This window comes from Acinonyx jubatus, chromosome C2 (assembly GCF_027475565.1).
Source record: "Acinonyx jubatus isolate Ajub_Pintada_27869175 chromosome C2, VMU_Ajub_asm_v1.0, whole genome shotgun sequence".
NCBI classification, from domain to species: domain Eukaryota; kingdom Metazoa; phylum Chordata; class Mammalia; order Carnivora; family Felidae; genus Acinonyx; species Acinonyx jubatus.
Window position 1 is genome coordinate 66,054,323 of NC_069384.1, and position 118,858 is coordinate 66,173,180.

General features: G+C 35.9%; 1 protein-coding gene and 1 pseudogene across 4 annotated transcripts; both read right to left on the reverse strand.

The window, feature by feature from the left end:
- Positions 1-1,237: 1,237 nt before the first annotated feature.
- On the reverse strand, positions 1,238-118,643 carry POLQ (DNA polymerase theta). Of its 4 annotated transcripts, XM_027060952.2 has the most exons (32): positions 118,536-118,643; positions 117,175-117,372; positions 116,051-116,398; positions 115,400-115,579; positions 113,322-113,452; positions 111,500-111,656; positions 109,749-109,857; positions 105,869-106,088; positions 103,141-103,288; positions 99,789-99,935; positions 91,837-92,049; positions 87,832-87,974; positions 85,965-86,169; positions 85,498-85,640; positions 68,092-68,285; positions 67,054-67,178; positions 65,251-65,494; positions 49,288-52,397; positions 46,428-46,571; positions 45,172-45,368; positions 40,465-40,705; positions 39,068-39,261; positions 35,608-35,745; positions 33,989-34,163; positions 31,424-31,550; positions 30,441-30,562; positions 24,856-25,040; positions 21,471-21,582; positions 15,091-15,215; positions 5,859-6,012; positions 2,969-3,084; positions 1,238-2,261 (listed from the first exon to the last, which is right to left on the reverse strand). In XM_027060952.2, the coding sequence occupies exons 3-32, from the start codon at positions 116,229-116,231 to the stop codon at positions 2,148-2,150; spliced, it is 7,794 nt and encodes a 2,597-aa protein (XP_026916753.2). In that variant the 5' UTR covers positions 116,232-116,398; positions 117,175-117,372; positions 118,536-118,643; the 3' UTR covers positions 1,238-2,147. The 4 variants fall into 4 exon arrangements, with proteins under 4 accessions (XP_026916753.2, XP_026916754.2, XP_053076898.1 ...); XM_027060953.2 differs by lacking the exons at positions 113,322-113,452; positions 115,400-115,579; positions 116,051-116,398; positions 117,175-117,372; positions 118,536-118,643 and adding an exon at positions 112,184-112,283; XM_053220923.1 differs by lacking the exons at positions 1,238-2,261; positions 2,969-3,084; positions 5,859-6,012; positions 15,091-15,215; positions 21,471-21,582 and adding an exon at positions 26,244-26,365 and having other exon boundaries at positions 24,917-25,040.
- LOC128315193 (ATP synthase F(0) complex subunit C1, mitochondrial-like) lies at positions 46,578-49,280 on the reverse strand (annotated as a pseudogene).
- Positions 118,644-118,858: the final 215 nt, after the last annotated feature.

Consider the following 118,858-nt stretch of genomic DNA (forward strand, 5'->3'; position numbering starts at 1 on the left):
TCTGCACAGCAAAGGAAACAACCAACAAAACTAAAAGGCAACCAACGGAATGGGAAAAGATATTTGCAAATGACATATCGGACAAAAGGCTAGTATCCAAAATCTATAAAGAGCTCATCAAAATCCACACCTGAAAAACAAATAACCCAGTGAAGAAATGGGCAGAAAACATGAACAGACACTTCTCTAAAGAAGACATCCGGATGGCCAACAGGCACATGAAAAGATGTTCAGCGTCGCTCCTTATCAGGGAAATACAAATCAAAACCACACTCAGGTATCACCTCACGCCAGTCAGAGTGGCCAAAATGAACAAATCAGGAGGCTATAGATGCTGGAGAGGATGTGGAGAAACGGGAACCCTCTTGCACTGTTGGTGGGAATGCAAATTGGTGCAGCCGCTCTGGAAAGCAGTGTGGAGGTTCCTCAGAAAATTAAAAATAGACCTACCCTATGACCCAGCAATAGCACTGCTAGGAATTTACCCAAGAGATACAGGAGTACTGATGCATAGGGGCACTTGTAGCCCAATGTTCATAGCAGCACTCTCAACAATAGCCAAATTATGGAAAGAGCCTAAATGTCCATCAACTGATGAATGGATAAAGAAATTGTGGTTTATATACACAATGGAATACTACTTGGCAATGAGAAAGAATGAAATACGGCCTCCAGGATGAAACTGGAGAGTGTTAAGCTAAGTTAAGCGTCCGACTTCAGCCAGGTCACGATCTCGCGGTCTGTGAGTTCGAGCCCCGCGTCAGGCTCTGGGCTGATGGCTCAGAGCCTGGAGCCTGTTTCCGATTCGGTGTCTCCCTCTCTCTCTGCCCCTCCCTCGTTCATGCTCTGTCTCTCTCTGTCCCAAAAATAAATAAACGTTGAAAAAAAAAAAAAAGAATAAAAGAAACATTTCCTATGTGCACAGATGTTGTTGAGCAAACTGAACAATGCAAATCCTAGAATAAATACTAGGAACACAGGTTTCAGATACTCTTAGATGAAACACAATTTTAAAAACTGAGAGGCACCTGGGTTGCTCAGCTGGTTAAGCATCCGACTTTGGCTCAGGTCCTGATCTCACAGTTGGTGAGTTCAAGCCCTGTGTTGAGCTCTGTGCTGACACTCAGAGCCTGGAGCCTGCTTCAGATTCTGTGTTTCCCTCTCTCTCTGTCCCTCCCCCTGCTTGCCCTCTGTCTCTCAAAAATACATAAACATTAAAAAAATTTTTTTGAATTAAAAATAAAACTACCGATATAAAGTTTCTTATAAATTCATTTTATTTCAACAGCAAAAAAGTCAGTTATACACCTCTGACTGATTATAAAAGATAATGTCTTCAGCATGGGTATTCTCACCATGCCACAAACACAGAAAGAGGCAGTAGGAGATGGATACAGGGGTGTCTTCTTTCTCTGGCAGTATTATATTAAACTGTAGTATAAACATCTGATTTTACAGAACAGGATGCCTCTTGAAGAGGTGTAGCTTATTTTATAATACCTAAGTATTGCAAACACATTCATTGAATGAACTGAGGAAGGAAAAGGAAGAAGAAACACCATTTCATGAAAATCCATTCCTAGACTGCACCCATATCGAGTCTACCTCTTTACAGAGTTCAGAATTTATTAGCCAACGCTGCGTAGAAATACAGCTCCACTAGTCTTAAGTTGATATTGGAGAAAAATCACCAAAATGCCTAAGCATGGGGGTATATAAGAAACCAAATCCCTATCTGCCAATGGTTCCTGCTGGTGTCTACATCACAAGTGTCTGCATCCTGGACAGAGCTGAAAATGCCCCAGAGACAGCAGTCATTGAGCCATCATGCTCAACCAGACAGATGAGGACCCAAAGTGCTAAGTGCATGTTTCAGTCATGTGTTCTGAACCTGATTAGAGCCACACAGAACTATAAAAGGCGACTTCATACATTCTCTTTGAGAATAAATATAATTGTTAAGCTTGGTATTTTGCCTCAAAAAAGTTTTTTTTATGCTATAGAGAATAAACTCTGATATACATTTTGAAACTCTCACTAAAATTACTATCCCAAGTCCATCAAGATTTGAGAGTTGGTTTTCCTGAAATAGGTGAAAGGGTAAGTTTTACCTACACCAGGCTTCCCCAGAGGATTTAGCCATACGATTACACATCAAAGTCCTTCAGCTCTCCCCAGCTCGCACCTATTTTCACTTTCACTTTCAGTTTCACAGAAAGTTTTATGGCATTTTCCATTTCATTCTTGACAATCTGAGCTACCTACCAAGAAAAAAAAAAAAGAGGTTAACAAACTCTTCTCCCAATCAAAGAATGTTTCCCAACCCACCCACTGAGGCAATAAGCCAGACTAGAGCTCTTCACCTCATGGTGCTTAAAACTCAAAATCCAAAAAGAGCCAGCCATCCCAAACTGGTCTGCATTGAAGAGCAGGGCTCTATCAGTTTCTTTGGGAATGCTAAGTTTTTAAACCCTCGTGGCAGAGCTCCAAACTCTCATCTAACTTCTCCCAAAGGAAAACAGCCCTGCATCAAAAGTCTCTTTTAAAAGGAGTATGAAGGGCACCTGGTGGCTCAGTCAGTTGAGCATCTGACTCTTGATTTCAGCTCAGGTCATGGTCCCAGGGTCGTGGGATGGATCCCTGAGTCGAGCTCTGCATTAAGCATGGAGCTTGCTTAAGATTATTCTCTCTCTCCCTCCCTCTCTCTCTCCCTCTTCACCCCTGCTCCTCTCCCCCTCTCACACACATACTCTCTCTCAAATTAAATAAATAAAAATAAAAATAAATAGGAGTATGAAACCGAGCACTCTTAGCTCTTTCTCAGCCCTTTGGGACTCAACATTTATATAGCTATATATATATAGTCCCATCCTGGGACTAAGGAAGGATTCCAGAAATCTCATGCATCTTAACCTGATCTACAGCGTCTTAGCATTCTATGAAATGGACACAACCACTGCAAAAATACCTGAACAACATCCTCTTCTGCCACTTCATATAAGAGCTCATCATGGAGTTGAAGGATGAAGAAGCCTCCTCTGATCGGACAGAACATCCCTTGCAGTTTTCTTTTTGGTAACAATCCTGTGCCACGAAGAAAGGGATAAAACTGATCAGCATGTCACTGTACCATAAAAGAATCATTTTTTAGGGATTTTGAGAAACTCTGGGCATTTTTAATCAAGAGATTAAAACACATGAGATTTAGAACTACTAGGAAAATATCTACTTGCTGACTGCTGACCTATCAGGTAAACTCAAATCTCCATCAACTTCCTCCCATAAAGGACGAATCTAACAGTCAGTAAATGGAGTTTGAAGAACTCTGCTCCAAATGCCATCTAATTTATTTCTTATAAAACAACCTACATCTTCACTTTCCATGGCACCCTCACTACCAACTCTGGTAATAGCACCAGAGTAGTATGGGCCCTGATCCATGCTCCAGGAAAGTGAACTGGTATTGTCATTAGGCAGTGTATTATAAGAAGAACATTTGCTGCCACATTTTTATGGCCAGAAGTGTCACTGTGGTAGAACTGGTGCTTTCCCAACTGGACCAAACACTGTAGACAAGTAATTCTAAACCTAGGGTTCAGATGAGGACTTCAGAGACTGTATGAATCCCTTGAAGTTATATGTAGGAGTCTATACCTGTACATTTTTCTGTGGAGATGATCTTTCAGTAGACTCTCAAAAGAACCTGTAACTCCACTATATCAGACTCAGTTACTATTTCCTAACAAGCTGAGCCTGGTGGTACAAATAATGTCCCAGTGATCACTAAGATAAGGTCCCACAATAATACCTTTAGAGTAACTGCCTTTAATCATTTGCCCATAGCTCACAGCAGTCCTTCCTTTCTGCCACCCCAATTTCCTACTGATCCTTCTAGGCAGCACAAACACTATCTTCCTCATATCTCGTGCTTCTCTCAGAGAGGATTCTTTAGCTGTCACTGTCTGCAGCCCAAGTTTTCTCACAGGTGGCTCTTAGAGGGTAAGAGAACAAAGGGAGATGAGGCTGTGGCAAGATGCTTCCATATCAGGGCTGCGAGGCTGTGCATCTAACTGAAATCTGCTCTGCCCCACTGGGCCCACTTATCTCACACCACTGGTTGTCAGGATGCTTTTCTGCTTTCTAGTCACCATACCTTCCTTCTCTTGATTTCTCCTAGTTATTTGGCTTCTGACTCTGAATGCTACGATCTCCCTGTTCCTGGTGTGGTCTGCTTCCTCAGGTTCAGCTCCCTTTGATCCCACTAACCTACCACTACTTTTAACCCAGCATGGCATCAGGATGTATCCTCAGTGACATACCCACATTGCTTTCCACCCACTCTAAAGGCTGTTGTTCTTGTCTATATCCTCATTCAGATAGTGTATCACTCTGCTGTGAAAAGTTACAGAAATATTTCAGTCAGGAATCATATCTTCCCTTCTTTTCTTTAGAGTTTAAATGTAAAGAGGTTGATAACTTTTACTCCCAAATCCTCTAAAGCACATAGTACAGTGTTATTCCCTAAATAAGTTTGATCATATATTCTCTCTATAAAGACAAAGAGAATGTGTGTGGTGTGTGTGTGCAGTATGTGTGCACATTGACTCCCACACACAAAATGTTGAACGAGTAGCCTTAGATATATGGGGGAGAGAGAAGACAATAAAATTAACAATCCGCATTTGGTGGGCAAGTCTTCATATCTGTGTATTTTTTGTATGTAGAAATGAACATCTTTATTATCTGTGTAACTGACTATATTATTCTCTATAACATATTTATATGTCTCTCCTAGAAACAGCAAATTCCATCCTCAACAGCTGATCTCACATTTTCTGCCCCATCTCCAATAGAACTGATTCTTCTCCTTTATGCCCAAAACCTTAACTTCTTCCCAGGAAAATTTAAAAGTTGGCTGCAGTCATGGTTTGGTAATCTCAATCACACTGAAATGGTATTTAAAGCAAAAGTATGGACATGGGACAAACAGAGAAAGGAATCTACTTGTTAGAACAAGAAATAATCTATCCAAGCAACGAGGAGAGAACTTAGTAAAATGAGAACAAGAAGAGACAACAATACTGGCAAAGAAATGTTGTGATAAGGAAGTCAGCTCAGAATATATTCCCAGACTTGAGAGAGAACGTGGAAGGTGATGAATTGGAAAATCAACATATTCTTAAGGTGTTATCTAGGGACAAGAGGATCCCTAAGACACCTTCAAAGCATCTGCAAAGCCAAAACTATTTTCATAATAACACTCAGGTTATTTTCCTTTTCCAGCCTCCTTCTCTCATAAGTACAACAAAGGGACCAGTTATCCTGGATCTACTGCTAAAAGTCCCACATCCTAGGAAACCCATCCGTCTCCCACAAACTGGGACATTATCACCCAAGACTATAGAGGGTTTTCCAGAGGTTACAGGGCAGGTGAGATTGCAACAAATCCAAATGTCTGAATCCAATGCAGAAATCCAAATGTCTTCTCTTAAGCCAGACATTAAAGAGACGTGCAGAAACGTAAATATCACCAGTTTTCTTTTGTTCTAGAACATGTAGTTGTTTCTATGAAAATATATTACTTATGCTAACATGTAGTGAGTTTATTATTTGTTATTATTTTTAAACATTAATATATGTTTTTGAATTCCCTGTTTAAATTTCTAATATGGTAAATATTACTATATATAACCTACATAAAGTTCTTTGGGACCCTTAGTAATTCTAAGAGTGTAAAAACATCATGAGATCAAAATGCATGAAAAATGCTGAGAATTAATATATAAAAATACCTCCCTTTGTCTTTTCTGATACCGTTAATCTTAATGTTACAGCAGGGTCCTCGTTTGTGAACAAACCTGTTCTGTCGCTTTGGAGCATACCCTCCCGATGACCATGGGATTTGAAGGTTGAGTGCAAGGTCTCTAACTGCTTCTGAATGTTAACTGTGGCTATTTTGACGATATCAGCTGCTGAACCTTGGACCGTTGTGTTGATGGCCTGACGCTCAGCCTATGAAAAACAGTAACAATAACAGGTGCTCCATTAGATATACCAACATTGTTTCATACCTGCTTTTAGTGTCCACAGATCAGTGCTTACATTTGTAACCAGACTGGAAATCTAGATCAAGATGTGACCCAAGACATCAACTATTAAACTGCATCTTAAGAATAGCAACTAGAATGATCCAGGGCTCTAGATTCTGGACTATCGTCCCCATGAGAACAGACTAAACAGAAGAAGGTCAGATGGCTTCAGTTTAGAAATCTTCAACACTCAGAATCAAAAACTGCATTACACTTAAAATGTATTTAGCAACTCAAAATTATTTTATAAACATATATCATCAATGTTCTAGCTGTTCATTCTAAAAGACCTATTCCTTGAAAAGTAACTCCTGTTAATCTTAAACAGATATAAGTAGAATACATTCTTTGTGATGTGAGTTAGAATGTTCCAAACACATTCCCCATATCAGTGGTTTGTTGGTCATAGGTAGGGTTTGGCCCCAGCAGGTCAGGAGCCCTCTGGTATGAATCAGAGCTTTTTAATGAGCTGCTGGAGCTAATCATTAGCTGCTAGTAAAAATGCAGACCCTAGATTCCTAGATATTAAGTTAGAACTTACCCAAAACTCTTGCTACCACAGCTGCTAAAAGTGATGATCCTAAGGCAGCAGGGATGGACATCTGGTTTAATATCCAAAGTAGAACCTATCCATGAATACCATGCCTACTGTCCCAAAAGCTCTCAGAAAGTGGGAAGGGTCTACACACTGGACGGATCTATGTAACTTGAGATGTATTCTCTAGTTCCCTGTTACCTGGACTACAACCAACTCCTAGTATAGTAAATACCTATTAAAGAGATAAACTTTTTTTAAATGTTTATTCATTTTTGAGAGACAGCATGAGTAGGGGAGGGCCAGACAGAGGGGGCAACAGAGGATCTGAAGCAGGTTCTGAGCTGACAGCAGCAAGACCAATTCAGGGCTTGACCTCATGAGCCACGAGATCATGACCTGAGCCGAAATCAGATGCTCAACCAATTGAGCCACCCAGGTGTCCCTAAACATTTTTTTAAATTATTTTTTCATCAGATGCTGACAAATCCACTCTAAACCCATTCAGTTGTCATTGCTTTAAGAATGATTAAATTTCAGAGTTCTACTGACTCCTCTGTGTAGTGGACTGTGTTATTGTTGCTATTACTTGCTGCCCCACCCAATGCCATATAATTTCAAGTGTTGTTCACTTTAAACTGTTGACCTTGATTTATTTTGCTGAATGAAATGTGACTAAAATTGACATAAGCCCCATCTAAGAAGTTTTAAGAGCTACCCAACATTGTCACACACACACACAAAAAGGCTTATCCCAGAGACTTTTCCTTCATTCTGAATTCCAGAATGAAGAAAATATGGAGTAAAGCCACAGTCAACCAAGAGCTTAAGTCTAGTGTGAATTAAAAATAAAGCTTCTTATTATAAGCCATTGAAATTTTTGGGTGGTTTTTACTGTGAATAAGCAAGCATAAAAATAAAACTAAGATATATAATTCACTCTCATGATATTATACTTCCCTGATTCTCTTCTAAAATAAAAAAAAAAACTTGGCAGTCTTCAGCTTTGTGTCTTACAATCTCAGTCCCCTCATGACCAAGGTTTTCTCATGTACATAAAAAATATAGGTTTCTGGTAATAGGAGATTAGTCCATTAGGACAAACCCTCCCACTGATAACAACCAGAAAAGCTGCATGGAGAACACCTCTTTGAATCAGATGATTAAAAAGGAAATGAAAAATTATAGAACCTAGAGAACTAAGAGAGAAAGAAAACCCTGGCGTTGGAGGCCACCATTTCTCTCAGGGACATCAACAGTTTCCAGAAGAGGCAGCTGAAAGAATCTTTGAGCAGAGCTTAATGGTTTTGAGGGGTCTGGGGAACAAACAAGGGTCATGAAGTAGGAGGGCTAGTAAACCATCAACTTGCCACTTCAAAACTAACACCCTAAGAAAAAGATAAATTAGAAATAGTCTGGTCTTAACATCCTTGCTTCAAATCATTTCTATTCCTGAAATTAGATCAAAGTAACCCTATATTGTTGGTCATTCTAATCTCTTGCCAAAAGCAAATATAAATCTTCTGAATAAAGGTAACATTATCATACAAGCTTCAAATTATACCCACAGTCATTCATAAACAACATTTGACACTCAATAAAAGGAGTTGAGACAATATATCTATTTTTGTAGAAAACTAAGAAAAACAAAGGGCAATAGGAACAGACTACAGGGATACAAGTTCAAGACTTTAATTATACTATAAACTATTATCAAATTTATTAGACTATAAAGCAAAGTAAAATATATTCAAGAAAATAAAAGATGAAATTGAATATTTCAGCAAAAAGTCAAATACCATAAAATAAGAGAATGGAAACTCTATAACTGAAAAATAAAAATAACAGAACTTACTACAGCTTTGAAGTATTATCTTGAAATCTGGGATTGTGATACTTCCAGCTTAGTTCTTCTTTTGCAAGATTGCTTTAGCTATGTGGGGTCTTTTGTGGTTCCACACAAATTTTAGGATTATTTAGATCTGTGAAAAATGCTGTTAATATTTTGACAGGGATTGCATTGATCTGTAGATTGCTTTGAGTCGTATGGACATTTTAACAATATTGGTTCTTACAATCCATGAGCATGAAATATCTTTCCATTTGTTTGTGTCATCTTCAATTTCTTTCATCAACATTTTATAATTTTCAGAGTAAAGGTCTTTCATCTCCTTGGTTTAGTTTATTTTTAGGTATTTTATTATTTTTAGTGTAGTTGTAAATGGGATTATTTCCTTAATTTCTCTTTGTGTTACTTCATTGTCAGTGTATTGAAATGCAACAGATTGCTGTAAATTAGTTTTGTATCTTGTGACTTCACTGAATTCATTTAACAGTTCCAGTACTTTTTTGGTGGAGTCTTTATAGTTTTCTATATACAGTATCATGTGACCTGCAAATAAGTTTTACTTCTTCCTTACCAATTTGGATGACTTTTATTTCTTTTTCTTGTCTGATTGCTGTGGCTAAGACTTCTAGTACTATGTTGAATAAAAGCAGTGAGAGTGGGCATTCTTGTTTTGTTCCTAATCTTAGAGGAAAAGTTCTCAGTTTTTCACCATTGAGTATGATGCTAGCTGTGGGTTTTTTCCACACATGGCTTTTATTATGCTGAGATAAGTTCCCTCTAAATCCACTTTGTTGACAGTTTTTATTATGAATTGATGTTGCATTTTGTCAAAAAGACAAGAACAAGCATTGCTGAGAATGTGGAGAAAAAGGAATCCTCATGCACTGTTGGTGGGAATGCAAAATAGTGCAGCCACTGTGGAAAAGAGTATGGAGATTCCTCAAAACAAGTAAAAATTGAACTACCATATAATCCAGTAATTCCACTACTGGGTATTTACCAAATGAAAACAAAAACACTAATTCAAAAAGATGTATGGACCCTTATGTTTATTGCAGGATTATTTACAATAGCCGACATATGGAAGCAATCCAAGTGTCCATCCATAGTTGAATGGATAAAGAAGATGTGGTAATGTATACAATAGAATATCACTTAGCCATAAAAAAGAAGAATGAAATCTTGCCATTTGCAACAACATAGATGGACCTAGAGGGTATAATACAAGGTGAAATAAGTGAATCAGAGAAAGACAAATACTGTATGATTTTACCCATATGTGGAATTTAAGAAACAAAACAAAGAAAAATCAGAACAAACTGGTGGTTGCCGGGGGCGGAGGGGAGGGTGTGAGGATGAAATACATAAAGGGGATTAAGAGTACACTTAGGTTGATGAGCACTGCGAAATGCATAGAATTGTTGAATCATTATATCATACACCTGAGACTAATATAATACTATATATTAATTATACTCCAACTAAAAAAAAAAAAATCAATCTGAGCCAGGAAAAAAAAAACAAAACAGAACTTAAAGCACTTAAATAGTACCTTCCCTGTAGTTGGGTGTGTGTGTATGGAAGGGTGGGGGAAGGGGGATGGTATTGATGTGGAGGGAGGATAAAGAAGCCTTATGGAGTTGTGGAAAAGTTCTATATCACTTTGAATAGAAAAGCTTAATAGTTGGGTTCAATAGCAAATTGAAAATCAGTAAATTGAAAGATAAGTTTGAAGAAAAATTCAGAATTTAGCATGATGAAATATAAACATGGAAAGAGCCAAACAGAGGAAATGAAACATGAGGAATTTTTAAAAAAGGTTTAAAATTTTTATAATAGGAGTCCCAGAAAGAGAGGAGAGAATGTAATGAAGCAATAATTAAAGAAGAAATGACTAAAAATCTTCTAAAATCAACAAAAGATATCAAGCCACAGATTGAAAAAGTCCTAACACTCTTCTTAATGGATCAATCAAACACACATATCCACAGAGAAACACGTAAATTAAAAACACACACGCAATTTAGGTTTATCACAGAAAATCTACTGTAAACCAGACAGAAAGAAAAATATTGTATGGAAATCAACCTAGAGAAGAAAGGCAGATTACATCAAAGACAGTTAGACCAGGGCTGAGCAAACTACAGCCTGCAGGCCAAATGTGGCCTAGCTTCTATTTCTGTAAATAAAGTTTTATTGGAACACAACCACACAGTCACCCATTTATGTATTGTCTATGACTGTATTTGCACTACAAGAGCAGAAGTGAGCAGGTATGACAGAACCTCTATGCCCTGCACGCAAATATATAAGGGAGCTTACTTTATCTGACAAAGGCACTAATAAACCTAAAGGAAGGTTCTACATAGCAGTGAATGTTTAAAATTCCCCTCTGAGATCAGAAAAGAGGTAAAGATGCTCACTATCACTACTTGTATTCAACACTGTCCTGGCTTGTAAGTCAAACAAAAGTAATAAAAGGAACAAAGTTTAGAAAAGTAGTTATAAAAACTACTTTGCAGATAATAATTGGGAAGATAGAGTTTCTAAAAGTATCTACAGATAAATGATTAGAATTAGTAATTACAATATTTGCAAGGCTTCTAGAGAAAAGAACAACAATAAAAACAACTATTTCTATGTACCAGCAACAAAGGCTTAGAAAATGTAAAAAAGGAAGGAAAAGAGCAAAAATAGATACAACTTGCAACAGCATCAAAAAGTTTCAAATACCTAGATAAATCTAATTCCCCAAAATTATACATTGAGAGAATTTAAAAACTACAGACCTAAATAAATGGACGGATATATCATGTTCATGGGCTGGAAAACTGAAGTGTATAAATATATCCATCAAGCTCATCTTGATCTATGAACTCGAGGCAATCTCAAAAAAATCCCAACAGGATTTTGTGTTTATATAGAAATTTACAAGCTGCTTGTGCAAGTTATATGGAAATGCAGAGAACCAAGAAAAGGCAAATCTGCATCATTAAGACGGTGTGGCACTGTCCAAAGGATGAACAAATACAACAGACAAAAATAATGTGTCCAAAAACAGACACATCCATATATAGAAATTTCATTTGTGGCAAAGGTGGCACTGAAGAACAGTAGGGGGAAAGCTCCGTTTTTCCAATAAATAGTTAGGGACAACTGTATATCCTTGAGGTGAGGGGAGATGGAAGACCTTGACCCTCAGTCTCTCATAATACATCAAAACCAATTTCTGGTTGATTGTAGATATAAATGTATATGGCAAAACCAAAAATTCCTAGTGAAAATTATCTTGACTTTGGGGTAGTGAAAGCTTTCTTAAGCAGATCAAGGAAAGCACTATAATAATATAAAAGACTGATAAGTCCATGTAACCAAAGGGCTCATATCTGGAATATATAAAGGACTCTCATAAATCAGTTAAAAGAGAGACAACTCAAAACAAATAAACAAACAAAGACAAAATATTTAAGCAGACCCTCCACAAAAGAAGACATCCAAATAGCCATAAACAAAAAAGGAGCTAAACATCATTAGTCATCAGAAAAAGGCAAATTGAAAGCACAATGAGGTACCATTACACAGTTACCAGAATAGCTAAAATTAAAAAGACCAATGATATCAACCAAGGCAAGAATGTAGATAAACAGAGCTGGTGGCAACGTTAATGGGGATAACTGCTCTGTAAAACTGTTAGGCAGTATATACTAAAGTATAAATGCGCTTAATCTATGACTCACCAGTTCCACTCTAAAAGTAATGAAATTAGGTACATATGTTCACCAAAAGACATATGTGAGAATGTTCATAGCAGCTTTATTAATGATAGGCAAAACCTGGAAAGAGTCCAAATGTCTGCCAATGGAGAAATGAAATGTTAGAATGGATAAATTGTTGGTATGTTTCTACTATGTCAGCTAAATAAAGACATGAACTATAGCTGCACATGAAACTCATGAATCTCACAGACCTATATTTGAATGAAAAAAGTCAGATCCAAGAGTACACATGGTACGATTGCATTTAAATAAAAATCAAGTTCATACAAAACTAACCTATAGTTTTATGTGTGTGCTGGGGTGGGAGGTGGATGGTACTGATTTGGAGGGAACATAAAGAAGCCTTCTAGGGTGTTGGAAAAGTTCCATATCATGACAGGACGGTGGTTATATGGGTATAAACATGTTAAACTTTACATGTTAAGATTTGTACCCTTTACTACACATGTTATTTCTCAATTAAAATTTAAAGGCTAATCCAAATTATTACCCTCTCCTCATCTAAAGTTACTAGTAAGAATGAAAAGGCAAGATACAGTGTGGAAGAGACTATTTTCCCAACATGTAATCATTATGTCTTTCCTACATATAAGAAAAAGACCGACAACTCAACAACAACAACAACAACAACAACAACAAAATGAAAAAGAAGACTTGAAAAACCACTTTTCCAAGAAAGAATTAAGTAATGGCTAATAAATATTTGTTAAGTTACTTACCTCATTAGTATTCAAGGAAATGCAAAGTAAAACTGCAAGATACTACCTTAAACACAACAGAATAGCTAAAATTATATCACCTTAATAGCAAATGTTGGCAAGAACACAGAGCAGTGAGAACTTGCACACACTTCTGAAAGGAGGACAGATTGCTGCAACCACCATCAAAAACAATTTGGCTTTATCTACTAAAGTTGAAGATAAGCAGCAATTCTAAGACTAGTTCTTTACCAAACATAAATGGAAAAATATGTGCACCAAGAAACTTGGACAAGAATTTTCAAATCAGCAATATCCATAATAACTCCAAACTGGAAACCTAAATTCCCATCAATGGAAAAATGGATAAACTGTGGTATAATCATAAAGATACTATCATAAAGTAAAACAGCTACCTTTATGTAAGACGACATGAATGACTCGCCTATGCAGTTTTGAGTGAAAGAAGCTATAGGCAGAAGAATACAACATATGATGTACATAGAGATCAAAAATATATAAAACTATAGGGCTAGATTATGATAGTGATTATTTCTGGGAGGCAGTGGGTAGTGAGTAGGAGTCATCAAGGGACCTTCTAAGGTGCTGACAATATTCTATTTGACTTGAGTGGTAGTTACACAGGTGTAGTTCTGTGATAATTTACTAAAATTTACATTTGTTTCCTGTACTTTCTCTATGTATATTTTTCAATACAATAAAATTTTAAACAAAAAGTGAAGCCAAACCAAAGCAAACCAAAAATTAAATCTGGTTATATCTATTCGTAATTCTGAGCGTTGGAATTTTCTTTTTTCTCAGCAACAACATAATGAATCAGAACTTTAACTCCTAAGGATTTGGCATGTAAAGTCTTACCCTCACATCTTTAGGTACAAAAATATTAGTTTTCAAAAACTTGTATGGTTGATTTACATCAATAAATCTATCCGCCATTTTTAATCATGTAAATCCCAAGAAATATAACTCCTGTTAGATCAAGTCTAAAATTTTCAGCCTGCCATTAAAGCCTTCCACTAGCTGGCTCCATCTGACCAGTAGAAAATTATCTACTCCTGAGGGACAACTCATTTAGAGAGATGGTAAAAGCCTGATAAATATTTGATGTCTGTGTATATGGTAGGCTACAGAGTGAAGAAGTAACAAAAAGCCATCTATTCTTCCACGGTCCTTAAGAACATTAGTGCTCTGAAGGTTTCTAGCTCCAGACAGAAGTCTAGCACTGTGGGGGGGCTGGGTATTTTCATTACATACAATGTATAGTGGGTACTGACATGCAGAAGTATTGGAGAAGATAAAATATAACCAGTTGAAATAGGAAGATGTGGACTATAATAGAAATTTAAATGTTCAGATGCATAGAATACTTCTGTGGGTCCCAAAGATTTCAGAGACTTTAAATCATAATTTTAGTAAATACCATCAATAAATATTTTAAATGGTGTTAAAAATAGCCTTTTTCAATATTTTGAAATCCTAATAACTTTGGGTGAGCCAGTGTTATTAAAATAAATAAACAAGGGGAGCCTGGGTGGCTCAATCGGTTAAGTGTCTAACTTAATTTCTGCTCAGGGCATGATGGGGCTTCCCGCTAGGCATGGAACCTGCTTAAGATTCAATCTCTCCCTCTCCCTCTGCCTCTTCACTGCATGTGTGCATGTGTGCTATCACTCTCTCTCTCTCAAAAAAATAAAAAAATAAACAAGTAGAATGAGCCAAAAATGAATGAACCACAATTTAGTGATGGGCTAATCTGAAAAAATCGGAAACTTTGTGTGATATGACAAATTGGTATACAATATCTGAAACAAAGAACAATTAGCAAATGTAAGAATTACATTTATAATTTATTAGCAAAACTAAAAAAATAAGTGGCTTACTGAAACAGAACGTCTTTAAAGTATTTGAAGTATTATTAAGTGAACTCATATTTACATTGGTCTGTAAGGACTACATTCAGCAAATACTGGCATGTGCCATTATTTCAAAGTCCTTAGTGAAACAGAAGATCCCATTAATAGGCTACTGATTCCTAAAAGGAAAATTAGCAGTGTTTAGTCTTGGTTGAAAAGTATATGTCATTAAAATATTAAGTTAAAAATCCAGAGAAATCTCAACATACATGAGCTTTATGATAAGGGTTGTTGTCGTTGATTCCTGGTAAATATCTACGTCTTCCCAAAATGGTCTGAACAAATCCATCTCTTTTACAATTCTTCACTGTCTCTCTCATGAAATGATTAATCCCTACAAAGAAAATACAAAAATAATTATAACCAAAGTCCATTCTTAATCTCATTCACTAGCTTCAATATAATGAAATATACCAAAACCCCACCATGATTCTTAACACTATATCACATCATCAAATCTTTGCATATAAACTTTCATTCACTTTTTGTAGACTCAGAAAGTTAGGAACAAAATGATTTTAGAACTCACATAATCAAGAAACCCAAAGCAGGAGGCATCACAATCCCAGATTTCAAGCTATACTACAAAGCTGTAATCATCAAGACGGTATGGTACTGGAACAAGAACAGACACTCAGATCAATGGAACAGAATAGAGAACCCAGCAATGGACTCACAAACGTATGGCCAACTAATCTTTGACAAAGCAGGAAAGAATATCCAATGGAATAAAGACAGTCTCTTCAGCAAGTGGTGCTGGGAAAACTGGACAGCGACATGCAGAATGACCCTGGACCACTTTCTTAAACCAGACAAAAAAATAAACTCAAAACGGATGTAAGACCTAAATGTAAAACAGGAAGCCATCAAAATCCTCAAGGAGAAATCAGGCAAAAACCTCTTTGATCTTGGCCACAGCAACTTCTTACTCAACATGTCTCCAGAGGCAAGGGAAACAAAAGCAAAAATGAACTACTGGGACCCCATCAAAATAAAAAGCTTCTGCACAGTGAAGGAAACAATCAGCAAAACTAAAACACAACCAACAGAATGGGAGAAGATATTTGCAAATGACATATCAGATAAAGGGTTAGTATCCAAAATCTACAAAGAACTTATCAAACTCAACACCCAAAAAACAAATAATCCAGTGAAGAAATGGGCAAAAGACATGAATGGACACTTCTCCAAAGAAGACATCCAGATGGCCAATTGACACATGAAAAAATGCTCAATATCACTCATCATCAGGGAAATACAAATCAAAACCACAATGAGATACCACCTCACACCTCTCAGAATGGCTAACATTAACAACTCAGGCAACAACAGGTGTTGGCGAGGATGCGGAGAAAGAGGATCTCTTTTGCATTGCTGGTGGGAATGCAAGCTGGTGCAGCCACTCTGGAAAACAGTATGGAGGTTTCCCCAAAAAACTAAAAATAGAACTACCTTACAACCCAGCAATTGTACTACTAGGCATTTATCCAAGGGATACAGGTGTGCAGTTTTGCAGGGACACATGCACCCCCATGTTTATAGCAGTACTATCAATAATAGCCAAAGTATGGAAAGAGCCCAAATGTCCATTGATGGATTAATGGATAAAGAAAATGTGGTATTATATACAATGGAGTATTACTTGGCAATCAAAAAAAATGAAATCTTGCCATTTGCAACTATGTGGATGGAACTGCAGGGTATTATGCTAAGTGAAATTAGAGAAAGACAAAAATCATATGACTTCACTCATATGAGGACTTTAAGAGACAAAACAGATGAACATAAGGGAAGGGAAACAAAAAAAAAACAGGGAGGGGGACAAAACAGAAGAGACTTTTAACTATGGAGAACAAACTGAGGGTTACTAGAGGAGTTGTTGGGTGGGGGGATGGGCTAAATGGTAAGGGGCACTAAGGAATCTACTCCTGAAATCATTGTTGCACTATATGCTAATTTGGATGTAAATTTTAAAAAAATAAAAAATTAAATTAAAAAAAAAAGAACTAACATAATCAGGGCACCTGGGTGGCTCAGTTGGTTAAGGATTTGACTCTTGATTTCAGCTCAGGTCATGAGCTCACCATTCGTGAGTTTGAGCCCTACATTGGGCTCTGCGCTGACAGCACAAGCCTGCTTGGTATTCTCCCTCTCTTCCTCTCTCTTTGCCCTTCCCCCACGCTTGCTCACTGTCTCAAAATAAACACTAAAAAAAAAAAAAAAGAAAGAAATGACATAATCTAACTCTATCACCAACAAAAAATATGAAACCAAACTCCAGAACAGAGCAGGTACTAAAACCTAGGATCTTAAGACTATTCTATGCTACTTTTCATCAGCTTCTTCTGCTCTTTCTGGTTGTGTTAATCAATCCTCTTTTACTGTTTGGTCTTATCACTTCCAGGCTTAAAACATTCTAATAGCAACTTGTTAGCATCTAAGCTACAATCAAAATAGGACCTAAATGAAATTAATACAAGAATAATAAAAACTTCATTAGGAATATATACGACTCACTTCTTACAATTTAAAAAAAATATGTACGGTGTACTTTTCAAACACATTCATATTCCCTATACCAGGATTCATCCTCTGCTATATAGGCTCATTATTACATCTTACAGATCTCCAGATTGAATTTGTTGCTCCAGGTAGGCCAACTGTTCATTCCTATTTCTGAGCTAGAGAGGTCTTCTCTCCTCAACATCCTTTCTCCGTGCTATTTAAAACATAATCAGGTATACAGACTGTGCTGATATATCTTTATTCATACATGCAATCTCTGCTTTCTCACAGCTCTGCTTATCCTAAATAATTAACATTAATGTCTCCTAACTAAAACCCCTCATCTGAAGATTTCTGCTGTGTGGCTAGTACAGGAGAGACATTTGAGGGGATTGTGGGTGAAAGAAAGGGATAAAATCCTGCCAAGTGAAGCTGTTGGTGATATTTGACCACCAGCATAAGAATTTCAGAAAGCAGTAGGCTCTCCCCTTTTCCTCTTTAAGAATTACTATGGTATTGTTGAGTGAAGAGCAAAAAAAAAGGATAAGACTGAAGACACTGCACCTGTACAAATTCTCTTAACTGACTCCTGTCAGAGGCTCTCAAATATTCAGAGATGGAAAGAACTACATAAAAAAAAAAAAAAAACAAGCAAAGGGGAAAAAAAGAGAGAGGCAAGTCAAGAAGCAGACACTTAGCTATAGAGAACAAACTGATGGTTACCAGAGGGTAGGTGAATGTAGGGATGGGTTAAATAGGTGATAGGGATTAAGGAGTGCACTTGCCATGATGAGCACAGGGTGATGTATGGAAGTGTTGAATCACTGTACTGTACACCTAAAATTAATCTAACACTATGTGTTAGCCAACTGAAATTTAAATAAAAATTTAAAAAAATCAATTTTGAGGTATAGTTTATATACAGTAGAAGGAACCCACTTAATTTTTAAAATTTGTATATTAATTTTATTTCATTTTATTTTATTTTAATTTACATCCAAGTTAGTCAGCATATAGTGCAACAATGATTTCAGGAGTAGAATCCAGCGATTCATCACTTACATATAACACCCAGTGCTCATCCCAACAAGTGTCCTCCTTAATTCCCTTGTCCATTTAGCACATCCCCGCAACCCAAAACCCCTCCAACAACCCTCAGTTTGTTCTTTGTATTTAAGAGTCTCTTATGTTTTGTCCCTCTCCCTGTTTTTATATTATTTTTGCTTCTCTTCCAGATATGCTTCTCTTCCAGATATGTTCATCTGTTTTGTATCTTAAATTCCACATATGAGTGAAGTCATGATATTTGTCTTTCTCTGACTAATTTTACTTAGCATAATACACTCTAGTTCCATCCACATTGTTGCAAATTCTTTTTGATCACCAAGTAATATTCCAGTGTGTGTGTGTGTGTGTGTGTGTGTGTGTGTGTGTGTGTGTGTATACACACACTACATCTTCATTATCCATTCATCAGTTAGTGGACAGTTGGGCTCTTTCCACACTGGCTATTGTCGCTAGCACTGCTATAAACATTGGAGTGCATGTGCCCAGAAGGAACGCACTTTAGGTGAACAGCTGGATGTATTTTAACAAATGAATGCACACTACAAGATATGAAACATTTATATCACCTTTATAGTTAGATCCCCATTATCAGCCAAAAAACTCATTGATCTGCTTTATGATACAATATCTTGGTTTTTCATATTCTTAAAAATTCATAAAAATTGAATTGTACTGTATGTTCTCATTTGAATCTGCCTTCTTTTGCTAAATAGTATTCCATTGCAGAGATATACCAAAATTTGTTTATCCATGATCCTGTTCATAGACAATTTGGTTGTTAGGAATAAAACTGCTATAACATTCACATAGCAGTCTTTCTCTTGTTGTTTTCATTTTTCTTGGGCAAATACCCAATAGTAGAATTGCCGGAGCACATAATTATCTGTATGTTTAACTATGAAAGAGCCATACTGTTTTCCAAAGTGGTTGTACCATTTGACAATCCTACCAGCAATGTAAAAGGGATACAGTGTTTTTAATTTTAGCCATTGTAGTGTTTTTGTAATGGTGTCTCTTTGTGGTTTTCATTTGCTTTTCCCTGATGACTAATAACAATAATATTTGATGTTGTCATTCATATATTTTCTTTTGAGAAAAGTCTTTTCAAATCTTTTGACCTTTATTTTATTGGATTGTTTGCTTTCTCACTATTGGTTGTAAGAATTTTTACATATTATGGATGCAAGTTCTTTGTTGGATAATAGGAACTGCAAATATTTTCTCTTCTGTGGTTTGCCTTACATTTTCTTTTATTATTTAAAAAAATTTTTTTTAATGTTTATTTATTTTTGAGAGAGAGAGACAGAGTGTGAGCTGGGGAGGGGCAGAGAGAGAGACAGAGAGAGAGACAGAATCTGAAGCAGGCTCCAGGTTCTGAGCTGTCAGCACAGAGCCCAACATGGGGCTCGAACCCATGAACTACAAGATCATGACCTGAGCCAAAGTCAGACGCTTAACCAACTGAGCCACCGAGGCACCATGCCTTACATTTTCTTAATGGTATCATCTATCAATGTTTATCTTTTATGGTTAATTCAGTGTAATTATCACCTAAGAAATCTTTGCCTACCTCAGTGTCACAAAGAATTTTCCCCGTTTTTTCCTTCTGAAGATTTGTAGTTTTAGATTTTACTTTTAAGTCTATGCTCCATATCAAGCTAATTTTTGAATAAAGTATGGGATAAAAGTTGAAGTTACTTTTTTTCCATACTAGTATTCAGTTGTTCTAGAACCAATTGTTGACAAGATCATCTTTCCTACATTGAATTACCATGGCAACCTAATTGAAAATCAAATCACCACATATATATATAGGTCTATTTCTGAACACTTTATTGTGACCCATTGTTTGCCATGTCTACACTTATGCCTATATTGATTATTGTAGTTTTATAATAAATTTTGAACTCAGGGGGTGTTAGTATTCAACATTATACTTTTCCTCCCAAGATTTTTCTCATTATTCCAGGCCCTTTGAATTTCCAGATAAATTTAGAATAAGCTTGTCAAATTCTACACAAAAGTCTAATGAAATTTTGATTGGAACTAAATTGAATCCATAGAACAATTTATAGAGAACTGTCATCACAACAATATTGTACCTTCTAATAAATTAACATGGTAACCCTCACATTTATCTAAGTATTCTTAAATTTCTCTCAGGATTGTTTCAGAGTTTTCAATAAAGTCTTGCACATACTGTTAGATTTATCCCAACTATTTCATGTATTTTGATGTGATTGAAATGGTTTTATTTTTACTTCATTCACTAATTATTGCTCATAAAGATACAACTGAATTTTACAAATTGACCTTGTATGATGGGACCTTTCTAAATTTAGTTATTTGTTCTAGTAGTTGTTTTTGTAGAATTCATATGATTTTCTATGTACAAAATCATGTCATATGTGAATAAATTCTTTTTGGGGATTGAGGACAAGGTTGACTATAAAGGACTATGAAATAGCTTTCTGGGGTGAAAGGGTAATGGTTCCATATCTTGGTTGTGATGCAGATTATATAACTCTGTGCATTTGTCAGAATTCATACAAATCACATCTAAAAGGAATGAATTTTACTGTATGTAAATTGTACTTCAATAAATGCCAAAAGAAAAGATAATTTAAAATGGTAATACTCAAACTGCTCTATAACAGCAATTGTTCTTTCATAGTGTCTGGTACATTTAATCAATGGTTTACTGTTTTGAATTAAAGCTATCTAAACCTACAGCACAGGGCAATTCCAAGGCTTTATGAGATATTCACAATGACATAGTAGCATATACATCAACTGGATTTTGTTATTCCATTTCTGATCCTACTTTTATTAAAAAAAAAAAAGCCCATCTTAGTAATGATAAGGTTAATGTTATTTAATTAATAATACCTAACAAAACTTTTGAGTAATAGAAATGTTAACAGAAAATTTTCTAACACTAATTTTTTTCAATTAATATGGCAAGATAGTTGAAGGATAGCATCTAGAAGATAATTGGCACTCCAGGTTTATCTACCTGTATATCTGGATTTGAATGAATCAATGTAGCAGGCAGCATCATTTTCTTTAATGCCCATCTGCTCTCCCAAAGATTTAGCTCCCATTCCATAAATGATTCCATAGCAAATCTGAAAAGAAGTCATTACACTCAGTGAGTAAATTAAAGGTGATCACTACATAACATGCAAATATAAAAGGTTCATGAGGCTTGAAATTTGGTCCACTTTTTATTTCATAGTGAGTCAAAAATGATTAGATCTGTTTTTGGTAGGTTAAATTCATAGAACCTGACATCCAGTGAACATCTTTTCTCTTTTCTGCCTTTTAGGAATACTTTCGGGTAGGGAGGAAGGGGGAAATATGAATAAATGTGAATATGTGTGTGTTTTAAGAAAATAATACTAGTGATTTAAAAGGGAAGATTTATTCCTGTTATTTAACCAGTAGTCTTCAGAGCGGCTTTCTGCTCCCATAATACCATATTAACTTCTGCTTAAAGCAGTGTCCAGGAGTCAAGAAAGAGAAGCATTACAAACATTCATCTCCTGGCCCTTGCATAGGACTAATAGAGTAGGAAGTGGTGGCTTCATGGTTGGAAAATAGGGAAGACTTCACTGGAAATAAATATGCTTTCCGCTTCACCACCACCTGAAATCCCACAATTGCAGAATTCTTTTGGGTTAAATGAATTCCTGAGGAAATTTTGGGAGTAATGGAAGGAGATGGTCTAAATAGGTCAGTAAGGACACTGTAATTTAATAATGAATATTGCCTGGGTTCAAATCCCAATTCCAGCATTTACACAAGCTACCTAAAGTCTTGTAACTTGATTTCTTCATCCATAAAATGAAGATAGTAATACCTGTATCATGAATTGTGAAGATTATGGAGTTATTATTTATAAGTGTTTAGGAAAATTCCTGATATAAAGCAAGCTAATATAAATGTCATTAAATATAATTTAGAAGATAACTTGCAAAAAATGATTATCAGAATTCCAAAATACTTTTAATGTGATAGGATGGCTAGAAGTTTTTGTTTTTTCCATTTTTTTAATGTTCATTTATTTTTGAGAGAAAGAGAGAGCAAGCAGGCAAGAGGCAGAGAGAGAGGGAGACACAGAATCCAAAGTGGGCTACAGGCTCTGAGCTATCAGCACAGAGCCCAATGCAGGGCTTGAACTCGTGAACCATGAGATCATGACCTGAGCCGAAGTCAGACGCTTAACTGACTGAGCCACCTAGGTGCCCTGTAATGTTTATTTATTTATTGAAAGAGAGAGAGAGAGAAAGACAGAGAACAGGGGAGGGGCAGAGAGAGAGGGAGAGCAAGAGAATCCCAAGCAGGCTTGCACTGTCAGTGCAGAGCCCTGATGCAGGGCTCAAACTCACGAACTATAAGATCATGACCTGAGCTGAAATCAAAGAGTTGGACACTTAACTGACTGAGTCACTCAGGCATCCCCCTATCTTTTTAAATAAATTGAGAGAGGTTTTTTTTACCTTCTTTTTTCTTTCCCTTTTTGGTGTTTTTACATTGTATTTTATTGTGACTCCTACTTTTTTTTTTTTTTTTAAACTCAGAAAGTACACAGCACTTTCTGAGATCTCAGCCAGAGCCAAGGAGTTCAGTGCATGGTGACTTAGGAAGAAAAACTGACATAGCATAAACACCATTAAGTCATGTAAGAACCTATTAAATAGAGGCAGATATCATCAGTGCATGAGTGTTTATATGGAGACAGAATGTCTAAGTTCTGGCATTCTGAACTTATCTTGGCTCCACCACTTACAGCTGTATGACTTTAAGTAAATTACTAACTTTTGGTGCCTTTGTTTACTCCTATATAAAATGGGAATAATAATAATACCTATTTTATGGGTTTATTATTAATATTAAATACTGGAACATTACCTATTTTACTTAGGGTTTGATTCTTGCTGAATGCAGAACCCCAGAAGAGATTCTTAAATAGAAAGGGCAAAGCTGGCTTTCTAAACAGTGGAAGAGGGGCACTTGGGTAGCTTAGTCAGTTAAGCATCCGACTTCAGGTCAGGTCATGATCTCACAGTTCGTGAGTTTGAGCCCCACATCAGCCTCTGTGCTGACAGCTCAGCCTGGAGCCTGCTTCAGATTCTGTGTCTCCGTCTCTCTCTGTCCCTCCCCTGCTTGCACTCTCTCTCTCTCAAAAACAAATAATAAACATTAAAAAAAATTTTTTAAAGTGGAAGAAACAAGTGCTGGTGCTAAATAGGCAATGTTGAGAGGAAGTGTTTCATGCCTAATGAGTGAGTCAAGAATTATAGTTGCGAGTAACTAGAAGTATAAATGTAAAACTAACACATAGGATCTTAAAGGTGGGAGTAATGTTCGTTTGCCTCAGCCAGCAATCCTATTCTCTCAAAAATGGCATCAGATTTCCCACAGGCCATGAGGTAAAAAAAAAAAAAAAAAAAAAAAGTATCAATGTTAATCCAGGCCAGGAACTAATACGGACCCACTTGAAAAGTCCAAGGACAGTGTAAAATTTCACATGTGGATTAGCTAACCAAAGGCCTCAAAAAGCTATGTTATTAATTATAATCTACAGCTCAATTTTTATTTTTCAGTAAACATTTAGAAAGCACCTGTGAAAATAAAGATGAAAATATGAATGCTTACAGACTACAAAGAAATTTTTAAAACATACACACAGGGACACCTGGGTGGTTCAGTTGGTTAAGCATCTCTTGATTTTGGCTCTAGTCATGATCCCAAGGTCGTGGGAGTGAGCCCACATCACGCTCTGGGCTAAGTGCGGAGTCTGCTTAAGGTTCTCTTTCTCAGGGGCACCTGGGTGGCTCACTTGGTTGAGTGTCCGACTTCGGCTCAGGTCGTGATCTTACAGTTCATGAGTTTGAGCCCCGCATCAGGCTCTGTGCTAACAGAGCCTGGAGCCTGCTTTGGATTCTGTGTCTCCCTCTCTCTCTGCCCCTCCTCTGCTCATGCTCTGTCTCTCTCTCTCTGCTCTCAAAAAGAAATAAACATTAAAAAAAATAAAAGATTCTCTTTCTCTCCCTGCCCCCTACCCTGCTCTCCCACTCACGATTCCTCTCTCTCTAAAAGAAACCCCCCCAAACACAAATATACATAAATAACAACTACCACCACCACCACAATATCTACCACTAATGCAGATGGCTTTCCTCACACTAAGTTGCCTCAGACTAAATCTACCTGATTCTTTTTACTGACTCTATTGAGGAAAGTATAATGAATACCATGAGACAGGCTCAGGTGAATGTGATTTGAAAGATCCAAGATGGAGAAATCATTCCTCCACTGCAAATGATCAAGGCAATTTTTAAATTTTTTTAATCATTAAAATTCCCATTTATGTTCAACATGCTCACTAAAATCACCTGCTTTGCTTGTTGCCTCAGATCATCCCCAACAGACTCTGGCTCAATCATCTTCCACTCAGCGGCAATACTCCTGAAAACATCAGTTCCAGTGTTTAACACTTGAATGAGACGCCGATCATGAGATAAATGAGCCAAGATCCTCAGTTCAAGTTGAGAGTAATCTGCAGCTAATATTAAGCCACCTGAAACAGAAATTATTTTAGAAAAGTTGGTACAAAGATAAATCCAGGTTTTATAGAATTGAACGGGAAGACAGAAATTTAGTTCTAACCTAGAACCATAAGATATGTGTCCAAAGGTTAAAATCTTGCTTTTAACATGATGCAATTCAGTTCTGTGACTTAGATCATAATTTTTCTGTTTGGCTTTCAAGTATATGTATTATGTGTAAAGCCACCCCTGACCTCTGCCACTTAACCACTATAGTAGTGCTTTCTTCAGTGTTTCCACAGCACCTGATACACAATCTAAAATGGTTCTTCCATGCCTCTCCCACGTAGCACAGAGCCATTAGAAATGGGATACTTATTTTTCCTTTTCATTCTATAGAAAATCCTTTAAATGGTTGTTGAATGAATGAATGAATGAATGAAGAAACTGATTTGTAATATGTGCACATTTTAAGTGGGCTGGAGAGAAACATTCAATGGAAACAATCCTCTATGACTTGGAGGATTCAGAAAGTTTACCTATGGAATAGAAATAACTGGGTTAGACACACATGGCAAAAACAAAATTTAAAAAATAGTGGTATAGTGGCACCTGGGTGGCTCAGTCAGTTAAGCGTCTGGCTTTGGCTCAGGTCATGATACCATGGTTCATGAGTTTGAGCCCCTCAACAGGTTTCAGATCTTCTGTCCCCTCTCTCTCTATCCCTGCCCTGCTTATGCTCTCTCTCTCAAAAATAAATAAACTTTTTTTAAAAATCATGGTAAAAAAAAAAGTAGGAAAAATATTTACAACTGATATCACAAAAGATTCATTGTCATATTATAAAAAAGACATGCTACAAATCAAGAACAAGACAAAATATAAACAAGCAGTTCACAGAAATAATCAAAAGAACCTTAAACATACTAAAGAATGCTTGACTTCATTCACAATAAAAGAAATGCAATTTAAAACTATAGCAAGGAATAATTTTTCTCTACTTAAATTGCAAAAATCCAGAAGTCGGACAGTACGTTCTGTGGCAAAGCTAAGAAAGGAACACTCAGATATTGTTACTGGGAACTAAATGGTTATTCTCCCCCATTAAATTGCAATTCAACAATACCTACCAATTAAACAGATTTACTCTATGATTCAGCAAACAAACCCACAGTTTTCTGCTACACAGATTACCTGCACAGAGATTAAACTGATTTATGTTCAAAATTATTTACTGATCATCACAATTCTTCAGTATAAAAACATTAAGTGAAGAAAGGCATACAACAGTGTATATGGAATCCTTGTTTTTGTGTAAGAATAGGGGAAGGAATTATATATTCACATTTGCTTATATCTGCATAAAAAATACAATGAGGACATGTAAGAAACATATATGAATGAGGTTATATGAAGAGCTGCAGACAATAGGACAACTAGGACAGGGAAGGAAATAAAACTCAATATATTTTGATTTTATACATTTTTATTTCTGAACTATGGTAAATAAATAAACAATTCAAAAGTATATAAGTAATAATTTAAAACAAATGACCACAACTTTTATGGCCTTCCTGCCATAAATAAGATAAACTCACAAAATATATGAAATAAGTGTTTTCAGATGTTGGACTTAGTACAGGACTACAATCCTTAAGAAGTAGGGAGGAGGGAAAAGATGAGGTGAGTCATGCAAGTGTCTTAGGGTTCTGAAAAGAGGAACTTACCAGAATGCATTGCAGGGAAGGAAAGATGAAACAAAGCACTATGATCTCTCTGAGATGAGGAAGCAGAGACTAGAGTTTGTGCCTACTGAGGGAGCTAGAATTTGTAGAAATTTGGAGAAAGGAGTTGTACATAAGAGGAGCACCACAAATATGCACAGTAATCCCTTTGGACTTTTAACCAAATACTAAAGAAGGGAGATAGTTCAGGAAACCAGGCAAAGAACCAATACTAAAGGAATAACTATTACTGAAGAAACAACCACCATCACATAGCTGTCAGCTGAACAACTACTTGAACAACATCCTCTTGAATGTTGAGAGATGTTCAAGCTGTGACCAGACTGAGTGGACAGACCTTGTTAACCCCTTGAGCACCAAGTACAGACCCTAGCAAGGCAGCACCTTACAATCAGGACTAATCTAGCCCTGGGGTAAAGGCCACTCTAAACATTTGCTAACAAAGCTTAAAAAAAATCTCAAAATGATCAAGCTGAATGTGAAAGTAAATTAAGTGTCTGCCAGAGAAAATGTTATTAATGAAGACTACAAAATCCCAAGAGTCAATAATGTAGCAACCGTAATGTCCAATATATAATAATAAAAAAAAAATACCAGACATATGAAGATCCAGGAAAATGTAACTGACCAGGAGAGTCTTTAATCAATAGCAAAATGACCCAGAAATTACAGAGATGATGGAATTTTAAATAGCTACCATAGATAATGTTCAGGAATTTAAAGAAACATGAACATAATGATGTAACAAATAATGAAATGCAATAAGGTAACAAAAACTAGACAAAGAAATCAAATACAAATTCCAAAGCTAAAAATATCTGAAATGCAAAATCCACCAGAAGGATGTGACAGTAATTAGACACTGTAGAAGAGAAGATCCATGAACATTAAAACAGTCAATAGAAAATATGCATTGTAGCACAGGATTGAGAGGAAAAAAAAAAGGAAAGGGAAATAAAAAAGAAAGCTTCAGGGAATTGTGGGGCAATACCAAGTGGTATTACATATGTATATTTGGATTAATAGAAAGGAAGGAGAGAGAGATATGAACAAAAAATATTACAAGAAATAATGGTTGAAAATGTTCCAAATTTACTGAAAAATATAAGCACATAGATTAAAAAAAAGCAAAATGATGCCAACTGAGGAAATTCAGCAAATTCAAAAGTCTTACAAGCAAAGCATGAAAAACTACCCAGAGACTTGCGCCCAAATCAAATTGCTAAAATTGAATAACAAATAAAATTGAAAAAGCATCCAAGGAAAAGTTATATTATGCTTAGAAAAAGAGCAAGAAAAATGGTGGAGTACTTCTCATCAGAAATAATGCAACCAGAAGCTAGTGGAAATATATAAAGTGATGAAAGAGAAGGACTGTAAACCAATAAATCTATGTTGAATAAAATTATCATTCAGGCGCCTGGGTGGCTCAGTTGGCTGAGCATTGGACTCTTGATTTTGGTTCAGGTCATGTTCCCAGAGTCGTGGGATTGAACCCTGCATCGGGCTCTGTGATGAGTGTGGAGTCTGCTTAAGATTATCTCTCTCTCTTCCTCTGCCCCTATCCCTGACTCACTTTCTCTCTCTCTCTCAAATAAAATTAAAAAAAATAAAATAAAATAAATTATCTTTCAAAAGTGAGGATAAAATAAAGACACCTAGAGACATGGGAATGCTGAGATAAGTCGTTGTCAGTAGATCTGCACTACAAGAAACCTTAAAGGAAGTATTCTGGAGGAAGTACTTTAAGATTCCTTGAATTACCCCAAGAAATGAAAAGTGCAAGAAATGGTAAAAATGGACAGATAGGAGAGACGCTTTTTTATTTGATTTCTTTGGAAGATTATAGACTGTTTCAAGCAAGAATAACAGCTAGATAGTAGAATTTATATGTCATAGAAATAAAACCTATTATAAAAGAGGGGAAATGGAAAAAATTCCTTATATTACAGATGAAGTAGTATAAGGTTATTTGAAGATAGTTTGTGATGGGATGCATATTGTAAACTCTAGAATATATAGGATAGTTAATAAGACAGTAGAGAAAATGAAAAGAATAAAAAGTAGTCACTTAAATCTTTAAAAAAGAATAAAAAACAGATAAATAAAACACAAATAACAAGAGAGTAGACTTAAACCAACCATATGCCAATTTTTTTTTTTTTAAGAGTTAGAGAGAGTGAGTGAGCACAAGCAGGGGAGGGGAAGAGGGAGTAGGAACGAGAGAAGCTTACACCAGCTCAATGCTTAGCTTAGATATAGGGCTCAATCTCATGTCCCTGAGATCATGACCTGGGCCCAAATCAAGACAGACGCTCAACTGACTGAGCCACTCAGGTGCCACACCAATAATTACTTTAGATGTAAATGGACTAAACACTAAATATATGTGACAGAAATTTTCAGATTTAATCGATATATCTTTAATTTCAATAAACTTAAAAAATGTAAACAAAAGCAGTATAAAATAAGGTCATGTTAACACAATTTTATTGTTTAGCTAAGAATAAATTGATGAACAAATAAACAAAATGAAGTATATACATGCAAATATTATTCAGCCTTAAAAAGAAAGGAAATTCTGACATATACTACAACATGGATGAATCTTAAAGACATTATGCTAAGTGAAATAACCAGACACCAAAAGACTAATACTGTATAATTTCACATAGGTGAGATAGCTAGACTAGTCAAATTCACAGAGACAGAAAGTAGAATGGTGGCTGCCAGGGCTGGGGAGTGGTGGGAAGAGTTATTTTTTAATAGATGTAGAGTTTCAGTTGTGGAAGATGAAAAAGTTCTGGAGATGGATGGTGGTAATGGCTATACAACAAGGCAAATGTACTTAATGTCACAGAGCTAAATACTTAAAAATGGTTACAATGATATAATGCTGATAGTTCATACTTAAAGCAAAACTGAAAATTACCAAGCAGGTTATGTTATCATAGACCTGAATTCACCATTAGAACATTAAGTTTCTGATAGAATTAAAATAAATTCAGAATGCACTCACTCAGACCTAACAGCTGGCAAAAGATAAAAGAGCAAATATGTATACAAATAGTAGGGATGTTTAGGAGTTAGATCGTGACTTTCAAATGTTTTATGACTAGAGTTTACAGCCAGAGTTAAACCTTTTATGAAAAGTATATGACTAGAGTACTGAGGAGAGGTCAGGCACTGGGAGGACAGCCTTGGGGACTAGCCCCTGCACTAGGAAGCAGTGGTGTGGAGAAGAGGAGGAGAAACAGAATAGCAAAGCAAGTCAGAAAGACAAAAAAAAAAAAAAAAATGTGCCCTTTGAGATCAAGGGAGGACAGAAATTGAGGAAAGTAAGGGTTAATGAACAGTACAAAAGCTGTACAGAAGTCAAAGAGGACAAGGACTAATGGTATCTGCTGGACTTTGCCAAAAGGTCTACAATGACCTTGGAAAACATGGTTTCAGCAGACTGCTGCCGATAAGCTTACACCACAGAAGCTTCCCACAGAGCAGATCATGAAGACAATGATGACTGACAACCTTGCAACACAAAGGGGAAAAACAGGCTACATTGAAGAGAGTAAAGGGGGAGCAACCAATGCATCCTTCTGAGTCTTATTCATAATGCAGGCTTATATCAGTGCTTTGAAAACCATTCCCACAGCAATGAGAAGTTCAGAAAACCATCAGCCACCTTACCTGGGAAAGGTACAAAGGCATGTCGCATGCTGACTGAAAAGGGCATTCCTCTGTCTGAGGCTCTCTCCTCCATCTGTGCCTGGTGTCCAGAGTTCAGGCTGCAACTCGTCTTCTTTCTTCCTCTGTCATGAAAACAACATCAGCAGCTGGACATGAAGCAGTCTCAAATATATGAAAAAGGTCTCATTTTTCAGTAAAGTCAATAGTTCTATCTAAGAAACTTAAAAATCTTATCATTTGAAACTCACTTTAAAGCTTAACAAAGCTACTAGATTTTCTTTTTTAGCAAATATTCAATTAAACAGGAAGTAAGACATTTCTGTAACAGCTTCTGCCACAAACTGCTTCTGAAACAATTACTGATATTTAGCTCAAATCAACAAATCCTTTTGACCATATGTAATTATCTATGCTGTTTCTTTCCATCAGGTGTATATGGCGAGGGCAGGAGGGGATGTTCCTGACACAATTAAAAAACTCTTCCCTTTAGCGACTGAGTTAATAAAGCACATCATGCTGATTGATTTAATTAGTGGCCTAGGTTTTCAGCCTTTCACCATCAACGAGCATCTTTATAGACAGACTCAGGATGTTAAACGGATAGCACCTAGAATAGAAATATATATGCCCAAGGGTGCCTGGGTGGCTTAGTCGATTAAGCCACCAACTCTTGATTTCAGCTTAAGTCATAATTTCAGGGGTTGTGAGTTTGAGCCCCCACTAAGGGCTCTGCCTGCTTGGGATTCTCTCTCTTCCTCTTTCTCTGTCCCTCCCTGTGCACACGCACACTCTCTCTCCCTCAAAATAAATAAACTAAAAAAAAAAAAAAAAAAAGAAATATGTATGCCCAGAACAAAAAATTCATCATTTCATTATTTTGTCCAATAAAATAACTAATTTCATTATTTTGTCCAAATGGCTGTTTTTGAACCATTCATACTCACAAAAGTATATTAACACAAATACAGAGAAATAACGTCTACCTGTGTGTGGGAAGTAGGCCTTTGCCTAGGGCTTGAGAAGGTGGGCTTTCCCCTACTAGTGTTGGCATTTCGATCTCAAAATCTCTTGGCACGTTCTGAATATTTGGTTCTGTAAAGGTTATTCGTCCTAAAATCAAGCAGAATGAAGACATAAAATTGAGAGGAGTAGGAGGGATCTGACATTTATTTCACAGTAATGGCATTTCTGAATTATCTTTAAAATGCATGTTCTATTATTGCTACGCTAAAATAAATTTGTATTTAAATATTTTTCATTATGTTCATGTGTCTGACAATGATAAAAATAAGTACAAGACCAATCCCAATGTAAGTGAATATATGAGTCAACAATAGAATATGTTACATTAACCTAGCTCTCTAGAAAACAATCAATCCTATGATAAGCCATAATTTGATAAGTTGAACTATTCCTACGCTAAAGTGAATACCAGGTGTCAGCACTATACAATGTTAGTGGTGGTATTAATGAGTAATCAAATGGACTAATCAAATGGACCCTAGGAGAAATGACTGTCAAAGCCTTCAAAACCCAGGAATGCACAAAACAGAATCTGAAGCAGAAGAGCAACTGAATGCTGAAGAGGGACAACTGGGGCCCAAGGAGTTAGCTAATGTAGAAAATGCAGGAGTGAGAAGCGGTGGCTGGAAAATCACTTTCTAGACATCAGCTGGCTGCTTTTCTTCATCACCATCCTTAATCATTAAGAGAATCAACGGTAGCATTGATAAGGTTGGAGACTAGAATCAGGTGGTTACTGAATTTTCTAGGAAAGAGAAAGCAATTTGTTTTAATGTTTATAGCCTTTATTTCCCAAAATATATTTTACACTTGTTTACTTATTGATTGAATTTTTCTAAAACACATAAGCATAGTTCAAAAAAAGTCTGGGTAACTGATTGTGTTATTGTAGTTTTTATAATACATATATAGTGATACAAAATCTTCTGTTTTAAAATGTACTCTTCTTTGTAACTGGCTGTCTACTAGCTACTATATATAATTTCATCTTCTTTTGATGAGTCAGGCATTTTAAGTACCTCAGATATTCTTTTACTGAATAAATCCCTGATAAATGTCCTTGTTATTTACCTTTTAGCAAAAATTAGTGTTCAATTAATGGTAGATATTAATGTACTTATTATCATTAAATGGCCTGTTCAATGTTACAAAACCAGCCAAAACCAGAAGAAGGAATCTAAGTCTCTTGCTGCCTCAGCACACTGTCTTCTTTTCTATAATGGCACTTACTATTCAGGTCTATTATTTGAATTAATGAGGTTAACACTGGCAGACAAACAAGATGGCAAAAATAAATTACAAAACATGAATCTGGCTTCATGGAGATGAATTCTAATAATTAAATGGCTTTGCTATGCTTAGGTAAGCTTGTATTTCTAAAATAGTCTTTATTCACTTATTTATTTATTTTTATTAATTAAATATAATTTATTGTCAAATTGGTTTCCATACAATACCCATACAAACCGACTGAAAACCAAAAGGAATTGATTACTTTCTGCTTTATATGCAATGAATAAATGCAACACCTTTAAAACTCTACATTGGTTTTGATATGTTGATATGTCTTAGCATATGTCTCAAAATGAAATTTAAATACCGGTAGGGCAAGAAATGGCTAGGATGAAGGCAGATGTTAGCTAAATAGGGGAGAAGGGAAAAGAATTTATTTAGAACAGAGAATAAGCAAGCAAAGAGAAGAGCAGTTCCTCATGGTGCCTCCATCTGTAATAACAGCAACAACTGATAACTAGCCATGCACAAAGTGCCATGAACTAAACACTTTAAATGTATTAACCTACTTAATTCTCAGAATGACCTGGTGAAGTAGACTATTAACACTGTGTTTTACACATGAGGACACGTGGGCACCAAGCTACCTTGTCTAAAGTTTCACAGCACCAGAATTCAAACCATGTAAAAATTAGATATTAAATTAGATATTAAAGTCCAATTCTATACCACCAATCTAAACTATCTCCCCAATGAAAGAATTAATCCTGCCCTTTCTTCCAGTGCACTTTGCATTTGGCAAATATTTAGTTTTGTACGGCTTAGCCTAAGAATGCTTTTTTCCTTACCTATCCCAAGAGTCATACAAGACACTCAAAGTACTCCACAGCTCTTTTCTGATTCAGTAAAATAAGACACTCATTTATTATACAGATGTTCCACAGCACTATTTAGATTCAACTTGGAGAGAATCTTAAGAGGTTCAGGAGAGGGCTAGGACTGAAATTAGATAAGATCACTGGCTCAAATAAATATTAATCCAAAGCACAGTCTCAGACATCCCAGTTACTCTATATAGTACTTGAAAGTAGGAACTATATCTTACTACATCTCATCTCTGTAGCTAGTATCCATCCATGCTTTGGTGTAGTATGTGTTTCATAAATGTTTATGAAACTTCACAGTATCTAATAATCAACACTTGAATTCCTTGGTCATCATAAGCAAATATTATATATGAAAAGTTTTTCTTTCAAAATTGGCTATTATCTACAATTAAGATTTCTCATTACCTGTAGCAGTGTGTGATTGTGATACAGGATAGATTCTTTCCATTCCAAGAAAAGGATTTAGACGCTTTTCCCGCTGTAGAGGAAAGACCACTTTGGTAATAGCATTAGTGATTCTTCTCCATTCTAATATCAAGCCTGGTAAAGGATGCAATGCCTTTAATTTATTTAAAACATCCTGCCAAAGAAATATAAAAAGGTAAGATCAGATTCTTCTCCAAATTCCATAGCAAACTAGACTTTCTTAAATCTCAAAATTAATTTTGTTAACTCCTGTATCTACAACTCAAAATTAACTGTTTGGGTTTTTTTGACAATCACTGTGATAAAACTATAACAACTATAGATTATAAAATGCAAATATGTCAATGCTGAGTAATATCAATTTAGATCTACCTTAAAAATAAAATCAATGAGATGTCAACTTAGCAAGGTACTAGAACTGCCTTCCCTCGCCCCACCCCAAGAATCCTTTCTCTGTATTTTCCTTCTCTATTCTTCATGTGATTGGAAGTTTCTTATGTTTTGTTTTGTTTTGTTTTCCTTTTGCCCTAATACTTTCATGGTTTCCATGTCAAGAAAGTTAGAAGACATTTATCTTCAAAACTGTGAATTTTCCATGCTACAGAATTTTGGTAAACTGCTAAGAAATAGGAACTTGGAAGGTTAGAGGGCCAGTGAGATAAAACAAAAAGTTTTGTTACAGAATGAAACAGTGGAAACTTCCCTAGGGCAGGTTAGTCATAGTTAATGATATTAGGGTCAAAATTCTACAGAATGGCAACTGGGGACTTCTTTCTCCTTGGCTGTTGTGGCTGTATTTCCTACCCCTTATTATTCCATTGAAAATTTGTTCAGCAAAACTGTAAAATTAAGCCTTTTCTCTTCTCTCTTAAACATAAAGTTTCCATGGATTGTGATTTGTACTTTTACTTTGAAATTAGTAGAGTAGAGGGGTCTCTGGGTGGCTCAGCTGGTTATCCGACTCTTGGTTTTGGCTCACGTCATGATCTCACGGTTCATGAGTTCCATCCAGCCCTGCAGTGGGTTCTGCGCTGACAGCGTGGAGACTGCTTTGGATCATTTCTCTTTCCCCCTCTCTCTGCCCCTCTCACATTCACTCTCTCTTTCAAAATAAATAAGTAAACTTAAAAAAAAAAAAAGAACTTAGTAGATTAGATTCTTAAAAGAAGTTCATGGAAAACTTACTATTTTGCCCTAAAATTGCCTCTAAACTGTTTTATTTGTAATGGCTGGACTTTTTTTTTTAATTCTTCCACACCTTTGTTCATATACCTATAACTATATAAATTATGTTACACTAGAAGTCCAAGAGTAGTGGATGTCAATGACTAAATAATGTCTATAGATCTAAGTTTATAAACCATTATACTGTTTTAATGATAGGAAGGACACAACTGCTAAATCAGATTATGGTCCAGATTTTCCATGATGGAATGTCTCCAGTTTTTGCAGGCAGTTGAACCACAAACCAAATTGTTTTTATCTGGATAAGTTCAAATATTGGGCTATGCTGGATCTTGCTTTCGTCAGCATTCTTTCAAGACACTAAAATGCTAAAAGTAATTCAATTTCTGCCCTGTGACTGCCCCATAGAGCACCTTACTGGTGCTGAGCTGTTTTCCCAGCCTCAGCTTGCGTCCATTGTCATTCACTCTTCTAGTAGAACCCAAAGTCTTCTTGCTGCCTTGATTTTTTCTCTCTCCATTTGGTGGCAATTTTAATTCCAAAAATAAAACCTGCAAGAAATTAATGCTTCTTTAGTCAAGAATTAAATCACAAGCATTGACATTCACAAACATTTTTTAAAGTTATTTAAGAAAATCTATATAATTCAGTATGGCTTTGGAGATTTTCTTATAACATCTTAAATTATCACATTTAATAAATAATGGCAATAAAAATCTGTACGTCAAGTATGTCTATACCCTAATTTAGGCACTATCAGATTAATACCAATGCCAGGCTTTTAAACAGTCAAGAACACGGGAATGTATACTCTGTGCTGAACAAGTGATAAATAAGCTATTGACATTGAGACTAGCAATTGCTCTGACAACTGTGAACTCTCCTAAATACCCCTTAATGTGGTAACCAACGTGGCTACTCAACCATTTAGGCCTCATAGAGGGTCAATATGGGAGGCTCTGTGGCTATTATATGATCACAAAAATCAGAGAACACTAAGGTAGAAAGGGATCCAAAAAGTCAACTACTTCCACCACCATAAGGCTAGACTCAGAATCCTTGGGCACAAAAGTCAGGAGAAGGTGGCTAACCCAACGTAGCAATAATGATAGCTAGAGTGGCTCATAAGCACCCACTGAAGAAACTAGACCTATACAGGGCAGGGATTTTTTTTTCTTAATTTAAAGTGGCAATAAATCAACAATTCCAGGAGGAAAGACCTACCATAATTAAAACAATTCAAAGATCTCAAGTTACGTTTTTAAAGGTTCTTCATCTTGCATTTCTGTTTTTGGTGAAACCCTCAGAATTGAGTGCGGAAACTTCATAAATTACCTCTCCACGTCTCAATGAATATATCTGTGAAATGAGGTAGTTGAACTAGATGAGAGCAAGAGGCACTAATATTTATTGAGGACTTACTTTGTGTCGGCCATTATGCTAGATGCTTTAACACGTGTCATCACATGTAATATATGTAACAATTCTGTGACACATTTGAAAAGTTTAAACAGTTGGAGAAACTTGCTTAACATTACATGGCCAAAAAGCAAAAAATTAAGAATTAGAACCCATAGTCCTCTGACTCCAAAGTCCTTTTTCTTTCCTCTAACCCATGCTTCCCTCTAGACTAGGAATCAACAACCATTTCCAAAAATGGGCCAGAAAACAGATATTTTCAGCTTTGCAGATTTTACTATCTGTCACAACTTTTCAATTGTGACATTATAGACCAAAAGCAGCCAAAGACAATAAGTAAATGAACAACAGGTGTGGCTGTGCTCCAATAAAATTTTATTTACAAAAGCAGGTGGCAGACCAGATCTAGCCCACAAGACGTAGTTTGCTGATCCCCACTCTACGCCAGTGCCATCCAAAAGAACTTTTTTGCAATAATGAAAATGTTCTATATTTGCATTCCCCATTATGGTAGTCACTTGCCACATGTGGCTATAGAACATTTGAAACGTGTCTAGCACAAGTAAGGAACTGAATTAATATATTTTATTTAATTTTAATTAAATTAAATATAAATAGCCACAAGTGGCTAGTGGCTCCTGTATTGGACAGTGCAGCTCTAGATGATTAGTAATATCCTTCCCAGGTCAAAGATTCAACTTCAGATCACTAAGGATTAAACAGTCAATGTGTGAAACTGTCAGATTACCTTAAATATAATTTCCATTTTAACATGAAGACCTAAGAACAAGCCATTAACATCAAAGGTCTTTTATTCTGGCCTAGAGTTTAGTCTAGGCCTATGGCCTTAGTACCCATCTGAATCACAAGGGCACAGATTCCTGTCTTTGCCCCAAGCCTACTTATGCTGAAATCCAGAGATCCTATGTTTTTGATAAGTCTTCTATGTAATTTTATGTGCAGTCAGTTTGGGAGTTGTAAGCTAAAGAACTCAAAAGAGGGGTGCCTGGGTGGCTCAGTCCATTGGGCAGCCAACTTTGGCTCATGTCATGATATCATAGCTCATGAGTTTGAGCCCTGTGTCAGGCTCTGTGCTGACAGCTCAGATTCTGTGTCTCCCTCTCTCTCTGCCCTTCCCCTGCTCACACTTTGTCTCTGTCTCTCTCTCTCAAAAATAAATAAACATTAAAAAAAAAACTCAAAAGAAAAAAATTAAAAAAATAAACAAAAAAGTCACCACTAATTCAATACAAATGTACCCTGTGGTTAGGAGAAACAAAATTCCTCTTATTTTATTTATTTTTTTTTTCAACGTTTATTTATTTTTGGGACAGAGAGAGACAGAGCATGAACGGGGGAGGGGCAGAGAGAGAGGGAGACACCGAATCGGAAACAGGCTCCAGGCTCTGAGCCAGCAGAGAGCTCGAACTCACGGACCGTGAGATCGTGACCAGGCTGAAGTCGGACGCTTAACCGACTGCGCCACCCAGGCGCCCTGCAAAATTCCTCTTATTTTAAAAACATAACCCTGTGGCTTAAAAAGGGGGCATTTATATGAGTATATATAACATTTATTGAATGTTTACTATGAGATGAGCACTAGTCTAAGTGTTTTACATTCATCATTTACTCCTCACAACAACTCTGTGAGGTATTTCTATCATAACCCATTTTACTGATGTAGAAATTGAGATATAAAGAGTTAATGTATTGGCCCAAGGTTCAGAGTTAATTACTAAGTGGAGGAGACAGGATTCAAATTCAAGAAGACTGGCTTGAAAGCCTGTGATCTTTACAATATGCTGTATTACTGAATTGCATCTGTAAGACACCTGAACCTCAATGCTATCGAGTATAAGCACCCACCCGGTACTTGTAACCCCTCTACAACAACCCAACCACCCTTTGTGGAGTGTGGGGAGACCAAAGAATAGAATGTCAAACTTTGAAAATAAAAAAAAAAGGATAAACTGTGTCAAAACGTATGTAAGTTTATAAAAATCTTATGTAGGTTTAAAAAAAGCAAATAGTCACAAAATACCCTTTTTCGTTAACAACTGAGAAAAATATCTAATTTTGTTCTCCAAAAAAAAATTGGGGAGAAGGAAGGAGTGAGACTTCATGAAATGTCTAACTTCATGGAGAAACAACTACACTGTTATGTAACATCACTATAGATCTTTTGTTCAATAAATATTTACTGAGTACCTCCTCTGTTCTAGGTAAATCTCATGGAGCATACATTCTAGGTTTCTTTACTACCTTCCAAACTCATAAATACAGATATAATTTATAAATTAGACACTAGAATACTCTATTTCCAAAGTTCTCCAATAACTAAAATTTTTAAAATTGATCTTTGTCATTTAGGCAAACACATTTAGGAAATACACACACATACACAAACACACACATCATTTTTAATTCTAAAATTCTGCATTCCCATGATACAACCTCAGCAATATCATCTGCACTGGTGAAGGAAAAACTGTGCCCGGCTAGTTGATAGGCCTGAGTCTCAATCGCATCCAGCTTGGCTTGCATTATGTGTTTCTGACTTTCACATTCTGCAGTACTAAATCCAATTCCATTTAGTTCTAACAAGGCCAAGCAGTACTGAGAGGGCATTTCCACTTTACAGAAAACATCTGGAAGAAAAAACAAGAAAACTAAGACATTAATTCACCAGCTAAACGATTGGATTAGCATCATCACCTAAAATCACATGGAATTTTTCTAGGCAAATTCAGAGGTTCTACCCAAGCAATTCTTCAAGATCCAGTCTCCAAAGCAGCACTCTCAGGCCAACAATGAAAGGCATAAAAGTACTTCCCACTTTTCTACTTCAGCACTAGACCACTATCTTTGTCTACACAGAGGGCAGAAAAACTGGCAATCTTGTGAATAGTATATATTACAATAAACTGCATTTCTCCCAAGATAATGTTTTTGTTTCTACCCTTGGCAAGAGTAAGAGAGCCAAACTTATTTGCTAAACTGACTAGAAAGAGTTAATCTCCTGAAATTATTTCCAATGTTCCTGGTTCCATGATATGCACATTTGCACAAAGAACTAAAAATGGAGGCTTCTTACCAAAGAAGCCAATGCTCTTACCAAAGAGTAAAGAAAAAGTTTTCTAAAGTAAGAATCAGAGTATTTTTCTATCTACTGATGCTTCTCAACAGAGTAGTCATTCTACATCATTTTTTTCCAGTATGCTTTCTGGAATATTAGTGTCAAAGATACTCTATGAAAAGAGTACAGTTGAGAGACACTGTATTGGGAGTTCCAGCATTTATATACTGCTTTTGGATATTCATGATGCCTGTTAATTTAGTAAAGGCTCTGAGAAGCCCTGAAGCAAAGACTATTTAATTTTGTATTAACTGAAAGTCTGAAATTATTTGACCACAATACCTTGTATCTTATGCAATACTTATTAACATCCTGAAAAGTAAAAATATTTAATGTCTCACCTTTTAAGGAAAGTTTGTTGACCCCTGTGCTGGACAATCCAGACATAGAATTTGCATTAAAAGTGATAAAGAGGGATGCCTGGGTGGCTTAGTCCTTTAAGCCTCTGGCTCTTGAAAACAACTAGGTCATGATTTCAAGGATTTGTGAGAGGGAGCCCCCCATGGTGGCAGCTGTGCTGACAGCACAGAGCCTGCTTGGGATTCTCTCTCTTCCCCTCTCTCTCTCTGCCCTTCCTCCTTGTTGTCTCTCTCTCAAATAAATACAGTTTAAAAAAAGTGTGATAAAGAGTGATAAAGACCTGTGATAAAGTGTCTAAATATAAAACCAACACCAGTCTGTAATAGCACAAAAATGCCAGCAACATCGTTTTAACCTTGAAGGTTTTCCTTCTTCAACAAAGAATTGAGTTGATTCATAGCGTTGAAGATGAGAATCGACTCCATCGAGGCTCTGTATCTCCCAGAATGTTCAGTGTTGACATTCAGCCCCAGACTCTGAACTCCTTGGCCAGTCTCTATCCCTTCGAGGAGTGGAAGCTCATGAGGAAGAAAACTGGAAACTATGCTGTGAAGAGTTGGCTCCTTAGAATCTGGATCTAGTAACCAGCATGCCACCTGAGAGGGTTCAAAGACATTTGTGCACACTTAAATTAAAAGGGGAAAATGCTCATTTCTAATCTCACTCATTTTCATGTAATACCAATTCAGTGGTCTTTCTAGAAGAGGAGGAAAGGATAATTATAAATTGTCCCAGGACTCATTTTTGGTACTAATTCGAGCAGTTTTCAAAGAAGGAAAACTTACAACTTTTCATCACTACAATGGTGATACAGCTCCTGCTGATATAGTTCTGAAATAGGCTTGAAATCCTAGCACTTCAGATAATTAAAACTTTGTTTCTGAAAATGTAGACGGACTCTTCTCCACTAAGGGTTGATTTTGGTTAAGCTACTCTAGTAAAGATAGGCCTATATAGTTTTAGGTTTTTAAAAATTATTTCAACATCATAAGAAGTGAGACATAAATGTTTTACCATTAAAACTTCATACTCAAAGTTTTAGAAAGCCTCTGGGGGCTTTCCCCTCAGGATGAGGGCCTGTCACTAGGACCATCCAACAAATCATGACTGCTATTTTTAGCTCTCCTATGAGACTAGACTTGTATTTTCTAATTATGTGATCTAGCAGATCAAAACTAAATTAGAATTAGGAAATATAAGCCCTATTCATAATTCTGACAATTACTACCTGACTCATTTACTTCTTCTGTAGCTTAAGAATGTAGTTTGATAGGGGAGTGTGATACTGTGAATTATAATAAGAAATTTAAAATTGGTCTCTGTCGCATTTCTAGGACAGAACTTCTAAAACCCTTGACATTTCCTTAACTATGAGATAAAGGTGTCTCTTGTTATGTTAATGAGGTGACTTTCGGAATGCCCCTAGGTTACTTAAGGATGGGAGCTGGCTGCCAGAGGAAACTCTGTGATTGGAGGGTGAGTACTTTCAGTCTCATCCCTGACCAGCTGGGAGGCGCCTGGAAGGCCAATGGCTAATGATTTAACCAATCATGCCTATGTAATGAAGGCTCCATAAAATCCCCAAATGACATGATTTGGAGAGCTTGGAAGTTGTGGAACTTGGAGGTGTTGGCGAGAGTGGTGTGCTCGGACAGAGGATGGAAGCTCCCTTTCCCTTCCCACATACCTTACCCTGCATCTCTCTTCCGTCTGGATGTTCATCTGTATCATTTATCATATCCTTTTATAATAAACTGATAAATGTAACTAAATGTTTCCCTGAGTTTTGTGAGTCACTCTACTTAATTTATTGAATCTGAAGAGGGTGCAGGTCACAGGAACCTCTCATTTACAGCCAGTTGGTCAGACTACAGGTAACAACCTGGATTTACAACTGGCACCTGAAGTCCTTGCCAGATGTCCTCGGAAAGGGGGGGTCCTTGGAATCTCCAGTCTGTAGTCAGTTGGTCAGGAGCATATGTGTTAATTTGGGCTTGCAACTGGCCTCAAGATAGTGGGCAGTCTGTGGCACTGACCCTTAACCTGTGGAATTTGATGCTATTTCCAGGTAGATACTGTCAGAATTGAGTTGTAGAATACCCAGCTGGTGTTTCCAGCATTGCTTGATGGTGTGGGGGAAAACCCTACAAACACATCAGAACTGGTCTCAGTAGGGGCGCTTGGGTGACTCAGTCTGTTAAGCCTCTGACTTCGGCTCAGGTCATGATCTTTCAGTTTGTGAGTTCAAGCCCTACATTGGGCTCTACTGACAGCTCAGAGCCTAGAGCCTGCTTTGGATTCTGTGTCTCCCTCTCTCTGCTCCTCTCCTGCTTGCTCTCTCACTCTCTCAAAAATCAGTAAACATTAAAAAAAAATTAAAAAAAAGAATTGGTCTCAGAACACTTTTTTGGTTTTTTTTTGGTGTCAGAGAAGCAGAACTTGCTAGAAGGGCCTGGCTCACAGAAACATATGGTTTATGAAGAGAAAGGATAAAAGGGTGGAGATTATGATCCTTTGATAGCTGTATGCTACCTAGTGACCCATGATGTGAAATTGCAGTTACACTATAGTTACTAAAGGTAAAAGCTACCAATGCAATTTAGAAATGGTAGACCTAACCCCCAAGGAGTTGGCTCATTAGATATATAAGGAAATAAAAAATAATAATCACACTAAACATACAATCTCCTGGTTACTGTTATCTGTAATAGCTAAATAAAAGTAAAGTGCTGGGTCTCACCCTGATGCTAAACCAAGTTCAGATTTGGGTCGGTCTGAGCTCTAGCCAGTAGCCTCAAAGTCATCTGTACAGGGGCAACACAAAGTAGCCCTAAGACCTCTGGTCATCATTAAGGTAATCAATGTAGGAGGGCAATACCTACAAACTACCAAAACTAGGGGATACAGTGTGAAGAATAATCAGTCTTTTTTTTTTTAAGTTTATTTATTTATTTTGAGAGACAGAGTGAGTGGGGGAGGGGCAGAGAGAGAGAGGAAGAGAGAGGGAGAGAGGGAGAGAAAGGGGGAGAGGGAGGGAGGGAGGGGGAGAGAGAGAGAGAGAGAGAATCCAAGCAGGTTCAGCACTGTCAGTGCAGAGCCCTTTGCAGGGTTTGAACTCACAAACCATGAGATCATGGCCTAAATTGAAGTCAGACACTTAACCAACTGGGCCACCCAGGCACCCTACCTACTATCATCAGCCTCTTGAGGAACCTTTACTAAAATGGATTAGGAGAGTAATTTAGGAGGAGGGTCTGGTCTTGGATGCTGTAGAACGAAAGGCAGAGGGTTGATGCAAGACCCCACAGCTCACTATAGTATAATCATAGTTGAGTGTATGTGATCCAGACACATGCGAGGTTGTTGCCAAGGAAACAGCTGGCCTGGTACACCGGATAAAAGCCACTGTAAGGTCTGTTTACCCTGAGAGGGAGACTGTTCCTTTTCTCTTATAAATGCCAAGTGGAACACCCCAGATAAAGGAGCTGATATTCTTCATATGCAAGCCATATGGGACTGCTTTATGATAACTGGGATATTTACCCACTGAAATCAGTAGATTATCCAGGTCACAGTAAATGCTTTAAGGGGGACCTTTAACCATATAACTGTACTGTTGCAAAACTGAGGGACAGTTGGGGAAGCCTTATCAAAATTACCACCTCACTTCCTCTCATAGGCCTTAGAGGTGATAATAAAAACTTGAGATTTATTAACAAGAGAATGAGAAGAGGCAGGGCCAGAATCAAGAGACTTCCCAACAGGGTGGAAAATTTTAAAAGGTTATTAACAAATAAGGGGAATAAAGCAAATATTGACAGGAGCAAGAGAAAGAGGAAACAGAAAGGGGAGAGTTACAGGACTCACCCCAGAAGGCTGCAAATCTTTAGATGGTTATCAAGAAATGTGATGAATAAAATGGGTAATGATGGATTAAATAAAGGTTTTAATAAAGCACCACCAAAGGTTGGGTGGGTCAAAGCAACCCCCCCTCCGTTAGTCCCCCAACATTAAAGGGCCTCAAACAAGACTGCTCTATTCACCATAATTTGGAGAAATTTTAAAAGCTTGAAGGCAAAAGGTACAATGAGAAACCTGACCAGTGGTTAGGCAGATTAATCAAGTTAATAAAAGGGCCGGGGTACCTTGGTTCAACCCGTCCCTCGGGACTCAAAGCCTTTAGGACAAGCGTAGGTAAAACTGTCAGGAGGTGGAAAAGAGAAGCTTCCAGAACTCTTTGATGGAAGATCCAGGAACTCTGGTACCAAAACCCATTGGTAAAGCCCTGATTTGGGCTACAATTAGATTAAGAGAAATGTAAAAATGTAATCGTTGATAGGCTTATGTAAATTGGAATGTTTAATTATGTGAAGAAGTTGTATCTCCTTTACCTGAATATTTTATGGTAATGAGTTGTTATGCCTGGTTGGGGAACACTTTCCCTACCTAGTTTTGTAAAACCAAAGCCTTTTAATGAAGTCCTAATGGAGGTTATGATTAGAAATGTAAGGGTTGATGGAATTAAGGAAAAAGTCTGTAGGAGAACTGGTATGTTTGAAATGGCTTTAGATGAGGTGGTTGGGTCCTTACCTGATTGCATTTTGGGAATGGACATTTGCCTCTATGCTAAATGGCCCTAAATGTTGTCCTTTTAGATGGCTTATTATCTACACATTTTTCCTATTTTCTGCCTCTATACTCATGGACATCTGAAACAACCTGCTACCATATATTTAAATCTGACAGTTCTCACTTCATTTCTAATTTACTATGACACAGAAAACTTAAAACATAACCAAAATAAAATTTTTTTAAATCTCTGAGGAAAGATATGAATTTTAGTGCTTAGAATTTGTGGAATCACTGTTTTTATCTACATAGAGGTATTTTGGTGCCTAACATTCTGTTCTGGGTGGATGAGATTACTGGATAAAGGAATGACTACTCTGAAAAATGTAAGCTTCATTGTTGGAGTTAAATAAATACCAAGTCATTTAAGAATTAACACTACACATTAAAAAAGTTTTTTTAAGTATAGTAAAAATTAAATAAGACATGAAACCTTAGGATCTTCATAACTTTGTTCCAAGGAGATACCACAAGACAGAAGAAGAATTTTATAGCTCTGGATGAAGTCATAGATGATAATAGAACGTTCTTTATCAGATTCCTCTTGAAAGCAAGACAGAAGATACCACATTCTGTCTTTCACAGTCAGGCTTGGATCCAGAGAAGGTGGGACCAAACTGGAACTAATTTCTTTAAAAAACAAACAAACAAAAAGGCTTAAGGCAAAAATTACATGCATTCATTTGAAGCAGCAATCTTTACTAAAAAGACTGAAAAAAGACTCAGAAATCTAAGGGTTTACTTCCATGTAACCAATAACTCAGCATGACCTTATTCAGGTTATGTTGATCATATAGATGAAGTGCTTCATATTCTAGTGTGTATGCTGCCAAAGCAAGCACGAAGCTTCATATTCTAATAATTAAGGCTTATGCTATGTAATTTATATTGTTCTATTTAATTAGGTGGGAGACAATTCTAAATATGAAGATTTCTAAAAATAAATTTACATTTCCCAGAATAAGGAGTTAAAGACAGAAAAGGGTGTTTTGAAATGAATTTTAAATGAACTCCTTAAAAAGGTTTAGTATGAACGTATAGTGTTACATCTTAAAAAAAAAGTACTCAACATAACACATTTTCCCTCAAAACAACTGAAAAAAATTTCATGCTTACTCAGGAACACATACATTGTATGGCATTCTTTAAAATGTTTACTTATTAATTTTGCTCCTGTCTAAAACCAATTATGTCAGGTACGTAATGCAGCAACTGTAATCAGATCACAAGGTATTTCTAGATCATATCCTCTCTATTCCAAAGACTTCTACAAAGGCTGTATGATTCAACTATTGTATATGTTCAGCTTATCAGTGTCACTAGATAAGTTCCAGACACAGTCAATGACAGGAAAAAAGTCTGAAAAGAAACTGGTATGATCCAATCTTCAGAGCAATCCCCTAAGATATCCAGGGAGTCCCTAAGGCTCCACTCCACTACCTCCAAGAAGAAAAGATAGTATTAGTAGCCTATGTGATAGGTAGAGGGGAGTAAGAATAGTACTTAAGACATTCATTCTAATGAATATATGAAATAATGTACACATGTGCCACTTCCCCCCCATTTTTTTAATCCTAAAAATAAATTCTAGGTAAATATCAGGAAATTATTCTCAACAAAAAAGGCACTATCCTAATAGAGATTATCTTAAAAATTATATGGTGACTTAATCAAATAGTGATTACTTACCAGGATGCTTTTGTTCCTTCTGCAGTGAAAAATAATAGGCATCTCTTCCACCCCAGCACACTGCCAGACCAACCACCAAGATGTCATCACAACCTTTAACAGGAACTCCATCATCTCTAATAGGGGTTTCCTGAGGTAGGCTAACTAAATAAATCAAAAGTGAAATAGTTAAAAATCTCAAAATAAAGCCATTAAACTGAATGTTAAAACAATGATAATGATAAAAAAAACTATTTGATTGGCAAAATTTCCAGATCCCCATAATATGCATTATTTGGATGGTCTTTTTAAGGTATATGTAAGATCTTTCTAGGCTTCCCATCAATTAAGATAACTGTCACTTTGAAAAATTTATCAAAGATATTTTAAAATATATCTATAATAATAACTAAAGTGGGTATTAACTAAATTTTTTAAAACTACATTTTGAATTGCTATAACTGAAACAAATAAAGACCACTGGTATACTATAAAAATTTTGTAGTGAACTCAGCAACTCTTTTTTTCTTTTTAAATGTTTATTTTTGAGAGAGAGAGACAGAGACACAGAATCTGCAGCGGGCTCCAGGCTCTGAGATGTCAGCACAGAGCCCAACACAGGGCTCAAACCCATGAGGTGTGAGATCATGACCTGAGCCGAAGTCAGACACTCAACTGACTGAGCCAACATAGGCACTCCTGAACTCAGAAATTCTTAACACTAAGAAACTTCAAAAAAATCAAGTATCTTACTTCTTGGTGAAGAATCAGGTATAATTTTGTATCCAGAGTCAACATTTTTTCTGAAATAATGGATCTCCAACTTTACAAATACAGGTCAAGAACCAGTCTAATAACTGGCACACAGTTGTTAAATTTAAGTGAACAATTTTACCCCTCTAACCGCTCAAAGAATGTGCTCAATTTTATATTTGTTGAATGAAAAATGGAAAGTACTAGTCAACACAAAACATATATAAAACTTGTCATTAACACATTTGCTCCATGACCTAAGTGTTCATCTACAGACAAATGAATAGGAAGATGTGGTATACTATACAATGAAATATTATGGTGCCATAAAAAGGGATGAGAACTTGCCATTTGAAACATGGATGGACCTACAGGGTATTACACTAAGTGAAATAAGTCAGACTGAGAAAGGCAAATACCATATGATTTCATAAATAGAATCTAAAACAAAAACACATAAATGAATAAACAAACAAGCAGAATCAGACCTATAAATACAGAGAACAAACTGATGGTTACTAGAAGGAAGGGGAAGTGGGGGGTTGGGCAAAATGGCTAAAGAGAATGGGAGATACAGGCTTCTAGTTATGTAATGAATAAGTCATGGGAATAAAAGGCACAGCATAAAGAATATATATAGTCAATGATATTGTAATAGCAATGTATGGGGACAGATGGTAGCTATACTCATGGTGAACATAGTATAATGTATAAACTTCTCATATCATTATGTTGTACACCTAAAACTAATATAACATTGATTGTCAATTATACTCAAATAAAAAAAATTAAAAAGAAAAACATGTGTTCCATGAATTGAAGATCAGACAAATACTCAAACTTTTTTGAACAAATTCATTCATAAATACAGAGATTTAAGAAATCTGATCAAATCTTTGATTTCTACAGCAGGTCGTCAAGCTGACTACAGCTATTCCCCAAGATACAGAATCCTTACTGTCATGAAGTAAGACAGGAATATACATGCATGGCATTCTTTGGTTCAATTCTCTTGAAATGTGGAAGGGCTCTGTGAGGATTTGGGATCAACATTTTGGTATAGAATTCATGAATATCAGTAAAGGTTATAAGTCTACTTGAGGTAAGTATTGAAAAATATAGTTAACATACATTGTTAAAAATATAGTGCCAATTTTCTATGTACTTTTGTGATTATCTAAGTAGATTATATAATACAAATTAATTATTTTAATTAATTAAATAGAAAATAATTCATAAGCACTGATGATTAATAAAAAATGAGCTACCAAAAATGGTGATCCATATTCAAAATATATTCGTTTTTACAAACTTATATTCTAACATTTATATATTATATAAAATATTATATTATGTATTAAATATACAAATTTATATGATTTTTTAAAAGAAACTTTGCGTTTAATGGTAAAACTTAGCACACTCCAGCACCAGATATGGGCTGGAGTTGAAGCAGCAGAGACAGGTAGATGACCTCCATGAAGCCTCGTAAAGTGAAAAGAATAAGAAAGGCAACAATTAGCACCATGGCCTGACACATGGCAAAACCCAGAATAGAACTGAAGAAATGCTGCTGTTTGAGAGCCAGGTTCCTGATATACCCAATGATCAAGCTGCCAAAAACTATCCCAGTGCTGGCCCATGTACCAGCCACAACAACTGGGATGGCTGCAGCAGCAATAAGCTTGGCTACTATGTCCATGTCCTGAGAGACAAGACTGCTATAGAACTCCCTTTGGACCACCTAGTGTGGGGAGCTACTGTGGCAAGGCTGTTTAGGGATTTCTGGCTTTTGAAAAAAAGAGGCAGACACAGGCCTGATTAGACCAGAGCTATAACAGCGGATCAGGGCCACAGTAATAAGTAGTGCCTTAGAGGTCTGCATTATTTCAGTATCCCAGCTTGACCTTTTTTCTCAGTGCTCAGTTCTCACACCCTGGAGTTGCCCATCACTTATACCAGATGGCAACTATTATTAATCTAGTTGCACTGAACAATAAGCTGTTCTACAGGTAAACCCATATAGAAGAAATTTTAATTAAATTGGAATAAATTTAGTACATTCATCCCAATTCACTATTTTACATATAAACATGAAAATATGAAAAATTAAAGAAAAAATTCTTACCTTGCTTAAACCTACCACCAATAGCAGCATTTTTAGAAGACCTCAAATTACTGATCTTTTCACAAGCCAGTGAGATGGAAAATCTCTTTTTGCACTGCCACTCCTTAATGAATGTTTGAAAGAGAATTTGGTCACTTGCTACATCAATTATGGCCAAGCTTTCTGGGCTGCATGAGGCTGCAGTTAACTGCGATCCATCCTGTGACAACTGCAGTGAAAAACTTGTGTCTCTAATAGGTCTATCCTTTTTTAAACCCTCTCTACTCTCTGAACTTAAATCTTGGTTTTTAATATCTGAAGATGAGCCAAATGAGTAACTTTTACCAAGCTGTAAAACACTATGCATTTTCTGGAGTTTTACAGAAGATGTTCCAAAAATACTTGGAACCACTAGCTTAGAAGCAGATGCTGGGATGGGTGTAGGAGGAATGAGTCCGTTATCATCAACTATACAGCTCTCTTTCCAAGGCAAGAGGGATGAGGTTTCACCATGAAGGGCACCGTTCTCCAGTGCTCCAATCTTGCTCTTTATTTCAACATTAGGGAAAAATGAAATTCCCGGAACTTGATTTGGCTCCAAATTTGAAATCACTTGTTTGCCATTTAACTCCATATTTTCCCCTGTTAAACTAGACAAGTTTGTAGTGGCTAATTTTTGCTTTTCATTTTCTAGAGGACTGGACACTTCATCTAAAATTCTTTGCAATCCTGGACTTAAATCAAACGATGCCCCTGACCATATGAGCGATTTATTTTGCCCTATCTCAGTTAATTTGGATTTTTTAGACTTTTCATCTTTATCTCTTCCAATTATTTCTCTTTGTGAATAATCATTATTGACAGTCCCTGGATCACTTAGTTCTAATGCTGTAAGAGACACTGAGGTATTATGTTTCTCTTGGACAGGAAATATATCTACATTGTCCAAAGCTTCAACCATCTGAGCAGAATCCAACTCTGAAAATATAAGAGACTCCTCACTGAAACAAGTCAACTGTTGCTGATTATCTTGATTCTCATTCATATTTGATTTTCTAAGTTGACCCTCTGGTTGTAGACACAGAGAATGACTGAAACAGTTTGACATTAGTTCAGAAGAAAGGGGTTCTTTTGCTTGTGTATCAGGTGGTTGTTCTTTCACTAGGTAATCTTCACTGAAACTGTCAAATAGTAAGCTATCACTCAAATTCAAACTTGTTTCAGGAGCTGGTAGACATTCTACTTCTACACCAGTGGGAGGCGGTAGTATAACTGGTTTCAAAGCTTCCTGTGTTTGATAACCTTGAAGAAAACTATTTAATTGAGAGTCAGTGACAGAAAGTTCATTCCTTTTAAAACAAGGGCCATTTTCCCTCAAGAGTATTGGAGAATGAAAAATTGAGCTTTCTGGAGTCAGGACATCAACTCCATGTGAACTGGTGCTTTGTTTCACAGTATCTACAGTCTTATCCTCCAAATGATCTATATTTGTCACTCCTGGAGAATGTCGTTCACCAGGAAAAGTAATATGAATCTCATTCTGAAAAGAGATCACCGAGCTCTGTTTGTCTAAACTCTTCGGCATTGTCTCTGTTGCCAGGTTGGCATCCTTTGCTCCTTCTTGTTTGGCATTTTCAGTTGCCATCTGTTGTATAATTTTCTCTGACTGAGTATCCAGGTACAAACTATCTTCAAATTCACAAAGAACTAAACCTAAGTCAGAAACACAATTATTTTTAGTTTTGTTTGCTGCATAAGCTTCCGTTTTTTCTTGTATTTTAGAGGGATTTAGAAAATCCTCATGCTGGCCTCCTGATTTACCAAATGCTCCAGTTGGGGGATATATTCTACTGAGTATCTCAGTGCTGTTTATATTATCTCCTGATACCTGAAAATTATTTGATTTATTTTCCTCACCATTAAACTTCATAATTCCACACTTGATAATACCATTTGAGTCTTTATTCATATAACTACTGCCTGTTTCACAGGGCATTTGTCTCTCTAATATTTTTTTCTGTTTGTTATAAGTGTTTGTTTGTTTATCAGACTGTTTTTCTGCACACTGGTTAATTGAATGGGTGTCATGGTGTTTTACATAAACATTCTGGGTTTTTGAATCACTTTGTATCATCAGTACTTTGTTTATTTTTTCTGACTCAACAAAAGCTAGTGCTCTTCCGTTTTCACTAACTGTACTAGTGGGATGACAAGTCACTTTTTTACTCTGGGATTCTGTGATAAAATGTTCCACAAGAATATTGTTAGTTTTTGTTTTGTTCTTTGAACTTTGTTCTGTTTGTGATGAGAATGATGCTTTGCTGTATTTTCCCTCAGCACAGTAAGATACATTTTTAGCAAACGGCTCTGGACTTCTAAATTCCATATTCTTCTCATCTAAGGTAATTGAGTCTTCACAATAAACAGGATTAGACATAGTTTGTTCCTGTAAATCAATTCTATACATCCCAGTGTCTTTCACAGGGCTACTATCTCTGGATTGTGTTAGATGCTTACCACGCTTCCAAGATCGAGAGGCAGTACTCATCTTTTCTGAACTGAAACTCAAAGATCCTTTTTTTGTTTTCTCAAATAAGAGAGTTTGAACAACATTCTTAGTGCTTTTTTTCCCCTCATTCAGAGAGGTTACTAGCTTTTCTTTACTTCTGTTCAAAGAAGCCCGTTTTCTTGCTCTGGAAATGGAATGTACTTGGGATTCTTGATTCCCATTCTGTAACTTGTAATAAAAGGAATTTCTATTCTCTCCACATTTAACTAAATCTTGCACTGTAGTTGGTGAATGCTTAGCAAAAGAATCATTAAACACTGAGTTACTTTTTTTCTTTGATATTAATCTTTTACAAGATCTCTTAGTTTGGGGTGTAAGTTTCTGTTCCTTTACTTCTGGCTCACTGCTGGTCAATGAGTGTGTATTAGAATTTAAAAGGGAATATGGATTCCATTGCACTCCCATTTCAGCTAAATCCTGCTGCAGAATCCTTTTGGCTTCTTCTACTATAAGGGCTGCTGCTTCCCTTTCAGTTAAACCTTTTCTGCCAGTCACCCAAATATTTCGCATATTCCGACGTTCTTCAACTGCTTCCTCTTCCTCATCCACGGCCTTTCGGGCACTAAACAAGGATATAGAAAAAGAAATAAATTAATGCATTGATTCATTCATGCATACAGAAATATTTATTAACCACTAAACTGATCTGTCCTAGGAAGTGAAGAAATAGCACTGAACAAGAGAGAAATACATCTGCTTTCTAAAAGCTTACATTTTAGTTGGAGAAAACAGAAAACAAATGTTAGAATGCATTCCATATCAACTGATGATAAGAGTTGTGGACAAAAACGAAGCACCAGGAGGGGATGGCTGGTTCTGCAATTTTCAGATAGCAAAATTAGGGAAGGCCTCACTAAAACAGATGAAGCAGAAACTTTTTTAAAATAGTGTCATAAAACTTTCATTGAAACAAATCCTCCTATGTAATATTAACTCTAGACAAAACAGTTGAAGGAAATGGAGAGTGACCAAAAGAAAGGAGAAACAACTGAAAGAGGGTAACTAAAAACTTGGATAAAAGCCTGGAGTTTATTAATTGACAGAATTTGAAAAAGAGCTCAGAATAATTACAGGAGGTATAAAATGAATGGAGAAAGTCCAGAAATGAGATCCAGAGAAGGAAAACCCAAAATTCTCCATATAAATCTGTTCAAATATCTAGCTGACCTCTAATCTATGCAAGTATGGGATGACTCTAAGCAACCAGTTAAAAGTCTAAACTGAACAGAGATTTGAGTTACTGCCCACTATAGGAAGACAAAGTTTAGAGTTTGAGTTCAGCCAAGCTAACTAACTGATAAAATATCAATGTTCTTCAGCGTAAAATAATAGATTCTACACCCTAAAATGCCAAACATATACATAATTGAAGTACCATGAAAAGAAAAAATACAGCATGAAGCATAAAAACTATGAAAGAAATAATGGTCAAGAGACTTCTGTTTCCAACAAGACTGGTGTAAGAGGGACCAAGTTAGCCACTCACCCAAAACAACTAAAATACCAAGGCTAGCTCCTAAAAGATGTTGCAGCTTCCATTTTGCTCTCTTATGTCACTTAGTCTAGAGGAAGCCAACCATCATGGCATAAGGACAACAACAGCTCTATGGAGAAGGTCACATGGAGAATTGAGCACCAGCTTGGCAGTATGTGTGTGTCATCTTAAAAGCAGATGCAACTCAACCCTTCAGATAATTATAGTCCCAGCCAACAGCTTTACTACAACCTCAAACCAGACCACCAACAAAGATGCTCCCAAGTTTATGACTCATAGAAACTTTGAGTTAATAATTATTTCTGTTGCTTTTAAGCCACAGAGTTCTTCTTTTAAAACATATTTTTCAAGTGTCTTTATTTAAGGACTCTCTACACCCAATGTGGGGCTTGAACTCACAACCCCAAGATCAAGAGTGACATGATCTCCTAAGCCAGCCAGGTGCCCCTAAGTCACTAAGCTCTTAAAGTAATTTATTTCACAGCAATAGTTAATTAATTAGCCTATTAAAACTGTCCAACTTCAAAGATATAAAAATCTCAAGGTCTACATATTTAGAAGGAAAAAAAAGAATTATATTACCATCAGAATTCTCAAAAACAGCATGCATAGCAAAGAAATCATTTTCCTTAAACTTAATAAAAGAAAAGGTGGACCAAAAGTCTATATCTAGTCAAGATGTGCTTTGACTATTAAGGTTATAGAAAAGCAGTTTTACACATACAAGAACTTAGGGAATTCTATATGATATTAGCCCTCAAGAAATCTATTAGCAGGTAAGTGTAATCCAACCAAGAGAGGACTAAGAGTACTTCAGCACTAAGACTGATGATAAGAATATGAATAAATAAAAATGTAGATTATATTAGTTTTCATCTCTACATCCTACAAGGGTAGGGACAAGGGTGGAAAATTAATGTATAAATGTTATACATTGAGACAAACAGAACTAATGCACTTTTTAAACGGAGGGAAAAGGAGAGGGAAAAAGAAAACTAAAGTAAGCTCAATGTCAATGACTGTTGTTCAGGCAATAGGTAGGTGCTACAGGATACCATTAAAATCTTGACAAACCAGGGGTGCCTGGCTGGCTCAGTTGGAAGAGCATATGACTCTTGATCTCGGAATTGTGAGTTTGAGCCCCACGTTGGGTGTAGAGACTACTGAAAAATAAAATCTTAAAAAAAATGTTTACAAGCCAGATAATAAAAAGTACACAGGTACGCGCTAGAACAAAATACACACCTGTCTAAATTTAAAAGTAAAACTCCAAAGAGTACTCTTAAAGGTAGGCAAAGAAACATAGTAAATACACAATACACATAATTATAAAATAATTTAAGAATTGAAATGGAACATTTTAGTTATATCAATAAATGTGATGGGATTAAATCATCTATTAAAAGAAAGACTTCAATTTGGTTCAGAAAGTAAAACAAAATTACAACTCAGTGTGGTACATAAAAATCATACCTAAAACCAAGTGATTCTAAAAGACTAAAACTAAAGGGATGGGCAAAAAATATCCTAGAAAAATGGAGCAAGAAGAAAGCAGTGAGGGCTATTTTGCATTAAATATAACAAAAAGAGTAAAATTTAATGCTAAAAACAACAATCATAGTAAATATAACATTACCAGTCATATTTACTATGAGTATTTACACACCAAATAATAAGCAACCATTTTTATGAAGCAAATATAAGAGATACAAGGAGACACAGAAAGAAGTGTACTAATAATTAGTAGACTTTAATAAACCATTCTCATTAAAACACAGATCAAATGTTGAGGAGGGTAATAAATAAGAATAAAGAAGACCTAATGAACATAAGCAATGAGGGCAACTTTTTATGAATATATTTCAAACACTTTACCTTTGTAATACAGAACACATCTAGTTTGTATTGATCATATATTAGCACACCAAGAAAACATCAGTGAGTTCCATGAAGTATATGTGTTATAAATAACACGTTAGATTGATGTGCAATAAGACTAGAAATTATTTTAAAAAATAAAAAAAAAAACAAAAAGCACTTCCACCTGGGCAAAAGAAGGAAACCATGCAAATTACATTTCTAACAAATAAAAACAAAATCTCTACATATCATAATCTATGGGTTATATTTAAAATAAAAACCACAGGAAAACTCACAGTACTAAGTTCATAGTTCTACACTAAGAATACAGTATTTTATTTATCAATAAAAATATAAAAGTCAACAAATTCCTAGTTCAACAACAAAATCAGAAAAAGTACAAAAGAAAACAAAAGAAAGCAGGAAGAAGGAAATGTAAAATTAAAAGAAGAGATTAATAAGGTACATTACTTTAAAAAAAAAGCCATAGACCTGGGTCTAGATCTAACTGATTTTTAACCAATTTAAAAAATAGATAAACCACTAGCTAACCTAATCAATAAAAAATAGAGATAAAGTAAAATTTATAAAATAGCAAATGACAAGGAAGGAATAACCATTGAAATAGAAGGAATACTTAAAATGCCTAAGAAACTAATTCACAAATCTCTATAAAAATGTATTTGAAAATCCAGATGCAACAAATAATTTTCTAAGGAAATACAGATTACCAAAATTGACCCCATTCAAGATAGAAAGCTTAGAGAGACTAATTTCTGAAAAAATAAAGTAGACAAAGTGATCAGGAAACTAACCCATTGAAAGGCACCATTCAACAGGGTTTCATACAATAATCATATAAAAACTTCTAGCAGTCCCAAGCCTCCCTAAATTATTGCAAAGCACTGAAAACAAAAAATGCTTCATAATTCTTTTTCATGAGGCAAGTCTGATACCAAAACTGATAGCAAAACTTGAATAAAAATAGTGCAAAAAACCACACAATGCAAGAAAACAATAGGCCAATATTATTTGTAAATAACAATGCAAAAGTATACTATATCAAATATTAGCAAATAGAATCCAACATCATATGATAAAATAAGATGACCAAATTAAATTTATTCCATAAGATTGATTCAATATTAGGAAACCTATTAATATAATGTACCATGCTAATAGATGAAGGAGGAGGAAAAAAAAACTATGATAATCTTCAGGAATACTGGAAAATGCTTTGACAAAATTCAATACCCAATCATGACAAAAATATTCAAGAATTATGCATTTCTTACATAAATACACACACACACACACACACCCCCACCCACACATACACACACACCATAGTTCTGAAACCAGTATCCTAGTGAAGCAACACCAGAGGCATTTCCCCTAAGATCACAAAGCAAAAATGCCCAATATCTATTACTACTATCCTTACTACTATTACTACTACATGTTAGAGATATCAGCTAATACAATTAGATAAGAGAAATCAATTAAAAGCATACAAATTCTTACAGAAGTAAAATAACTATTTGTAGATGATGTGCCAACATACCTGGAAAATTCTAGAGAATCAATGATAAAAGTAATTCAAACAATAAAAGAATTTAGAAAATAGGATAAAAAATTATACAAAACAGCCTTCATATACTCTAATAATAACTATGTAGAAGACATAATAAAAGAGAGCAACCAATTAAAATAACAATAAATATTAAGTAGGAATAACTTTAACAAGAAATGTATAAAACCTGTGTGAGCAAAACTTAAAAATTTTGAAAACCTATATGAGGAAATCTTTTGAAAACTCTTAAAAATCACAAAGACTAGATCAAATTCAAAGATGTTACCTATCCTTGGATAGGTTGACACAAAATATAAAGATATCAATTCTAAGTTAAATTTCAATACAATTCCTATAAAATATCAACAAGCACTTTTACTTTCATATGGGCAAATATGCAAGAATAGCCAAAAAAAAAAAAAAATACTGGAAAACTATGAGAGGAAGTGTCCTTCCAGAGATTAATAATTTATAATTTATAATTAAAAGTATTTACTGGCTCATGAATTGACGAAAAGAATAGTATATAAAATAGAAACTACAGAAATAGACCTAATTATTTATGGATATTTGGTATATGACAAAGATGGCATCTCAAATCACTAAGTCAAAAATAAACATTTTTATAAATGGAAGCCATTGGATAAAAGACAAAATTTGATCCAGACTTTATACTATACACAAAATTAAATTCTAAATACATCAGGAATCTAGATGCAAATCTACAAATACTAGGAGAAGACATGAATGAATTCCTTTTTAATTTCAGTAGACAAAAGTTTTCTAACTATGACAATTCCAAAGCAAAAAAAAAAAAAAAAATTGACAAAAAAATCAATAGAAAAGTTAAAATTCTGCATGGCAAAAACAATGTAGTAAAAGTCAAAAGACAATTTATAAATTTTGAGAAAATATTTGCAATATACATATAAAATAAACAGCTAAGAACTCTAATCAATTTAAGAAGAAAAGATTCTTTTAAAAGGAGAAAGAAGGGCACCTGGGTGGCCCAGTAGATTAAGCATCTGACTCTTGATTTAGGCTCAGGTCATGATCTCAGGGTCCCTGTGATAGAGCCCTCTGCACTGACAGCATGCAGTCTGCTTGGGATTCTCTCTCTGCCACTCCCTTGTTCTTTCTCTCTCTATTAAAGTATATAAACATTTAAAAAAATAAAATAAAATAAAAAGGAGAGGGAAAAGACCAAACTCAGTAGAAACAAGAAAAGACATAACCAGATAATTCTCAAGGATACAAAAATATGATCCTGAAACATATGAAAAGTATCCACCATCATTCACAATTGGAGAAATACACATTAAAACCATACTGAGATACTATTTCCTATCTATCAGACTGGTGAAATGAAAACTCTAACAATGGATTCTGTTTGCAAGGCTGTGGCGTAATAGGCCAGTGAGAATGTAACCTGGTACAACCCTTCTGCAGGGTAATCTGGAACTAATAAACCTACATAAGCACTTACCTTTTGAAATCCCACATCCAAGAATTTACTCTGAAGAAACATTACCAACAATGGAAAATACATATGCATAGGTAATTTATTGTGAATTTTTGTTAATGGCAAACTGAGACAATCAAAATGGGTTTTCTGGCTCTCATGTACCAAGTACTAAAAGGAAAGGGTGGCCAGGTGTCAGATATACCAGTTTCCATTCAGAAAATTAACATTAATACAATGCTATCTCTTATCTATACACCTTATTCAAATTTCATCAATTGTTCCACTTACATCCTTGTTCTAATCTAATCTAGAATAAGGTGGTACATCTAGTTGTCATGTCTCTTTATTTCCTTTAATTAGAAAGAGTTCCTCAGTTATTGTTTTTCATGACCTTGATATTTTTGAAGAGTATTAGACAATTATTTTGTATAATGCCTCCCAATTTAGGTTTGTCTGATGTTTCCTTACAATTAAATTTATGTTAGACATTTTTGATAAGAATACTCCAGGAGTAATGCTGTGTCTTTCTCACTGTGTCACATGAGGAGGTATGTGACGTAGATCTGTCCTAATACTGATGTTAGTAATATTGATCAATAAAGTTCTGGGCATTCAGAAAAGGTATAATCACAGAAATAGTAGCCTTAGCATAATACATAAGTACAAATAGCAACTAGAATGTAAAGAGAAACTAGACCTAGAACTTTGCCAAATGGTGGGGGAGCTGCCGGAACCCTTTCCATGTCAGGAGGGGCTGCAAGTGCCACAGTTTATGCTCCCTCTCCACCTTGATAGCCCAGAGAGAAGCAGGGTTCAGGTTCCCTAGCTGGCCTACCACTTCAGTAAGTTCCAGACCCCTAGCCCACACCAGCCCCAGCCATCCCACCAAAGTAGCACCAGTGTGGTGCCCACCAGAACACCCCTGAGCAGTACTCACTGTAACTCCAGCCATTACAGCAAGGTGGCACAGGCGTAAAGCACCCCAGACCCAGGCCCACACTACTTTGGCTCCACACAGTTTACTAACACACTCCAGGACTCCCTGGCCCACATCCACCTTAGTTCCAGCCACCCCAACAGTGCATCTCTTGTGTTAAGTGTCCCCAGACACCCCAACTTGTAGCTTTAGCTGTCCTCCCAGGGCACCCTGTGGGTGGGGAGTCCCTAGACAGCCCTGGCCCATGCTCACTTCAGCTTCAGCTATCCTGCCAGGGATCCTCTCATGGAGAGCCCAGGGAATGCTCCAACCTGCGCCAACTTCAGCTATAGCTCTCCTGCCAGAGCACCCTCTCTATGGAGAGCTCTGGGACCACCTGGCCCAAGCCCACTTTAGTTCAAGCCATCCTACCAGGGCAGCCCAAACATGGAGTACCTGGGACTCCATGCCCATGCCAGCCACAGTTCCAGCCAGCCAAAGTTATCCAGTATACACAGAATACACAGGAAATGACATACATAATACCTTTCTTTTAAGTTTAGAAGTAGCTATTCTACTCAATTCAAAGGAACAAACACAGAAAGTCAAGCAAGATGGGAAGACAGAGGAATATGCTCCAAACACAAGAACAAGACAAAACCTTAGGAAAAGGACCAAATGAAACCTAGAGAAACAATATGCTTGATAAGCAGTTTGAAATAATGATCTTAAAGATCTTCACTGGACTGGAGACAAGGGTGGAAGAACTCAGTGAAAACTTCAACAAAGAGTTAGAAAATATAAGAAAGAATCAAAGCTGAAGAATACAATAACTGATATGAAAAATACACTAGAAGGAATCAACAATAGGGGATGAGAAGAGATGATTAGCAATCTAGAAGACAAGGTAATAAAAAGCACTCAAGCTGAACAGCAAATAGAAAAAAAATTTTTTTAATGAGAATAGGTTAAGGATAGGTTAAGCAATCTCTGGGATGACATCAAGAGAACAAATATTCACATTATAGGGGTCTCAGAAGAGAATAGAGAAAGTAGGAGGCAGAAAATTCATTTGAAGAAATAACAGCTGAAAATTTCCTTAACCTGGGGGAAGAAAACAAACATCTAGGTTCAGGAAGGACAGAGAGTTCCAAACAAGATGAACTCAAGGAGTTCCACACCATGATACATAATTAAAATGTCAAAGGTTAAAGATAAAGAGAAAATTTCAAAAGGAGCAAGAGAGAAACAAAAAGTTACATAGAAGGGAAACCACTTATGGCTATCGGCAGATTTTTCAGCAGAAACGTTGTGAGCCAAAAGAGAGTGGTATGATATATTCAAAGAGCTGAAAGGAAGAAAACCTACAACCAAGAATACGCTCCATGGCCATGTTATCATTCACAACCGAAGGAGAAATTTAAAAAAGTTAAAGTTCATCATCACTAGGCTACTCTTAAAAAAAATGTTAAAGGGACTTCTTTATGTTAAAAAGAAAAGGCCATAATCAGAACTAAGAAAATTATGAATACAAAGATGTAAAATATGAGAATACATACCTAAAACAGAGGTGAAAAAAATTTTTAGAATGTGTTCAAATTTAAGTAACTGACTTAATATAGACTGCTATATAATTAACATGTTATATATAAACCTCATGGTAAAGACAAAACCAAAATCTATAATGGGTATACAAAAAATAAAGACAATCAACTAATACAACAGAAAGTCATCAAAGGAAAGAGAGCAAAAGAAGAAGAAAAAAACTGAGAACTACAAAACAACCAGAAAACAATTAACAAAAGGGCAATAAGTACATACCTATCAATAATTACTTTAAATGTAAAAGTAGGTCTAATGCTCCCATCAAGACATAGCGTGGTGGAATAGATTAAAAAACAAGACCCATTTGTATGCTGCCTACAAAAGACTCATGTCAGACCTAAAGACACACAGAAATTAAGAATGAAAGAATAGGAAAAGATATTCCATGCAAATAAAAGCAAAATAAAAAAAAGCCAAGGTAGCAATACTTATATCAGACAAACAGACTTTAAACAAAGGTTGTAATAAGAGACAAAGGGCATTATATAATGATAATGGGGTTAATCCAACAAGAAGATATAACATTTGTAAATCTCTATGCACCCAACATTAGAGCACCTAAATACATAAAGGAAATATTAACAGACCTAAATGGAGAAATTGACAGTAATACAGTAATAGTAGAGGTCTATAACATCCCATTTACATCAATGGATAGATCATCCAGACAGAAAACAAAGGAAACAGTGGCTTTGAATGACACATTAGACCAGATGTACTTAAAATATCCATGCACAACATTCCATCCAAAAACAACAGAATATACCTTCAATTCAAGTGTACATAAGACATCCTCCAGAACAGATCACACATTAGACCATAAAACAAGTCCCAGGAAATTTAAGAAAATTGAAATCATATCAAGTATCTTTTCTAACCACAATAGTATAGAACTATCAATCACAAGAAAAAAACTGGTAAAAAGAAAAACACGTGTAGGCTAAACAGCATGCTACTAAATACCATGCTACTAAACACCCAATGGGTCAATGAAGAGATCAAAGAGAAAATCAAAAGATACAGGAAGACAAATGAAAATGAAAAGACAACAGTCCAAAATCTTTGGGATTCAGTGAAAACAATTCTGAGAGAAATTCATACAGATACAGGCCTACCTCAAGAAACAAGAAAATTCTCAAATAAACAATCTAACCTTATATGTAAAGGAAATTGAAAAAGAGAATGAAGCCAAGGTCCATAAAAGGAAGGAAATTAAGATCACAGTGGAAATAAATGAAATAGAGATTTAAAAAAATAGAAAAGATCAAGGAAACCAAGAGCTTGTTCTTTGAAAAGATAAAATTAATAAATCTTTAGCTAGACTCATCAAGAAAAAAAGAAGAGGACACAAATCAATAAAATCAGAAATGAAAGAGGAAAATTAATAGCCAACACCACAGAAATACAAAGACTTATATGAGAACATTACAAAAAATTATGTCAATAAATTAGAATAAATGGATAAATTCCTAGAAACATATAATCTTCCAAAACTGAATCAGGAAGAAACAGCAGCTGAACAGACAAGACACTAGTAATGAAACTGAATGAGTAACCAAAAAACTCTCAAAAAACAAAAGTCCCTGACCAAATGGCTCCACAGGTAAATTCTACCAAACTTTTAAAGACAAGTTAATATCTATTCTCCTCAAACTATTCCAAAAAATAGAAGAGAAAGGAAAACTTCCAAAAACATTATAAATGTATTCTACAAAGCCAGAATTACCCTGATACCAAAACCAAAAACACTATAAAAAAAGAAAATTACAGGCCAATGCCCCTGATAAACATAGATGCAAAAATCCTCAACAAAATATTAACAAATCACATTCAACAGTATATTAAACAGATTATCCACCACGACTAAATGGGATTTACTCTGGGGATGCAAGGATAATTCAACGTTCACAAATCAAAACAAAGGTTAAATATCATATGATCATCTCAATAGATGCAGAAGAAGCATTTGACAAAATTCAACTTGAGTTCATAATTAAAACTCTCAACAAAGTGGGTTTAGAGAGAACATACCTCAGTATAATAAAGGCCATACGTGAAAAACCCACAGTTAACATTATACTCAATGGTGAAAAATTGAGAGCTTTTCCCCTAAGATCAGGAACAAGACAAGAACATCCACCTTCCCCACGTTTATTCAGCATAGTACTGGAAAGCATAGCCAGAGCAATCAGACCAAAAAAGAAATACAAGACATCTAAACTGTTTAGGAAGAAGTAAAACCATCACTATTTGTAGATGATATGATACTATACATAGAAAACCCTAAAGATCCATCAAAATTCTATTAACATAAATAAATTCAGTAAAGTTGTAGCATAAAAAGTTAATACACAGAAATCTGTTGCATTTTTATACACTAATAGCAAAGTAGTAAAAATAGAAATTAAGAAAACAAAACCATTTACAGCTACACCAAAAATCTTGTACTCTGAAAACTATAAAACATTAATGAAAGAAACTGAAGATAGAAAAAAGAAATGGAATGATATTACCATGCTCATAGACTAGAAGAATTAACATTGTTGAAAACGTCCATACTACCCAAGCCATCTACAGATTCAATGCAATCCCTATCAAAATACCAATAGCATTTTTCTCAAAACTAGAATAAATAATACTACAGTTTGTATGGAACCACAAAAGACCTAAAAGCCGAAGCAATCTTGAGAAAGAACAAAGCTGGAGGTATCACAATCCTAGATTTCAAGATAAACTACAAAGCTGTAATAATCAAAATAGTATGGTACTGGCACAAAAACATGTAGTAGATCAGTGAAACAGAACACAGAGTCCAGAAATAAACCCATGCTTAATGGACAATTAATCGATGACAAGGAGGCAAGAATATGCAATGGGAAAGTCTCTTCAGTAAATGACGCTGGGTAAACTGAACATCTATGTGCAAAAGAATGAAAGGGTATCACTTCTTATACCATACAAAAATAAATTCAAAATGGATTAAAGACCTAAATGTGAGACCTGAAACCATAAAACTCCTAGAAGAAAATGCAGGCAGTAATTTCTTTGACATAAGCTTTAGCAACATTTTTCTGGGTATGTCTCCTCTTGGAATAGGAACAAAAGCAAAATAAACTATTGGGATTTCACCAAAATAAAAAGCTTTTGCACAGTGAATGAAACAATCAACAAAACGAAAAGGTAACCTATTGAATGGGGGAAGATATTTGCAGATGATATATCCAATAACAGATTAATAGCAAAAATATGTAAAGGACTTATATGACTCAGCACCAAAAACAAACAAACAAATAATTAAATGGGCATTAAGTCCAATTAAAAATGGGCAGAGGACCTGAATAGACACATTTCCCAAGAAAATATATAGATGGCAAACCGACACACGAAGTTATTCAACATCACCAATCATCAGGGAAATCAAATCAAAACCATGAGATATCAGTTACACCTGTCAGGTCACCTGGACTCAAAGACAAGAAATAACAAGTGTTGGTGAGGATGTGGAGAAGCAGGAACACTTGTGCACAGTGGGTGCAACCACTGTGGAAAACAGCATGGAGGTTTTTCAAAAAATTAAAATGAAAATACCATACGATTCAGTAACTCTATTACTGAATATTGACCCAAAGAAAATGAAAACGCTAATTGGAAAAGATATATGCACCTCTATGTTCATTGCGGCATTATTTACAGTAGTCAGGATATAGGAACAACCCAAGTGTCCATGGATAGATGAAGGAATATAGATGTCATATATATATATATATATATATATATATATATACACATATATATATCACATATCATGTATCATAAATATGTGATAGAATATTACTCATCCGTAAAAATGATTGAGATCTTGCTATTTTTGACAACATGGATAGACCCAGAGGATATTATGCCAAATGAAATCAGTCAGACTAAGAAAGACAAATATCATATGATTTCACTTAGATGTGGACTCTGAAAAAACAAAAAAGAAAAAATAGACCCATAAATACAAAGAACAAACTGATTGTTGCTGGAGGGGAGAGGTAGGGGGATAGGCAAAATGGTTGAAGGGGAGTAAGAGATAAAGACTTTCAATTATGGAATGATTAAGTCACAGGCATAAAATGTACAGCATGGGGAATATAATCAATGGTATTTAATAGCATTTTATGGCAAAAGATAGTAGTTACACTTGTGGTGAGCAGGGCATAACATATGGACCTTTCAAATCACTGTGTACACCTGAAACTAATGTACTACTGTGTGTCACCTATACTTCAATTTAAAAATATATACATACACACAGGCACACACACACACACACACACACACACACACACACACACATGATAGTAATTCTAAAGGGGGAAAAAAGCAGTCTCATTTTCTTCCAGTGACCCCATGTATGTCATGATACTATCAAAGAAAAAATATTTTAGTACATTTTCTATTATTTACAAATAGACATAATTTTTCATTTAATAACTACTGGTCAGGAGGACTCTCTTACCTTTTAAAGGGCACAGCATTTTTCAGAACAGTCTCCACTTCCACAATATTTGCTCTGGCAAGATCTGCCACAGTAAGATAGCCAGAAGCATAGAAGAACCTGGCTCGCTGTGCATTAAGTAAGGACACCCGGACCAGGTCACACAGCTCCCTCTGGATGCCAAATGTAAGACGCTTCTGAAATTGGGAAAGTAGTAGTTCCATGTTGTGCCAGCCGAGGCGGTTGGAAAATACTGTAATCATCCCTACAATAATCATAGAATATTTATGAAATTAAAAATTCTTGGGCTTCCTGGATGGCTCAGTTGGTTGAGTGCCTGACTTCACTCCGGTCACAATCTCTCAGTTTGTGGGTTCTAGCCCCACATGGGGCTCTGTGCTGACAGCCTGGAGCCTGGATCCTGCTTCGGATTCTGTCTCCTTCTCTCTTTGCCCCTCCCCCATTCACACTCTGTCTCTCTCTCTCTCTCTCTCTCAAAAATAAACATTAAAAAAAACGTTCAAAAATTCTTTTAAAAATTCTTTATAAATAATTCTCTATTTCTTTAGATACTTTTGTCTTGCTGTATCTTTTGTTTTGTTTTGTTTTGTTTTGTTTTGTTTTGTTTTGTTTTACCAGCAGAATGGTAAACTTTAAGAGGCACAAAGGCACAAAGTGTACGTTAACAGGCGAGTAGACACATGTTCAGGGCCTAGCTAATTGGTCAATAAAAGGGGTAAACACATTGTCATCCCATTTATTCTTAATCATGAACTTGATATTTGAAAAAACTGAGGCAGAGCATGTTAACACAAAATACACAAAAAGCCCTCACTCTAGTTCATTCCTCTCATTCTCTCTTCCTTCCTTTCTTTTTTTAAGGAAGAGAGAACTCTTTAAAACAGGTGAGGGACTCTTTCATCTAGAGCAAAATAAGAAAATAAGAGAGATGATTTAAATATTCAAGTGCTGAGAGGAGTACAAAAAGTGAAGCTCCTATTGATATTTTCTTGAAGGAAAGGTTGCCCAACTTAATAGCTATTCCCTCATGAGATAAAGAGGCCAGAAGAGCCAATGTCAAGGCATTAATATAATCACTTCCCTATGAGAACATTAATCCTACAGGCAATTTGAGATCCTTCATGCCAGTGAGTTGAAGTCTCCAGCCCCTCCTACAATCTTTCCCTCAGTACTCTCATATATGCACACACCTTCACAATGAAACCTCCTACACATACAAATCCACACTCTCTCCAGCAGCCCAGGGTTTCCTTCCTAAGAGTTTGTAAGGATTTCTTGGTAAAATCAGACCCAGAACTTCCCTGTTTGCCTAGCTTACAGATAGGGGTTTAATTTTATTAAGGGCAGACCAGTGTTTCCTTAGAGGAGAGATATTTAGAACAGTCTACCAGATATACAGAAATCCCTCTGTAGTTGCCATCCTCCTACTCAATAACAAATATTAATCAGCAACTTGATGAGAAAGGGGAGGCCATTGAGAACTTTGGGTCTACTTCCTGCAACAGTGAAAACATAAAAAGTAAAAAAAAAAATAAAAAGGAGGATGCTTAGCAGGTGGCTAAGCAATGGAGGGAGACTAAGATCCAGACACTCAGCTAGCTGCCAGCTGCCAATCCTCTGGAGCAGGGTGAGAAGCCATAGTTTTAGGGGTTCTTATGAGGACAAACACACACAATTATGACTTTACATGATCCCCTCATTTTTAGAGAAGCCTAAAATAAATGGAATATGAAAAAAAGTAATTTTAACTTGATCTCAAACTACAGAGTCTCAAATAAATGTGGAAACCCTTGTTTAACTGACCTGCATAAACAGCTGCTGACTGTTGTAAGGATTGAATCTGTCCACGACTGCATCCATATTTCTGATTTATTTCCTTTAAGGGAACTTCACTGATTAAGTCTAATAGCACAAGACTGGTAAAAAACCTGGAAAGTAAATCACCAAAAGTGTGGTAAGAGATTACTTATGCCTACAATGAAGATATAGCATATGCTGGGAAACAAGAAAGAATCAAAAAGGCAAGTGAAGATTTATACACTGTGAGAAGATTCCTAATAGGATATAGGATTAGTGGACAAAGACTGAGCTCAATGTTGGTCAAATAAATCCTGACATACATTAGTACTATAGCATAGCAAGGAACCTAATACCTATATAACAAAAAGAGCTCCTCCATATTTCAATACTGCTAACTAATTTCAAGAAATAAGACTTGGTTCAAGAAATATAATGGCACAATAATTTAAAAGAACATCTGATACACAGTTACATGATCATCTATTCATATTTCAAAAAATTGACATAATTTGATAATAAAAACCAGTTTTGACTTGAAAGGTCCTAGTGCCACAAATAATCCAAGTATATAAATCCTTACAAAATTCACACTTGATTATGTTGTAAATAATATACTAGATACTAGCACTAAGAAAAATAATTTTATTAGATTTTAAAGAAGCTAAATGATTCAATTTCCCCATCTGAATTTTTTAATGGCTCTTCCCCAGAGCCATTATAATATTATATTATAATAATGATACAAAGCACAACCTCACATGAAGCTACACTAAGTTGGCAATTCTAATTCACATCTTTAAGTAAAGGAAGTAATTAAATGTTCTACTTTAAAAGGTCTTCATCTACAATGACTTCTAAACTATAAATAGCAAGAGAGAAATATCAATCAATTCAGTAAATACAGGAAAGTGAAAATTTTTACCATACTCAGCCAAAAATTTGATTTTAATGATAATGAAAGTGACTATAATAAACTGAACATCTACTATATATCCAAAATCTGTGTTAAATACTGGATAGTGTAGACTCCTTGATATTTACCTTTTATGGATGGCCATCTGGCGATGCTGTCTCTCAGTTCTGGCTACTACTTTTCCTTTCACACAGCGAGCCAAGAACGCTTCTTCGACTCCCACTAGCTCTGCCACCCGTTTCATAGAAATTGGCAGCTTCTCCCATAAACAGAAAAATCGATACCAGTCAATAGTGATCCAATCCTCAAACATAGGTGTAACCTAAAAGAAAGAAATATCATTCATTAGCTAAACAAATGTATTACAAAAGGAACAAAACTATAAGTGTAAACTTTGTATTAAAAATAAAGGACTCAGCATTTGGAAAAATTTCTAAATGTGGTAATACCTCACTTATATGGAAACTTCATTTATTTACAAACGAGTCACAACCAAAAGAAAAGAGACCACTGAGCATACAAACTGGATTTTACCAAATCCAAGAACTTTAATCATAGACACTTGTAATTTCAATGTCCTTACATTAAGTACAATCCTAAGTATTTTCTATGATTTCCAAGAAAGAATCAGGAGAATAGAAAGAGGGGGGAAGGAAAGAAGGAATCAATATTCACAAATGTTACAATATATTATCTAAAATATCCAGGGTTCAACAACAATAAAAACTATGAGACATGCAAAGAAACAGGAAAGTGTGTCCCAAACACAAGGGAAAAACATGCAAAAGAACTTTGAGAGGTTCCAGATTTGGGAATGCCAGACTTCGAGGTATACAAATACAGTCAAAGAACAAAAGAAAACTATGCTAAATGAAGTAAAGGAAGGTATGATGACAATGTCTCAGCAAGAAGAGAATAAGAGTAAAGAGAAAGAAATGATTAAAAAAAAAAGAGCTAAATGGAAATTCTGAAAGTAAAGAGTACAATAACTGAAATAAATAATTTACTACAGAGCTAAATACTACATGCAAGCTGTCAGAAGAATCAGCAAACATGAAGATATACCAATAGAGACTATGCAGTCTGAGAGGACAGAAAAAAGGGAAGGAAAAATTAACAGAGCCTCAGAGAAATGTGGGAACTATTATGTGCAACAAGAGACTAAGTGAACTCCAAGTAGGATAAACATAAAAATATCCATACCCAGATGCATCATAGTAAAAATGTAAAAAAACAAGAGAAAATCTTGAAAGCAGCAGCAGAAAAACAATGCATCATATACAAGAGAAACCAATAAGATTAAGAGCTGACTTCTTGACAAAACAATGAAAGCTAGAATGCAATGAAATGATATATTCTAACAGCTGAAAGAAAAAAAAAACCCATCAACCCAGAATATTACATGAAGGAAACTATCTTTCTAAAGTAAAGGCATCATAAAGGCATTTTCACTGAAACAAAAACTAAAAACATTCTTTTCTAGCAGATTTTCCTTATAAGAAATACTAGAGAAAATTCTTCAGGTTGGAAAAAAAGTGACCCAAAACAGTATTTTAATTCCACACACAAAAAAACAAAAAGTACCAATAGAAGTAGTTATGTAGATACTTATAAAGACAGTATTATTGCATATTTCCTCTCCTTCCCTCTCCTGATTTAAAAAGCAACTGTATAAAATGACATGTATGTAACATATAAAAATGCATTACATTTGGCAATAACAGCCCAAAGGTTGACATGTGGGAGTTGTGAAACTAAATAAAGAAAACCTCCCTTACCATGGATCAGGGAAGCCCTGAAAGGGGAGCTGTTAAGCCCATACCACTCATTGTAGCCTACATAACCAGCAGGAAGAAGGAAGAATTATTTCAACAAGGGAGAGCACTTTTCAAATCGGAATTGTATCTCCTGTCTTTAAAAATAGGAAGGAAGATCCCTCTCTGCTCTAGTGACAACATACTAACTACCATTTACAACCAATCAGAAACCACCACAAACTCAAACTCTTGTTCTTCTCCAGTACACTTTTGTTCTAATCAAAACACTCCCTAATTTCCTCCTAAAACATAATAAAAGCTGACCCTCCTTTGTCTTTTCAGACTTGCTTATGGTTCACCATAGTTTGCTTGTCCCAAATTGCAATTCCTCTGCTATACCTGAATAAAATTCATTTTTTACTTAAATAAAATTTCTCTTTGCTCTGTTTAGAGTTAACAGAGCAAAACTGTATTGGAGTAAGGAAATGACAAAAGATAGTAACTAAAAACAATAGGAATAAAGAAAAACACAAATCTTAAATACGAATTTTAATGTAACAATAAATATACATTTTTCTCTCATCTTACCTTCTTTAAAGACATAAAATTGGGGTGCCTAGGTGGCCCAGTTGGTTAAGCATCCAACTCTTATTTTGGCCAGGTCATGATCTCATGGTTCACAGGTTCAAGCCTGCATGGGGTTCTGCACTGATAGTGTGGAGCCTGCTTAGGATTCTTTCTTTCTTTCTTTCTTTCTTTCTTTCTTTCTTTCTTTCTTTCTTTCTTTCTTTCTTTCTTTCTTTCTCTCTCTCTCTCTTCCTTCCTTCCTTCCTTCCTTTCTTCCTTTCTTTCTTTCTTTCTCTCTCTCTCTCTCTCTCCCCCTCCCTCTTTCTCTGCCCCTCCCCTGTTCGCTCACTTTCTCTCTCAAAATAAGTAAATAAACATTTAAAAAGACATAAAATTACATAAATTATAACTATAACAATGTATTACTGGGTTTGTAACACATATAGATATACACATATAACAGTAATAGCACATCAAAATAACACTATACCAGAATAATGTTTCTATATCTCACTGGAACTAAGTTAGTATAAATTTTAAGCTATATTATAACTCCTTGAGTAACCACTGGGAATAACTAAAAAAAAAAAAAATAGAGAAAAATTAATTAAAGAAATTAAAATGTTATACTAGGAAATATTCAATTAAAAGAAATCAGTAAAAGAAGTACAGAGGACATAAAAAGACATAAGATATATAGAAAATAAAGAGACAAAACATAGATGTTACCCCAACTATATCAATAATAACATTAAATGTGAATGGGTTAAATAATAAAAATTAACAGACTGGATAAGAAGCCAGAATCCAACTATATGTTGTCCGTAGAAGACATAGATACAAAAATACAAAAAGGTCAAAAGTAAAAGGCAGAGAAAATATAATTCCAGCCACAACCATAATAAACCAGAGTGGCCATACTAATATCAGATAAAATAGACTGTTCAAAAACATTAATAAAAACAAAAGGATCATTCTATAATGATAAAAGGATCAACCCATCAAGTACATATAAACAACTTTAAATATATACAGGGTGCTGAAATACAGGAACAAAACTTGTCATAAATGAAAAGAGAAATTAAAAAATAATAGCTTAAGACTTAAATACCCTAACTTTCAACTGGATAGAACTAAGCAGAAGATCAACTTAGTCTTCTAAGACAATATTCTAAATCAACTAGACCTAACAGACATCTGTAGAACTCCATCCAACAAGAGAAGAGTGCACATTGTTCTTGAATTCACATAGAACATTCTCCAGGATAGACCATATGCAGGCAATAAAACAAGCCTCAATGTATAAAAGTAGTGCCTAGCTGCCTCAGTCAGTGGAACATGCAACTCATGATCTCAAGGTTGTGGGTTTGAGTCCCATGTTGTGTGTAGAAATTGCTTAAAAATAAAGTCTTAAAAAAAATATATATATATATGTTAAATATTATATTTAACATATATATATATAAAATCTTAAAATCTTAAAATATATATATACACACACACATCCATATATATACATACACACACATATATATAATATATATAAATATATATAAATATGTATTTATAAAATATATAAATATATATATATACACACACACATCCATATATATACATACACACACTAAATTACACAAAGTATGTTTCCTAAGAATGGAATAAAATTCAAAATGAATAACAAATAATGTTTGAGATTCATAATGTGGGAATTAAACAAGAAACTACTAAATGACAATGGGTTAGGGAAAAAAATCACAATAGAAATTACAAAGTACCTTAAAATTAATGAATATAAAAAATGAAAACATAACGTACTGAACTTAGAAGATGCAGTGAAAGTAGTATTTTGAGAGAAATGAATAGCTATAAATGCTTCTATTAAAAAAATAAAGGTTTGAAACTAATACCCTAATCTTCAACTTTAGACAATTGCAAATTGAAGAATGTAAAGCCAAAATAAGAAGGAAGAAAATAATAAAGAGCAGAAATTAATGAAATAGCCAAAAATAATAAAAGAAAAATCAACTAAACAAAAATTGGTTCTGGTAAAAGGCAAACTTGAGATACATAAAATTTTTCAAGATTTTATTTGAGCATAAATTGATTTCAATTGGGCAGTGCCAAACCAAAGGTGGTGAGAAGCCCTCCACTAACAGGGGGAGGAGCAAAGTTTTTATAGAGAAGATGCTGAAGCAAAGCAAAGCAATTATTTGACTGGTTATAGCTTAAGCACTTGCCTTACTTGGGAAAGCCTCAATGGCTGTTTGTGATTGGTTGTTCTCAAGTTTCAATTTCTTGGATTTGAGTGCACTGCTTTTGGCTTATGTTTTGTCTTGCTTATGTAAGCTACCAAGGCATTACAGCCACCTCAATCTAATGGCTTCCTTGTTTAAATACTTTTAACAGTGCTTTGAAAAGATGAATGAAATTGAAAAACTTTACCTAGGCTGATTCAGAAATGAAGAGAGAGGACTTAAATTACTAAAGTCAGGAATGAAAGAAGGGATAACATTACTGAATGTACAGAGAAAAAAGGAGGGGGGGTTATAAGAAAATAATATGAAATGAATACCAACAAATTAGAGAAGCTATATAAAATGAACAAATTCCTGGAAACACACAAACTACCAAACTTGATTCAGGAAAAAACAGGAAATATGAATAGACCTATAAGAAGTCAACTGAATGAATTAGTAATAAATTTACTTAAAAGAAAAGTCTGGGCCCAAATGGCTTGACTGGTAAAATTTATCAAAGATTTACATAAGAAACATAAATCTTTCACAAATTCTTCCTTAAAACCACACAAAGTCATATTGAGAAAAGAGAACTACAGACCAATATATCTAATAAGTATAGATGCAACAATCCTCAGTAAACCAAATCTAGCAACAGATAAATAGTATTATACAAATAACCAAGTGGGATTTACCCAGAAAATCCAAGATCAATATCTCAAAATCAATTAACATAATACACTATATCAATAAGATGGACAAAAAAAAACCACATGATGATCTCAACAGATGCAGAAACAGCACCTGACAAAATCTAACACTCTCTCATGATAAAAGCATTCAACAAAGCCATCTGCAAAAAACCCACAACTAACATCAAGATTGGTGGTGAAAGACTGAATACTTCTGCCCCAAGATAAGGAACAAGGCAAATATGTATGTGGTTGCTATGTCTATTCCATATTTTATTGGATTCCAGCTAGGTAAATTAGAGAAAAAAGAAAAGGAAAGGAAAGGAAAGGAAAGGAAAGGAAAGGAAAGGAAAGGAAAGGAAAGGAAAGGAAAGGAAAGGAAAGAAAAAAGAAAAAAGAGAAGGGAAGAAAGGGGAAGGGAAGTGAAGAGAAAGAAAGGGAAGGGAAAGGAGGAAGAGGAAGGATGGATGGAAGGAAGGAAGGAAGGAAAAGATAGAAAAGGAAAGACATCCAGACTGAAAGGAAGAAGCAAAACTATATTTGCAGATGGCATGGTCTTGTATATAAAAGATCCTCAAGAATTCACAAAAGTACTGTAAGAATGAATAAACAAGCTTAATAGATTACGGGATATAAGACCCATGTACAAAAAACAGTTTTTTCTGTATACTTTAATAAATAATCTGTAAATGTAATTAAGAAATAAATTCAATTTACAATAACATCAAAAAGAATAAAATGCTTAAGAATAAGCTTAACAACAACAACAACAACAAAAAACTTGTACTCTGAAAACTGTAAAAATTGTTGAAAGATATTAATGAACTATCTGCATCGACCATAAGGCTTATTATTATTAAGATGAAAATATTTCCCAAAATGACCAACAACTTCGGACAATCCCTATCAAAACTCAGCAGGCTTCTTTGCAGAAATTGGCAAGATGATCCTAAAATTTATAAGGAAATGCAAGTGACCCAGAATGATCAAAATTTTTTTCAAAGTAAACAAATTTAGAGGGCTCACATTTCCTGATTTCAAAACTTACTACCAAACTACAGTGATCAAAACAATACAATATCAGGGCACCTGGGTGGCTCAGTTTGGTTAAGCGTCTGGCTTTTTATTTCGACTTAGGTCATGGTTTAGGTCTCATGGTTTGTGCAGGTCATGATCTCGTCATTTGTGGGATCGAGCCCCATACTGTCAGCACAGAACCTACTTGGGATTCTCTCTCTCCCTCTCTCTCTGTCCCTCCCCCACTCAAGTGTGCTCTCTCTGTGCTCTTTCTCTCTCTCAAAATAAATAAACATTTTTGTCAAGTACAGTATCAGCATAAGGATAAATATATATCATTGAAACAGAATTGAAAGCCCAGAAATAAACCCTCACATTTGTGGTCACCTGATTTTTGACAAATGGTGCAGAGACACCTGGATATGCACATGCAAAGGAATGAAGTTAGATTCCCAACTTACAACAGTCACAAAAGTCCAAGTGGATCATATGTCTCAATGTAAGATAAAACTATAGAACTCAAGAAAACAGGAGTACATCCTTGTGACACTGAGTTATACAGTGGATTCCCAGATATGACAGCAAAAGAAAAAAAATTGATAAATTTATCAAAATCCATAGCTTCTGTGCTTCGAAAATCATCATCAAAAACATGAAAAGATAACCCACAGAATGGAAGAAAATATTTCCAAATCTTATGTCTGATAAGAGACGTATCTAGAATATATAAAGAATACTTACCTCAATAATAAAAACTAGCAATACTTTAAATAATTTAAAATAGCAAATAATTTAAAAATAGCAAAGGATCTGAATATTTTTCTAATATATTCATATGATCAATAAACACATGAAAAGATGCTCAACATCATTAGCCATTAGGGAAATGCAGTCCAAACTATAATGAGATAGCACTGGACACTCATAAGGATATATTAAAAAAGATAAAAACAAGCATTGGAGAAGATGTGAAGGCTAGGAATTCATATACAATGCTAGTGGGAATGTAATATTACGCAGATGCTTTTGAGGAGTTTGAAAAATCTCAAAATGTTAAAAATAAAGTTACCACATAATTCAGCAATTCTACTCCTAGGGATATACTTATACATGCATGTTCACAGCAGGATTATTAATAATAGCCAAAAAGCAAAAACATACCAAATGTCCACTAATTGATGAATGGATAGAAATGTAGTATATCCATACAATGGAATATTATTCTCCAATATAAAGAACTTAAGAACTGATACATGCTTTATTGCAGCATTATTTACAATAGCCAAGAAATGGAAGTACTCCAAGTGTTCATCAATAGATGAATGTATAAAGAAGATGTGGTATACACAATGAAATACTACTTAGCCATAAAAAAGTATGAGACCTTGCCACTTGCAACAACACGCATGGACCTAGAGGGTATTATGCTAAGCAAAATAAGTCAGTCAAAGATAAATATCCTATGATTTCACCTATATCTAGATTCTAAAAAACAAATGAATAAACAAACAAAAAGCAGGATCATATCTATAAAAACAGAATACAAACTTATGGTTGCCAGAGGCAAAGGGGGAGAGGGACAGGCAAAATAAGTGAAGGGGAGTGGGAGATACAAGCTTCCAGTTATGAAATAAGTCACAGGAATAAAAGGTACAGCATAAGGAATGTAATTGATGGTACTGTAATAGCATTGTATGGTGACAGATGGTAGCTACATTTGTGGTGATCATAGCAAAACATACAGAGCTATTGAATCACTATGTTCTATACCTAAAACTAATGTAACATCATGTGTCAACTATACTCAATTTTTTTAAAAAATAGAAAAAATAGGAATATAAGTTATACCATGGATGAAACTTGAAAATATTATGCTAAGTGAAAGAAACCAGTCATAAAAGACCCATATTATATGATCCCATTTATATGAAATTTCCAGAATACGAAAGTTTATAAAACAGAAGGCACACTATTGCATTAGTGGTTGCTTAGGACTAAGGGAGAATGAGGAGACTAGAGGAAATTTGAGAGTAACTGCTAATGCAACCAGGGTTTTTCTAGGGTGATGAAAATGTTCTGAAATTAGATATTGGTGATAATTGCACAACTCTGTGAATATACTAAAACCCACTAACTTATACTTTAAATGGTATGCTATATAAACCATATTACACAAAGCTATTTTAAAAATATATATTCAACTTCTACATGAGAAAATTTTCAGAACATTCTTGGAAGCCCAAAAATAGACTTAAAGAAATAGAGAAACATGTCTCTTCATGAATAAGACCAATCAGTCTAAAAAAGAAGGATGTCAATTCTCCTACATGACAATGTGTAAATTTAACAATACCAATGAAAATACGAAGTTAATTCTAAGCACTACATTAAAAAGCAAGCAAGCAAGAATGCGTATGAACACTGAAAAAGGAGAGCAATGAAGGAAACTCTACCCCATTAGATAAAACATACAAGAAAAGCTTTTAATTAAAACAGGGTAACTCGTGTACAAATTGGTAAAATTGGTCTGTTGTCAGATTGGCAAATGAGGCAGATATACATCCAAAACCAAATGTAAGTTTAAAATATCCAGATAAAAAATGCAAATTAGTACATAAAACATGGGGAAAAAAGTAAAGATAAAAGCTAAAGAAATTTTTTCATTCGTTGTGTGTAAATAAACCTTTTAATAAATGAAATTGTGACTGCAGAATGTCACCATGAAAGAAAGGTAAAATTGAAAAGCCATATACAGTAGGTCTCCCCTGCTGCCTATCTGTTGGTTTCACTTCCCATGGTTTTAGTTACCCACAGTTAACCATGGTCCATAACAGATGATATATCATCTGAAGGTCAATAGTGGCTTCACACTACATCATAATGTCTATAGTATTCACCTCACTTCATCTCATTACATAGGCAATTTATCATCTCACATCATCACAAGAAGGGTACATACAGTAAATAATTTGAGAGAAAGATCACATTCACAAAAGATTTATAACATTACATAATTGTTCTATTTTGTTATGTTGTTATTAATCTCTTACTGTGCCTAATTTATAAATTAAAATTTATCAAGGTATGTAGGTATGGGAAAAGCATAATATACATAGGGTTTGGTACTATCTGGGTTTCAGGCATCCACTGATGGTATTGGAATGCATCCCCCATTTTTTCCCTCCATGAATTGTCATGTGTTTTATTTTTCTATTGTGTTTTGTTCTTTTTCTTAAGTTTTTAAGGTTGTTTTATATATTAGGGAGAGTAGTGCCCCATGACACATAGAATGTATCCCCCATGGATAAGGGGTGGCTACTGTACTAGAATAAACTTCTAATGGAACACAGCTCAAAAGAAGGGAATCATAATCAGACAATTACATGAAGAACAATGTTAGAGAATTCCTTTATAATCTTAGATCAAGAAAAGCATTTCTTGCTGATACAGAAGTTCATAAATTCAACGACATTTTTTAAAAATGTGAGGTAAAACACACAATAAACACAGCCAAAGCCAACTAAAAAACTAGGATGAAAATACTTTCAACTTATACTACAAAGCACTATTCTCCCTAATATATAAAACAACCTTAAAAACTTAAGAAAAAGAACAAAACACAATAGAAAAATAAAAGACATGGACAATTCATGGAGGGAAAAAAGCATACTGTCCTTAAACAAATGGAAAAAATGTTCAAATGGATTCATAACTTAAAAATATAAATTAAAAATACACTTAAAAGTATAAAAGCTTATCAATATATATACTCTATTCATCAGGTTGTGGAAAAATAACTACCCTAATATAGAACTGGTAAAATTGAAAAGTGATACAAATCTTATGGAGGGCAATCTTACAAAACCAAAATCACATGTGCCTTTATACTTTATCAAACAATTGTTCTTTAGGGAGTCTTTCCTAAAGATATACCTCCCTCAAAACTAAATAATATATGCACCAAAGTTATTCACTGTAGCATCATTTGCCGTAACAAAATATTGGAAACAACCCAACTGTCCATCAACAGAGAACTGAATAAATAATGGTATACACACACAATGGAGTTATACAGATTTTTAAAAAAGAATTGAAAATCTCCATAAACTGACAGAGTGATTTCCAAGATATATTGTTAAGGAAAAAAGATGGTGCAAAAAAAATGTATACAGTGCACTTACAGTAAGGTAAAGTAAGAATACATATATGTGCTTGCTAGTATTTATAAAACAAAAGAGATATAGTACTTTCTTATTTTATATACTTTATTACATTTCACAGATATTGTCTTTTTTTTTTTTTTTAATACAAATTAAAGGTTTGTGACGGTCCTGCTTTGAGCAAGTCTACTGGCACCATTTTTCCAACAGCATTTGCTCACTTTGTGTCTCTGGGTCATATTTTGTAATTCTCACGGTTTATTTCAAATTTTTTCACTATTTTATGTGCTATGATAATCGATGATCAATTATCTTTGATGTTACTATTGTAATTGTTTTAAGGTCTCATTAACCACACCCATATAAAACTTGATAAATAAACTTGATAAATAAAGTGAACTTGATAAATATTGTGTGTCTTCTGACTGCTCCACTGACCAGCCATTACCCTATCTCTCTCCCTCTCCTAGGGCTTTCCTACTCCCTGAGATATAATGATATTGAAATTAGGCCAATTAGTAACCCTACAATGGCCTCCACATATTGAAATGAAAAGGAAGAGTCCCAAATCTCTCAAATCAAAAGTTAGAAATGATTAAGCTTAGTGAGGAAAGCATATAGAAAGCTGAAACAAGCTGAAAGCTAGGCCTTTTCCACCAAGCAGCTCTGTTGTGAAAGCAAAGGAAAAGTTCTTGAACTTTTAAATTAAAAGTTCTACTCCAGTAAACACACAAATGATAAGAAGGTGAAACATTCTTTATTGCTGATTTGTAGAGTGAGTGACCTGGATAGAAGATCAAAATAGCCACAACACTCCCTTAAGCCAAAGCCTAAACCAGAGCAAGGCTCTAACTCTTCAATTCTGAGAGGCTGAGAGAGGAGAGGAAGCTGTACAAGAAAAACTGGAAACAGGCAGAGGCTGGTTTGTGAGGTTTAAGGAAAGAAGCCGTCCCCATAATGTAAAAGTGCAAGGTTAAGCAGCAGGTGCTGATATAGAAGCTGCAGCAAGTTATCCAGAAGATCTAGCTAAAATCACTAATAAACATAGCTACATTAAACAAAAAATTTTCAATGGAGACAAAATAGTCTACTACTAGAAGACGATGCCATCTAGGATTTTTTATAGCTAAAGACAAGTCAATGCCTGGCTTCAAAGTTTCAAAGGACACGATGATTCTTGTTAGGTACTTATGCAGCTGGTGACTTGAAGTTGAAGCCAGTGCTCATTTACCATTCCAAAATCCTAAGGTCCTTAGTAATTGTGCTAAATCTACTCTCCCTGTGCTCTGTAAATGGAATAGCAAAGCCTGGATAACAGCACATCTGTTTACAACATGGTTTACTGAGTATTTTAAACCTACTATTGAGACCTACTCAGAAAAAAAAAAAGATTCCTTTCCAATTACTGCAGACAATGTAGTCACTCATGAGCTCTGATGGAGATGTACAAGATAAATGTTGTTTTCCTATCTCCTAATGGAATATCCGTTCTACAGTCCATGGATCTTGAAGTATAGATAATACTTGAACAATGTGGGGGTTGGGGCACCAACCCCAATGCAGTGGAAAAATCTGTGTATAACTTTTGACTCTCCCCAAATCTTAACTGCTCATAGTCTACTGTTGACGGAAAGCTTTACCAATAACAGAGACAGTCAATTAACACATATTTTATGCTATATTATATACTGTATTCTTATGATATAGCTAGAAAAATGAAAATGTTAAGAAAATCATAAGGAAAATACACAGTACTGTGCTATATTTATTTTTTAACAATCCATGTATAAGTGGACCTGCAAAGTTCAAACCCATTTTGTTCAAGAGCCAACTGTAATTTTGACTTTCAAGTCTTATTATTGAAGAACTGTATTTCATAAGGCTATAGCTGTTAAAGACAGTAATTCCTCTGATGGGTCCAGGCAAAGTACATTGAAAACTTTCTGGAAAGGATTCCACCATTCTAGATGCTGTAAGAACATTTATGATTCATGGGAAGAGGTCAAAACTTTAACATCAATGGGAGTTTAAGAGAAGTGACTTCCAACCCTCATGGATGAATGTATGGGTCCAAGATTCCCATGGAGGAAGTAACTGCAGTTGTGGTGGAAACAGCAAGAGAACCTGAATCAGAAGTGGAGCCTGAAGATGTGACTGAATTGCTGCAATCTCATGATAAAACTTGAATATATAAGCAGTTGCCTCTTACGGATGAGCAAAGAAAGTGGTTTCTTGAGATGTAATCTACTCCTGGTGCAGATGCTGTGAGAACCATCAAAATGACAATGGATTTAGAATGTGACATAAACTTAGTTGATAAAGAAAGCAGCAGCGGAGTTTGAGAGGATTGACTCCAATTTTGAAAGAAGCTCTACTGTCGGGAAAATGCTATCAAACAGCATCGCATGCTACAGAGAAATTGCTTGTGAAAGAGTCAAATTTCATTGGCAAATTTCATTGTTGTCTTATTCTTAAGAAATTGCCACAGCCACCTCCAACTTTAGCAATCACCACCTGGATCAATTAGCAGACATCAACATCCAGGCAAGAACTTCCACCAGCAAAATGATTATGACTTGCTGAAAGCTTAGATGATGCTTAACATTTTTTAGCAATAAAGTATTTTTAAATTAAGGTATGTACATTTTTTAGACAATGCTATTGCACACTTAATAGACTATAGTGACTATAGTATAGTATAAACTTATATATACTGGGAAACCAAAAAAGTCATTTGGCTCACTTACTGCATTGATTTGCTTTGTTACAGTGGTCTGGAACCAAACCTGCAATATTGCCAAGGTGTGTCTGTGTATTAAAAACTAATGAAAATAGTTATCTATGAAGGTCAGTAGAGGTACATCCTTTTGATGTACTTCTGACTTTTGAATCACATAAATGTTTTAAATATTCAAAAAATAAAATAGTATATGAAAACTACAGGTTTTATTTAACTTAAAACATAAAGGAATATTAACTTGCCACATTTTGAGCTAAGGTCAAGGCCTTTTGTTTTGAGTCTAAGTCTACTGATTAGAATTTATCACTGCTTTCTTATGTAGACCACATCCACAATACACTGAAATTCAATTTCTGTTTTGGCCAAGCGTAGCTAGATATTAAAGAGAAATGCAAAATAATCTGTGAGCAGTATCCTTCTAGTTCTTTCCCATATTGACTTTTATAACTTTTTTATAGTTTTTACAGTTGTCTCACATATTTCATTAGCAATTATTTTAATGACTTATATTCAATCTGATTTTCATGGAAGTAAACTGGCAGTCTGACCCTAGAACTGATAATCTTATCCACTGTATGATAAATGAGACAGTTTTAAGGCCGTGGCAGGTAACTTATAACACTGGCTTTGAGATTCTTCCTAGCCACATTCTCAGGCACAGAACTTTGAGCATATTATCACCCATGTATTACAATTGTTCACTAAAAGAAGAAAAAATGGCCTTGTTCTGGCATTTCCCCTCTGTTCACCTCAACACTGTTTTTTATTTAAATGCATTTCCTGATAAGCCTTCCTAATTCGATTTAACTTTGTTTTTACGATTTATTTTATTTTTTTAAAGTATTCTCTAGGCCCAACGTAGGGCTTGAACTCACAACCCCAAGATCAAGAGTTGCATGCTCTATCAAATGAGCTGGCTAGGCACCCCAACCTTCCTAATTCTCTGAGAATTTCAGTTTTATGCTCCCACCATTCACTTGCTTATCGAAATATATGTATCTGCCCCTTTCCCCCAAGCTTTATCAAAGTATAATTGACAAATGAAATTGGATATATTGAAGATGTATAATATGATGATTTGATACATGTGTTCCTGTGTAATGAATACGACAATCAAGTTAATTAACACATCCATCACCTGACACAGTTACCACTTTGTGTGTGTTTGTGGTAAGAACAGATTTACTCTCTAAACAAATTCCAAGTATACAATACAGTGTTATTAGTTATAATTACCATTTTTTACATTAGATTCCTACAACTTATCCATATTATAAGTGAAAGTTTGTACTCTTTGACCAACATCTACCTATGTTCCCCATGCCCTGGCACCAGGAAACTGCCATTTAACAATATTTCTGAGTTCAACTTTTTCAAATTCCACATGTGAGTGATATCATATTATATGTGCCTTCCTCTCTCTGGCTTACTGCACTGAACATAATACCCTCCCAGGATAATCCATGTTGTCACAAATGGCAAGATTTCCTTCTTTTTGATAGCTAAATGATGTTCCATTGTATATAGTTATAACATCCTATTCTAAGCTGATAACAACTTAACTTTGATTACATACACAAACTCCAAAATTTTACTTCTCTATCCCCTTATGTTTTAGGTCACTGATGTTACCATTTACATCTTTTATTTTGTGTATCCATTAACTCATTATTTTATGTTTTTTTTTAATATAGTAGACACGTTACATTAGTTTCAGGTATACAACTTAGTGATTTAACAAGTTTATACATTATGCTATGTTCACCACAAGTATAGTTAACATGTCTTATTATATCACTATTACAATATCATTGACTGTATTCCTTATGCTCTACATTTTATTCCTGTGACTTAATCATTCCACAACTGGAGGCCTGTGTCTTCTTCTCCTCTTCTCCCAATTTGCTCATCTCCCTACCCTACCCCCTCAGTTTGCTTTCTTTAATTAGGATCTATTTCTGCTTTTTGTTTGCTTATTCTTTTTTTATTCCATTTATGAGTGGCATCATATGATACTTGTCTTTCTCATTCTGACTTATATCACTTAGCATAATATCTTTGAGTTCACAGATTTTTTCTTTTCCTTGACTGAGTCCACTTTTGAAGCTACTAAATTTTTCACATCACCCACTGTATTCTTCAGCTCTAGGATTCATGTTTGGTTTTACTTTTTGATGGTTTCTATTTCTTTGTTGAATTTCTCATTCTGCTCATGTACTGTTTCCTAATTTTGTTTGGTTGACTATCTGTGTTTTATTGTAGTTCACTGAAATTCATTAAGAGGATTATTCTGAATTCTTGGTCAGTCAGTTCACAGATCTCCATTTGTTTAGGTTTGGTTATTGGAGCTTTACTAGTTTCTTTGGTGGTGCCATATTTCCTTGATTCTTCATTATTCTTGTATCCTTGTGTTGGTATGTGTGCATTTGAGGAAGCAGTCACTTCTTCTAGTCTTTACAGGTTTGCTTCAATAGGGAAAGATTTTCACTAGTCAGCCCAAACTAGGTTCTCAAAGGCCAACTGGTAGAGCCCACAGGAGGGTGGGCAAGGTTTGATGCCAGAGTTTCTGGTTGGGTGGGGCCACTGGCTCATCCCTGCATTCAGGCAGGACCACTCCCTGGGCTGCCTGATCAGGTGGGACTGTTAGCTGGGCTCTGCAGACAGGCATGGCCACTGGCTGGGCTCTCTGGCCAGACAGGACCAGAGACTAGACTCCTTGGATAGGTGGTGCCATTAACTGAACTTTGTGTTCAGGTGTGGCCAGAGGTTGTGCTCCATAGTTGGATGGGGCTGCAGGATGGACCCTGTGATCATGCAGGACTTCTGGCTGTGTTCTACAGTTCAGAGTCCCTGCTCCAGCAGGGCCACAAGATGAACTCTGCAGTTGGGTAGGGGTGTCGGACTGGTTACCTGCAAGGGCAGAGGTACAGGCTGGGCTCTGCAGTCAGGCCATTGCCTGGGAATCCTAGCTGGGCTTAACTGTTCACCCTGCTTTCTGGTCAAACAGGCAGCAATCTGGCACAAGTGGGTGGAGCCATTTGCTGGGCTCTCTGATTGGGCAAGGTGGCCAGGAGAGATGCAGTGCCATCACTAATCCACACACAAATCCCTGTGAGCCCTACCTCCCATATTGTTCCTCAGGTAATCTAGCCTTGCCTATTTCCCTAGTGTTCCCCATAAGGTAAGACAGAAGTGGACTTCCCAGGCAACACTCCAGAATGCTGAGGAAGCTGGATGTCAACCCCAAGCTCTCTTTTTCTCACTGGAGAAACTGTAGGCCCAGAGAATTCCTCCCAGTGTGGTACAGTGCTGGATTAGGGAGGGGCAACACTGTCAAAGTGAAACCACTGCTCTTAGCCTTCTAATGTGGCTTTTCTCAGTTTTTGTGCTCCATGAATGTGTTTCAGCCTAACTGCCAGGTTCTGGGATTTTTAGAAAGGTGTTTTCGTCTGTAAATAGTTACTAATTCATATTTCTGTTATGGAGACTAGAACCAGGGGCCTCTTATTCTGCCATCTTGCTTATGTCAGTTCCTATGACTGCTCTTAATTGACAAAATATTTTTAGCCAGGTTCTTTCCAGAGAATACAATCTCAAACCCTATTTTATTCAATTTTTATCAAAATCTTTGTTATAAGAAATAGTTATAAAAGACTATCTAATATATACAAGCCTTTAAAATTCCTTATTGCATTTATTATAGAGATTTTCTCAAGAATATAAGACCCTGAGTGTCTTGTTAGGACTAAATTTCTCTTATGCAATAAAAAGCAACATTTTTCCTAATTATTTTTTTAAAGATTTTACTTTTTTAGGTAATCTTTACACCCAACATGGGTCTCGAACTTACAACCCAGAGATCAAAAGTCACATGCTTTACTGACTGAGACAGCCAGGTACCCCTTTTCCTCATTTTTTTGGTTTTGTTTATCTTATCAATATTGAGACTAATCAAGCTTTCCTATTTGCTGTAGTTGCTAGAAAACTCAGAACCAAAGTTGGCTACAGGAACTGTACATGACTTAAAGGCATGCATGTTTATGTACAAACCTTTGAATTTTATATGATGATCTTATTTTCAATTTCCTGATATTTCATTATACTTTACTATTCTTTTATATATTGTAAAATATGTTTTTTATAAAACACCTCAAATGCTTTTTTGAAAAGTTAGAGAAAAAAGTAGACAAATAAATTAAAATGTCACTATAACATTTAGCTTATTACTTTAAAACAACTCTCTTCTTACCTGTACTCTATTTCCACCAATGCTACCCTAAAGAAGACAAACAAGATGTTCCCAAGATGTTCAGGATTCTATATAAGTATTTTCTCCCCATTTTCACAAACTTAATAGAACTTACCAGATAAACAATATGCAAATCATTCTCTAAAACAAAGCCCTTCATTGCTCTTTGGAGGTCAGCAAAAATATCTAAAGTATCAGTTGGAGAAAGTGAAGAAGACAGAGTTGCTGAACCAAGATGTGTTGGATGATACACTTTTCCTGGTTGGGGGCAGGAGAAGGGAAATAAAGTATCAAATGTTAAAGATTAAATAAAACACTGTCTTTCTGTACTCTATAATTTACGTTTTAGCCTCTGATAAATTTTACAAACAGAATTTTGTCCAATGTATGCATATTTATGAGCAGATTCTATGCTAAATGCCTGATGTTGCTAAATCCAACACTAAGTACTAAAAATGAGTTTATATAGCACTCGAAAAACCGGTTTCCTTTTATAGTGTTTGAAAAGTCAATTTCCTTTTACTAAGCAGTATAAAGTCAGCAAAGATGAAAAAGTGTATACTGTAATTAAGTCACACTTACCTTCTGTTCCATCACTAGCTTCAGTAATCTGGATGAATTCGTTTTCTAGCAGCCACATTACACAGGCTTCAATTGCTCCAAGTTGAACAGAATCTTGATTCTTCTGAATTCCCAGCTTCCCTTCTCTCATACTCGCAGCCAAAAATGTGCAAGAAGCATAAGTCTGCATATCTTGTGATGTACTTGCCATTCCACCAACTATTATCTGATATAAGAGGTTTGAAATTTTCTGTAACTTTTTAATAAGACATGCAGACCCTTATGATATAAAAGAAATGAAGTGATTTTGTTCTCTTAAAATATTCTCAGCATCTTAACGTAGAGACTTTTTATTAATTCTTCCATTATCACTCGTTATACATATAGATAACACCTAATGACAACATCAAACGTTTCCTTAAAAGTAGATACATTTTCTGGGGCGCCTGGGTGGCGCAGTCGGTTAAGCGTCCGACTTCAGCCAGGTCAGGATCTCGCGGTCCGTGAGTTCGAGCCCCGCGTCAGGCTCTGGGCTGATGGCTCAGAGCCTGGAGCCTGTTTCTGATTCTGTGACTCCCCTCTCTCTCTGCCCCTCCCCCGTTCATGCTCTGTCTCTCTCTGTCCCAAAAATAAATAAATGTTGAAAAAAAAATTAAAAAAAAAAGTAGATACATTTTCTCATAAATGAAAATAAATGAATCACTATCTATCTGAAATGTAGGAACTAACAACATAGCCTTCCTTCTGAAACATGTGGGCATATAGGAATGCTAGTATTGAATATTCCCCACCCAGAAGGGGGATGGGAATGGGTGTAGAAAAAGTGAAGTGAGTTGTGTTTTGTGGATATCATCTTCCTACAACTATATTAAATATACTAATTAAGTGTACTAATTTTCCCTTTGACTTCTTCCATTTAATACAGATTGAAAACATACTAAATCAACCTAAACAGAGCTTACTCCTTTTAATGACCCCAATGCATAGTTTTACCAAGATTTATTTAGTATTTGTGGTATTTTGGTTGTTTCCAGTTTTTTCTTATTGCCAATAGTGCCATAATAACCATTCTTGTACATTTAATTTTATGCAATTTCACAAATACATCCCTAAGTAAAACTCTTAGTTGTGAATCTACTGGCAAATGGCTATGTGTTCTGTTTTGGCATTGTTGTTGTTTTTATCTTAGTGGATATGTCCAAGTTGCCCTCCCAAAAGAGTTTCAGCAGTATATGAGAATGCCTACTTTCTATATCCTTACCAACCCTATGTTATCAGTTACTCTCCTTTTTTTGTGTGTTTTCGTTTTTGTTTTCAAATGGAGAGCGAAAGGGGAGAAAAAAAGTATGAGCACAGGTACCAGACCCCCTAGCACCAGTACTGAAGCCAAGAGCAAGGCATGCTGGTATATGAACAGAAAAATTTCTGGATGAATACACAAAACACTTAAAAGGAGATTCGTTACCTTTGAGGACCCAGAATAGAAAGTTTTATTTTTCACTTTAGATCTTTCCATGTTGTTTGAAACTTCTAATCATGTCTATTTGTAATTTGATTTTATTTTAATGTCAATAGGTATTATCTGTATGTAAGAACTATGGTCCATTTTTGTCACCTTTTTTAAAAATTCAAAAAATAATAAAGTATACCTAAAAAAGAAAAAGAATCATCTGGCATTTGGGTTTTAATCCACTGTTCTGAAATATGCTGACATAGCACTAGCTGTATTAAACTCCAGGAAATAACTATATAAAATAGAAGACATTCAGACTTGGGAACACTATAAACAATCTCACAATGAAACACAAAGCTAAGATTTTTCTTCACATCATTAAGTATTCATATTATAGGCTTCAAAGAGCAAATAATTTAGTGAACTCTTCCTTACCTCCAGAATAGCTCTTATCATGCTTGCAGTTACTTCTTCTCCTTCTCGTCTTTGCAAACAGCTACGAACAGGTTTTAGAGATCCCTGAAGTAGAGCTATGCCTTTTGATTTCTCAGAGTTCTTACAAACTAAGATACTCTCACCTATAACCAAAAAAATGCACATTTGCAAAACCCCAACATATTTCCATAAGATACCTGCCAAAGAGAATTTAAGTTGTCTTATTTAAAAAGAAGGTAATAGATGATAGCGGTTATTATGATCATAAAATTATTGCTGATGCTTTCATTTTCTGAATTTTGGATTGAAGGGGATCAGAATATGCCATACCAAAACATGCCACTTTGGCATAAGGATTATTTTGACCTGAAGGCACTTAGGAAGTAGCAAACACAGTAAGAGCTCCTGGCCCTCACCCTGTTTGCCTAGATGTTAAGACATAAATTTCTCTTTGTGAAGGTGTTCCACTTATCACTTATCACTGGATGCAGAAAGGCAGCACCAGATGGGTCTGCATAAACCTTAATAAATAATCCTTAACTTCTGTTAGTTTCCAGTATATATTTACTTTCCCACAATTTACCACTTCTAGAAACTCAAACCCCTTTTCCTTGGTCTTGTCACTTCACAATTCTATTACCTTTTGTTAAAAGGGTATAAAGCCCCTAACATCTAACTGCTTCTTTGGGTCTTTACTGGTTCTCTATGAAGTCCTCTGTGTATGCAAAAAATTAAAATATTAATATCAAATAAAATATGTATGCCTTTTCTCCTGTTAATCTGCCATCTGTCAGTCTAATTTGCAGGCACTAGCCATAGAAGCTAAGCAGGCACAGGAAAAGTTTCTTTCCTTCCACATAGGAGCAACTGTTTTTACTGAATAATTAAGTATATAATAATAATAATAGAGGTATTTTGAAAATCATAAAGGAAAATGCAAATGCAAATTATTACTGGTTACATATGAAAACACAAATTCAAAAATATTTACAGAAACCTAGAAATTACATTATAACTCACTAATCAAAAGCTTTAGGTTACTGTGACAATCAAATGAATAAAAATGTGATAGCACTTATACATTATAAACATATATAAAGGTACAATTTATACAAACAAACTTATTATGGTAATTAAGACTAGAAAAAAAGATAATTTTTTTTTCAAAAATGAATCCAATAGTAGGGGAAAGGAAGCAAGTAGATGTGTAAGGGGGAAAATGAAGGCAACTTGCATTAGAGAAAACTAAAAATGGCATTGTGGTGGAGTATATTAATCATTCTAGGGAGAGAGAAGACTTTCCTAAAGCTGATTGCTAAACTGAGAACCAAGATAAGATAAAGATAAAGGACTATAAACTTGATGACTGTTGTTGTTTATCCTAGATATAATTACAAAAAGATAGATGCCATCAAACAAAACAATAGCAGCAACAAAAACAGCTGGATAAAATGCATCACCTGGCTCTTATAAACACTACAAAATAGCCCAACTTAAGATAAAAAATTATCTACAAAATGGATCAACTAGCATTAGTGGCAAATACAAAAAGCCACTTTGGGCTATTCAAACTACTTTCAGCTTTTAATTCTTCAGCAAGATGGACAACCCTTTTTCAAAGTGAGCAAGATTTATGAAAATTAATGCCAATATATACAGTCCAGGTCCCTGCTCCCATCTGTCTGAGGAGGTTGTATCCATACCACAATAGACAAGTCAATTAGAATCAAATCAATTATTACTATTTGACTTGTAAATCACTATTTTTGCACAAAGTACCAACCTCTTATACTGGAAGGTTCCAAGAAATCCACAGAAAGATTAAAATGTTATCTAAATAAAACACCATTAACTGTCTAGGAACATTAACATAATTTATAAAATGTAAAGAAGTTATAAAGATGCTACATAATCTAAAAAGCATGACCAAGTATGCATATCTTCATAATTGATATGAAACACTATATTCACACATTCTCCACTTGCTGGAAGTTCTGAGCAAGCATATGTCATCCTGAAATGGAGCATTATGCAAAGTCAAAACTTCAGAAGTTTCCAAGACCTCAAAAACAAAGTTGCTGTGGTATATTTTAGTTTTGTTTAAATGTTAATCTGATTTAAGGCTTGATAATTTGGCCAGGGTACCAACTTTCCAATTATTCTTCCCTATAAGAAAGAGAAGTATAAGCTAAGAATATAGCAGGGCAAATAAAATCTCCTTATCTTCTATATCACCTTAAAGACCCTCTGACCCTAAAAGAAGAGTAGCTGTGTAAAATGAACTTAGACTCCACCCTCCAGAGTTTGAGCCTACTAAGAAATTAGAGTTGGAAGGAAGGGCAGAGGGAAGAGCAAATAGGAATAGGAAGGGAGTGTTTTTGTCTCTTCCCCCAACCTTTTCTAAACACATGTAATCTGCACATTTTATAGGTAAAGTAAGAGACAGAGCAGGATAAACTTCTTTGATGCCTATAATAGGGGAAATCCAAGGAGTTGGACGTTTTTTTTAATCATTAGAATTTTTAGGGCTTAAAAGAGAGGCAGGCCAATGGCCCTTCAGGGATTACAGACAGAGAAGTCATTTGTTACTGGGGCTGAGACACATAGCCATTCTCTCATTTTTCCTTTAATAAAACTCCTACATGTTGGATGGGCACATGGCCACACAGCTAAAGGTTATATTTCCCAGCCTCTCTTGCAGTTGGGAAATGTAACCATGTGACTAAGTTCTGGCCGACTGGATGTGAGGAGAAATACTTAGTGCAACTTCTGAGAAGTGCCCTTAAGGGACAAGTTGTGTCCTTTATTTCCTCATCGCCCCTTCCTGATGGTTGAAATGCAGATGTGATGACAGACAAATCAAGTTATTCTAATAGTCACTTCCTTGGTATACTACCCAGTTTTTTGCACCCAGACTATCCCACTTATTTTCCCATTAAGACTTTCCCTTTTCTCCTGGATATCCTAATGTTCTTCAGCAACCATAGACCTATTTTTTTACATACAGTATAGTACTAGTCAATAAAATACATCCTAGAGAAGAAAGATGAGATGACAGAGAACTTCCTCCCAAAGCTCTTTAATGTTGTAAGACTTATAACAATTTTGTCACACCCATAATTATCTACCAGGTTAGTAATAACATTTGCTGCTACCTCAATATTTAATTCAAACAAGACTCTTCCTCATTGCTTAAGACAAAACTTCTGCTTGGTTTCTGTTAATGTTACCATGACTTGCTGACAGAAGAAACTAAAAAGGTGTTTTCAGAACAAGCACCATTTTAGAGAGAAAATAATGGTATGTGAAATTCCTATTCCTAAATGTAAGAGTAGGGACGCCTGGGTGGCGCAGTCGGTGAAGCGTCCGACTTCAGCCAGGTCACGATCTCGCGGTCCGTGAGTTCGAGCCCCGCATCAGGCTCTGGGCTGATGGCTCAGAGCCTGGAGCCTGTTTCCGATTCTGTGTCTCCCTCTCTCTCTGCCCCTCCCCCATTCATGCTCTGTCTCTCTCTGTCCCAAAAATAAATAAACGTTTAAATAAATAAATAAATAAATGAATGAATGAATGAATGAATGAATGTAAGAGTACTTTCCAGGTCTCCGTATCCCTCCTTTGAAGTCTTAGGTCAGTCACCTAAGCAGAACTAAAACCCCATGAAAATTACTCCCTTCATTAGCACTAAATAGATTGTACTGGAAATTAAAAATCATCTTCTAGCTAATATGATAAATCATTTTGATTAGAATAATACTGAATCATTTCACCGTATATAAAAGAAAATCTTAATTTTACATTAAGAGAAAATCAATGGCTAATGATATATGAAAATTATAATTTACACTCATTATAAATATTAAGTAAATCAAAAACATGACATTAGTGCTTTGGATAACAAAGAAATACAGCATGATGAGAAATCAATTGGCAGGCATCAGTCAGATTTCAAGTAGACTGACACTGTCCTTCACCAATGCTATTACAATTAAAATCAAACTCACTTACCTACTGTGTCTACCCCTTTCCTGCCAGCACGACCAACCATCTGCTTATAAGTAAGAATATCTAGAGGTCGACCACTGAAAATCGGAGTCCGAATAATTACACGACGTGCTGGTAAATTCACCCCAGATGAAAGAGTAGAAGTTGCTGCCAAAACCCGAATCTGACCTTGACGGAAGGCTCCTTCAATGATATCCCTCTCCTCAAAAGTAAGACCTAACAAAAGGAAGTTACAATAACATATATTGATGAATATATGAAATAATGAATATAATGAAAATACTGTACTTGATTACTTACAAATGGATCTGGGAATCTACTAGAAACTTCTAAAGATTTTTACAAGCTATTGTTACAACCATAAACAACATCTTTATGTCACCACGGTCTATCTTTAAGAGTATAATCTGCCTCCCCTAGTATATTTTTTTTTAAATATGAAATTTATTGTTAAATTGGTTTCCATACAACACCCAGTGCTCATCCCAACAGGTGCCCTCCTCAATACACATCTCCCACCCCTCATTAACCCTCAGTTTGTCCTCAGTTTTTAAGAGTCTCTTATGCTTTGGCTCTCTCCTTCTCTAACCTCTTTTTTTTTTTCCTTCCCCTCCTCCATGGTCTTCTGTTAAGTTTCTCAGGATCCACATGAAAGTGAAAACATATGATATCTGTCTTTCTCTGTATGGCTTATTTCCCTTAGCATAACACTCTCCAGTTCCATCCACGTTGCTACAAAAGGCCATATTTCATTCTTTCTCATTGCCACATAGTATTCCATTGTGTATATAAACCACAATTTCTTTATTCATTCATCAGTTGATGGACATTTAGGCTCTTTCCATAATTTGGCTATTGTTGAAAGTGCTGCTATAAACATTGGGGTACAAGTGCCCTGATGCATCAGCACTCCTGTATCCCTTGGGTAAATTGCTAGCAGTGCTATTGCTGGGTCATAGGGTAGGTCTATTTTTAATTTTCTGAGGAACCTCCACACTGTTTTCCAGAGTGGCTGCACCAGTTTGCATTCCCACCAACAGTACAAGAGGGTTCCCGTTTCTCCACATCCTTGCCAGCATCTATAGTCTCCTGATTTGTTCATTTTAGCCACTCTGACTGGCGTGAGGTGGTATCTGAGTGTGGTTTTGATTTGTATCTCCCTGATGAGGAGCGACATTGAGCATCTTTTCATATGCCTGCTGGCCATCTGGATGTCTTCTTTAGAGAAGTGTCAGTTCATGTTTTCTGCCCATTTCTTCACCAGATTATTTGTTTTTCGGGTGTGGAGGTTGGTGAGTTCTTTATAGATTTTGGATACTAGCCCTTTGTCTGATATGTCATTTACAAATATCTTTTCCCATTCTGTTGGTTGCATTTTAGTTTTGTTGATTGTTTCCTTTGCAGTGCAGAAGTTATCTTCATGAGGTCCCAATAGTTCATTTTTGCTTTTAATTCCCTTGCCTTTGGGGATGTGTCAAGTAAGAAATTGCTGTGGCTGAGGTCAGAGAGGTTTTTTCCTGCTTTCTCCTCTAGGGTTTTGATGGTTTCCTGTCCCACATTCAGGTCCTTTATCCATTTTAAGTTTATTTTTGTGAATGGTGTGAGAAACTGGTCTAGTTTCAATCTTCTGCATGTTGCTGTCCAGTTCTCCCAGCACCATTTGTTAAAGAGACTGTCTTTTTTCCATTGGATGTTCTTTCCTGCTTTGTCAAAGATGAGTTGGCCATACTTTTGTGGGTCCAGCTCTGGGGTTTCTATTCTATTCCATTGGTCCATGTGTCTGTTTTTGTGCCAATACCATGCTGTCTTGATGATGACAGCTTTGTAGTAGAGGCTACAGTCTGGGATTGTGATGCCTCCTGCTTTGGTCTTCTTCTTCAAAATTACTCTGGCTATTCGGGGCCTTTGTGGTTCCATACAAATTTTAGGATTACTTGTTCTAGCTTCAAGAAGAATGCTGGTGCAATTTTGATTGGGATTGCATTGAATGTGTAGAAAGCTTTGGGTAGAATTGACATTTTGACAATATTTATTCTTCCAATCCATGAGCATGGAAAGTTTTTCCATTTCTTTATATCTTCTTCAATTACCTTCATAAGCTTTCTATAGTTTTCAGCATACAGATCTTTTACATATTTGGTTAGGTTTATTCCTAGGTATTTTATGCTTGTTGGTGCAATTGTGAATGGGATCAGTTTATTTGTCTTTCTGTTGTTTCATTATTAGTGTATAAGAATGCAACTGATTTCTGTACATTGATTTTGTATCCTGCAACTTTGCTGAATTCATGTATCAGTTCTAACAGACTTTTGGTGAAGTCTATCTGGTTTTCCATGTAAAATATCATGTCATCTGCAAAAAGTGAAAGCTTGACTTCTTCATTGCCAATTTGATGCCTTTGATTTCCTTTTGTTGTCTAATTGCTGATGCTAGCACCTCCAACACTATGTTAAACAACAGCAGTGAGAGTGGACATCTCTGTCATGTTCCTGATCTCAGGGAGAAAGCTGTCAGTTTTTCCCCATAGAGGATGATATTAGCTGTGGGCTTTACATAAATGGCTTTTTTGATGTTTAAGTATGTTCCTTCTATCCCGACTTTCTCGAGGGTTTTTATTAAGAAACGATGCTGAATTTTGTCAAATGCTTTTTCTGCATCGATTGACAGGATCATATGGTTCTTATCTTTTCTTTCATTAATGTGATGTATCACATTGATTGACTTGCGAATGTTGAACCAGCCCTACAGCCCAGGAATGAATCCCACTTGATCATGGTGTATAATTCTTTTTATATGCTGTTGAATTCAATTTGCTAGTATCTTATTGAGAATTTTTGCATCCATCCATCATCATCATCATCAGGGATATTGGCCTGTAGTTCTCTTTTTTTGCTGGGTCTCTGTCTGGTTTAGGAATCAAAGTACTGCTGGCCTCATAGAATGAGTCTGGAAGTTGTCCTTCCCTTTCTAGTTTTTGGAATAGCTTCAGAAGGATAGGTATTATCTCTGCTTTAAATGTCTGGTAGAATTCCCCTGGGAAGCCATCTGGTCCTGGACTCTTACTTGTTGGGAGATTTTTGATAACTGATTCAATTTCTTTGCTGGTTATGGGTCTGTTCAAGTTTTCTATTTTTTCCTGATTGAGTTTTGGAAGTGTGTGGGTGTTTAGGAATTTGTCCATTTCATCCAGGTTGTCCAGTTTGTTGGCATATAATTTTTTATAGTATTCCCTGATAATTGCTTGTATTTCTGAGGGACTGGTTGTAATAATTCCATTTTCATTCATGATTTTATCCATTTGGGCCATCTCCCTTTTCTTTTTGAGAAGCCTGGCTAGAGGTTTATCAATTTTGTTTATTTTTTAAAAAAACCAACTCTTGGTTTCATTGATCTGCTCTACAGTTCTTTTAGATTCTATATTGTTTATTTTGGCTCTGATCTTTATTATTTCTCTTCTTCTGCTGGGTTTGGGTGTCTTTGCCGTTCTGCTTCTATTTCCTTTAGGTGTGCTGCTAAGATTTTGTAATTGGGTTTTTTTGTTTCTTGAGATAGGCCTGGATTGCAATGTATTTTCCTCTCGGGACTGCTTTTGCTGCATCCCAAAGCGTTTGGATTGTTGTATTTTCATTTTCATTTGTTTCCATATATTTTTTAATTTTTTCTCTAATTGCCTGGTTGACTCATTCATTCTTTAGTAGGATGTTCTTTAACCTCCATGCTTTTGGAGGTTTTCCAGACTTTTTCCTGTGGTTGATTTCAAGCTTCATAGCATTGTGGTCTGAAAATATGCATGGTATGATCTCAATTCTTTTATACTTAAGAAGGGCTGTTTGTGACCCAATATGTGATCTGTCTTGGAGAATGTTCCATGTGCACTCGAGAAGAAAGTATATTCTGTTGCTTTGGGATACAGAGTTCTCAATATATCTGTCAAGTCCATCTGATGCAATGTATCATTCAGGACCCTTGTTTCTTTATTGATCCTGTGTCTAGATGATCTATCCATTGTTGTAAGTGAAGTATTAAAGTCCCCTGCAATTACCACATTCTTATCAATAAAGTTGCTTATGTTTGTGAGTAATTGTTTTATATATTTGGGGGCTCCCGTATTCGGCGCATAGACATTTATAATTGTTAGCTCTTCCTGATGGATAGACCCTGTGATTATTATATAATGCTCTTCTTCATCTCTTGTTACAGCCTTTAATTTAAAGTGTAGCTTGTCTGATATAAGTATGGCTATTCCAGCTTTCTTCTGACTTCCAGTAGCATGATAGATAGTTCTCTATCCCCTCACTTTCAATCTGAAGGTGTCCTCAGGTCTAAAACGAGTCTCTTGTAAACAGCAAATAGAAGGGTCTTGTTTTTTTATCCATTCCATTACCCTATGTCTTTTGATTGGAACATTTAGTCCATTTACATTCAGTGTTATTATAGAAAGATACGGGTTTAGAGTCATTGTGATGTCTGTAGGTTTCATGCTTGTAGTGATGTCTCTGGTCCTTTGTGGTCCTTGCAACATTTCACTCACAGAATCCCCCTTAGGATCTCTTTGTAGGGCTGGTTTAGTGGTGATGAATTCCTTCAGTTTTTGTTTGTTTGGGAAGACCTTTATCTCTCCTTCTATTCTGAATGACAGACTTGCTGAATAAAGGATTCTTGGCTGCATATTTTTCTGTTCATCACATTGAAGATTTCCTGCCATTCCTTTCTGGCTTGCCAAGTTTCAGTAGATAGATCTGTCACTAATCTTATCAGTCTCCCTTTATATGTTAGAGTGTGTTTATCCCTAGCTGCTTTCAGAATTTTCTCTTTATCCTTGTATTTTGCCAGTTTCACTATGCTATGTCCTGCAGAAGATTGATTCAAGTTACGTCTGAAGGGAGTTCTCTGTGCCTCTTGGATTTCAATGCCTTTTTCCTTCCCCAGATCAGGGAAGTTCTCAGCTATGATTTGTTCAAGTACACCTTCAGCCCCTTTCTTTTTCTCTTCCTCCTCTGGAATTCCTATTATGCAGCTATTGTTGTGTTTCATTGCATCATTCAGTTCTCTAATTCTCCCCTCATACTCCTGGATTTTTTTTTTATCTCTCTTTTTCTCAGCTTCTTCTTTTTCCATAATTTTAACTTCTAATTCACCTATTCTCTCCTCTGCCTCTTCAACCTGAGCTATGGTCACCTCCATTTTATTTTACACTTCATTTATAGCATTTTTTAGCTCCTCCTGTTTCTTAGTCCCTTGATCTCTGTAGCAATAGATTCTCTGCCGTCCTCTATACTTTTTTTCAAGCCTAGTGATTAATTTTATGACTATTATTTTAAATTCATGTCCGGGGCACCTGGGTGGCGCAGTCGGTTAAGCGTCCGACTTCAGCCAGGTCACGATCTCGTGGTCCGTGAGTTCGAGCCCCGCGTCAGGCTCTGGGCTGATGGCTCGGAGCCTGGAGCCTGTTTCCGATTCTGTGTCTCCCTCTCTCTCTGCCCCTCCCCCATTCATGCTCTGTCTCTCTCTGTCCCAAAAACAAATAAAAACGTTGAAAAAAAAAATTTTAAATTCATGTTCTGTTATATTGCTTAAATCATTTTTGATCAATTCGTTAGCTGTTGCTACTTCCTGGAGTTTCTTTTGAGGAGAAATCTTCCGTTTCATCATTTTGGATAGTCCCTGGAGTGGCGGGGAACTGCAGGGCACTTCCCTTGTGCTGTCTAGAATAACTTGTGTTGGTGGGCAGGGCCGCAGTCAGACCTGATGTCTGTCCCCAGCCCACAGCTTGGGCCACAGTCAGACTGGTGTGTACCTTATCTTCCCCTCTCCCAGGGGCAGGACTCACTGTGGAGTGGTGTGGCCCCTGTGGGGGCTACTTGCACACTGCCAGGCTTGTGGTGCTGCTTCTATGGGATCTGGAGTATTAGCCGAGGTGGATCCGCAAGGTGCACAGGGGCAGGAGGGGCAGGCTTAGCTCGCTTTGCCATGGGTGGTCCCCTGAGGAAGGGGCCCTGCAGCACCGGGAGGGAGGCAGGCAGACCTGTCGGAGGGATGGATCCACAGAAGCACAGCGTTGGGTGTTTGTGCGGTGCAAGCAAGTTCGGTGACAGAAACTGGTTCCCTTTGGGATTTTGGCTGGGGGATGGGAGAGGGAGATGATGCTGGCCAGTGCCTTTGTTCCCCGCCGAGCTGAGGTCTGTCTTCTGCAGCTCAACACCTCTCCCTCCTGTTGTCCTCTCGCCCTCCCGCTCTCTGAGCAGAGCTGTTGACTTATAACATTCCAGATATTAAGTCCTGCTGGCTGTCAGAACTCACGCAGTCTGGCCCCTCCACTTTTACAAGCCAGACTCGGGGCTCTGCCTTGCCAGGTGGGCTGCCCCTCCACCCCACCGGCTCCCTCCCGCCAGTCCATGTAGTGCTCACCGCCCCTCCGCCCTTCCTACCCTCTTCCATGGGCCTCTTGTCTACTTGGCTCTGGAGAATCCATTCTGCTAGACGTCTGGCAGTTTTCTGGGTTATTTAGGCAGATGTGGGTGGAATCTAAGTGATCAGCAGGACACGGTGAGCCCAGCATCCTCCTACGCTGCCATCTTCTCCTGCATTCCCCTCTAGTATACTTCTATCTCATCTTCTAGACCAGGGTAGGCAAACTTTTTCTGTATATATTTTAGGCTTTGCAAGACAGATGGTCTGTGCCAACCCTACCACCGTCAAATGAAAGCAGCCACAGAACAAATGAGCATGACTGTGTTCCAATACAACTTTACAAAAATAAATGGTGTGCTGGATTTGACCAGCAGACTGCAGTTTGTTGACCTCTGTTCTAGAAAATGAACTCACTGAGCATAGAGACATTGCTTATGCATCACACTATCTTCAGGGTCTATCCAACACAGTGGTCAGGCACAGTTTTGACATAAATAAATGCTAAAGAATATATATACAAGTAAATGAAAAAAGTATATACAATATATGCTTATCTAGATTATTTTTAATTTTATTTAAAAAATCAAAAGGATTGGGTGCTTGGGTGGCTCAGTCAGTTGAGCGTCAGACTTCGGCTCAGGTCAAGAGTTCACTGTTCATGAGTTCAAGCCCCGTGTTGGGCTCTGTGCTATAGTTCAGAGCCTGCAGCCTACTTCCAATTCTATGTCTCCCTCTCTCTCTACCCCTCCCTTGCTCACACTCTGTCCCCCTCTCTCTCTCAAAAAAAAAAAAATAATAATAATAATTTAAAAAATATTAAAAAGATTGAGGTTCTAGTTTATAAATTAAGTAGTGGGTCCACAGGTATTCATTTTATTAATATGCATAAGTTATATATAATAAAAATATCCTGTATGCTTATATATACACATATATTTTAAAATTTATTTATGTACATGTAATGAAAATTTTAAATAAATTGAAAAGGTTAAATTCCTAATTTTAGGAACTATATATTCTTAATCATATTCTTAGTACATATAATCATGGACAAACCACTCTCTGAAAGAAGTTTTTAGTTCAGTGACTGTATAATCCTTGCAATTTTGACCTGTTTTATTTTTAAACACTTCTAGTGCTCTCAAAATACAATATGACAATTTCTAAAATTAATTTGATTTTGATATATTTGTAAGTATATTTCAATACCCCTTAAGATAAAAGGAAACACTCAGAGTAGCATAAAATTAGGGTAGCAAATACCTGTCTAACCTAAATTTTAAGAAAACAAAATGTAGAAAGGTAACAATTATAGAATTCACTTCTCCAAGGGAACAAAAAAGCCTTTATGTAGTTTTATATACTATGCAGATAAGTAAACTAAACATGTTTTATTCTTGTTTAATCTTAATCACACAATTTCTTAAAATGAAATCTAAGAGTATTAGACTGACAAGAAATCAAATGCACACAAATATAAACGTGAAGGAATTATGAAGATATCTGGAGGGGGCTTCTTAATAACAGATTACAAATATGGATACCTGCATGATGAAATGCTACTCCCCAAGGTATAGTTTTTTGTAATACAGAGTCCAGTCCTGAAGGTGAACGTTTTAACTGATCCATCACTTCTAGGAGACTCTTTTGTTCCAGTACCACCGGTGGAAGTTCAGATGATCTTACCAATCCTGTCACAGAAAAATTATCAACACTGTTCACCTCTGGATAGACCTCCTTAAGTGCTATCTGCCTAAGTCAGGACAGAGCTAAATATCAGGGCAATGGTTCTAAAATTACAATATATAATAATTAGCTGAACATCTTTTAAAAATACTGATGGCTGGCTCTCATTCCTGGCCATTGAGATGTAATAGGATGCAACCTGGACATAAGGAATTTTTAAATCTCCCAGATGATTCTAATGTGCACCAAAGTTTAGAAAGCACTGTAGTAGAGTGAGACCAAGTCCACAAGAAGGGACAAAGGACCCAGCTAAGGAAGGAGAGGATTACAGATACTACCACTCAGAGCCTAAAAATCAAAATCCTTACTCATCAGTATACTCTCACACAATAGGCATCCTTGAGTCTCAAGTAGGAGCCCAAGAAATGGCATTCCAAATAGGAAATGGTCATAGAGGAGATGATGGGAGAGAGAGAAAACAAACTTAACAGAACGCCAATAGACTTAATACTGACCAATAATAATTCTAGATTCTCCACTTATAATTCTAGTAATGACAGCCTTTAAATTCTCTGAAAATCATTTTATATACCAGTTTTTGCAAGGATGTGGATCACCTTGTGCATAATTGCCTCCATGCAAAAGTCAGATATATTAAATGGCAAAACAGAAAATTCAGCGGACCATTTGGTATAGGTATAGGTATATAAAATCTAGTTTTAAATAACTGTAAGTGTTTGTATATGGTAGACAATACTCAGAAATGTCATTTTCTTTGTGAGAGGCGCTAAGCCTTTGAAACCAGCATTACTTGATATCAGACTAAATGTCTTGTTTGAATAAAAAGACTGAAAGGAAGGATGAATAAAAAGCAAATATAGAATGTCCCCCTAAAGGTTCAGAAAAATGGAGGTGCCAATGCTCAATAAAAATGATTAAAATGTGTGCAAAAAAAAACCAAAAATCCTTGCTCAAAGTGTGTCCCACCAACCAGCAGTATCAGAACCACCTAGGAACCTATTTCTGTGTGACAATTTTTCTAGCCTATTTGCCACTAATGTGATAATTAATCACACATTACCTTCTGTTTTTGTCTCTCTGTGTAACCTGCTCCCTTATTAAGTAAGACCTCAACTTTTTTAGGTGTAGGAACTATGTTTTCTTTAAAGAATCTCCCAAACTTTTGGATTTCTGAACTAGCAAATTTCTCATAAGATATATTTTTAATATAGCTTCTATTTCCTAATTTAAAAAATATTTTAGGTAAACTTTTCTTAAAATTTTAAAGACTCAGAGGGGCGCCTGGGTGGCTCAGTTGGCTGGGCGTCCAACTTCAGCTCAGGACATGATCTCGTGGTCCGTGAGTTCGAGCCCCACATTGGGCTCCATGCTGACAGCTCAGAGCGTGGAGCCTGCTTTGGATTCTGTGTCTCCCTTTCTCTGGCCCTCCCCCGCTCACACTCTGTCTCACTCTCTCTCTCAAAAATAAATAAACATTAAAAAAAAATTGGGGGGCACTGGGTGGCTCAGTCGGTGGAGCATCCGACTTTGGCTCCGGTCATGATCTCACAGCTTGTGAGTTCAAGCCCCACATTGGGCTCTGTGCTGACAGCTCAGAGCCTGGAACCTGCTTTGGATTCGTGTCTCCCTCTCTCCCTGCCCCTAACCCACTCACATTCTGTTTCTGTCTCTCTCAAAAATAAATAAACATTTTAAAAAAATGTTTTTTTTTATTAAAAAAATTTTTTAAAGACTCAGAGAGGCTTGTCAATGTTTTATTATGCTAAGTACAATTAAACATTTTTTTAAAACTACCATTGATTGATACCTTTATTTCCAAAGAAAAGTCATCTTAACATAAAAGAAATTAGTAGGGATAATTTCAGAATTTAAACTTCAGCTTTATAAAAAATGTGCTGCCTTGTCTTTACTTTTCTAGTGAAAAGTTCATCATAGCCCAGGCTCCAATTTAAGCACCAGGATTTGGGAACCCTTGTGATAAATCAAAATGACAGAATCTCAAGCAAAGAAGGTAATAATAATATTTCTATCAAAGGAATTTAAGTTATTATGGTACAACATAAAGAATATAAATGGCATAGTATAGGAAACATCAATTAGGAGGGAAATAAAAGCAGTATTATAATGTTGGGCTGGAGTCTTCCCAAAATAAACTTCAAGCAAAGTTTACTTATTAGATCTAAGCTTGAGGTATCTATCACCTATCCTCATGACTGCAGTAGCATAATGAATTCATAAAATATCCTAATATTCTGTGACCAGAACTGGTTGGTCTCTGTCTTCTCTACACCTATCTTGGACCCCAAGGGACCCCAGGTTAGCAAAAGTGGTGAGGGAACAGGGCTCATCCTAGAATCAGTAAAATATATACTAATGGTCATAGCTATACACTAAATTATTACTCAGCAATAAAAAAGAATCAGTTTGATAGATTTAACAACCTGGATGAATCTTAAAAATACCGTGCTAAAAGAAGCCAAACATAAAACACACATACATACTATGTAATTTCATTTATATGAAATTATTAGAAAAGTCACAACTAATCTAGAGAAACAGAAAGCAGATCAGAGGTTGCCTGGGGCTAAGAATAGAGAGGAGATTGATAGCTAAAGAGCAAAGATTACATTTTAGGATAAAATGTTCTATATGTTCATTAGAGTAGGGATTAAACAAATGTATATAATTGTTAAAATTCATTAAATTATATAATTCAAATGGGTACATTGTATTGTGTATAAATTAAACCTCAATAAAGCTGATTTTAAAATACATATGTGTTTATATACATACATATGTATATGTGTGTGATTCTTTCTTAGAGTTTGGAAATATAAAGAGAGAGATGTCTGATTTCTCCAGAAAAATGTGTATATGAAATTTTATATATAATTTAGGGGCTTCAAAGATATCTCTCAAAGCCCATGGACCCCAGATGAAGAATCTTGTATGTTTAGTAGTATGCACCTGTATAAATCCAGTATTACAAAAATCTGAAGGTTAGCCTGAGTGTATGTATACATTGTCTATAATGAGGATAAGGAGAGGAGCATAGTTTTGTAAAGGAGTGTCCAGTGGGCAGGTGGAGGCAATGATCAAAGAGAACTATACTTTATTTATATAATCATTAACATTACTTTTAAGCAAATATACTGAAAATAGAGGCTTTCATTTCCATCAGTAACTTACCCTCAGCTTGATGGTGTAGGTTATAAAACTCACGGGCAATGATATCTGCCAACTTCTCACACCATTTCTTTGATGGACAGAAAAGTAATACTGAATGGTTATCACAAACGGTCTCATAACATAAACTAACAACATGGTCCTCATCTCCCTAAAAAAGAAAGAGAAATAGTCATTTTAGTGGTCTTTCAAAACATTTCACATCAGTTTCAAGTCACTCATTTTGCTTATTGGGGAAGGTTTTTTTCTACTGAAAGGTATAATAAAAACCAGTTACAAAGTCAGTAACAAAGAAAAAGCAAGAGAAAAAAAAAAAAAGAAATAAGCTCCTTTATGATGCAAGGTAATTTCAGGTAGAACAAAGTATATGTAAATGTCTAGTAGCCCAGTGAGTTCTCAAAACTGGAAGGTCAGTGTGTTTAACTGGATTAATTCATTCATTCATTCACTTGATGAACAAACATTTACTACATACCAGATACTGTTCTAGGTACTGGAGATAAAGAACAAAGCAGAAAAAAAGCTCTGCCCTCAGAATTTTACTACTCCAGTAAGAAGGGATTGATAATAACAAAAACAAGCTAAGTAAAACACACAGAATTTTGAAGAGTGCTAAAAATAAAATGGAAAATAGGGACCAGGAAAGGGAGGACATTATAATTTAGATGAGTTAGCCAGGGAAGGTCTCAGAAAGTGACATTTGAGTAAAGGTCCAAAGGTGAAAGAGTAAACCATGCTGACGAGTGGGGGGAAAGCATTCCAGACAGAGAGAACCTGAGGTAGAAGATTCTTGGTGTATCATAGAACAGCAATGTGGCTGTGGTGGGAGTGAGAAGGAATGTAGTAGGTGAGGTCAGAGCACTAAGGGGCTGGGGACAGATCACATAGGGCATTATAGGCTACCAAAAAGAGGCTGGCCTTCATTCAAAATGAAACAAGGAAGCATTCCAAGTTTGGGAACATAATGGTTATGTGATCGGATGCTCATTTAAAAAGAAAATTTTTTTAATGTTTTTATTTATTTTGGAGACAGAGAGAGAGTATGAGCAGGGGCGGGGCAGAGAGAGAGGGAGACACAGAATCTGAAGCAGGCTCCAGGCTCTGAGCTGTCAGCACAGAGCCCGATGCGGGGTTCGAACTCAGAGACTGTGAGATCATGACCTGAGCTGAAGTCAGACGCTCAACCGACTGAGCCACCCAGGCACCCCTTGGATGCTCATTTTAAATAGATCACTAGCTCCTGATTTAAGCACAGACTGAAAGGGAGAAGGTGGGAAATAGAAAGATCAATTAGGAGACTATTTCAATAATCCGAATAAGGGTCAAGTGATTCAAATAGGGTGGAAGCATAGACATAATAATAGAAAGAGATTAATAGGACAGTAAATAAATGTGTTTACATATACATTTCATTGAGGTAACCAAGGCACAGTCTGCTGCAGTTTGGGGTACTGAGCAAAACAACTAAGATTCCATGCCAGGCATACAGAGGCTACAAATGCATACCTATGAGAGTACTGAAACGTGAATTTACTCCTATTACCAACTCCAGCTGTTTCAGTACTCAGAGGCACAGCTCTTTATAAAATGTGAAGATGCCCCACTCCACAGATGATGAATCAGTTTTTTAATGTCAGGATTGAAAAATCAGACCTAAAAAAATACTGTGAACTAAAATTTTTTAACTGTATTTATCGGTGTGTGAGGAAATTTATCATTCATCAAACACTTCCTAGATGCCAGTTTTTTAAAACCATACTTCATTCTTACAATAAGTGTTACATCGCATTTTATAGAGGAAGACAGTATGTTCAGAGAGGTTTTGTGATTCAACTAGTATCAGTCATATCAAGAATCTCTATGGAATACCAGAAATAGGTCTGACTCCAAAAATGTTTTTCCCCTTTACTATATATTATAATTACTACTTAACAAAAGTTTCATTTTCCACATTAGTATTTAGTAAGTAAACTAAACCACAAGAAAATCTTTTCCCAGTTAAAAAGAAAAATCTACAAAATTAGTTATTGCTTATTATTTATATTATTTTCTATTACTTATACTTACTGGAAATGATAATTTTTTTTTAAGTTTGACAGAGTATGAGTGGGGGAGGGGGAGGGGCAGAGAGAGAGGGAGAGAGAGAATCTCAAGCAGACCCTGCACCGTGAACAGAGCCTGATGCAGGGCTCAAACCCAGCAACTGTGAGATCATGACCTGAACTGAAACTAAGAGTCGGATGCTTAACCACCTGAGCCACGCAGGTGCCCCACAAAACGATAATCATTTAAATTCAAGGCACAACTACATTTCCTCTCTCACCATCACCACCAGTTATTTAAGATGAAACCAATTAGCTTAATATTAAGTAATCCTTCTGGGGCACCTGGGTGGCTCAGTCAATTGAGCAATCGACTTCGGCTCAGGTCATGATCTTGTGGTTCACAGGTTCGAGCTTTGGGCTCTGTGCTGACAGCTTAGAGCCTGCTTTGGATTCTGTGTCTCCCTCTCTCTCTGCCCCTCCCCTGCTCACACTCTGACTCTCTCTCTCAAAAATAAATAAACAAAAAATTTTTTAAATAAAAAAAATATTAATAATCCTTCTGATGGTGATGTAAAGCATATTCAACTACTTTGCAACCACTAACTTATATAACTCAAAAAATGTTAACGACTTGCTAGAAAATGCAATCAAACACTGGGAATACTGATCGAAGAATACTGACTTACTTTTACTTGTAGACTGGGCTGAAATTCCCTCACAAGCTTCATTGAAGAATCATATATAGAATTTCCAATTTTTACTGACTCCAACAGTGGTACAGGACGAAAGTTGGTGTGGTAGAGTTCAGCATTTAACCAGGAAGCCACAAGCTCCAAATTAGGAAGAGTAGCACTCATGCCAACAATCTGCACGGCATTAGACAGAGGACTGGCTAAATCTGTCTGGCTGTAAAAAATAAACGAAAATGATGTTAAAAGACACATAGTGTTAATTACAAATAGTGTTGCTAACAATATTTTTGTTCATGTCCTTCAGGACATACACCAAGTCATTTTTAAGGTACACACCTAGAAATAAAATTACTGGGTTATAGCTTATCTTCAATTTTATTAATGTCAAACTGGTTTCCAGAGACGGTACCAAAGTATCTCCATAATCCATGTGTGTTTTATTGTTCACATCTTGTCACCACTTAGTAAAAAAAAAAAAAAAAAAGATGCCAATCTTTTTTTTCTTTTTTAATTTATTGTCAAGTTAGCTAACATACAGTGTAGTCTTGGCTTCAGGAGTGGATTCCATGATTCATCACTTACATATAACACCCAGTGCTCATCCCAACATGTACTCCCCTTAATGCCCATCACCCATATTTTCCAACCCCCAAGCCCCCATCCCATCAACCCTTAGTTTGTTCTCTGTATTTAAGAGTCTCTTATGATTTTCCTCCCTGTTTGTAACTTATTTTTCCCTCCCTTCCCCTATATTCATCTGTTGTGTTTCTCAAATTCCACATGAGTGAAACCATATATCTTTCTTTGACTTATTTCACTTAGCATAATACCCTCCAGTTCCATCCACGTTGCTGCAAATGCCAATCCTTTTAATGTTAGCCATTTTGGAAAGTGTGTGGTAATACCCCCTTGAAGAAGTAGTTTACATTTCCTTGATTAGTAATGATATTAAGACCATTTCATGTTTATGGACCATTTGGATACCATATTATAAATGCCTGTTGAAGGTGCTTGCCCATTGACGTATTGGGTTTTTTCTTCTTGATCATAGAAGTGTGTGAATGTTCTAGATAATAACTTTCCTCTTTCAATAAGTTTTGCTCTTGTCTTTATTTCTTTCCTGCTACTTTCTGTGGCATTATTTTACTATTCTTTTTCTAAGTTCTTGAGATGAATAATGCATTAATTTTTCAGTCTCTCTTCTTTAATAATATATGCACTTTATACTATCAAGTTCCCTTTAAACTTTAGCTACATTTCAAAAGTTTTGTTAGGAGATATGCCTTCAAACTATCTTCCAATTTCTACTGTGATTACTTTTTTGACCCAAAAATGGGTCAGAATGTTTTTCCCAATTTCCAGTGTGAATTTTCTAGTCATGCATCTCCTATATTTATTTCTAGTTGAATCCCGTTTGTCAGAGAATAGATTTTAAGTGACTTAAACCCTTTAAAATATATTGCTTTATGGCTCAGCATTAGTACAAATTTACTATGTTCATTGAAAGGAACATTCTGCTTTTATTTGGTAATTCTTCTACATACATCCATTAGGTCAAATTTGGTAATTGTATTAGTCACATCTTCTATATCCCTACTGCTTTAAGATATAGATGATTATCTCCATGTTTTCTCATATGCTGCAAAAGGTGTTAAAATCTCCCTAGACTGAAACATAAGAGCTCCCAGATTGAAAGAATCTATTGAGTACTAAGTACAATGAACAAAAATGGAACACGAAGACACATCAGCATGAAATTTCACAACACTGAGGAATAAAAGGAGTCCTAAAAACTCCCAGAGAGAATTAAAACATTTTATACAAAGGAAAAAGGATAAGCATGGCATGGGATTTCTCAACACTAACAAGAAAATGAAGTAATGTCTTAAAAACTCTAAAGGAAATCTTGACTTTTATACCTGGACAATCTATGAAATAGCTATAAAACATTTCAGACATGAAAATTTTCAAAAAAATCACATGCGTAATAGCCTGTACACTAAAATAAAGTGGATTTTCCTGAAAGATGTCCTCACCAAAATGAGGAAAACATAAATTATCCAAAAAAGGGGTGCTCTGATTCAAGCAAAAAGTAATAGGAATGAATGATAATGATAAAGAAAGATCCTAAAATGAGTGCTGTGCAGCACATACATATATAGTTTACCTACCTATCCAGATTGGAACAGTTCAGAAGGCTTTTGGAGAAACTTCAAGAAGATGAATTTGGTATAATAGCAAATGTGTTAAAACATATTGGATGAAAATTTACATAAGTGGGAAAGAGGCTGGAGGTCAATCAGTGATAAGGACATAGAAAACCAAACCATTAGGGTGCCCGGGTGGCTCAGTCGGTTGAGCGTCCCACTCTTGATTTCAGTTCAGGTCATAATCCCAGGATTGTGGGATGGAGTCCTGCATCAGATTCCATGCTGAGCATGGAGTCTGCTTAAGATTCCCTCTCTCCCTCCCTCTCCTCTTCTCTCCAGTTCACACACTCACATAATAAATACAAAATAAAAGAAAAACAACAACAACAAAACACAGGCCATCAAACAAATAAACATAAAAAACATTTATTAATTTCAGAGAAAATAAAACATTATTTAGAAAGTAAAAGTAGTCACAATATATACTACATGGCTCAGTTGGCAATGGCATGTATAGTCCTAACAGCATAACACTAAATATTGATCTGAGCAAAATTATGACATAACAGTATTTGGAGAATGGGAAGGTGATGAGAAGACAGAGACTGTGGGGTGGAGGGGAGGTGATGGGAGACTCGGTTGGGTAAGTAAAGAACATAAAAAAGAGCTAGGATTTGAAGAGGCACATGTACCCCAATGTTTATAACAGCACTATCAACAATAGCCAAATTATGGAAAGAGCCCAAATGTCCATCGACCGACAAACGAATAAAAAAGATGTGTTATATATATATATATATATATATATATATATATATATACACACACATATACATACAATGGAATATTACTTGGTGATCAAAAAGAATGAAATCTTGCCATTTACAACAGTATGCTAAATGAAATAAATCAGGCAGAAAAAAAAACTATCATATGATTTCACTCATATGTAGGATTTAAGAAACAAAACAGATGAACATAGGGGAAGGAAGGAAAAATAAGATAAAAATAGGGGGAGGCAAACCATAAGAGACTCTTAAATACAGAAAACAAACTGAAGGTTGCTGGAGGGGAGGTAGGTGGGGAGACAGGCTAAATGGGTAATGGGCATTAAGGAGGGCACTTGTTGGAATGAGCACTGAGGGTTATATATAAGTGATGAATCACTAAATTCTATTCCTGAAACCATTCTTATACTATATGTTAACTAACTTGGATTTAAAGAAAAGTAAAAAATACATACATACATACATACTGAAATGAGAAAAAAAGAGCTAGATCTTCATCTTCCACAGTAAGTAATCAATATAAACTGTAAAACTAAAAACTCAAGTGGTTACATTTAGAGATAACACTGTAAATAATTGTTTTTAAAGCTATGAGAGTTGAAAGTAGTTACCTCTGATAAGTGGAGGATGAAGAAATGCTATTTTTCAAAATTAGCTTTGACTACTTAAATACAATGAATGTATAACTGACAAATACAAAAACTGGATTTTTAAAATTTTATCATAAAAATGGTGAGTAGTCAGAAATTTTTAAATGTTTACAAAATAAAATCACTCTCAGTCTTATGTACTTCTTTTGGAATAAAAACTAACTGCTATACATGAGTTTGTTCTAAATAGGTACTATTCTACTTCTTTATTTAATTCATACCTATTTTGCAGACCCTTTCTCAACATTGCTAGAATCTCAGGAACTCAGTTATTTCAGGTACTTACCAAGATGCTGACTTATGAGTAATATAGCAAATCTTAGTCAGCAAAAGTTCCAGCAGATACCCTCGGTGAGAGTCTCCCAGCATATGCAATTCATCCACAACCACCATTCCTAGATTTTACAAAATTTCACAATTTCAAGAAAAATTTTAAAAGACCCAATATCTTATACAGTAAGTAGCTGTCATTACTATAATATATTGCAGGTGATACAAATTTCTAACCCTAACACAAAAATTAGATTTCACATAGTAGATGATCCTTTTTCAAGACATTTCAGGTATCATAAGTGGTCCTACTATAAGTATTCTGGATCTAAAAATCAATGATTAGCTAAATCAGGGCTAACTCAGAGAAAACTGCCTCTTATTACTCAGACACTTCTTTATTGGCAACCTTGTAGAAATGTATGTACAATGAGACATCAAATACATTTATGACAGTTATTCAGTGTATTGACTTTTCTATGGGGGAAAACAGCCAGGGCAACCATACTGATGTTAGGAAGTTGCTTAGAAAAACAAGATCAGATCAAGAAGAAAGAAGTGATTTTAAGAAATGTTTTTGTTGGAAGTGATAGGCTAGTGAATCACCCTACTACAAAACATAAATATGACCGTAATTCCCTTCTCCACTACTTAGTGAATTAAACCAGTCTGTGTACTTGGAATAGTGCTCAAGAATTATTGAAAATTTAGTATCAACCAACACCTCCTTTAAAGGTCATCATGTCACGGTTTTCACAGGCGATGGTATCCTCCCTACAAATCTTGCCCACCAAAATCAAGATCTTTCAGGTCTATTTCCTAATGGCATGATGTTCCTTTTCCTCATTGGTAAGCTATCTCAAAATCATATGGCATGATAAGTTATTTCAACATTTTATTCACTCACTCATTCAAAAAATATTTATTCTCCCTAGTGTGCCAGGCACTGTGCTCAATATATTAGATATAAGACTTAGTAAGATTCTATTGCAATCCTCAACATATTTATAATCCAATTGGATCACAAGTAATAAGACAATTCTGATACAAATTGGTGAATGTGATTTCTCTAAGCTTTATAGAGCAGAGCCATGTCTTATTAATCTTTGATTTCACTCCTCACTCCTACCCTACTCCTACTTTACCATTTAAGTTCACCAGGATCTCAATGAATAGCTAACTGATATTCCTGCTGCTTCTGTTGCTGCTACAACCATTCTCTTCCTGTTGCTATCTCTACATAGACTTTCCTAAGAGGTTATTAAAGAAAAAAAAAGTATTAAGGTAGAAAATCTTCCTAGAGTCCTAAGTTCAAATACAGTGTCAGCTTCTATAGCTCCCTACCATTTCCCTGCTAAATGGTAGCCTCTGAGGAGAGGCCAAATCTAGATATCTTAGCATTAGAACATGATAATGAATATACATACACAGTAACTGTGGATATGACAGAATCAGCCCCAGCATGCTTCCTTCTATTCTTGGTAAAGTTTAGACAGAAGAGAAATAATGAGAAATGACTTGAGGGCTCAAGGATATCCTCTATGTTTTGTAAAGTATATACAAGGAAATAGTCAATTAACAGCAGCAGGACACAATTTTTTTTTTTTTGCACAGAGTTCCTAACATTACAGATGCCAATTCTCAACTTCAGAAATAGATGATAGACAGTAAGAAAAAACATGGGACATGTAGAAATCACAAAAGCTCCACTCCATTCCAACAAAAAATAGCAACAGAAAGTATTTGCTTATTTCCTACTTTTCTTACCTAATAGGTCCATCTTATTTTCCTCTATAAGGCGATTAATTAGACCATTGGCTCTCTCAATGGTGCAGACAGCAATATCCAAAGAAGAGAAACGCCTTGTGGGGGAGGCGCTGCCCATATAACCATCCACATTTATTCCTACTTCCTGAAACAGACTCTGAATTGAGTAAAAAGGAACAATACAGGTAAAAATATTTGAAATTCATGGATTGTAGATTGGTTCTATTCCACGATACAGACATAAGTATCAAAAGATATTTATTAGATTACTGTTGGTTGTTCCTAGCCAAGATACACTGGTTCTTTTTAGAATCATATACTAAAAATATGAAGTTTAGAACTGACAAAACTCAGAACAGAGATTTTCTGTTAAGACAAAGCCAAATAAAATTAAGTATGCCATTTTAATGATAGCATTAAGGCAGCATTTCCTAGAGCTATTTATAGAAATTAAAATTGGGGGAGAAAAACTACCTTAAGCACTAAATTTTTATTCTAAAAACACGCAAGAAACTAGGTCTTTTTTTAAACACTAATGTAACACTTTAAGAAACAAATTTATACTTCATGAAAAAAATATTCTTACTATCCCACTAATTTTTTATACAATGGAAGTTTTCAAAAGTCAAATGCAGTGGGACTTTGACGTTAATTTTCTTTTAGTTTAAATTGTAACTAACATACCTTCTTAATAAAAAGGATCCTTTCATCATTTTGCTACTTTGGTCTAAGTTGAGAGGATGTGGGACCAGCTTTGTTGGCTATTTGGCCTCTGAAATAACTGTTAAAAAGATTTATAGAACCATTGAACTTGAGAGCTGTTCATTCAATAAAATGTTTCTGAGTGTTTACTGAGTTAACCCATAGTTTGAGGGTTAACATCCTCATTTTAAGAATGAAAATGCTGATGCCCAGGAGATTATGTGCCTGGTCTGAAAACATAGTTAATGGCAAAACTGGGACATAAAATAGAATCCAGATTTTCTGGATCCAGATTTTCTGGACGACCAGTACAATAGTCTTGCCATTCCAACACAGCATTTTTTCACTGCAGAAATCACAATAGTAACTTTATTCTACTTAATGAAACACTGTATTTGTAAAAATGGCTTAAAAACCAGTGAGTATCATACAAATAAAAAACATTATTCATTTTTGCAGAATAGAACAGACCACAGGCTTGAAGTGGTATATGATTCTACCTAAGCATCAATGGATTTTGTTCTTCTTCCCTTAAATATTCCCGAACGGCTCTCAGGATAGGATGTTTCTGTAAATACCCTTTCCTTTCCACGTTTCTCTCTAATCCTACTATTCAGCTAAAATGCTGATTTTTAATTTATGACTCAATCAGCATGAGTATTATGTTTACTTCCTAAGGGAAAGTTTATAAATTTTAACACAATTTCCAATCATTCTTTTGATTTGATGACCCTTTCTCTTTTATGCAATATTTTTAAAGTTTCTCTTTGGGGCGCCTGGGTGGCTCGGTCGGTTGAGCGTCTGACTTCAGCTCAGGTCATAATCTCGCAATTTGTGAATTCAAGCCCCGCATCAGGCTCTGTGCTGATAGCTCAGAGCCTGAAGCCTGCTTTGCATTCTGTGTCTCCCCATCTCTCTGCCCCTTCCCTGCTCATGCTCAGTGTCTCTCTGTCTCTCAAAAATAAATAAATGTTTAAAAAAAATTTTTTAATAAAAAAAAAGTTTCTCTTCATAAATGGTCAACTTTCAAAGCAACACTGGGACGCAATAAAAGAAACTTATTAACACAGCCCCAATAACAGGTCTTATCACAATAATGTTCTTAGTACAAGAACATTACCTGGAGATAGTATTTCTTCTCTTTAGCCACAGAGACAAAGGGCAAAATAAACAAAGCTTTCTTCCGCATTTCCAAAACCCTCTTCAACATAAGTAGTTCAGCAACAAGAGTCTTTCCAGCACTTGTCGGAGCTAAAACATATTATTCCATAAGGTTATCATAAAGAGAAGTAATATTTGACATACTGCACAAATAAATGTTTTAAACCACATCCAGTAACTACAGGGCCTAAGACTAACCTATCATTAAGTCCCCTACTAGCATTTGAAAACTTTATATGCTTAAACCCCACTGACTTCAAACCAGAGTTCTAGATAGCCTCACACAGAAGAGAATTATTAAACAAATCCTTTTTGGAACAATAAATGATGAATATTGAGTCCCTAGTTTGTATCTAAAGATCCTTTCCTTTAAGTACTGAATGGTTAAAAGCCCTGCTTTGAGGAAGGAGATAAACAACTTTAATATATTGTGATAGGAACTATGATAGAAGCTGAGAGAGAAGAGCTGTAACAAAGTTTATGGAAAGGAAATAGAAGTTATGAGAAGACAATGGAAGAGAAAGGAATGTCAAGCAAAAGAAACAGCATGTGCAAAGGCCTGGAGGAAATCCTGGTAAATTCAGATGACAGTAATTCAGTAAGCCTGAAATAAAATCAGTAGGAGTAAGAGAAGATAAATGAACGTGCCACATGAAAAAGAATTTTATAATCACACCACATAAGGACTTTAGAATTTATCCTGAAAGCAACACAGAATGATGAGTTTCATAAAAAGGAGTGGCAAGATCATGTACTTTATAAAGACCACTTTGGATGCAGAGGCAGAACAAAACCAGAGAGAAAAGATAAACTAGTTATAAGGCTACTCCATAATCTAGAAGATGATAGCATAATCTACAAGAGAGAGGATAATAAGCTAGGTTATGTACCTAAAAACAGAGAGTAGTCAGAATCAAGCTATTTGGGATAATACACACTGGACTTGGTAATTAATTGATATAAGTTGGTGACCAGAGATACGAATGACACTCAAGTTTTGGTTTAAGCAGCGGAAATGGTCAGGCCATTCTACCACTGTCACCAGTTAGCATTTATTGTGTACCTTCTACGTGCCAAGAACTCTTCTAAGCATTCTCTCATGCTTTCTATTAATATGCTATTAATTGCCACAGGCGGCAAGTGTTAGTTTTCAAACCCAACCAATCTGATTCCACAGTCTGAACTTATTTCTAATGATAACTATTTGCTGCAGCCATAAGGAAAAACCTGGATCACTCACAACTTCAGAGAAAACTGATACAAAGAAAGTGCATCTTACCAAGTAAGTTCTAAAGTCAGCACAGCAAAAAAATTAAGTAGTATGAATGTCAGAGTTGCTCTTGAAGCCTATATAAATCTTCTATAAAACAAATTACATGCGGTTTTGTGTATGCAACCCTGTAAAGCGAGTCAATTTATAAATAAGTAATGTATAATGTTCATACACCGTAAGGCAACTGAGATCAACGGGGTGGGGGGGTGGCGGGGAGAACAGATTTACATTTCCCTTGCACACTCACCCCGGGACATGTTTGTTGAGAGGAATGGCAAGCAGAACAGCTCTCCTCAAATTGTCTGCTTTTGGGGGCACCTGCGTGGCTCAGTCTGTTGAGCATCCGACTACGGCTCAGGTCATGATCTCGCAGTTTCTGAGTTCAGCCCCACATCAGGCTCTGTGCTGACAGTTCAGAGCCTGGAGCCTGCTTCGGATTCTGTGTCTCTTTCTTTCTCAAGCCCCTCCCCCACTTGTGCTTTGTCTCTCTCTGTCTCTCCAAAAGTAACGTAAAAAAAAATTTTTAATTGTCTGCTTTTTTGCTCTCTACCAACCACCAATATAATGGAATTTGCATAATTTAAGTATGTATATGAGACTCCACTTTTCATATTTTAAGACTTTCTCTAGTTATAAATCACTGTCTCATTCACTCTACCTCATAACTACTACCTTTTAACTACTTCATAACTACCTCAATAGAGTATCCTTTACATTCATGTCTTTAAAGTAATAAAGAAATTAATTTGCACAAATTTTAATACCTGAATAGACTAAATTCTTTCCTTCCAGGACTTGTCCAAGCAAAAGGCACTCTGCCTGCCATTCAAACATCTTTTTTACACCAAAACTGTGATATTTCTCCAGAACCGCTGCAGGAAGTCCCCAGTTTGCCAACAGCAACTTGTCCATTTGATCGTCAGAAACTGTCTGCTTGCATTCCCCTTTCAGGAAAGAAAAAAAGTAATTAAGAGTTTAATCTAATGCTAATATATGACTTCAGTAGTCCTCCACCGTGTTTTGGAATCCCTGTGTGTTGGAGTGAGGCTACATAGAGCATATCCTGACATAAAGCATTTTCCCATATAAGGATCTGTAAGGAGTCCTGGGCACTATTACGCGTTGAGCCTCCCACAGATGATTAGAATGGCCACTAGGAAGTTGTTTCTGTAAAGGTCGAATGACCCACAAACCACTTGAATATTATCACGAGGCTGTTGCCCAATATGCACGTCCATGTCCTAACAGAAAGTGACCTTCCACACCAGTCAGGAGTCACAAACTGAGAAAGGGAGTAGAAGCCTAGCAGGCTGTGCCAACAAGCAAGCTCTGTGCTGTAATTACGTACACCTCCCGACACGTGGCTGGGCAGAGCTGACCACCTCACCCGCCGCCCCCAGAGGGCCCGAGAGTACCTGCAGCTGCTGCTGGCAGGCGACCGAGGTCCTTCAAGCAGCGCCCCAAGCCTGGGGGAGGACTCAGCACCGGCCCTGAGGGGAGCAGGGGGCTGTCATTACTGTCACAGCAGCTTCCCGAGAAGGAGTCCGAGCCTGATGCTGAACGTCGCCGTTTCCCACTCCAGCGCGGAAGATTCATCGCGAACTCTTTTTGGCCATTCAGGGAAAGCCACAGTCCCAGCGTCTTCCCACACGGCAGAAACAGGGCCTGATGACAGGTGTAGCCACCATCTTCCCGCCACGGTTTTCAAACTCAGACCTCCCAACCCGCGCCGGAACCATAGAGTTCTCAGTGGTGAGAGTATCCTGAAAAACCATAGAATCGTGGGGAAGGAGCGTCTCTCAGTGGTGTCCTAGACCTCCAGTCTCTAACGTTCTTTGTAGGTTAGGGTCAGAGAAGCTAAACTGGGCCTGGTTGCGGGGCGGGGTGGGGGGAGACTCGGTATATATAACCTGCACTTATAATCGGGTTAGCCTAAGCACTTTTTTTGGTCCATTTCTGATTTGAATAGCAAGATTTGCTAACTTCAAAAAGTGAGTTGCCCTTTATAGGTAGATCAGGGAAATAACTCTTCTTAAAGTGTTGTATTAAAAAATTATAACAGATTATGTGTGCAAAATATTATACAAGTGAAACCTCGGATTTCTAGTGGAGCATAATCAGCCGCTCTCGTAGTATATGACGGTGTGGCAGAGGCTATTTCTGCATTTCCTGCTGTGGCCATCACACTCTGACGAATACGTGACGGCGAGTCGGGGACTGCTGGCAGATAGACCTCTTCGAAGTCTGTATTAACGCTGCAAAGAATGGGCTCTGAATGTGCCTGGGTGATCATGTTGTTGATGGGCCTGTGCTCTATCTTTTGGCAAGGTAGAAGCAAACGCATTCTGGACGTAAACTGTGGCGAGTTAATTACCTAGTTGCATAATTAGTTGCACCAAGCAAATCTAATAGGAGAAAGGCCTGTCCTTAAGAGGCTGCGCTATTCTATAGCACTAACGATCACAAAAGGGCTGGTCCAGTAGAAAAGATTGGTTACACGCCTGGGAAATAGGCACTTTAGAATTCTGTGAAAACCTACCTTATTAAAAAATGTTTTTTAATGACGATATTCTAAAGTTCCACAAGATGGAGACATTACTCCACGAAGGAAACATTTTTCCTCGTTCTCTTTTATGCAAGTTCCCTGCATTCATTCTCTCAACCATTTATTGAGTACGTTCTGTGTATGTGGCAGGGAAATGGCAGGAAATGGTTCCTGCTCTCAAAGAGAAAGAGCCTAGAGAAAGAGACAGACATTAAACAAATTAATAATTTTAAGTTGTGCTAATGTTCAGGCAGAAATGAACAGTGTTATCAAAGAAGTAGAAAGAATCCTAATTTACATTGTAGTCCTGGAAGAACTTTATGAAATGTCCTATAGCATAGAGGTCAAGAGTGCGATTCTGGAGCCCATCAGTCTAAGTATGAAGACTTTGTAACTGATTTGGGGCAACTTGCTTAACCTCTTTGTGCATCCATTATTTCATGTATATGACAGTGATAATAATAGTAAACTGGTTTTTATGAACATTAAATAAGTCAATATGGGTAGAGTGCTTAGAACAGTGCCTCCCACATAATAAATGTTCTAATATTTCTCCAAATATAAACCCAGCATTGTAAGGAAAGTAATAAACCAAAAAAAATTCTCACAAATCTCACATTATTTTTATTATATGAACTATGATCAAATGAGGAAAATAATTAGGAAGGAAATGCAAGAAATAGTTCATGTCATCCCAGTAAAAAGCCTAGAGAATATTTTCAAATTTTCAAACATTCAACAACTGTTTCTAATTTTTAAAAAAATCTTTAAAAAGCTACTTCTCAAAACTATTTTTTTAAATATTAAAAAAAAATTTTTTGTGCTAACAGGTATTGTAATAATGTTAATACACCAGAAGTATTTCCCATCTGTCTTTTAATTGCATCTGAGCTTGTGTTCCTTAGGATTTTTATTTGTGGTAATTCTTCCAGGCCTGAGTTTATTCTGTGGTAATTCTTCCAGGTCCACAGGGAATGCCTGGCTGTCTCAGTCGGAGAACATGGGACTCTTGATCTCAGAGTCATAAATTCAAGCCCCACATGTGGTATAGATTTTATTTGCAACAAATAAAAAATAAATAAAATCTCCCAGAAAAAAAAAAATCTGCACATATTTCTGGCAGTTTCTGGGAGACATCCAATTCTGGACCACTTGAAACTTAATCTCTGGGTTGTTTTTGGTTGTTTTTTTTTAATATATGGAAGTAGGAGAATGATGTTAGACACTCAGAGCCAGATTTGGACAGACTTCCATCCTCACTGTATCAATCTGCAGATCAGACATTTCTCTCCTTTACTTACTAAGGGTGCTGCTTCTTGGGTTTTGACTTTATTTTCTTAGATCTTATCTCTCACCTGTTAGGAGCCCCAGACTCCTATCCCAGAATACATAATCCATTAAAATCCACACTCTAGATCACCATGGATCAGCAGACACCACTATGGAAAACTTTGGTTCTAGTGTTTCATTTGCTCTTTTAGAATGTTTGAGTATTTGATTGACATTTATGTCCTACAAGGAATTCTCTGATTTTTACAATTTTACTCAGGAATTTTATTAAATATATTTCTTATATAACATCCAGAATTTTAAGAAGTGTGCTACACTAGAAGTGGTTTCTTGTTCAGCCTAATATTTCTGAAAACAGAAGCAAAGGAAACTCAAATAACAATTGATA

Excerpts from the sequence above, each read along its gene's own strand:
- POLQ (XM_027060952.2), bottom strand. The coding sequence starts at position 116,231 with ATGAATCTTCCGCGCTGGAGTGGGAAACGGCGACGTTCAGCATCAGGC. Across the intron at positions 109,858-111,499 it reads AAATAAGATGGACCTATTAG|GAATGGTGGTTGTGGATGAA; the intron begins GTAAGAAAAGTA and ends TGTAAAATCTAG. Across the intron at positions 31,551-33,988 it reads ACAATCACACACTGCTACAG|GACGAATAACCTTTACAGAA; the intron begins GTAATGAGAAAT and ends GCTTGATTTTAG.